At 39.5% G+C, this 144,179-nt stretch overlaps 3 protein-coding genes and 2 long non-coding RNA genes across 7 annotated transcripts in view; 3 read left to right on the top strand and 2 right to left on the bottom strand.

Annotated features, from left to right (window-relative positions):
• Nucleotides 1–10,403, top strand: part of SERPINA6 (serpin family A member 6) — a 13,819-nt gene extending 3,416 nt beyond the window's left edge. Inside the window, exons 2-4 of the mRNA XM_006208230.4 lie at nucleotides 3,493–3,763; nucleotides 8,607–8,754; nucleotides 10,218–10,403. Of these exons, the coding sequence (XP_006208292.2) occupies nucleotides 3,493–3,763; nucleotides 8,607–8,754; nucleotides 10,218–10,403 (605 nt within the window). The remainder of the gene's footprint in view (nucleotides 1–3,492; nucleotides 3,764–8,606; nucleotides 8,755–10,217) is intronic.
• LOC140697183 (uncharacterized) lies at nucleotides 6,057–15,415 on the bottom strand. Its single transcript, XR_012074032.1, has 3 exons — nucleotides 15,266–15,415; nucleotides 14,618–14,677; nucleotides 6,057–6,086 (listed from the first exon to the last, which is right to left on the bottom strand). It is a non-coding gene; the product is annotated as an uncharacterized lncRNA (long non-coding RNA).
• A 5,385-nt stretch (nucleotides 15,416–20,800) lies between these two features.
• On the top strand, nucleotides 20,801–26,950 carry SERPINA10 (serpin family A member 10). Its single transcript, XM_006208229.4, has 4 exons — nucleotides 20,801–21,503; nucleotides 22,749–23,022; nucleotides 25,254–25,404; nucleotides 26,759–26,950. The coding sequence occupies exons 1-4, from the start codon at nucleotides 20,801–20,803 to the stop codon at nucleotides 26,948–26,950; spliced, it is 1,320 nt and encodes a 439-aa protein (XP_006208291.2).
• A 3,889-nt stretch (nucleotides 26,951–30,839) lies between these two features.
• PPP4R4 (protein phosphatase 4 regulatory subunit 4) lies at nucleotides 30,840–119,555 on the bottom strand. 3 transcript variants are annotated; one of them, XM_072963643.1, is made up of 25 exons: nucleotides 119,289–119,555; nucleotides 117,750–117,823; nucleotides 87,074–87,176; nucleotides 70,918–71,065; nucleotides 70,335–70,408; nucleotides 68,214–68,320; nucleotides 67,307–67,414; nucleotides 61,960–62,081; nucleotides 59,950–60,072; nucleotides 58,771–58,940; nucleotides 58,315–58,434; nucleotides 56,951–57,028; nucleotides 56,021–56,104; nucleotides 55,240–55,422; nucleotides 51,831–51,936; nucleotides 50,202–50,349; nucleotides 45,548–45,692; nucleotides 43,333–43,374; nucleotides 43,160–43,234; nucleotides 40,182–40,251; nucleotides 39,668–39,751; nucleotides 39,279–39,372; nucleotides 38,116–38,186; nucleotides 33,854–34,001; nucleotides 30,840–31,438 (listed from the first exon to the last, which is right to left on the bottom strand). In XM_072963643.1, exons 1-25 carry the CDS (start codon nucleotides 119,403–119,405, stop codon nucleotides 31,414–31,416), a joined length of 2,619 nt encoding a protein of 872 aa, XP_072819744.1. In that variant the 5' UTR covers nucleotides 119,406–119,555; the 3' UTR covers nucleotides 30,840–31,413. The 3 variants fall into 3 exon arrangements, with proteins under 3 accessions (XP_072819744.1, XP_072819745.1, XP_072819746.1); XM_072963644.1 differs by having other exon boundaries at nucleotides 59,950–59,973; XM_072963645.1 differs by lacking the exons at nucleotides 87,074–87,176; nucleotides 117,750–117,823; nucleotides 119,289–119,555 and adding exons at nucleotides 72,890–72,985; nucleotides 73,767–74,069.
• LOC140696999 (uncharacterized) lies at nucleotides 116,768–117,864 on the top strand. Its single transcript, XR_012073809.1, has 2 exons — nucleotides 116,768–116,939; nucleotides 117,698–117,864. It is a non-coding gene; the product is annotated as an uncharacterized lncRNA (long non-coding RNA).
• Nucleotides 119,556–144,179: the final 24,624 nt, after the last annotated feature.

The raw sequence follows: 144,179 nt of genomic DNA, 5'->3' as shown, positions 1-144,179 counted from the left end.
CATTCTAATACAGGTATGCGTATATATATATATATATACATACACACATGCATACCTGTATTAGAATATATATATCATCCATCAAATTGTTTGGAAGATTGTCTCCTTGTCTTGGCTGTTGTGAATAATGCTGCAATGAACGTGGCAGTGCAGATAACTCTTCAACATAGTGAGTTCACTTCCTTCTGATGCATACCTAGAAGTGGGGTTGCTGGGTTATACGGTAGTTCTGTTTTTAATTTTTTGAGGAGCCTCCATACTGTTTTCCATACTGGTGGCACCAAATCGCATTCCCGCCAACAGTGCACAAGGGTTTCTTTCTCTCCACACCCTCGCCAGCTCTCATTTTCTCCTTTCTTTTCGACAATGGCCATTCTGACAGGTGTGCAGTGACAGCTCATGGTTGTTGACTCGCATTTCCCTGATGATTAATGATGCTGAGCACCTTTTCTTATACTTGTTGGCCATTTGTATATCTCCTTTGGGAAAAATGTATCTATTCAAGTCAGAGGCCCATTTTATTTTTTTTTTAACATTTTTATTGATTTATAATCATTTTACAATGTTGTGTCAAATTCCAGTGTTCAGCACAATTTTTCAGTCATTCATGGAAGAGGCCCATTTTAATTGGATTATTTGGGGGGATTGTTTTTTTTTGTCTGTTTTTGCTGTTGAGTTGTATGAGTTCCATGTATATTTTGGATAGTACCCTGTTATCCAATATGTGTTTTGCAAAGATTTTCTCCCATTCCATAGGTTGCCTTTTTTCTTTATTGATTGTTTCCTTTGCTATTGCAGAAGCTTTTTAGTTTGATGTGATCCCATTTGCTTATTCTTTTTGTTGCTTGTGCTTTTGGTGTCATATCCAAAAAAAAAAAAAATCATAGCTAAGACCAAAGTCAAGGAGTTTATTTTTCCCTATATTTTCTTCCAAGATTTTTGCAGTTTCACATCTCATGTTTAAGTCTTTAATACATTTCAAGTTAACTTTTGTGAAGATATAAGACAGGTGTCCGGTTTCATTCTTTTGCATGTGAATATCCAGTTTTATCAGCACCATTTATGGAAGAGATTATCTTTTTCCCATTGAGTGTTCTTGGTTCTCGTGTCATATATTATTTGACTATGTATGTGAGGGGCTATTTCTAGGCTTTCAAATCTGTTCCATTGGTCTGTGTCTGTTCTTATGCCTGCACTGCACTGTTTTGATGACTATAGCTTTATAATGTAGTTTAAAATCAAGAATGTGATGCCTCCAGTTTTGTTTTTCCTTCTCACGATGGCTTTGGCTATCCAAAGTCTTTTGTGGTTCTATACAAAAGGCAGCATCCTTGACACCTGACTGGGAGGGCCAAGGAGTCTGGGAATATTTGCCTGGAGATGTTTCTGGATGCTCCCACGAGTTCCCCAGGACATCTCTCCCCGTAGACTATGCACTCTAATGCATGGCATCCCCATCTCTGTGGGGACCCGATACTTTGCATAGCACTTGGTATGTGGAAGAAACTCAACAGTAGTTGCATAGAGGTTCTTGTAACACAGCTTTGGGAGAAAAACACAGTAAACCCAGGTGGAGGGAGGGCCCTTCTGAGCCTGACTGGTGCCTGAGAGGAGGCTGGACGGACAGAGGCTGGCAGGATGGCATTTGGCCCAGGGCTTTGCTCTTGTGGTTTCTAAGTGTTCTCATGATCACAGTGGCACTGAGTTGATGGGAAACCATAGTTCCTGGTAATAAAATCAGAGAGTGTTTTAACCTTTGAATGTAAGAGCAGACATTGACAGGAGTGCGGGCTGCCTGGCTGTACACAGACTTCCTGTGATGCAGCAAAGTTAATTAACAAGCCCCTGTCTAAGCTGGGAGCTACTCTGAAATGTGTGCAGCAAGTCAGGATAATAAACAGAAGTGCAGAGTGTGGCTGTCATCACTACACTTAGGACCTGTACAGTGTCCCTGGCATGATCTTTACTTAGTGGACTGTCTTGATAGCTCTTTTATGGAGAACAGTAAAAATATTGTGAAAAAGTTTTCCAGGGAGTCATCCATGCTCTCTTCAATTCCCCTTCACAAATTCTTAAGTTTCTTAACCATGAGTTCTCCCGACCCACGAATTTTCAAGAAAAGATCCCCTAAAGTAGAGGTTAGATCCCATTCTGTGTTTGGTTCTCTGCCAAACTGGATATACGTTATACTTGCTTCTAGAAAAGAAATACTTAGTCAAAAGCATACAGCAAACTTTTAAAGATGAAAAACCTAGCACTAAAAAATATTTAATCCAATTTTTTTTGGCTGTGAGCTGGACGACTCAGCCACAAAACAGTGCCCCCTTCAGTTTTGAGGACCCCAGGCTTCCTTTGGAGGATGATTTGAGAACGTGCAAGGGATCCCACCTGCTGTGAGACAGCCTCATGATCCAGGGAGTCCCCCAGGCAGAGGGATGGAGAAGGGTCTGCCTGGAGCTATGCTCTGGCCACTTTCAGGTGGCCACAGGTGGGAAACAGTGACCTCACAAGGGCTTCTGGACTGGAGCTCAAGGGCAGCCAGGACACTTGGTACCCACTGGATTAGGGTCCTCAGTCATCTCCAGACCTGGGAAGACTTAACCTAGAGCAGAGGAGGCCCTAGTGAGACTCAGCCTGTGTCTTTAAACATCCGAAGGTCTATCCCCTGTAAGAAGACTCAGGGTTGCTTGGAATAAATTCAAGGGCCAAAAAGGCTCAATCAGGCAGGCATTACATTCAAGCAGACTTTGGCTCAGTCTAAGGAGCAATTTTCTTCCCATCAGCGCTGACCAGTAGTGGAAAGTCCCATCTGTTCAGGTAGTGAGTTCCCCGTCACAAGAGGAACAGATTGCATGATATCATGAAACATGGTGGAGAGGATTTGAGTTCAGTCTGGGGTGGGTGTTTGTGGCCTTGAAGGAATCTTCTCACCCAGACTCTGCCTCTAGGGAATGTATTGTGGCCTTCAGGGCCATTCGGCAGGTGTGGAGCCTCCTGTAGGAAAGTGCGTACAGTTGACTGGGCGGCTAGGACATCAGAGGGTGGGGATGGAATGGATGGTTGGTTCCTCTAATCCCCCCAGGGACCTTGAATCCACAGACTGAGATCCAGCACCACTTCCAGAGCCCTCCCAGCCAGGATGGCCACCAGGGCCAGGGCAACGAGGCAAAGTCTGGCTTACTGACCCCTACCCCTAAATCCTAGAGCCAGCAATCTCTTGCTCTCTTCCTCCTTCTATTTCTAGAAGTCAGTCTCAGATACAGTGCTGATCCTCAGTCCATCGCAAAGGGTGGAGAATGGAACAGGCTTTAAACCTCCGGGAATTTCACATCTTGGCAGGAAATCCCAGCAACTCTGGTCGGACCTTCTGGCGTGAAGGAGGCTGCGTCACTTGCTTGGTGGTCCCCCCTGGGGCTGTGCAGCCTCCCAAGCTGCCTTTTCCCCCTGCTCTCAGAGACTTTCTCTTACTTTCCCTCTCTCTCCTCTTACTAGGCACATGGGCACAGCCCTTCAACCCAGAAAGCACCAGGGAAGAGAACTTCTATGTGAACGAGACGACCAGGGTGACAGTGCCCATGATGTTTCAGTCGAGTGCCATCAGGTACCTGAATGACTCGGAGCTCCCCTGCCAGCTGGTGCAGCTGGAGTACACAGGCAATGAGACCGTCTTCTTCATCCTCCCGGACAAGGGGAAGATGGACACAGTGATTGCCGGGCTGAGCCGGAACACCATTCAGAGGTGGTCCGACTCCCTGACCAGCAGGTAAGCCCTCCAGCCAGCTGTGCTGATTTCTGCAGTGGACGTGTTCCCAGAAAGTGGGGTGGGTGGAAAAGGGGTGCACCTGGCCATCCTTCTTCCCCCAGATTTGCCCTCCAGGGCTCATTTTTCCTGTCTGCTGGGTCCCCAAAGGCTGAGAGGTTCTCTGGTCTAGAGGTCACACTTATTTAGCCACCTGTCGACTGACGCTGAGCTACTCCGGGCCCTTCCACAAAGTGAGGTCCTTCTTCCCTGGAAGGTTAATAGCCACCCTCTGTGTTATCACATCTTTCACTGTTTTCTCAAACTGAGCTCACCAACCACCTGGCCCTCACTGATCCATTTATCTTGCTTACCAGAGACCAAGCAGCTCTAAAGATTCCTGGGAGACCTCATAAAAAAGACAATGAAAATCATCACTCTATCCACCCTGGAATCAATGCAAAGCCTATGAATGGTTCTTAAGCCACTCGGTGATGTAATTCTTCTTCAATCAATCAGTAACTAAGTAAGAAAGTAAGGATAAGTTGGTAATAAACTCATTTTCCCTCAGGAGCCTCTGAGCCAGAGGACAATCAAAATTATAGCCAAGCTTGTGTCCAGCCCTGATCCTCACCTTGGAGGGGGAAGCAGAGGTTCTGGAGAACATGGTCCTCACTCCTGGGAGACTGGAGCTCTGTCTGTGCATGAACCAAGCAATTTGGGAGCTGGTGGTGGGTGGGTGGTGCAGACTCAAAGGGAAGAGGGGATGGGGGGAAGGAGCCGGCGCTCGGAACTGGAGTCGCTCAGGAAGGCTCATGGACAGGTACGATTTCATTTATTCATCCATTAATTTACTATACTTATATGAAAGCACCTGCTGTGTACCATGCACTAGGCTAAGCACAAGGGATAGAAAGATGAAAAGGGCAAAATATAGACCCGAAAGGCCTGCACTCTAGGGCAGAAAACAGAGTCTGGTGCAATTGATAGGGGTACGATGACATCATAGGTTCTCTCAGAGCAAGAAAAGGAAGGAGATGCACAAATGTGTAAAATTTGGGGGAGGGTGAGACACGGGACTCCAGCCAGGGGACTGGGAAAGGGGCTGCAGAGCAGATTGCTTTCACTTTGTGCCCTAAGCCCGAGTGGAAGTTCAGCCAGGGGCAAGTGCGCCCAAAAGCGTTCATGGAAGAGGGAACGACTCCAGCCAAGTCAGGGAGGCGGGGCCCGGGGCACCGGCAACAGAAACAGATGAGACGAATTCAAGTTGGATGAATTTGGCAATCCAAGAATTTTGCAGGCAGACAGTCTAGAAAGAAGCTCTTCTACTTTATTATATATGTAGGTTTTCTGTTCTAGGGTTTTGGTTATTTTTATTTTAAAATATCCCCTCAGAGAGCTGCCAAGTGCTGATACTTCTGGAGAGGTTAATCCAGCTCCCCCTAGTGGACGTGGAAGTGCCAGCAAGTTTGACCTCACTAGTGCGGGGGAGAGTGGTACAGTCAGCTCTGTTCCAGAGAGATCCCCTGTAGCTACGTGGGGGCACAGAAGTGTCCTTAGACCTCCCTTGAGTGTGTGTGCATGTGAGCCTGTGTCTGGGCGATGGGAGAGTTCCATTTGCCAGCTCCTCAAGTCGGCCCTCCTGTCCCTACCTCACTCCCACCTCTCAAAAGCAACCTGTAATTCAGGTACACTGCCACCAGGTGGTGATAATGCACCGTGATTCAAATTCGGGACCCTAGCAGGTTGAAAATAAAGGATAACCTTTCTCTTTACACCCAAACTAATCTCTGCACCAAACTACTTCAACAACATTTATCAATAACACGTTCCATTTTTTTCTAAATTTTTAGATGAACATTCAAGGTAAAACTTTGCACCTTTAGACATCATACGTGACTGGGCATGAGTTCTCTACTTTATCCGGGTGATACCGCCTGTGGCTTCTTACCGCCATGCCTGCATCGCCCCTTCTCCCTCATCCTTCCCAGCATCACCCCCCTTCTCCCCAACTGTGCTCTCCTCCGCGTCCAAGCTCAGCATCCTTCAGGGTCCAGCACCTCCCACCAGAAACCTCTGGGCCTTACCCACCGGCTGCTCTCGCGAGAGCCTCCACTAGGTCTCATTGCTCTACTGTCACTTACTTACCCACCTGCTGCCTGCGTAGGTCGTGGCGGCAGCTCTCTGAGGGTGAGGCGATGAGGGTCTGAGGCAACTAGTCCTGGTTTCTTCACTTTCCTGTGCTTCCCAGTGGTGTGACTTTGGAGAAATTCCTCAGCCTCTTTTGAGTTTCAGTCTCGCAATCTGGAAGTTGAGGATGGTGACTCCAATTTTTAAGACTGGTTGCCTGCGTGGATTAGAGGAGATAAGGGAGCTCAGGAAGGTCCACCAGGTGCCGCGTATGGGTGCCTCCCTTACCTTCCTTTGCTGTTTCCCGTCTGGACAAGTCACATGTCTCATTCGCCTTTATATATATATATTTTAATTGAAGTATAGTCAGTTTACAATGTTGTGTCAATTTCTGGTGTACAGCAATAATGCTTCAGTCATCCATGAACATACTTATATTCGTTTTCATATTCTTTTTCACTGTAGGTTACTGCAAGATACGGAATATAGTTCCCTGTGCTATACAGTGTAAACTTGTTTATCTATTTTATATCTGTTAGTTAGTACCTGCAAATCTCTGACTCCCAATTTATCCCTTCCCCCGCTGGCAACCATAAGTTTGTTTTCTATGTCTGTGAGTCTGTTTCTGTTTTGTAAATAAGTTCATTTGTCTTTTTTTTTTTTTTAGATTTCATATATAAGTGGTATCACATGGTATTTTTCATTCTCTTTCTGGCTTACTTCACTTAGAATAATGATCACCAGGTCTATCCATGTTGCTGCAAATGGCATTATTTTATTCTTTTTTATGACCGAGTAGTATACCATTGCCTTTGATTCCTCTTCAGCTGCCCTGGTTGCCAGCCACCAAACCTCACCAGAGCAGCTTTTGCTCAGTAAAGAGAAGGTTTCCTGCATTCCCTCCCCTGCTGGAGAGCCGCACCCTTTCACTGACTTCAGGGTTTCGGGCTGGAGAGCAGGAAAACGAAGAAATTTTAAAATGAAAGTAATGCCCACCCCTACCCCTGGAATGACTTTACTTACCTTTCTAGATAGCCTACCTGCTTTACCCAGAGGAAACTGCCAGTCTAATCCTCAAATTCTTCCAGAATCACAGAGCTTTAGTGCAGAAGGGCCCTAAGAGAGGCCTTTGTTGCCCTACACTGCCTTGCTGTATAGATGAGAACAAGCACAGAGAGGGATAGGACTTGGCTGAAGCCACACAGCATTAGCAGCCGGGCTGGGACCAGGACCCCTACACCCAGCGGATGTTCCCTCCACTCCTCCTCTTCTGCTGGGGGTCCTTGGGGGACCACAATGGCTTTTTCTCTCTCTCTTTTTTTTGGGGGGGGGGAACTGATGTATAGTTAGTTGATTTACAATACTGTGCTAGTTCCAGGTGTACAGCAAAGTGATTCAAAGATATATATATATATATATCTCCTTTTAAAATTATTTTCCATTATAGGTTATTACAAGATATTGAATATAGTTTCCTATGCTATACTGTAAATTCTTCTTGTTTATTTTATATATGATAGTGTGTATCTATTAATTCCATACTCACAATTTATCCCTCCCCCACCTTCCCCTTTGGTAACCATAAATTTATTTTCTATGTCTGTTGAGTCCATTTCTGTCTTATAAATAAGTTCATTTGTAGTATTTTTTGATTCCACAGTTAAGAGATATATGATATTTGTCTTTCTCTGTCTGACTTACTTCACTTAGTATGATAATCTCTAGGTCTAAGGCATTATTTCATTCCTTTTTATGGCTGAGTAATATTCCATTGTGTGTATCTATACCCATTTTCTTTATCCAGTCATCTGTTGATGGACACTTAGGTTACTTCCATGTCTTGGCTACTGTAAATAGTGCTGCTATGAACACTGGGGTGCATGTGTCTTTTTGAATTATATTTTTTTCTGGGTATATGCCCAGGAGTGGGATTGCTGGATCATATGGTGACTCTATTTTTAGTTTTTTAAGGAAACTCCAAACTGTTTTCTATAGTGACTGCACCAATTTACACTCCCACTAATAGTGTAGGAAGGTTCCCTTTTCTCCACACCCTCTCCAGCATTTATTATTTGTAGACTTTTTAATGATGGCCATTCTGTCCAGTGTGAGGTGATATCTCACTGTAGTTGTGGTTTGCATTTCTCTAATAATTAGCGATGTTGAACATCTTTTCATGTGCCTGTTGGCCATCTGTATGTCTTTGGAGAAATGTCTTCTTAGGTCTTCTGCCCATTTTCTGATTGGGTTTTTCTTTATTAAGCTGTATGAGCTGTTTGTATATTTTGGAAATTAATCCCATGTCAATCGCATCATTTGCAAATACTTTCTCCCAGTCCATAGGTTGTCTTTTCACTTTATTTTATGGTTTCCTTTGCTGTGCAAAAGCGTATACATTTGATTAGTTCCCATTTGTTTAATTTTTCTTTTATTTCTTTTGTCCACAAGGACTTCTTTAGGGAGTCTTTCCTTCAGTGTCCAGTGCTTTATCTGTATCAGGTGGAATCAGCTCCAAGAAAGAGCTGAGAAGTCTTTGCAGTTCAGAGGCCCAAAGAGGAAGCTACCCGTGTGATGGAGGGAGAGACAGAGTCTGCCTTTTGCCCTGTCCCTTCCCCTGTCCCCAAAGAGCAGGTCCAGCTGGGAGGCAGGGTCTGGAGGGATCACAGGGAAAGAGGGAGTCTGGCTGGCCAGGCCCAGCCCCCAGAAAAACCTAACCCCATCTGCTTACCCCGAGCAGCCAGGTGGACCTGTACATCCCAAAGGTGTCCATTTCCGGAGCCTATGACCTTGGGGGCATCATGAGGGACATGGGCATTGCAGACTTGCTTAACAACCAGACACATTTCTCAGGCATCACCCAAGAGGCCCCACCGAAGGTGCTGAAGGTAAGTATCTCTAGAGCCCACCTTCCCCTCACCCTGCCAAAATCCACAATACGAATGATAGAAGCAACATGGAGTCCATCCATGAACAGGCTTCTAGGTCCCAGGCTGAGAGCCCCAGGTCTTGTCCAAGCTCCCAGTTTTGCAACAGGCTAAACAGAGGCTCAGCAAGAACGTGACATCCCCAAGGTTACACAGAGCTAGTGACAAGGGAGCGCTGCAGCCCAGGCCTTGACCCTTTCTGCCAGGCCACACAGAGGGGCCCTTGTGGAAGACAAAGTCACCATGGCAGGACTGTGAGCCACCTCCAGCAAAAAGGAAACGTCTAACTGAGATCACACTGAATCTTCTACTCAGTTACATTCATTATCTTCATCCCTCTGCTTTATGTTCTGTTTTCATTCATTCATTCATTCATTCAGGTAGTATTTATTGAACATCTACTTTCTGCCCCAAACTGTGCTCAACACCGGATGTGCCTCCATTCCTCAGACCTAGCCCTGCCCTCCCAGGATCTTACAGTCCTGTGGGTGACACAACAAGAGAGGCAACAGGGGAAAGCCGTAGTGGCAGCAGCCTCCTCCCTAAGCACATAGACGTGGACCGTTGTGATGCTGGCATAGAGTATGTGCACAATAAATTGCCTGTGTGAAAACTGAGTCAGACAGCTACCACCTTACAAGGCGAGTGTTACTCCAGTTTCTTAGAAGAGGAATCTCTGCCTTGGGGAGGGTGAATAACTCATCAAGGTCACAGAGCTAGTAAATAGCCTGACGTTTGACCTAGGGTCTGTTTGACTCAAAACCTCATATTCCCAAGACACACTGCAGTGATTCGTAGCCCAGCTCAGCTTCTCCCTAGCCATTGTGCCTATTTACAGAGCCACTGAGCCTCTGATTCCCTGCTGCACCATCAGCCCATAGGGTGTTGTTATTTAATTAGGCAGTTCTGCTCTGTCCAAGGTTTTTGATAAAAGCTATGCAAGTGTTTTGCTGATTTCAGAATTCCTGCTAATTTTGATCATAACAAGGACTGTTTCAACAGTCAGAGATGACCCTTTTTCATACCGAAAGGCGCAAGCACTTTGCATAAGTTGAACCCTCCTTCTTTACTGGCAGAGTGGAGAAGGAGCAAGGTTTGCCTCCACCAGCCCAGGACCCAGTAAGGGGCACGGGATATGGACACGGAAGTCCAATTCTGGCTCCAAGAGCCTTGATCTTCATTGGTGGGCTTCACCTGCCCACTTTCTAGGGAGGAAGCCTAGGTGTGGTATGGGTTCTGGAGTTGGGCAGACCCCTGCTCCCATCCTGGGACTGCCATGGAGATGAGGAGCTAGCAGGTGACCTCCTCTGAGCCTCAGCTTCGCCATCCAGAAACCCGAGGGCAGAAGGGTGAAGCGCTGAGACTTGGAGAACTCCCCACACGCCGCAGGTGCTCAACCCCCACTCTCGGTCCTTACCCACCAGGTGCTCCATAAGGCCATTCTGCAACTGGATGAGAAAGGATTGGAGGCAGTTGCGCCCACCAAGGTCAGCCTACAGGGGGCGCCCGATCCTCTCACCATCCACTTCAACCGGCCCTTCATCCTCATGATCTTTGACCACTTCACGTGGAGCAGCCTTTTCCTGGGCAAGGTTGTGAATCTGACGTAAGGGGACACCCGGAGGAGCCGCAGCGCTTCGGACTCTGGGCACCAGGGAGTCCACTGAAACGTTCTGGGGAGTGGGAGGTTCCCCCTAATCTTCTCTAGGTTCTCTTGTAATAAACAATGTCACTGCGATTGATGACAAGGTTAGTTGAAGGAGAAAAGTGAGACGATTGACAACATTTGGATAATACCAATATAATATTGTACCAATGTAATTTTCTGGTTTTGATCATTGTCCTAGAGTTGTGTACTATGTGGTAGTACACTGAAAGGTATATGGAAACACTGGTTTTTTTTTTTTTTGTAAACTTATGTAAATTTGAAATTATTTCTAAGTAAAAACTTTTTTAAAAAAAGAAATTATTCAAGTCAAAACACAAAAGAAAGTTGTCTTTAAAGTGCTAGTGGGAAAAAATGTCATAATATCTTTCAAAAAAAATAAACAAAACAAAACCAAAAAAACCTTCAAAAATGAAGGCAAAATAAAGAGTTTTTTTTCCCCAGAGAAGCAAGAGCTGAAAAAGTTTATCACCTTCACTAAAGAAATTTTTAAAGTAGTTCTTTATGCAGAAACAAGATGATTCTAGATGGAAACTTGGACCTACACAAAAGAATGAAGAGCACTGGAAAGAGTAAATATGTGGATAAATATAATATATATTTTAAATATATTTAAAATACTATTAACTGTTTAAAGCAAAAATAGTTATCAATTTATTGCTTCTCAACTCCAAATCCTCCCTTTATTGCTGCTCTGCAAAAACTGATCTGGACGTTTTAAATAGTTTTGCTTTGCCAGCCGGGCATATTAATCTTTGTCAGTAGAGGGCGCTAGATAAAGACCGCTGGAGGAAGAGACCCTACTCTCCCAGTTCAGGGTAAAAAGCATTAAATGAGATAAAGAAGAACCAGATGGATGGATGGATAGATAGATAGATGATATATGATATATAGGTAGATAATTAGGTGATACCGTAGATGATAGGTAGATAGATATGATATCTTGAGAAAAAGAAATTGAGGGATACTTCCTTAAATATACATATTTATACATTTCCTATATATACATATGCGTGTATATATATATTCCTATGTTTGTGTGTGTCTGTGATATAGATATAGATATAGATAGATATAGATATCCCCGAATTCTGAAGTCAGCATCTTAATAAGAAATGCATTCCCACTAAGGTCAAGAGTAAGACAAGGCCACTCATTATACCCACTACCACTTCACATTGTCCTGGGGGTACTAGATGATGCAATTAGGTAAGAGAAATCAGACACATGGAATTAGAAACTCTCTATATTTGCAGATGACATGTAATGTACCTATATAACCCTAGCAAATCAATGATAAAGCAAACTCAAATAATAAAAGAATTTATAGTATGGTATCAGAATATAGAATTAACATGCAAAAACAATGCCTTCATATACACAAACAACAACCAGTTAAAACACATAATGAAGAGAAAACCCAATAGCAACTGAAAAAATGTAACACTTATTAATAAGCAAGAAATGAGCAGAATTTATATAGAGAAAATTCTGCCATAATGCTTTAAGATGCAAAATTAGGCTTGAACAAATGCAAAGATATTCTTTCTTGAATAAGATGGGCCAACATCATCTAGACATCAGTTTTCCCTAACTTTATCAATTTAATGGTATTCCAATAAAAATGCTAGCAAATATGTTTTTTCTGGAGATAGACAAGATGTTATCAAAGTTCACACAGAAAAATAAATGTGCAAGAGTAGCCAGGAAAACATCGAAAAGGAACAGATATGGGGGACAGGGAGTGGGGAGGACAGGGGACTGGCCCGCCCAGGTATTAACATCCTACACAGATACTCTAGTAAAATCTGTGGTGCTAGGACCTGAGGAGACAGGGAGACAAATGAAGTAAGTTAGAAAGTCTGGAGACAGACTCAAGTAAAAATGGAAATTTAATATTTGATAAAGAAAAACTTCTAAATAAATGGTATCAGGACAACTGGATAACCATTTAAAAGACAAACAAAGGATAAAATGAGCCCTATTTTCCACAACATAAATAAGAATAAACTAAGAATCAGAGATCTAAATTTAAAAAACCATACAAGTAATAGAAGAAAACGTGGGTAAATTCCTCTATAATTTAGATGTAGAAAAAAGCTTTCCAACCATGACTCAAAGTCCAGATGAAGTTTGTTAAAGGATTGAGAAATTTGACTATATGAAAAATATTTTTAATTGCAAGGTCAAAATTTCGTAAGCAAAGTCAGAAAGAACAAACAGAAGTGAAAACCTCAGGGAAAATATTTTCAAAATATATCACTGATAAAGAGCTAATATCCCTAATATGTGGTGTTTAAACACATGAAAATATGTTGGACTTGATAGATAATTAAAAAATGCAAATTAAAACTACGCTGAGATACCATTTCCTATCCATCAGACTGGCAAAAACGTGACGGCTTCCCAGTACACTATAATGGTTGGGTGGAAAAAGTCATTTTCATGCGTTGCTTATGGGAATGCTGGTGGGTCCTTGTCAAAAGAAACACGGGCAGGATAAACTAGAAACTAAATAAACTGTTGCCTGAGAAGCATGAGGAAGAACAGAGTGGAGGAGGTAGGAGGGAGCAGCACTTCTCTTTATGGACCTTTTTAAATGGTTTAGACGTTAAGGATAATATTAATGTTCTATATATTTAAAAATAAAATTACATGAACAAAGTGAGCAAAGCCCTAAAACCAAATGAAAAGAAAATAAAATGAATTCAAATATATTTCAAATGGATAACATAACTACACTGAAAGGGAGAAAAAGAATTAATCCAAGGAATTGTCAAACACAAGACTTGGACGGTGTATCTCTAGTTGGAAGAATCTGGAAGCCCTCTTTCCAGGTTTGTTTTTCATCGTGGAATGGGGATAGCAAATGTGACACTATATGATTTGCAGGATTGAGCAAGAAGAGTCACAAATACAGAATGAGGGAAGCAAGGAAGAATCCTGTGATGGAGGGTATGAATTGAATGCATAAACTCATGGTCTTTAGTACATTTCTAATATATACGTATAGCTGGGACAATTTGAACAGGTAAATAAATAAATACATAACAGAGGATATGTACACATAGCAAGAACAGTAATGGATTAAAGTGCACTGAATAAAATGAAGAGTTCATGAATCCATACCCATCATAGTGATAAATAAATATGAAAGGAAAGATGGATTTAGATTATCATAGTAAAAGTCAATTCAGGCAAGAACAGTCAATGGATACTAAATCCGGGGGCATGGGGAGTTTGATGAAAAACAGTATATTAAAATTTGTGTTGAAGTGTCTCCTCAGTAGTGAGTTATTACAAAAGGAGAAAGAGTAGCTCTTTATTGGAGAAATGTATATCACCTTAACCAAGGTATTAAAATTAACATCGCCAGTCAGGGACAAAGGGACATCGTGTGCCTCTGGATGTGACAGTCTGAGAAGGAGCCAACGTTGTTTCTATGATAGTCCTTCCAAAAATGTATGATCTGAGGCTAACCATGGGACACAGCAGACCAACCTAAATTGAGAGAGCCTGTGAAACAGCTGACCTGAGCTTTCCCAAATGGCCACATAGTAACAGACCAAGTAAGGGCTGAAAAACTGCCCCCAATTCAAGGAAACTAAAGAGACCTGGCCCCAACCACATAGATGGTCCTGGATAGGACCCTAGGTTGAAAGTAAAAATATCACAAGGAACGTGTGGGGCAGCTGACAAAACTGGAACAAGACTGTAGCTTCAGGTGTTGAAACAAGATTAAATTTCTTGGATTTGATTATTTGATACTATTTACATAGACGAATATTCTTGCTCTTGGTATTACCTTACCGTTTCCAGTGGTTCAGCATACAATAGCACGCATGTGCACGCGCGCGTGCGCACAGGCAGATATGGAGAAGAGAATTGTCAAACACGTGGAAGATGTTTAAAAATCTGCGCAGAACCCAACCTGTCTGTGGTTTGGGGTTGCTGTCTGCCTCACAAAGCAAAGTGGAGGGTTTGTCTTCTAAGAGAACAAAAGTCATCTCCTCTGAAAAAGCCTCTTAACGCAGTTGGCTTTGGCATCTTCTAGGAATAGGAGGACATGGATTGAAGCCCCATGAGTCTAGGTTTTTGTTGACGTAGAGAAAGAAGACAGTGGTTATAACCATAAAGTCCAGAGTTGGGTGTAGTTACCTCCAAAACTCGTCACCGTTAACTCAGCCCGGGCTTCATGACAGTCACAGACGTGGATTCCTTAATAAAATAATAAGACAGTTTTAAAAAAAAAAGAAAGTTATGACTCTGGGTAAAGTGTTATAGGAGTTTTTTGTAACTATTCTTGCAATTTTACTTCAGGTTTGAAATTATTTAAAATAATTTTTAATTAAAAACAAACAAAAATAAATAAATAATGACCCACAGCACAAAAGAAAAATAAGGAAAGGACATAATGTCCCCGGTAGAAGGACCATCTTAATTAAAACCTGTTGTCAGCAGCCGTGCTACTTAAGTCAGGGGCTTAGGAGACACAGCATTGCCTTTGGAGAGAGAAGTCTGGGTTCAGATTCAAGCTCTGTGTTCTTGAAAAAGTTAACTAACCTCTCTGAGCATCTGTTTCCTTATACCCACTAAGGAAAACTCATTATCATTCCCTCTTATTTAAAGGTCCTTCTGACTGCACCGAAGTGAAAGCCCATCTCAAGAAAGCTTTATTAGTTCCCCTATCAGGCTATGCAGATGCAGGTGCTAACCAGCCAAACTCCTAGTTACCCAGACGTTATCTCCACCTCGCTGAGCGCTGTCCTGCGTACAGCTTCTAAAAGCAACCATTAAGGGACTTGCCTGGGCCATCAGCCCTGCAGCGCTGGGGACAGAACAGATCAATCTGCAGTCTTATGAGGTGTCACTGGAGCCAGATGAGCCAGGGTGGAAAGCAGCCTGGAGCCGAAGCAGGGAATTAGAAGGCCAGTGGGGAAGGGAGACACCGAGGCCGCTGGGCAAACAGCGAGTCATTTACCTTCCGAGTGCGTGTGCGCATGCGCGGGTGGGGGCTGCAAGGATCTGGAAGCCTTTTCTCTTCTGCCCCCGGGTCACATACCTGCCGAAGCTTTCCTCTCGATCTGATCCACGCAGAGCAAACGAGCTGCAGTTCTGTCTGTCTCCTGAAGCCTGATTATGCCATAACTGGCTTTAGTTGTTTTTTCAGACGTTTAGCCCCTTGGGTCCCAGGACGTATTTGCTTTAGAAGCCCCTCCATCTGGCCGTCCGGGGTAACTTTTGGAAGCATTGTACTTCCTGCCTGGCAGGAGTTCCAGGAAGGGTTGTACTGTCTCCTCGGATTTTACCCTGGTCAGCACAGGTCCCGAGCTCTTCACAGGCACTGCCTCATTTAAGCCTCACAACACTCCTCACAGCCCAGCCTTTTACTGTCTTACTGTTTAACGGAGCCCCATTTTACAGATCAGAAAACTGAGGCAAGAAGAGGTGAAGGAGCGTGTTCAGGGTTGCACGACTGGTGAAAGAGTTCACGTTACCCTGCTAGGGTTTGAGCTTGACCTGCTGGGAGCCCCGCAGGACTCAGGTCCTAGCTGAAGGTGGAGAACTCCTGAGCCACACTTCCTGGGAGGCCAGGATCCACTGCCCTAGAAACAATGCTGCCCACCGATGGCCTGAGTGCTACTGAGGTATTCATGGGCCGGAGGCTCAGTTTGGGCCGTTTTATGCAGAAGACAAAGAAAGTTCAGAGAGGTTGGGTTACATTCCCAAGGTCCAGAGCTAGGAATTTGGAGGAATTGGGATTCGAGCCCAGGGTTGTCTGACAGAGGTGTTTGTTCATTCTCTTTCCAATGCATTCTGTTGTCTTCCTTATAAAAATCCGTTTCTGAAATCCTGGTAGTTCTGAGAGCATCCCAGATGGACAAAAAGCTCCGTGATGTCTTTTATGGCACCTCTGAAACCCCCATGAACGCTGTGCCCGCAGCCTCCATGCTCACTGTCCTCTCGGACGTCTAGCCAAGCAGACACTACTCCAGCCCGTGGGAAGCAGACACTACTCCAGCCCGTGGGAAGCAGCCCCTGCCTCCGGGCTGCCAGCTGCCAGCGGCCCCTCAGCGGCAGGACACCAGGGATGGGAAGGCGAGGCTGGCCCCCTGCTGAGTCGAGAACCCAGGCCCAGCCTCACCCATCTGCACCCCTCACTTTGAAGGCTTCAGACTGCCATTCTCATCATAGCAGGTACTGCCCCAAGGGAATACTCTGGAAACTTGTTGGGGCACTTCTGATTTCCACAAGGATTTGCGGGGGAGCACTATTGGCATTTAGTGAGTGAGGGCCAGACATCCTGGAACACGCAGACCTGTTCACCACAAGGAGCTGACCCAGGTCCCACGTGACTCCAGTGTTCCACTGCGAGTCTATACTGGTGAAGACCCCATTCATAAATGATCTCAGCCTAGACTCTCACAGACCCATGGGAGTTTCATTTCATATAAAAACACTGTTTTTTTTCCCCAAGGGTTTAATTTTCTGTGAAGACAAATCAGAGGAAGATTTATATTTTGTTTTTTTGGAACTTTACTGAGCATGATTCACCATTGCAGAAAGCCAGGTCGCTGGTGGTAGCTCTGGCTGTGGTGTTGAATGGTCAGCACAGCTGGTGTACAGCATACACAGTTCTCTAACTGGGCCCACGTCTGACAGCATCGCTGTGTCTTCTAGTGTAGTTATGCCAGAGCATTTACAGACTAAAAGAAACATTGTTTTCTTATAATTTATTTCCCCTCCATGTTATAGTTAAAGCATTATTGTGGGTTTTTTAAAATTTTGTGGGTAGGTTCTATGAGCCACAAACTTCACTTCAGAGTAGTAGGGGGCACATAAAATATTTCTATTATTAAAAAGAGAGTCTAATAGGTCTGAGAATTTTTGTCTTAAAGGGTCTACATCAGCCTTGATTTGGGATATCTGAGGATTCCAGTCTCATGAGCCCATCAACCTCCTGAAGCAGTAAGTTGACCTTGAAACAGGCTCTGTACTGCTGGGGGTGATTTAGCAGTTTGTCTCTCCTATTGGACTGAAGGTTTCTTGGAGGGTGGGGGTGCAGGTCTTCATCGTCTCTGCCCCCCCCGACACGGTGCCCGGCCTGTGCTGGGGACCCGGGAGGCCCCCGTGGGACCCACCCCTTCCTTCACACGCGGTGTCCAGCGTCTGCAGCAGTGGCATCCCATAAGAGGCTGGGCCTCACTGGGGTTCTCCCTGCAGTTGAGAGGAACTGCTGTCATAGTCAGGATTGCAGGAGCAGCTGGGAATTATGGGAAGCCTGTCTCTCCACCTTTTCCAGAAACACCACCATCTCTGAGCAGGTTGTTAATCAGTAACATTCCCACGAGGGATCATCCTTTGGAACAGTAAATATTTGCTGCAGGCTGCAAACCCTAACCTTCTGTCTTTGCCCTGAATGAAGGGCCTTCTCAGGTGCCCGGGAGCCACTCACTGGTAAGAGGCAGTGGATTCACGGGAGGCCATCACGGTGTCTGCACAGGGAGGGATGGAGAGAGAAGACGTTCTTGTCCTCTCGGGGCGGGTTCCAAGGTGGGGGGTGGGCAGCTGGGCAGCATGGAGCCCTCAGCTCTAGAACACACAGGGCAGGGGTGGGTAAGAGGCGTGTTGTGGACACAGGGGGCTTCCTCTGCAGGGAGGAGGCCAGAGGAAGAGGCTTCTAAGGCTTGAGGTTTCATGCCCACAACACTCACGGTGCAGACCACATGCAATGCCTTGGCTTTCTTTGCGGGACCTGCCTTCCTGGGCAAGCAAGTCTCCTCTGTGCCCAGGTCTCGGCGCATGGGTGCTGCTCCAGGTACATTCGGGGCTGAGAAGTGTGGGCGAGCAGTTGATTTCTCACCACCTGGGTTCAGTGTAGGGTGCTGCATCTTTGTGTTGTCCTTAAACAAAATGAATGGCAATTATGATCAAGCCAAGATGAATTTATTTAGGATTAGCAGAGGAATTGCTGTCTGGGACAAACAAAGTCTGGCAGACCATAAGCAAGTCCAAAGAGACAAAGGAGAGGTTGGTTTTATCAGGTTCTGGGAGGAAGCTGGCGAGGGTTGTTTTGAACAGAAGTTCATTGGGGGAGAACGGGAGGTCAGAGTCGTGGCGGTTTCTTATTGAAAGCAAGTCGTGGGCAGTTTGCTGTGTAAATCTTCTTTCTTCTTGCTGATCATGTAAACTGAGATGAGTGGTAATGAGGGAGGGCTCACGGTGTAAGCTAGTAAGGTATGAAGCGTGGGAACTGCCGGGTGACAAAGCATAAGATTGTTTATGGCTCAGAGGTCTTGGACAAATCTCCATCCCCGGCCGCTGGGTTTCCTGGTGTGTAAAATAGGGGTATTGTAGGGACCGGCACAAGGGATTATGACCCTCTGGGCTTTATAATCCTTTATGATTGGCTTGATTCCCGATAAAGTCTCTTTGTGGGGTGCTGATTAATTCTGTGGAGAGGCTTTGAGGAATCGGCCTGGATTTTAATAGAAGCACTAAGGATTCTGCCAATATCAGTTGATGATTTTGCCCATAAAGCATAATGGTAATTGGTCAAATAGGGGCGAACGGTTAGAACCTTTGGCATCAGCCCTGGTGTTGTCAGAGACAGCCGCACATAAAGGATGTGGAAGAGGATTCATTTGATCCATTGAACTGGCTATTTTGGCATCACTGTCAAATTCTGAATTCATTTCTCCCCCTTTGGGAGGAAGAAACTCCTACATGATATTTTTCCAAGAAGCCTCAGCCCAAAAGATGGACTAATTTACAAAGTAGTGTTAAATACTGTGACATAACGACGTCATGAACCTGGCTGTGTTTGGAACATTCCAGGAGGTACTTACCCGGCATGTGCAATGCTGGAGGGACCTACCGAATGCAGACCTGTCATTTAGAATCGGACAGGATTTCCTAAAAACTGACAAAAAACAGTAGGCGTATTTCCCTGAGTAAGATGGTGCCACTCAAGCTGTGAGAGGAGTGAGGCCCTGAATTGCACAGCATCATTTAGCAAAAGCAAAGAGCAGTGCAGAGTCCTACACGTTGTTCTGCAGCAGGAACAGGCGAGGACACCCCCCTGCATCTGGGAGAAGAGGCCTGGGAACGTCACCCTGTCACCACATTTTGCTACTGGTGACCTGGCTAAGAATGAGGGTCTCTGCTGACGGGAGCTCCTGTAGCCTCCCCTGCCCCATGCCCACTGGGCGGAGTGGTCCTGCCCCACCGTGGCCCTCCTGGTGCATCTCAGTGACCCGTCCAGACAGCCTCGGGGATGCAGGCTTGGTGGTGTCAGCTGAACAGCAGGAGCTGAGTGTGGAGACAGCCCAGCAGGGTTTATTCAGATGGAAAGTGTGCAGGTGCCTGGGAGCCAGGCTCTCTGCCAGAGGATGTGAGGGAGGCCGGAGAGGGGGCAGTGGTGGGGATCGTGGGGTTTGGAGACCCACTGCCTGTGCTGGAAGTGGCTCTACTAGAATACGCACCCCTGGGGCGGGGAGAGGGAGGGTGCACTTCGCATGGCGCTGTAAGGATTAGATGAGGTTGTCCACGTAGAGCTTAGCCCAGGCTCGTGTGGTACGAACTGGCTCGTCATCTGTTTCTGTCCAGGGGAGCTCCAGGTAGGGGGAAGGAAGGACGTCCAGAAAGGAGCTATGTATCTGGGCCCAGGGCTGGGGCAGTGCTCTGGGAGAGGTGCAGGGCGATCCTGATCACAGAATGTGGCAAACTCAGCACTTTTTTCCTTTTCTTACCCACCCAGACCCTCCCTCTAAATCCAGCCAAACGCGTCCCCAGGTCCAGGTCCCCGCAGGCCAGTTTGGATTGGCTACTGTATCACCCAATGATCCAGCCCAATGAATGAAACAGACCAATAAGAGGTCTTCACAGGAAGGCCTCCTGACTCCGGCCCCGCTCCAACACCCAGGGAGGGCCAGGACCCAGGCCACGTCCCCTCCAATCCCCCTCCTCCTGGCTGCCTGCTGCCCCTCTGGGAGGAAGTGGGACATGTGGGGAAAGCTGGGGCGGGGGGGGACCAGGAGCTGCCTGGCCCTGGATGGAAACTAGAGGGTGGTTTGCTCTGTTATATAATGCCTTCCACCTCAGGTGAACAAATGGGACCCCAACTTGCTCCGGGTCTCCCCGAGGCAGGGCTCAGCTGCATGAGCCCCGAGATAAGCCCAGATCCAACCCCCAGGGAGGAAGCAGGGTCACTGGAGGACTTGTACCAGGACACAGAAAGGAGGCTTGTATCAGGCGTTAAAAACAATCTCTGCCCTCTTCTCTCCCAAGGGAGCCTCGCTGCTGAAGGGAAGTGCTCCCGTGGCCTCCACTGTTGCCCAGATGAAGGCGGTACTGAGCCTCCTGCTGCCCTGCCTCCTGGCCCAGGTGTGGCTGGTGCCCAGCTCCACCCCTGGTCCCCGCCTACTGGAGGCCCAGACAGGGCAGGAGACCCTGCCGACCCCCAGGGCCCAGAGGGAGAGCAGCGAGGGAGCGTGGGCTCCAGGGGAGGAGGAGGAGCACTCCCAGCTGACGGCTGGGGGTCAGAAGCTCTCCAAGGAGACCTCCAACCTGGGGTTCAGCCTGCTGCGCAAGATCGCCACCAGGCACGATGGCAACGTGGTCTTCTCCCCGCTCGGCCTGTCCCAGGCCATGGTGGCCTTGACCCTGGGGGCTGGGGACCAGAGCAGAGCCCAGCTGGAGAGCGGGCTCAGCCTGGGGGCCCCAAACCAGACCCAGGCCGCACACCTGCCCGCCCTCTTTAAGAAGCTTCGAGAGAGCCTCTCCCGCAACCCGGAGCTGGGCCTGGCCCAGGGGAGTTTTGCCTTCATCCATGAGGACTTTGACATCAAAGAGACCTTCCTCAATATCTCCAAGAGGTATTTCGATATAGAGTGTGTGACTCTGAATTTTCGCAATGTCTCCCAGGCCAAAGGGCTCCTGAATCATTACATTAACAAAGAGACTCGGGGGAAAATTCCCAAACTCTTTGATGACATTAATCCCGACACCAAATTAATTCTTGTGGATTACATCTTGCTCAAAGGTACTTTGATAACGTCCTGCTCTCCCAGACAGGTCTCTCCGTCTGCCTACCTTTCCTGTTGGGTCTGTGTCCGGCTGATGCCAAATGATTTCCTAGGAACATGTTCTCAAGTTTCACAAGCAGATTGAGACATGCACGGACTGTGTAGAATGTAGCAAGAGGCTCAGTGACAGATGACGTTCGGATTTGATGCCCCTGCCCTAGGGCCCCACATGCCTGCAGGGTTCACGGTTTCCCAAGCACCTCCACACAGCTCTCCTCTGACATCCTGACACAGGGAACCTTCTGGGTCACTAAAAAAGAAAGGCATATCATTGGAGAGATTTAAGATCTTTGCTCTTTCACTCTCTACTTTTGTGACCTGGGGCAAATGACAAACTCCCTTGTCCTTGATTCTCCATACGGGAAACTAAGGACAGTCCCATACTGTTAGATGGGAATGAGGCTCAGATAGGATAACTGGTTCAAGGTCACGTGACAAACGGCAGACTCCAGACTCAGAGGGGCTGGACACGCTCCTCCTGGGTCCTTTCGTTCCTGCCTTTCCCAAGGAGCACTGGACTTGGCGGCCACCACTGTAACAGGAAGGTGACACCAAGGGACTTGCAGAGTCCGAGAGGAGTCCGTGCTTCCAGTTGACTGGGCCAGACAGACGTCCTGTAGAGGCATGTGCCGCAGGCTGGTGGCCACCTCTGCACGGTGTGGCTACTTGTCAGCAGGGCCCCCTCCCCTCAGGGCCACTTTACGCAGAGGATGGGTGGGACTGTCATCGTTTCTGCCACGGTGGACTCTGCACGTGGTGCGCACTAGACAGAGTGGCGGTCGGAGGGCCCCACACGGGGACAGGGCCAGAGAAAGACCCGAAGTCTTCTCTAGGCGGGAGCGAACCAACAACAAGGGAGCTAGTGTAGCAGGAAGTGGGTCCTCACCACATCAACTCGAATGAGTGACTTCGGCTCCGAGGTTTGTTCAGTGAAGGAATGGAGGTCATTAGGGGCATCTTGCTTTTGTGTGTGACTCCCACAGGGCCGGCGGGCAGAGCCGGGTTCTGACAGCTGGGAAAGCAGCCTGGGAGTGGCTGATCTTCTGGGAATCTCTTTTGGTTGCCTGAGCTGTGGTCAAAACAAACCCGATAAGGATGCCTTTCCCAGCCGGGCAGAGAACCCTGGCCCTTTCTTCCTTTAACAAGGATGACGCTTTCAGGGAGGGTGGTTTCTGCCATGAATTCTGTTCTTACCTGTTCAGGGAAATGGCTGACCCCTTTTGACCCTGCTCTCACCGAGATGGAAACTTTCTACCTGGACAAGTACAAGGTCATCAAGGTGCCCATGATGTACAGGGCTGGCAAGTTTGCCTCCACTTTTGATAAGGATTTTCGCTGCCACATCCTCAAACTGCCCTACCGAGGAAATGCCACCATGCTGGTGGTCCTCATGGAGAGGATGGGTGACCACCTCGCCCTTGAAGACTACCTGACCACGGACCTGGTGGACATGTGGCTCAGAAACATGAAAACCAGGTACCACCCTCCCCTCCCTCTGTACCTGCCTGCTCCCCCCCCACCAGTGAGTGCTCACTACTTCATTCTGTGCCCGTCCCAGCCAGAGAGCTGCGGGCTCCCCGACAGCAGGGGCTGCGTCTGGCCTGTTTTCCGCTCTACCAGCATCTGCCACAGCGCCTGGCGTGCTCTCCCAGCCCTTGCCAGTGTTCTCCTAGGTGCCAGGCACTGTGATGCATGCGCGATGCCAACCCTAAGGCCTCGCCAAGAAGGTGGCCGTAAGCAAACACCTGAAGATGAAGGAGGGCTGTGTGGACATCCCGGGCAGGGGAGAGTTCCAGGCAGAAACATGGCAGTTCTGGAAGGGGCACGTGCTTGGTAGGTTCGAGGAACAGTGAGGCAGCCAGTGAAGCTGTGGTGGTTGGAGTTGAGGTCACAGAGGAACCAGGGGCCCGGTCATCCAGGATTGTATGGTACTGGCGCTGAAAAATACTTGGGCTTGGTGGGAGGGTATAGCTCAGTGGTAGCGTGTATGCTGAGCATGCAGGAGGCTCTGGGTTCAATCCCTGGCACCTCCATTAAAATAAATAAGCAAATAAGTAAATATCCTAATTACCTCCCCCACTAAAATTTAAAACATACATGAAATAAATTAAAATAAAAGACTTAGGCTGTTCCCGAGGGAGATGGGAAGCCAAGCAGAGGGGTAACATAGTCTGTGCTGAGACGACACGAGGGGATGAGGAGGGGCAAGGGGACCAGTCAGGATGCTGCTGCTCGGCTGGTGGTGGCAGGGAGGAACAGCAGTGGGACCCTGATCTGTTAGGAAGCTGGAGGTGACAGGATTGGCTCATGGACTGGATGTGGGTGACAGAGAGAGAAAGAGGAGAGTCAAAGTTGAAGGCAGTTTTTGGCCTCAGCAACTGGAAAGAAGGCCCTGCTGTTTCTTGAAATGGGGGAGACCGTGGGGGGAACGGGCCTGGGGGTCAGTTTGAAAGTCTGGATCAGAAATACCTATTAGACAACTGGGTGGAGACGTCAGGAAGGCAGCTGGGTCTGGCGTGCAGGGTGAGGTGCAGGCTGAGGAGACAGCAGCACATAAGTGGAACCATGAAATGGGACGAGATGACCTGGGGAGGGGCCATGCACAGACAGCAGGGCTGGAAGCGCAGAGCAGGTGCTCAAATGTTTGTTGAATAAATTAATCCACCTATTGGGGTACAAGGAAGTCAGTGGCAGGAAGGGTTCCATGGCGATGCCTCCTGAATCCTGTCACTCCAGGATTTGGCACAGAGACGAGTCCAGCTGAAGGTCCCCAGTGTTCATTTTATCTTCATTCTTCTTTTTCTTCAAATCCTTAGTGCCTAGCAAAGGACTCAAACATAAGCCCTCAACAAATGTTTGGGTGAATAAATTTATAAGTCGACGTTCAAGACATTCCATGTCCTCAGCTATATTCCAGTCCCACAGCCCAGCCCAACTCTGCAAGAGAAAGGAGGAGAGAAAAGGGAGCCAAAGGAAATTAATATTCATTAAGCCCCTGCTCTATGCCAGACGCTGCTCTGGGAACTTACCGTGTATTCCTCCACTTAAATCTCTGAAGGACCCGGTGAGACTGACATTGGCATTTTGGCTACACCTCACGTATAAAGACACCTGGGACTTCTTTAAGACTAGGACTAATCAGTAGTTCTCATCCTTTTTACTTTTAAGCCACAGAACTCATCTTTCTAAACGAAGATGAGAACTCCAATGTATAATATCAGAGTGAATATTAGAATTTCTCTGGCTATAGATAGGTAGGGGGTTGAAAATTTCCTTCGCTCCCCTCCCCCTGTCCATCCCCAGACTTCCACAGTTCTCCCGGAGTCCTGGGGGTCTGAAGAAACTGGGGGTTGAAAACAGCCATCGTCCAAGAGTCTGAAGGATTGATGGCAGCGGCTGATTGGCTGGTTTGGGTTGTTTTTAAGACACAGGGAAATGGACACAAAGTATGGCATAAAGAGAATGTGAGTCAGCCGCTGGGATATAAAACTGGTTCACTGAAGCTGCAGGGACACACGTGTGATCAGTCAGAGCTGTCTTCTCTGAGCTAGACCGTCACAAAAGAATGGAACGAGCTATAGGCAGGCGAGGGAGACCTGTCAGTGGGCATCATCTTGGAGGGAGTAAAAAGAAAGTGTGACCGTCTTAGTGTTCCAAATCTCTGGCTTTTTGTCTACATTTCACTGTTATGTGTACTTGTACCACAGAAGAATGGAAGTTTTCCTTCCCAAGTTCAAGTTAGATCAGAAGTATGAGATGCATGAACTGCTGAAGCAGATGGGAATCAGCAGAGTCTTCTCACCCTGGGCTGATCTGAGCGGACTCTCGGTTACTGCGAGAAATCTTAAAGTATCCAAGGTAAGTGGGGATCTCTCATTAGGGCCCCAAACCAACAAATGTTTTTACAAACCATTTAACGTTGATAAAAAGGCCAGGTTGTAGCAGAAAGTCAGATTTAAATTCCAAAAGACTTAAAATAGCACCCAAATTGGATGTCTTAAGAATTTTGCACCACTTTATTAAAACATCTGTTTAATTCATTAAATTTCTCTTATGTAAAGCTCTCTCTTCTCTCCCAATGCTCAAGAGAAAATTTACCCCTAAATGGAATTAGTTCACAAATTTAAAAATTCCACGAAATTGCACCACTTTCAAGACGAAAGAAACCCCCAAAGGGCATCGGGCTAACTTCCCACCCCTTGCAGAAATCTGCTCTATGATGTCCCTACAAAGTCGCCCTCCGTTTTCTTTTTTTTTTTTTTAACGTTTCCAGTGACAGGGAAATCACCACTTATTTGAAAAGTAGCTCAATCCACAAATGGCTAAAATCGTTTGAGTTTTTTCATATACATACATATTTTTGACTTATAACTCCTCCGACTCATCCTCTTTGTCCCTAGTTCTGCCTCTAAAACTGTAAACACATGAATTTCGGCTGCAAACACATAAAAATTGAAGAAGTGTGTTGTGGGGTTACAGGTTACACTGTAAATTATTAAATGTGCTCCCTCCGTTTACTCTGGGAAGTAAGTTTTCACTCCAGGAACTCAGAGAATGTCCAAGTGTTATTACACTGTTTTCATTACCTCCTCTTATAATAATTACACAGGCCCATCACTCACCTCACATGAGGTTCCTGGACAAAAGGGCCTCCTGGAGATGACAGGCAGGGTAAATACAGGCAACCAGAGTGCAGGAAGACTTCAGGGACCCTGGGGCTTGTCCCCGGGACCACCTCAGAGCAGCACCAGGTGCTGGGAAGCTGCTTACAGAGGACTAACCACACACCCTTGCCCCGACCTTGCCTGCCAGAAGGAAGGTCAAAGTTCTCAGGAGTTCCAGGCAGCTTGAAAATCTTCTAGGAGGAACACCAGCTCAGCTCAAGAATCAGCAGCACAAAGCACATGCTCAATAAATATTTGTTGATTTGATGCATTTGTGCACAGATTGGCCAGCCAGAGTCTCTGGGCCCCTGCCCAGACTGTATTTCCCATGTGGATTCTTCGTGTCTCCTGGTATTTTGGGGGTTTCTACGGCAGTTGCCAGATGCAACCTCAGACCGTTCCTCTGAGCACAGATGACCCTGGTATCACTAAATCCCAAGGGCACGGCCCTGTGGGTAGGACTGTTAACAAAAAATGTCCAGGCGCCCAATTAATTCCCTCGCCTCCACTGGCACACACAGGGTCTTCCACGTTATTGCCTTTTCTAGGTTTTACAAAGAGCGACGATTGAGGTGGACGAAGAAGGGACGGAGGCAGTGGCGGGGACCCTGGCAGAAATCACTGCCTATTCCATGCCTCCCATCATCAAGGTGGACCGGCCATTTCACTTCATGATCTACGAAGAAACCTCCAGAATGCTGTTATTTCTGGGCAGGGTGGTGAACCCAACTCTGCTGTGACTTATGATGTGAGTGAAGACTCAGAGCTATAGCCACTGCAGAACCTGAGGTGTGTGAAGCTACATGGGACTTCGGCACTGGGGGCCCCCCTTGTCCCCCAATGCTAGTGTGAGCCGTTCTTAGATAAATCTGAGCATTACACTCAAAATTATTTTACGGAGATGTGTGTACAGTCTGTCTGGTATTTTAAGCCTGTTTCTAAGAGCCTTTGTTACTGACTAAAGACTGTCCTGCTAGAGTATCTTTACTTTTCTCTGTTACTCATGTGTCTGGACTTCAAGATACATTGGATGAGAGCTCTATTTCAAGACGAAGCCTTTGGGAGGAAGACAAGTACACATTCTCCATGAGCCATGTGCTTCACTCTCTGCTTCCCCCAGTGCAAAATTAGTGCTTTATTTTCACCTATTATAGAATCATTCCTTGCTAAAATTAGAGGAGAATAGCGGTGGCCAGTCCTGATCACAGTATCTGCCATGAGGTGGCCTCGTTTACTCCACGGAGCCATTACCTGAGTCACAGATCATCCAGTTCACTATCTTCGTTTTACAAAGGAAGGAAATCAAAACCAGAGACAGAGCCACAGTATAGCCTTCGTGGGCTCCTTCCTCTGTTAAAACATATGTGCGCGTCTGTGTGTATGTATAATGAAAATTATATTTTGACTGTATTGGTATATAAAGATGAACATGCTCTGGATTATGTCTGTCTTCTTCCCAATTCAGTCAAAATGTGGAACGAACTTACTTGAAGTAAAATATCTTCTTGAGCCCCTAAAAGTAGCACCGTGCCTACAGCATCTAACGGATAAATCAAACAGGGCATCTCAGGGGAAGGAAAGGGTCACCTCGTGTGGCGGTGGCAGAGCCAGAGGCCTGCCTCTCCCAGCTCCAGGCCCCAAGCCCATTTCACCCTCCCTTCCTTCCGTCCAGAACATCTGATGGGGTCCAGTTCAACCGGCAGCCGGTACTCCACTCTCACTTACCCTCTGTGGTTGAATAATATCAGCGTGGACTTTGTCCCAAGGCTAAAAGAAAAACCGAAACTTTCTTAGTCATTTTCTGTTACAGAGAAAAGAAAATGGTTCAGGAGTAAATTCAGAGAACTGTGAATCTTGGAATATCAACTAGGTTGAGTAAGTGCCTAACTGGATTTCTGTCTGTTTGCTACCCAATATTCAAATATACCTAAAATTAATTTTTGATTAGTTATCTTATTAAAATCAATCAGAATCATGTAACTAGCACTTAATGTGAATAGGTAATAATATTAAGTAACAGTCTAAAGACTGCTAAAGACTGACTTTTCATCATTCTAATTCTAAACCTGGACGTTAATTCATTCCTGTATTCCTTCCAAGTGTGCGAGCCGACTGACACTTGGTAAGGGCCAGGCAACTCCAGGGCCTAGAAAGAGAAACAAAAGTAGAGGCCTAACTTCAGTTGACATCCTTAAGTGACTTGTTAGTGTTTAATCAATCAGGTTCATTCGTGGGAAAATAGTAGAAAGAGAAATAAAAGAGGGTTCACATTACCCGTTTTTAAGAGATGAAATCTAGAAAAGAAAGCCCATGAGAACATAATATCCTCTGAAATAAACATGGCCAAACCCAGTTATAAAAAGGTCCACTATTATCGAAGGATTCATAGATCATACAGATCAAACACTATATGCACAAAACAAAAAGGGCGTAACAGTGACAGTGAACACATGACTCTTTAAGGCAGAAATGACCCTATTCTCAATTAAAAAATTAACATTTCCCCACATATACTTGAAGAAGCTCCAAGGACACTAGGTTTTAGATTTTCCAAGTACATATTATGGTGAAAAAGTGCAGACCAATGAAAAATGTAATTCCTCTTACCAAAAAAATTCAAGGTTTCAACCCTGGGCAGGGAAAAACTCTGAAGACTGTTAACAATGCTTCAACTATATTTAAATATCAGGTTTAAAAACTGTTCCTACACAGACAGACAGACACACACCCTCTCACACACATGCTATAACTGAGAGCAGGTTACTGGATTAATCTAATTCATTTTCTCTTCACTGTTAAAACCCCTACTCAAGCTCATTTCAATTCAAATATTTCACATGTGCCCAGGAACTGCAGTCTGGACCCTGTCTTCCACAGTAAGGTGTCTAAGCTAAAGAAATCAAATAATGGAAATGATTTTTAAATGTGTATGAATGAGGTTATGGAAGAAAAGCTCTAGAAGCTTTTATTAAGGAAAGTCCTTTTTTAGCCTTCTCCATTTCTGCCTGTTCTACAGGCCTGATTTTTTTTTTTAATGCTTATAATGGTAACTAGTGAAATTCTAGAACCTCTCCGTCCCTATTTCCCCACAGCTACAGATGGAGGGAGATGTTTCTTTGTCGAACAGTTGGTTTAAAGGAACTATTTGATAGGTTGTCAAACTGAGAACTTTTACAAGAGTATCAATCTTGCTTCCGGTGTAAACAGGTATGTGCAGATATTCATAATTGTCACCTCTGTGCTCTAAGCCGGAAATTGACACAACATTGTAAACTAACTATAACGCAATTTAAAAATTTTTTTACAATAATAACTGTCACCAATTTGTTTTTCACTGTCTTTATACGTCTGTCCTTGGAAGTATAATTTTAACAAATATTTCAACAATTTTAGAAATTATCATGTTCTGTAGGAAAAAAATAAAACTTCCGAACATAACTTTGACTGTCTTAACTGATGATTTAGTGCCTAGGAATAAGACTGCAGCTGACTTCTGCAGCTTCCTGAACTTTATAAGCAGTAGTGACTTTTCTCCATCAAATCGCTTTCCTCTTCTCCCACATGCATGACAAGAAATAAGAGTCCCTAAGTCTGCTTAATTTATACTATTAAACAAATAAACTGAAATTCTCTATTTTATTTAAAGTAACACGGTCAATGCTGACTAAGGATCAAAGTGCTGGAAAACCTGATGCCGCTCTGAGGTCCATCATGCACACAAATAGTCTCTCCTAGATCGTAATGTATTCAGTTTCGCACTGGTGATGCTGGTAGGAGACAGCATTACACCAGTTCAGTGAAATCCACAGAGAATGTATGAACTAGCCAGTACTGTCAAGCTTCTCATACCTACCAATCTTTAACTACTGACAAAATAAATGGTTGAGCAATTCCATTTACCTGACTGTCCTTACGTGAAAGATATTAAGAATCACTAAAAATAGCCATATGTAAGGAAAGCATGAAACAGCATGAAAGTCTCACACTGAGTAGCTGTCCCGTTACAGGGTAATTTATAGCTGACTTCCGTGTGCTTTTCTTGTTCATTATTTTAAAAATGAACTGCCTTTGATTATAAAATAAAAACTGCAGGAAAGTATTTAAAACTTTTTTCACAAACACAGGTGTCTCATTAACCTATGTTTTATTTTCAGTAAATTCATTATTCATTATTTCACATTATAAAAAGTAACCACACACGCATATGCATTCACAAATCAGATCATCTTTATCATACATCAATATATTTAAAAAAAACAAATATTTTCTAATATCAATATAGTTATATGCTGATTGCATTGTGAAATAGAGAAGCTGACAATAGCTTCATACAGTCTATCTCAAGAACTGACATTTTAAAATTAAGAACTGTATATATGCGCCACAGGCAAATTTTGATGGAAATATTAGCATTAGTACAAATAAATGCTGTTGACATAGCTTAAGCATGATAGCTTGGAATAACAGCTGATTCAAACTAGGCTCATTATTTTTAATTCAGTAAGGACAAACAATCTAAAATGTAAACAAAGTATTTATAAAATAAATTCTTCTAGGAAATAAAAGAAATCATCAATCTATTATTTTTAAGGTAGTTGTAGCTGAAAGTTATCAGAAATCTCTGCAGAATTTTCATTGCCAAATTTTAATTTCAGAATGTCCAGGTACAACATCTTGTCACCACAATCGCAGGACTGATACAATCTCAGACAGCTGTTTGTACCCTGTTTCAGTGTGACTTTTTTCAGTTGGGCTTGGAGATGCGTGAGAAAATGCAGTGTCTTTCTTACTCCCAAGTCCCCCTCCGAGTGATTACGTAGGCAGGGCAATTTCAGCTGATTTGGACCTTTCGTGTAATTTTTAAATGCTAAACTCTAGAACAATTAAATAGATGGTTTCCTGCACAAATAAATGCAGGTGTGTCTCTTTTGCAGCAGTAGTTAAAGCACATTCCTACAGTTGTTTTTCATTACACTTCACTATAACATTGGAATTCTATGACCACATTATTATTCAAGAAATATGTATTATACCTCCTAGGGAATCTAATTTCAAATATGGAACTTTTTAACAACATCAGCTGCCATTATGTATCTCTTTTCCATTCGTTAAAAAAAAAAAAGCCCCAGCCATTGCTTTAGCTTTTGTCCATCAGTCACATTGTCTCCAGCTGTTTTTGTTTTGCCTCCATCAAGCAGATGATCTAAGGATTGGATTTTCTGGATTTTCTTTGTCAAGAAGAAAGAAGGAAAAAGAGAGAAGAAAGGAGAGGGAGAGAGAAGGAGAGAAAAAAGTAGGGAGGAAAACAAGAAAACAAAACATGAAAAAGTTTATCCACGTAATGCTTTACAAAGTAAAGAAATAGACATAATCTACTTTGAATAAACCTAATATATGAGAATTGTGATTAAGTAGAAAAGTAAATTACACATTAAAGATTACTGGGAATAACCTTTAATTACCAAATCCTATGTGCACCTAACATAGCATTCAGTTCAATTCATACTTTTCCTACATTTTTCATTTTGTATAACCATAAAATAAATTAACACAGTCTAAAATATATCAATCATCTGGCCTTGAAAGACATAAAGATACGATGCATTCCTGTACTTCCTATAAGACTGTGATATTCCTAAATACCAGATGCATCACCTCCATGACACTGAAAACTTGGAGAATGTATTGCACAGAATTCTTTTGAGCAGCAAAAACTGAGATAATACTTTCTGAAATCACTTCATAGGCTTATTTTAAGCCAAAAGGACAGGTTTTCATTTGGACATGGCGTGGTGCTGAACTGTAGGTATGAACTGCAAAGGAACGTGGCCAGCGTAGGCGTGGGTCACCTGCCCCAGTTGTGCGGCGGTGTGCAGAAAGTCCAAATTAGAATCACATAACACGCAGAGAGCGTTGTGGGCCTGTGTATTCAGTTACATGTGAACACAGCAGCTGTGAGGCCAACAGTCCTCCTCTTTCAGAATATTCAGAAAAGAACTTGACATGACTTGTTAGCAGAGTGTTTGTTTCTAGATTTTTTTTAAAATCAATTATAGGTATAACTCATTACATAATGATTTATATAATTATATATATTGAGCAAGAGAAAATTCAGTCCATAAAAAAGGAAAAACATGCTCAACAATGAAAGAACAGATAAAAACAGTAACCTGAAATAAAGGAGAGCTGGTGTAAATACATTAGGTTTCAATGGCCTTTAAAAAATGCCTGTGGCATTTAGAAAAAGAATGAGCTGCATCCAGATGTTATTAAACATGTTCTTCAACAGAAAACTTTCAGGGCCATCTTTTGAGAGGAAGCGGGTAGAGGGTGATAGGCAGGCTTTCAGGATGCCAGAATGGAAGGCACCTCAGAAGATGAACATGAGTCCACCCGGTCACTTCACAGATGGGCACAGAGAGGACCAGAGCACTGACCTGAAAGGCACATGGCTGCTTCGCTGCTGCTGGAACCAGGGCACAAGGCTCCAGCTCCAGGCTCTCCATAGACCATCACCCCGTCCTGCCTCTACTTTAAGACTTTCAAGTGGGACTTGCACAGTGTCATCATTAGAGCAGTAAGTGTGTGGGCCAAGAGCGGTCGCTGTGGTAAGTATTCTCTGTAATAACACTACTAATCTGTAATACCAGTATTATTTTTCTATTACTTTTTCTATTATATAGTCCTGCTCTTTCCTTGAGCTCTCTTCAATACATGTGTTTCTAAGTTTTAAATAAATTTTGAATACATCTATATTTGTATTTACCAATGGCCAATTAAAAATTCAGAGCAAATTATAGTACAGTGCAGTTCCTAAAAGGGATTCCAGTGTGGAATTTCTGCAAAAAAGATGCATGTCAGAAACTTTATTAGGAAAAAAAAAAACTCATGAATTAAATGAAATGTGTTTTTAAAAAAACCTAAATCCTGTTTAAATTCTCTAATCAGAGGACTCAGGGATCCCGTATGGAAGCGTAAACCTGTAACTACAGTTTGGGCATCTTGGATGAATCAATTCTGCCTTGATACGATCTCTCATCCTGGTGATTTTTTTTGGCACTACCCTCTTAAATGTTGAACTAAAAGAAACAAAGGCTCCAACAATTCAAACAAGATACAACCGGTGCATTAAAAGGCCCCACAGGGTTGGAGGTGGGGGTGGGAAGGAGAACACAGGCCCTTTATAACTTTTATAAATTTAAGGAACAAGTGTAGTCTGTAGAAATCTCTAGCTTATTGGATCCATGTGTAGTAATATTTCTTAAGTGGCATCAGTTGTATCCTGAACACTGGGTCATTAAATACTGTGTACTTAAGCTGGTTGTTTAAAGGAATGCAATCATACCCAGTGTCTTCTCAGAGCTAAATTTCCTGAATGCATACATTTCACAGAAAAATAAATAGATCTCAGACATCAGTGGGAGCCATTTAAAGCTTCTCACTGATTCCTTAAGGTTACGATATTCTTGCCATATATAAAGTATCTAACATAACAGAGACACATGTGATAATAAGCCCTTTTAATTTCTATGTCTTCTTTACAGACATTTTCTATTCTTTGGAAAGAATTTAAGTGGGAAGGAAAGTACACTGAGAAAAAGAAAAGAACAATGCACTTAACAGTACATCACCAGGTTACTTACAAGGTAGCCTTCCGTGGTTGTGTGTCTTTACTTCCACTGCTCTTTGGATCAACTGAGTTACCTGTCACCCGGGAGGTGCCAGCCAGGGAAGAATTAGCAGAAAAGGAACTCGGAGCACTACTGGCATTACGAGTCCGGAATGAATCATCTGAAAGTAATACAAGTACAGTCAGACGGATTGAATATACTATGAGAGATGTCAACCTAAGAGAAGAAAGGTTAATGATAGCTGACTTCCTCCCTTCTTTTAAAGTCAGCTCTATTAAGGTATAATTTATACACAGTAAACCACACAAATTTAAGGTTTTGACATTTGTATACATCCATGAAGTGACCAGCTTGAACATACTCATCACCACTAAATGTTTCCTCCTGCCCACCCTCCTCATCCCTCCCTCCACTTCCTCCCCGACTCCAGGCAACCACGGATCTGCCTCTTGTTGCTACAGATTAGTTTGCATTTTACAGAATTTTATACAAATAGAATCACACAGTCTGTACTCTTTTTTGGTCTGGCTTCTTTCATTCAGCACAATGATGTTGCGATTTATCCATCTTGTATATATCAATACTTCATTTTTAAAAAAATTTACTGACTGGTATTCCCATTATACAGACATGCCAAAATTTGTCTATCCTTTCTCTTACTGATAAGCATTTGGATTTTTTCCAAAAACTTTGTAATATGACTATTATAAATAAAGCTGCTATGAACAGTCATGCATAAGTCTGTGTGTGGACATATGTTTTAATTTCTCTTCGGTAAAAGCCAGGAATTGCTGAGTCATATAGTAATTGATATTTAATTTCATAAAAAACTGCCAAACTTCTGTCCAAAGTGGTTACACCATGTTGCATTTCCAGCGTCAACACAGGAGAGTCCCGGAAGGTCGCTCCACAGCTTCACACACACTTGATATTATGAGCCTTTTTAAACATTCTAGTGTGTATGATGAAGTGGTATCTCTGCGCGCGTGTGTGTGTGCGTTTTTCTCATTGCTTTTAATCTGCATTTCTCTCTGACTGTTCAAATCTTTTTCCCATTTTAAAATCAGTTGCTTGATTCATCTGAAAGAGCGTTTTATTGTCTGGATACAAGTCCTTTGTCAGGTATATGTAATATGAATATTTTCTCCCAATCTGTGACCTGCCTGGTATGTTTTTAGTGCTCTATTTCAAAGCGCCAAAGTTTTAAATTTTGACAAAGTTCAATACGTTAATTTTTTCTTCATGGTTTAGAGAAATTTTTGTCAATTCCAAAGTTACAAAGATTTCCTTCTACATTTTCTTCAGAAATGGCAGAGTTTTAGCTTTTATGCTTAAGTTTATAATACATTTTGACTTAATTTTGTGTATAGTGTGAAGTAAAAATTGAGATCCAGTTTCTGGGTTTTTCACTATGGATATCCAATTGTTCTAGCATCACTTTTAAAAATACTATCCCATCACCATTGATTTATCTTGGAGCCTTTGCTGAAACCCAACTGTCTATATATGTCCGTGTGAGCCACATAGTCTTGATTACTGAAGCTTTATTAGTAAATGTTGAAATCAGGTAATTTAAGTTCTCTAACTTTTTTCTTTTTTGAAAAACTCAGTTCTATGCATTTCGATACAGAATTAGCTTATAAATTTCTACAAAAAGGCTGCCAGAATTTTTATCATAATTGCACTGAATCTCTGGATCAATTTAAAAAGAACTGACACCAAAACAATACTAAGTTTTCTAATCCGTAAACATGGTACAGCTTTCCACTTATACCTTCTTTAATTTCTTTCAGCAATGTTTTGAAGTTTTGAGTATGCATTTAGCACATATTTTGTTAAATTTACCCCTGAGCATTTAATAGTTTTGAAGTTATTGTAAATGTTATCTTCAGATAGACTTATTTTTTTTAAAGTATTAGATTTAGAGAAAAGTTAAAAAGATAGCATGAAGGCCCCCCTGACCCAGCTACCCTATTATCAACAGCTTACATTTTATGTTATACTTGGTACAATTAATGAGCCAATGGAGACACATTATTATTAACAAAAGTCCGTAGTGCATTCAGACTCCCTCAGTATTCACCTAATGACTGCTGATGTCTCAGGATGCCACCCAGGACACCACATTACACTTACTTGTTGGGTCTCCTTTTTTTTTTTTAATTTTGTGGGGGGAGGAAGTTAGGTTTATTTATTTATTTATTTCTAGTGGAAGTGCCAGGGATTGAACCCAGGACCTCGTGTATGCTAAGCATGCACTTTACCACCTGAGCTATAACCTCCCCATTGGGCTCTCCTTGGTTGGGTCAGTTTCTTAGCCTTTCTTTGCTATTGATGACCTTAACAGTTTTGAGAGGTACTGGTCAAATATTTTGTAGGCTGTGCCTCTATTGGAATTTGTCTGAAGCTTTTCTCACCATTAGACTAGGGTTACAGGTTTGAGGGAGGATGACTGAGATAAAGTAGCATTTTCACCACATCGTATCAAGGGTACACGCCATGACCTATTTTTATCTCATTTTATGTATTTTATTTTATCGTTTTATGACAGATCACTAGAAATGGGATTTTTGGGGGGTCATAGAATATTTTTAAAAACTAGGATCCTTGATGAACTTTACCAAACTGCTTTCCAAAAGGGTTCCACTGATTTTCATACTCACTAACAATGGATTCACTGCAATTGTTTCCCTGAATCCTTACTGGGATTCTCATTACATTTCCCCCAGTCTGTGGTGCCCACAGAGCTTTGGGATGCTGTAACTGATGACAACTGGTTCTTGTTAAGTAAAAAGTAATCCATGGCCTTCCAAGCCATGACTTTGACCTTTCCTTTGTTTTATTTAACACTACTCTCCCTACACCCACTCCATGCTTCTGCCAAACCAGCCTGCTGTTGCTGCCTTAAGACACAACAGCCAGTTTTGTTTAGGACAGGTCCCCTGCCTGGGACACATGGGATGGTATTCTATACCCGTCTCTGTCTGACAAAATCCTAGTGTACCTTAAGGTTCATCTCAAATGACAATCCTCTTGAAGCCCATCTTAAGTCCCACGAGTAAACAAAATCTCTTCTCTATGTAAACACCTAATACATTCATTAAGAGACATTTTGCTACCATTTTCTCTTTCTAGATCAGATGTGTAATTATACTGCGACTTTTCCCTCAGAATGTAACTCATTAAGTAATAAATAATAATAAGTGTATTTTTCTAACCAAGAAATCTAGGTGATATGTCATTCAACTTATTCCCTCCCCAAAATAATACTGAAACTTTAAAATAGAGTATTTTTCAAATATTTTAATAAATGATTTACCCTTATTAAAGACCCACTTTTATTTAAGACTTTGAATGGTAAGTTGTACCTCGTTTTACTGCACTTCACTTTACTGCAGGTGACACAGACAATGCGTCTTTTACAAAGTGAAGGTTGGGCCAACGCTGCGTAAAGCAGGTCTACTGGCCCCATTTTTCCAGCAGCACTTGCGCACTTTCCGTCTTCGTCTCACATTTTGATAATTCTCACAACATTTCAAGCTCTTTCATTATTATTATACTTACAGTGATCTGTGATCAGGGATCTTTGATGTTACTATTGGAAATGTTTGGGGGCACCATGATCCACACCCCTGTAAGATGGCAAACTTAATAGATACAGGGTGTGTGTTCTGACTGCTCCACTTGCCGGCTGCCCCCCACCCTCTCCCTGTCCTCGAGCCTTCCTGTTCCCTGAGACACTGCAGTACCATGGCCGTTCCTCTTCATCACACACTATCTGGGCTGCTTTCACACTACAACACCAGGGCTGAGTAACTGTCACAGAAACCAATTTGGCCAAGAAACCCACAATATTTACCATGTGGTCCTTGACAGAGAAGTGTGCTGAAACCTGGTATAAACTTTCAGATATGTGATATTGTGATTGTTTAGCTGCCAATGGTCCACAGTGAAGCCCTACTGTTTTTAATGTCCTTAAAAATGATTGCAAAAACTCTCAGTCTATGTCTTAGCAGGGCCTCAGACTATGGTAAAACCTGGCCTATCATTTTGCCCTTTTTCTCTTTTAAAAGTATTGAACTCTGACTCCGGACACAGTGAAATCAAAATAGTACAGTGAAGCATTTTCTTAATTGTTAGGGAAAAGTTTAATTTCTTTGGTATTTGATAAAGATAAATTTAGAGGAAACTGCACCTAAAAATAAATAGGTCATTTAAAAAGTCATATTTTATGAAATTTAACAATTTTTTGAAGAGCTCAGATTGATACTTACCAGTCAGTGAAATCATAGAAGTCTTTCCTAACCCTGAGACGGAAGGTGTATATGTTGCTGTAGAACTTTTACTAGAAAAGAACGTAATTATTTTAAATTACAAGAAAATGCTTCCTTCAATCCCAGCCACTTAGCATTGGCCTTTTCTAACCTTTTTTCAATGCTTTCCTCTGCATCTTATGAAACATGCTTGCTACTTTATTTCTCAATTATTTTTGGCATTCCATGTCACAACAATTACTTTGTCTTTAACTTGAAAGTATTTTCTTAAACTTTTGCTGCCTCAGAATAAGTTTTTCTTTTGATGCTCAACCAAAACAGGTAATATTGGTAATAATGGATAAAATCTTCCTGGATGTAACTCTTCTTTAGTTCTAATCTCTTTTGTCCATCTCGAGATCACCCTACTGGCTAAGAACCCTAGACAGATCTATTGATAATGTCAAAAAATATGGTGAAAATTTAGAATAAGTCTTTTCAATCTTTTATAAAAAGATAAAAATAAGAAAAGAAAAACATTTTTTCTATAACACATTATTTTTTCTTGACAAATAGCTTCAAAGACATTTACATTTCCTTAAAATGACTTTGGCTGTCGACAGCCCTGCAGCTGTATGTGTACAATAAATATAAAAGTCATGGTCATTTAACTTACGCTGATTCTCCCCTAATCTTAACTGTTTACAATTTTGTCTGCTGGGCCAGAAGGAAACTAGACATTCATCTATTTTCAGGAGAATTCTGTTGTGACCACTTAACCATAGAAACAGGCCAGTGGCTTCTTTACAGACAGCAACAATACTAACAGGAAGTGGATGTCCGCGTCCATTTAGTACATGAGGCGTGTCCCTACCCATTTGGAAGCTGTGTGGCATACGTGATGCAGTACCACCTTCCCCATAAAACAGCGCGCAGATTCCACGATGTTGTTACACACATCATGGCAGTGGGCTTCCTAGAATTCCACGATCCCTGTTCTTATGCAAATTGGTAGACTAATCTTTTTTAATATGATATCTTTACAGAAGATACCATACAAATTAGTGAGCTATAAAAAGCTCAAGATTAATCCTGATTTTATATAGCAATGTAAACATTTCACATAAAGATGTGTGACTGTAAAATATAATTAAGTCGAAATATGAATAGCTGACAGATCATACCTAGCACACTTGTCTAAGTTGCCGTATTTTGCATGAAAAGCTTGGTTATTAAAAGACTGGCTTCGAATCAATTTGGATTTCTTGATTTCTTTGCCTAGAGAAGCAAGCACAAAGAGAATGCAACTGTTTAGTTCATCAGCTCATCCTTAGCTGCCCCAACCCCATTTCCTCTCCAACTCCCACAACCTTCAGTAAAACACGGATGGGTCGATGGGTCCAGCTTCCTTTCCTTAGTTTGAGCTGACTGGAGTGTCTCTTACCTCTTACTGCCCGTTAAGAACTACCAAAACAACTAACAGTAAAAGGCAAATGTTGCTTTCCAATAATATACCTCATTTCATGGAGTGACTTTCCTGTAATTATTGTTTATAAAAGGAGAAGTTTCTCACTTGCGGATGAGGTGGCAGAAGAGGGTCCAGGAACAGCAATGGGGATGCTCTTGGGCAGAGTCGTTGGTGTTTTGGTGTCTCTACCTAAAACAAACTCTGTTTTAGATGCTGTAATTTCCTCTGAGTTTTCATTAATCTCCATATACACACAAGACAACACAGAGTAGATGGATCACTATTCCTAGCTAAGCAGCACTCTTTCCCAAGTATTCTAACTTTATATATTTAAATATTTCAGTCTTAGTTATTCAGTGATCAATTTCCCAATCTGATTGCTGTTATCAGTTCAAGCTTTCCTTTGAAGGATCTGAACTCCCACACAGACCCCCCACCATTTATTCATGTATATCTAAATCTCTACCACAGCAGGCAGCCACTTAAACAATTTTTGATAAATGAAAGAAAGTGAAGCAATTTTCCATATAAGATTAAAAACTCAGCACGGCCTTTCAGAATGCCAGGATGCAACATCCATTGTGTGACTTGATGGTGAAGACACAGGAAAACTACTTACGTTTCTTTTCAAAGGCTTTATCGCTCATGGGCCTTCCATCACTTTGTTGCTTCTCTTTTTCTAATTGTTCCTATTATTAAAACAGTATCTTAGCATTAAAGGTTAGCATAAATAGACTTAGAAAACTGTTCTAATGAGAAATTACCCTAAGCTTTAGAGATAGAGACACAACTCACAAAAACGCCTAACAGAAATCATCTTTCTTCCACAGTAGCATCTAAAGAAGTCACATTTCTTTTATATTTGTGTTTTTTTAAACATCTACAGAACTGTGTCATAATGAGTGCAGTATCCTTGCTGTGATGAGCCTTTAGTTGCTAGAAGGTATTTACTAACTCATTAGCAAAACATGTTACAATTGGCCCTTTCCATTTCTGACTGGTAAATGGCAAAATATCTTTCTTTTAAAAGACTGAGAGAAGAAGTGATCTTTTAGATATTTTTAAAATATTTTATTGAAGAGTAACACATGCAGAGAAAGTGCACAAAGTGTACAGCTCAATGAATTTTCCCAAAATGAACACATTTGTATAATCAGCTCCCAGACCAAGAAACAAAATGTTAGCAAAACTCAAGAGTTCTTTATTGCAACAGAATAGGCAAGAAAAATCAATAAACATATCAAGTTCTGGGCAAACTTGGCATCTGACATGTACAGAGCACTGTGCTCAACAACTGGAGAACACACATTCTTCTCAAGTACACGTGTAAAATAAAGAAAAAGGCAGAGAAAACAGACAAGATAAAAAACTTCCACGAAGAATTGCACTATATAAGAAAGACAAAAACTCTAAAAATGAAAATAAAACATGCAAAAACTGAAAAATATCAGTAAGCAAGGTTAACAGCAGTGTTACCTGTTTACCTATTCCTCTGCTACCTTGATCATATTAATCACAGTTGTCTTGAAGTCACTGTCTGCTAACTTTAATACCAGGGTCATCTGTGGGTCTTTTCCTATTGTCTGATTTTTGTCTTGGGTTTAGGTTATTAAGTCCTAAAATCTTTAGAGTCTGTATATTCTCTACAGCTTCTACCACTGGCAATCCTGAACGCTAATCTCTGTCTTAGACTGCTGAGATAAAAATGCACTTCGCTTTTCAGAAGATTTCCACTCAAGTTTTTTTATCTTGCAGCATAATTCTCTGCAGAGAAATAAGAAATATAAAAAAGAGATGGGAATTTTAAAACTGAAAAATATAGTGCTAGAAATCTAAAAAATCACTAGAGAGGCTCAGCAGCCAAATGGGGAGGGCAGGAAAAGAACTGGTGACAATGAAGATGGAACAACAGAAACAGAAATTATTCACTTTGAGTAGCAGAGCAGGGCCCAGGGGTCAGTAACGGGGTCAGAGCCTGGGAAGGAGGGAGATCTCCGTGCCTTCCCTGAACCCAGCCTGGGTACAGGATGGATTGTGCCCATGACTTACAAATCCCTTGCCACCTCCTCCCTTCCTGCTGCCATGACCTCCTATCCTAGGAACTTTGGAAAGACCCACAGCCCCAGCCTGTTCCACTCTATTCCTCCAAATCCTGGGTTGAATTCATGCATGAGGTGACTGCCTATAAATGACACATATATATGGACAACTGATTTCTTTTTAAAGATGCTAAGGCAATGGAGAAGAAAAGTTTTCAACAAATGGTGCTAAAATAATTGCTCATTCAGATGGAAAAAAATAAACATATATAAATATTAACTTGAAATGAATCATATAAATGTAAAATGTAAAACCTAAAACTAAAATTCCTAGAAGAAAACATAGGAAAAACTCTTTATAATTTTGGGATAGAAAATTATGGAACAAGGGAGCATGAACTATGCTAAGAGAAAAAAAGAATAAGTTGGATTTTATCAAAATTAAAAACTTCTGCTCTTCAAAAGACACTATTAAATAAATGAAAAGGTAAGCACAGACTCCAAGAAAATATTCAGAAAATGTGTATCTGACAAAGGAGTTATACACAGAGTTTATAAAGAACTCTTACAACTCAGTAAGAAGAAGACAACCCACATTAAAATCTGAAAAGAGGCTTCATCAACTAAGATATAAGTGTGGCAAATACACAAAGGAAAAGACGCTCAACCTCGTTAAGCATCAGGGATGTGCAATTTGAAACCATGACGAAATACCATTACATGTTCCTCCATCAAGCATTCCAGAGGATGTGGGGTAACGGAAGCTCTCCACCACAGCTGATGGGAATGCAAAATGGCACAACTACTTTGTAAAACAGTCTTTGTTTTTAAGTTAAGTGCACTCTACCATTCAATCCAGCTATCCCATTCTTAGGTGACTTCCCCAAGAGAAATGAAAACATATGTCCGAAGACTTCTTCACTCATGTTCCCAAACTAGAAGAAACCCAGACGTCCACTAAGAGGTGGATAAACAAGCTGTGGTCTATCCATAACATGGACTACAACTCGGAAGTAAAAAAGAATGACCTACTGATATACACAACAACATGGATGAATCTCAAAATAATTACGCTGATGAAAAGAAGCATGACTCAAAAAAGTACTAATATATCATTCAGTTTATACACATTCTAGAAAATGCAAAGTAATTTATAGTGACAGAAACTAGATTAGTGGTTGCCATGGACTAAGAATAAAAGATGTAGGCCACAAAGGGGCACGAGGAGATTTTTGAGGGAATGGCAGTGTTTGGTATTTTGTATGCTGCTGGTTTCGTGGATGTGTCCATATGTCAAAATTCACCAAACTGTACACTTTAAATATTTGTAGTTAATCATATGTCATTTATACTTCAATAAGGTAGTTTTTTAAAGGCTCTCAAATGTAGTTTTCCTTCCGGTTTATAAAACAACAAATTTCAAAAGATCAGGACTCTTATTTAGTCATTTAGGTTAAAAAAAATGGTGTAAAATTGAAAGAAGCTATTTATTAAGTTTAATAAAGCACAGTTAATACTGGCCAGAAAAGAGTACATGTGTGTTCGTGTGAAAACATACCATTTCCAAAAGAAGCAGCTCTTCTCTTTCTTTCTCTTGATCCAGCAAATCTTTTTCATAAAACTTTTTCTGAAACTAAGTTTAAAGTTTAAAATGAAATTGTGAAACATTAATGATGAGTTTCTGCCAATTTTTAAATATTCCTTTCAACAAGGTAATGAGAGTGTACTCACAGCATCCATAGACATTTCCATTCTGTCCAATTCTAACACAGTCTACAAAGAAAAGTTTTTAAATTATTCAAGAGTAATTAAATTAGACCAACTAATCATTTCTCAAAATCTTTTCCAGATGGAGGTTCAAAGAAGAGACTTCTGTACTATGCGAAAGGCTAATTTAGCAAGCCTCTAAATAGATTTCTTCTCAATTCTATGATGGATTTTTAATCAACTTCTATATAGTAATGCCAGGATCCATTTAAACTTTTAAGTTTTTAACCTTAAGAGAAGAAAGTGTAGAGGAATACTTTAAATACTAAACACATGCAATTTAACTAATTTCTAATAACTTCCCATGCCACTCCTTTCTGACTTCTCAGAAATACAATTTTTGAATTAAAAAATCTTTCAGCTTATTATCTGTATATGAAGCAAGCTATCATTTGGCTTAATATGCTTTGTTCCTTTCCACAGAAACTTTTGATCATTATGATGTTCTAACCATTAGAAAAGACTTTGCTCTGAAAGCATTCTCTTAATTTAGTTATTTGTCTTTCAGAATACATTGGTCTGAAACAAATCATTTCAATCAAACAACACTCCAAGTAATCCAGGGTCCTGTTTCTGAAGGAGGACAGTACTCCTTTATGGGAGTAACTCTGCTGGCCAAAATAAAGTACATCTACTCATATGCCCAAAGGTATCTATTACAAACATAAGGCTTATCTAAAATTTTATTTTTATGCTGAAACTTATGAAAATGTTATAATGTATGCCATGAAATGTCTCTTTTAAATGAAATTACTTTTCATCGTAAAAAACTGACTAGACTAAGCTATTCCATTTTTCTCCCAAAGCTTTGAATAGCTTCCTCAGAGGTTCCCAATATCTCAGTTTGAGAGACATTGTACTATAGAATTTTCATGGGACAGATTGACTCCCTCATGTGTTATGTTCTTAGAATGACAACTGTACTCCAGAACAACCCACTGTAGGTTAATAATCCATTAATTTAACTATGTCATTTTTGTCCCTATTTATGGTGTCGGCTTGAATTATCTCTTCAGTTAATAAATTCTTTCTGAAAAGTAACTAGCTGTCTTGTGTTTATTATTTTGAAGGTTAATTCCATTGCATACACTTCTGGAATTAAATGGTAAGGACAGAAATGTCTGGTAGAAACAAATGTATGCATACATGTTTTTAGATTTAGATGCATGTCCAGACTCTGGATATTTCTGGTTATTTCAGCTAATGAAAGAGGAACTCACACTTCAGTAAAATAAAATATACTAATTAATGATAAGTTATGAAACTACTTTATTAAAAAATTTCCTTAAGCAACATCTAGTAATGATCTCTAGGGAAAAAAAGAGAAAAAAAAATCAAAGTCTTCTCTTTTTATCTCACCATTGACACCAACTTATTTGACATTAATAAATTAAATTCTCTCACTAAAAATAAATGCTCAAAAACTATGTGTCCTGAAGTTCACAGTCAGATTCACAAAAGTAATGGCTTTAATTTGACTTAATCTTATAATATTACATATTCAGCTAAAATTTTTTGAAGACTATAAAGTATTTTAAGATTTGACTTCACTAACCTAAATTTTTACTGTTTTAGTTTTCCAACATTGCCAAACAGTTCATGTAAGATCACGTGCTAAAACAAAACAAACTAAAACCCACAATGTTCCTAACTGAAAAAGGAATGCACTCAGGGTGAGGGACCCGTATTCCAGCCAGGGCTCTGCCACTCGCTAATGTGATCTGAAGCTGACACTTAACATTTCTAGGTCTAAAGCTTCTGCAAAGTCAAAACAGATCACTAAAGGCCCTTCCATCCCTTCCAGGGCTAAGTTTTTATCAAATGTGACTTTCCTGACTTTACCAACAAAGTTTCCCTGGATTATAAGCACTTATAAGTAGTCTGGTGAATGAAGTATTCACTACTGGCTGAACAGTATTTACCGAGTACCTAAAATGTGCTGAGCTCTCTCATAGAGCTCATATTACCAGTAATGAAGGTTTGTCTCGGTGCCCTTTAGCAGGAACTTCCATATCCAGTTGGAACACACATCAACCAAATCAGTGACTAATTCTTACTACTCTAGCAATGATAGAAATATTTTAACACAGAGCTATCCTATCAAGCTAAAATAGTGAAGCTGTGATTAACATTATCTTAATGCAAGAAAGGCAAACGTTGTGGCAAGAGTGATACTTACTCTCTTCACAATAGCCAGAACATCTTTATCTTTTTCTTGACAGAGGAGTTTTCTCACACACATTTCTAACTGTTGAAGGAGATGCTTATCTGCAGGGATCTTCAGAGTAGATTTCACTTTGGGCAACAAGTAGCAAAGTTTCATTCTATAAAAAATTGAGTGAATTTAATAACTAAGAATAATAGGTACATAAAATTGGAAAAAAAATCAAGCTTCAGATAGCCTGAGAGTTAATTTATTATGCAACAAATGTCTATGGAGTGTCTGTATGAGTCAAGCATGCATTATTCTCGGTGTTGAGATGAGATACCACAGTGAATAAAACCAACAAAATTCTCTGCTCTCCCGGAGATTACATTCTAGGATAGGGGTAGGAGAGAGGATAAACACAAAAGCAAAATGTCAAATAGTGGTTAAGTGCTGCGGAGAAAAACAAAGCAGGGGAAGAAGATGAAGAAGAACCAGAGGAGGGGGATGACAAGTTTAAAACAGGCAGTCAGAGAGGGTTTCAGTGAAGGTTTCACTGAAAAGATGACACTGAAGCAAAGACTTAAACTGGGAACTAAGCCATATGAGTATCTAGAGAAGACTGTGACAGTAACAGCAAATGCCCTATAGGGGGAGCTTGCCTTAGGAGCTGTGCCAAGTTAACAAGCTGGCCAAAATTAGCAAACTGGCCAGAGTGGCTAGAACACAGCGAAAGCGAGATTACCAGCAGACCTCAGAGTGAAAGTAGGAAGCCAGGTCATCCAGGGCCTTGCAAGCCAGGATTTGGAGACTGGTTTTTATTTTGAGTGCAGTGAGAAGCCCTGGGGGGTTCTGCACAGCAGAGTGAAATGATATGACTTAACATTTTGAAAATATCCTCTGGCTGCTGTGTTGAGATGAGACTGTAGGTAGTCAAGGACAGAGGGGACAGAATAGGGGAGACTATTCCAATAATTCAGCAAGATTTGATGGTGGCTTGAACCAGAGTGACAGCAGTTGATGTGGTAAGAATTGGTTTGATTCTGAATTACTTTACAAGCAGCAGGATGTGCTGAGGGATCGGAAGTGGGGTGGCAGAAAGGAAGTCAAAGTTTGGACCTGATCAAATGGCAAGATGAAATGGTTATTTACTGATACGGAGAAGACTGCAGAAGGAGCAAGTACCGATGAGGAAGGCAGGGATTTAACTGTACAGATAAAGTCTGTGGTGCGTACTAGACAGTCAGTGGAAATACCAGTGGGCAGTTGACTCAATGAGTCTTCTGTTCTGGGTGGACATCCATGCTAGAGACTTATAGCCATGAATCTTCAGCATACAGATGCTGGTTAGCCATGAGATTGGAGAGATGACCAAGGCAGGAGATGCAGTTTGGGAAGAGATAAGAGGAGAGCATCTGCGGCACCACCACAGTCTGCACTGGGTTGGTGAGGAAGCAATGAGCAGACTGCAGAATTCCAGAGAGGCGAGAGGACATCCAGGAAAGTGTTAAAAAAAATCAATCAAACAAAAAAACCCCCAAAAATGAAAAAACAACTTCCTAGGAAAAGGCAGCGCAGAAAAAGTTCTGCTTTGCTAAGCTAACATTCAACTGCTTTGCCAGGGCTGGTTTTAGACAGGGATGCCAGGTGGTGGTCTAATTTTTGGCTGCAGTATTCATTCATTCATTCATTCATCTGCGTGCTCTCCAGATACTACTTTTTTATTTCTATACCAAACCTTGAGACAAGTAAGTCCCATTTCTGGAGTACCCAGGATGATTTCTCAGATGAGCATTCAGTTGAGGATTCTTCACATACAACAAAATTTCCTTTTTTCAAAGCAAAAAAGCAGAAGAAGAACTTCTAGAATTTTCATCTCTGTACATAGCAATAATAGTCTCAAAGTCTCAAACTTACTCAGCACTCACCATGGATTCTGCTAAGCACGGCGATGCTCTGTCCAATTAAGGGGTCCCAATTACCCCAAAGAGAATTGTTTTCAATTCTAACAGCTGAAGAGAGGGCTCCTTTGAATACCAATAGTCTTTTTCTAGCCTTAGTATTGTCTAGACTCAGTGAATTTAAATGTTAAACATTCACTTAAGGAAAAACAAAAACAATCAACAGTCTATGCACACTTCATTCTTTATAACCCAAGGCAGATTTTGAAAACAAAACATTCAATAGAAGACATGGGAAGCCTTAGTAGTGACTTATCTCTATGAGAATACTGAGCCCAGGAGATTATGAAGATTCTGAGATTAGGGATCATGCCTTTCAGGTAAGCTAAATTCTTTATGGACCTTATCTCAGGTTATTTATTCCTCAGTACACCCTATGAATTAGACACCAAGGAAACTGATGCACAGAGGTTTTGTAACTTGCCCAGACACACAGCTAGTGCAGAGCTGGAAACCAGCTCAGACAGTGTGGCTCCAGGAACTCTCCTCCCAACTTCCCACTCTCACCCATGAGGCTTTCAGTCTATCTGTGTATCTCTACAGTGCTAGGCAAAGGCTTTTGTATCCAGAAGCCAGTTAGTATATGGTGCTGCTGGACCCATTTGTTTGTCTGGCAGCTGCCCAAGCAGGAAACCAAGTGAGAACCAAGACAAATTGCTATACAACGATCTCTTACTCAAAAAACCACCAAAATTCATGGAGCAACACTCAATTCATCTCCATTTGGTTTTTGAATTGACAGGTTGCTTTCTCTTTGAGTCAACACTATGCCATTAGTCATGTTGACTCAAGTAGAGATGATTTCATTTCCTTTCAACTAATTTTTGTAACTGCTTGGTAAGTGATAATTCATCACATTGGAAGCTGTTTTTTTCTAGAATTAAAACGTCAATTTGCAAAAGGTTAACAATGTGGTTGGATCCAATAGTTATTTACCAAGAAATAAACGCTAAAGAATTATCAACTGGGTATTTCAATTTACTTTAAATCACTTTAAATTTACTTTAAACCTCAAGTCAGGGAAACCTCAGCTGTCATTTATATAGCACAGGTTAGATGTACAAAATACTACACCCAATGCAGTTGTGCTTTCCACATTTTCTCACACTAATAATACAAAAGAAAACCAATCTCCAGATTTGTTTCCCTTAAATAATGCTCCCAGCATTCTTAGGCTGAACTTGTCAACATTTTTTGATAATTCTTCTTGGTATATTTTCTCTCAACAGCAACACTATCAGTCTATGCTTAATTGCCTGGCCAATTCTTCCCATTAAAAAGTATTAAATGGTTACATGTTGCCTATAATTCACTTCAGTTGTTCATAAAAGATGCACATATGTCACACAGCATGAAACTAGCATGAAGCATGGCTAGTGTGGGAAAAGTCAGCAGGGAGCTCTGAAATTCTGCTCAGAAAGACATGGCCAACTCACTTTGTGTCTCCTATGGAGCTGAGTTCCTCAAATTCAGAACAGAGACAGAGAACACAAATACAGAAATCTAATGGCTGATAGTTTAAAATTCTCTTCAATTCCCTATGAAATGCACAAATAACTCTTAAGAAACAGTTTGTGCAATGGAATATTACTCAGCCATTAAAAGTAGGAAACAATGCCATTTGCAGAGCATGAATGGATCTAAAGATTATCATACTAAGTGAAGTAAAGACAGATAGAAAGACAAATATTATATGATATCACTTACATGTAGAATCTAAAAAATAGTACAAATGAACTTATTTACAAAACAGACTCACAGACATAGAAAACAAACTATGGTTACCAAACAGGAAGAGGGGAGGGATAAATTGAGAATATGGGATTAACAGATGCACACTACCATATATAAAATAGATAAACAAGAAGGATTTACTTTTAGCATATGGAACTATATTCAATATTTTGTAATAAACTACAATGGAAAAGAACTGAAAAAAGAATATATATGTATATATATGTATATGTATAACCAAATCACTTTGCTGTCCACCTGAAAGTAACACAATACTGTAAATCAACTATATCTCAACTAAAAAAAGAAACAGTGTATGTGTGCGCGTAATGCCACTGAATTGTATAAAATGAGTAAAATGGTAAATTTTACATTTTGTATGTTATACCATAATTTAAAAAAAATTAATGTATTTATTTAGGGAGAAAAAAATGCAAAATATATTTATTCTTTTTTCAGGTTCCAAGCAAGCCATTTTAAAGGACTGTTTCATCTAATTTCACAATTAATTAATCAACTCCAGTAACATTTACTGGATTTTGAAAATGTGAGACAGTTGAACAGAGGAAAAAGACAAGAAAAAGACATCGAGGCAGTCCTACTTCTCTGGACAAATGGGCCCATAAAAATGGGCAGATTTTCTCCAAACCAACTTTGAACTTTTTCCTCTAGTTTTAGAAGATAGATAAATTAATCACATCTACTCAGTCTTCTCTTGGTGCCAGTGTGTGTATCCCAGTGGCCGGAGAAGCCTTTCAGTCTGGTTTCGACTACCACTCTGTTAACCCAATAAGCTAAAGACCTGAGACAATGCTTCCAAATTATGCTTCCAAATCCCACGGAGGCTCAGTTAAGACTACCAAGAATTTCAAAACAAGTATAAATTCTTTATTTAATTATTTTAATCAACTGAGAAAATGCTTTTGCATATATTCATTATAGTAAACACATTAAAAAATTGTTTTAAATATTTTCTTGGGTTGGTACCATACCTCACATTTGCTACTGGATCATGTGTCAGTTCAATAGCAGGTAGAAAGAAATATTTACAGAAAAATGATTTGGAAAAGATCTCTATAATAAATTCACAAGTATCCAAAAATCGGAGTCTATTCCAGTAACTTTTTCCTTGGCCCAATTCTAGAAACAACAACAAAAAAATTATGAATTTAACTTTTCCTACATGAAATTATATGTAACAAAATCAAAGTCCAAGACAAATTTTTATACCCACAATTTGTTTAGCAAAAACAAGAGATAAGAGAAAAATCATATTATATATGTCCATATTTGTAGACCCCCAAATTAATAACTCAAAAAACAGAAAAATATTATTAAACATTGCATTCAGTTACATAAGCATTTATTAAATATTGAATGACTATATCTATTATTTTTGGATTACCCACTATGTGCTAAATACTTTATACATATTATCTCATTAAGTCCTGAAAAGTAATCCAATTGGATGAGCACACATTTATCCTTCCTAAAAGATAAGGGTACAGAGCTGGAAAGTGCAGAGCTAGAATTCAAATGCAGGTCTGCATAAGTTCAATATCTTTGAGCAGTCAAATTAATGGTTTTCTTCCTCTCATTTCCTTAAAAATGCTTTGAAGTGAAAGTCATACATAAACACAGTATTACTGAAAATAATTCAGGTCAATACTTAAAGGATAATTTTTTTCTCCCTTATTACATAAATACTTAAAAGCAAAACTCTTAATATTTAAAACCAAACAGAACCTCTATTCAAAATAAAACTTATTCTAAATGTGAGGTTCTACTACTGAAAAATGAAAATTCAATTAAAATAGAGCAAAAAAGAGAAAGATCAAAGCATACTGAGTATAATTTTTCTTAAATGGAATTTTATGAACTCTAATTTTTTGAAAAGTGGTGATCCATATTTAAAATGGTAAACTCTAACAACCAGAAAATCCCATTACCTGCCTATGCTGGATAACAGAGTTTAACAACCATTGAGACACCATGGTCAAAGCCAGAATACAGTAATTAACAAATTCACTAAGTATGTATAGATGTGCACCACTATTCCTAAAATTAACACTTTAATGAAAGGCTTTTGTCTTGATTTTAGTCCACAGCAAATTAAAATAAATTTGCATTTATTAACTGACAATTTTTAAGACATTATAAACCACCTAGGCTCATCAGATTCACATTTGTGTGTACTATCGTCTTTTCAAAGAAAAAAAACCCCAACATTCTGTAGTATTTATAATAGGAACATAAAACAAACTATTAGATTCATGGATATTCTACTTTTATTTTAGTTTGAAATTCTATTCATTAGGGTAGAAAGTAGGCTTTCAACAATAAGTATAAATATTTTAATTTCTGTAGAAATTCAAGTATAGAAAGGCAGCCTAGAGTAATTATTACTTTCATTCATCACAGATCTGATTCTGTCAAAGACTTCTGAAACAAACCAAAAGAATTAGCTAACAAAACTCAAAATATTAACATACTCTAGATATTTACCAGTGTCGGCCTAATTATTCACGGCAAAATGATATGTAATGTATGTCATATCTAACTAAGTCCAACCAATTTGTTTACTTTCTATTTTTTCAAAATAAGAGACAATGATTACTTACGTTCAATTAATTTTTGAATGACCTCGTGTCTCTGTTCTTGTTTACGATTATAACGTAGAAAAATGCATAGAGTTCTTGAAGCGGCCTTTTGGACAGGTAAGACATTCTTAAAGAAATAAGAAAGACAATTAGCCCAGTCTAATAGTACATACTCTGAGTAATTCGGCCCCACAAATCAATTTTAACTTATTGGGTAAAAGTAAAAGCAGTGCTTGTCTGCCTCTCAAATAACTGAGAAAGTGTCTTCCTAATTTAATGTTACTATCACTCAGGCAAATCAACTAATCCATCGCATTGCAAAGTTAACGTAATTTGGCACAGTCACTTCCAAATCATCCAGGTTTGATTTATATTTAACTCTCATTTCCTTACCAACCCAGCCACCCATTCTCTTACTCATCCTCTGGACCTTGCCATTCAATTTATTCAACTAACATTTGCTAGAACATACCCTGTGTCAGATACACCACCAAAAATGGGCCACTTCTAAAATATAAACTCAGATCCCATGATCACGTACCCTTCAGATCCTTCTGGCTCACTTCTGCCTCTTCCACCTTAATACCATTCATTGAGATCCCTGGTCCATGACACAGGTAAGGCTGAGAACCCAGGACACCATATCAACCACTCTTACTAGTATTTTAAACTCCTTTGTCTTTTCAATTTCTGTCACACCACTCAGCAGAATCTTAATTCTACATGAATTCAACCATCCATCTTTACTGGGTTTGGGTTCAAACTATGTATTAGAGAAAAATCTCTCAACCAGGTACACTGCACCCAGTATAAATTCATGTTCACCATCTTGACTTACATATAAATATTACAATATCCAATTCTTGAAGAGTCAGACTATTACACTGGGGATCCTTGAAATTCAAGTAGAAAAAATGATACATTACTGAGAGAGTAGTGCCTGCTACCTCATATTTTATACAAGCTATTTTCATTCTATTGAGCACCATTCCATGTGGGGTTTTTACTCTGGTGAATGTAAAAGAAGAATAGTCATTGTGAATTAGAACAGAAAATTTAAGAAATGTACATAAACAGAAATATCAATAGAATTAAGGAAAGCAAATTTTAGATAAATGAACTAAATAAAACCATGTTACTCTTTTCTTTCATTTCGTATATACTAATAGGATTTCCAATGCATAAATACTAATCATATGAAAATATGCATATATTGTACCTCATAGTGTAAGGTAAGTTATCATTTGGGCCAGAAATCAAAGGTAAACATAATCTTAACAAAACACATTAAAGCCAGCTTAAGGAAGCTGTGACAATCTGAGCACGTGAATAATGAATGCAATTGACTAAAATATGATTTAATATAAAAATACGAGTCTAAAAGATCCAAAAGAAAGAGAGAAAACCAAAAACAAAATTCATTTGTTATCATTGGCACTGGCTACTGCACCAACTCCTAGCTCTGAAAATTGATAATTAGAGGGGGGAAAGTAACAATTTACTCTGTCTTTACATTAGGAAATATATCTTAGGGCAATCAAACTACCCAAATAGATGAAAAAAGCATTTCTCCACAGAAGAATGCCATAAAAATGTAGAAAAAAATGAAAGAATTTTAAAAATCACTCTTTTGCAAGTTCTAATGAAATAGCTAAATTCAGGCAAGGATCATCAATGGATGCAAAAGCTAATGGACAAAAGGTCGATGGGAAACTGGGTATTTAGAGTGTTGAAGTGTTCAGATCACAACACAGACCACACCAGAGAAAATGTAATTCTGCAGTGGACTAACAGAGCTGTCACCACCTGCTCATATAAAGTTCTATGAGAATAGGTCCTTTGTCTCTCCCATTCACCACTGTGTTCCTAGCATCCAGAACAGTACTTGGCACATACTAAGTATAAATTTTGTTAAATGAATGAATGACTATTATGACCATTAGATGTGAAACTGAAAATACAAATCCTCCAGAAAATATTGAAACAGACTATATGTGTCTTTTCTGATCATGGAAAATGTACCACAGTAATCATGCATCTCCTTTTAAGTGTGGAATTACCTCCATGTAAAAGAAAACATAAAACAAATCTCTCAGGCTTAAAAGCATTTTCTTCACACTATGTTGTAAATCATTTCTCTTTCCTGATAAGAGAAGCTAAAAATATGGAAATTTTCTAAACACAAGGATGCCGACTAAGTAATTAGGTTGAGACAAACAATTAAGATCAAACTTCACAGCACTTATCACCAACAGTTAATATACTTATTTTATTTTACTATTTATCATTTTGCCCACCACCATCACTTTAGAACGCAAGGTCCATAGAGCAGGATTCTGTCTGTCTTGTTCACTCCTATACCCCCAGCTCTTAGAACACTGCCTGACACATAGCACACACTCAAATAACTAATTGCTGGATAAAGTAATCAATAAATCCTGCTTGATTTTATGTGAAATTTTCTATGTAGGACATTCACACATTACCCTCTGATAAGGAAGTTATCATTGTCGATAGCACTTTTAAGATGATTACATCTGTGAAATGACCTTCTACATCTAGGCTTTGCTTGGATACAGGAAACATACTTCATGTAGAGGTGTTAGTTCGTAAGTATATGCCTATGTTATTCTAGTTAAGTATATGCCTATGTGTGACACCAGTAATGTCATTTTTTTTCTCTTTTTAATCTTTGAAGATAAAACTGATTTGGGGTTTTTGAGACGGCTACTAGATTTCATTATCTCCCTTTCTTTGAGAACAGTGAGAATTCAAAATACTTTTTAAATATTTTCTGAAACATACACATTATGTGGAACTTTTTATACTTAAAAAATGGTAGTAGGATGTCATATTCAAAGTACAGTGAACTGTGGGTTAAATAATCCTCTCTGGAAATTTTTATGAAAAAAAAAACTTACTCTATGGGAAAATTTGAGTATAGCCTCTTTTACCCCTAATTTTAAGGTTATCTATATAGTGGGGCATCCATGTTTTTTATATAAATGTTATCTGTTACAAGCCCCTGTGTAGGCACTATAAAAGAAAACGTAACCAAACAAATATTAAGGGGCTTAAGGGATACCCTTAAGGCAAAGGGGCATAGCTGAGGCCACCATGCATGAAAGGTGTACATCGGAGCAGAAGGCACTTTGCAGTTGAGTTTACTACTCCTACCAGCCTTCTCCTTGAAAAGAAGTGTATCAAGCTTGAAGTGAGTGTGTTAACACTCCCCCGTTCTTCCGTCTCTCCAGTTAGGAAGCAGCTGATCAAAAGGAGAACCTATGAGGAGGCAAGAGCAACCCTCCCCCTCCCCCAGACAGAAGGACACGAGTTTGTTGCTCTATGTCAAGAATGTAAAGAATCTGGTTAATTCCAAAACAGGCATGAGTTCAAGAGAAAATCAGTTTATAAAAGATACCAGGCTCACATTTGTCATCATGACTGTGAACATTCTTTGTAAGAAACGATAATAAATCTGATCACTTGATATGACATGTGGCAGACAGGCATATTTCTGGAGCAGCTTCTCGTGAGTTCTCCACTTTAACGAGGCTGCAGCTCGCTGCTCAGCAGCTGTGAGAGCTGGAATCAAGTCAGGCAGAGATGATAACTGAAGAAGAAAACACATCAGAGAGAATCAAAGGTAATTAAATAAATCAGCTGCAGCATTCAGCCAAATTATTCAGTCTCACAATACACTGGGGAAGGGAAAACTCCTGCTCATTTCTGAACTTAAGAGGCATCTCAGTTGTCACGGAAAGATAATTGTTTAGTGAAATCAAATACTTCTTTAAAAATCTATAAGTAAAATTTATGATTACTGGAAACAAAATTTTGAAAGAGACTGGGACTCATCTCTTCTAATTAAAGTAAAATTTATTATATTTCACTGTCAGCAAACTGACCTTCTAAATTCCTACTCTTTTGTTCTCATCAGTTGCTATTCTGAGAATAATAATTAATGCTAATAAAAACAGAAAATATGAATGTAAACCCCAAGGACAATAAATAAGGATCATGGTAATACAAATATTGTAGAGGAAATTCAAGCTGTTCAAACTCCAACAGACGTTTACTGAGCACCTACTCCGTGGCAAGCACTATTTTAAATGTTTTTCACACATTCTTTCACTGATTCCTCACAACAGCTCTGCAGAGTAAGGAAATCCATGTAACGTCCAGAAACTTCTCTGATACATGGAATTTACCTTATTTTCTTGAACACTGCTTTCTCCACCAGTAGACATAAGTTCCAGGATTTCTGGAAGATGATCTATGAGAGCATCTAGTACCTTTTAATAGAGATATTAATTACCCTTTGTGTGATGGCAAGGTTTTTCTAATCTTAGACTAGTTAACTTACATGTCAATTTCTACACAGAAATGGTGTTATTTACCAAAGAGAATTTTGGGCGTTTCTATTTTCTTGCTCAGTCACCTTCTTGCTGGAACATCTTAGAAACATTATCAACTGCCTTGATCAAACTCCCTTTGAAAAGAGATTAGTATGTCTGCCTCTTGAAATTATTCAAATGGTCTAGATCTGAGACAGCCAAACAACATGCTTAAAAACTGCCTCCCAACTTCTGAAAGGCAGCTTAAGTCGACGACACCCTCAGTGATGTCTAATGTTGAGGGGTTGAGCTTTGGCAAGCTAGTAGTCATTTGGGTGAATAGGATATATTAAATACAGCATCAAAATTAAGTAAAGCCTCCCCTCTCCAAACAATGCTAAGAGAAATTAAAAGGCATAAAATGTGATATAACATATGATTACATTGTGTAAAATTTTTAAAACCTTTATATAGAAAAAATAGAAAATGAAAAAATATAAGAAAATAGAAACAGTGATTAGAACCAAAGGTACTCTTTTGCCTGTCTACTTTTTGACAGATCCAAAATTTTCCTTAACAAACAGATAAAATATATACTTTAAAACCTAATACTTTTAAAAGATCTTCCCAATTTCTAGTCTATAATATAGTGGTTCCCTGACTTGAAGCTTTTGGGACTAGTCAGCTATCAGTGTTCATGCAATTCCCAAGAAGCAGAGGAAAAAAAAAAAAAAAGGAAAAAGGCATCAATATATTCAGACTTAACATAAAAGAAGTAAAACCCAAAGAGTAAGAAGATATTACCTCCAGTGACTCATCTTGTAATAATGTTATTAGTTCTTTATGTATCAAATATACTCCAGAATTCAGAAGTTTAGACACCTAAAATGTAGCAATAAAGACTCTCAGATTTGAGACTATTAGACGTATGAAAGTTACAGTTGCAATTTTAAAAACTAATCCCTGCTCATTTCTTCTAAAATGGGACTACAATACAAATATAAAATTAGATTTCTAGAAAAATTAACTACATACATAACCAGCTTACAGTCTGCTTCCTAACAGGCTGGAGTGTATGGACATACGAGGGTGGGGAAGCTCACAGGTGGGGTGGGAAGTGCAGAAGAATGGATTAATCAGTCATAATTTTCCTATCACAAGCAATAGTATGCCTGCCCACAGATGCCTCTAGTTCATATTTTAAAGTCTTAGAGCCCAGCCTTACGAGCATTCACCCCAGTTCAGAGCTCCCAGAGAGGGCAAGTCCTGCCGAAGGCCAGCAGCTATACGGGGATAGAGAAAACTCCTTAGCAAGCAGAACTTGGAAGACTTTTCCCATCAAAGACCTCAATCAGCATGAGAAGAGCTGGAAGAGTCTAAACTAATCCAACTCCTTTTGAAACTTCTTTTTTTTCCCCTCCAGACAAGCAAAGGTAAAAATATTCCCACTGAGAATCAGAATACTTATTACACCTCTTATAAAGGAAGGAAATATTTTATTATATCACTTGCACATTTTTATGTGAATGTTTTGAAGTTGTAGTTTATACAGGTTTACTGCAATTACAGCATACACATACTTACTGCAATCACTCAAGAATTATATCCCAAACTTCAACCTCAACAGTTAAAAAGTTAATTATACTCATCATAAAGCTTAAATTAATTTTTGCTTACATTATGCAGAGGTTTTGTAATGGCTAAATCTAAGAGCTATGCTCATGAAACACAATCCATTTGCAGTAAAAACTGTAAATTTAAATAATATATCTCTCAATTTTCCATTTGTTCTCAAATTCTTAAGTTTAGGTATAAAGTTAAATATAAATATTATAAGGCATATAAAAACTGATTTTACTTCCAAATCTGCAACAGCCACATCCACACCACAACGCCTAGCTTAAAGTAAGCGTTTAGCATAGATACAGTGAATGAATGGATTAATAAATGATAAGTGAATATATTATATTTATGTAAATGAATTCTGTAAACATTCTAAACAGAGAGTTACGGGAATTTTTTTTTACATTTAAGACTAGAATATGAAAGAGAAATGGAGTCTATAGCTTTTAATAAATCTGTAAAGACAAGAGTACAAAATATCAAAAAAATCATCGAGTAGACAGAATTACAACAACTGTAAAGTGGTATCACTTTTTCAGACTTACTTCATGAAAGCAAATAGCAATAGTGTATCTGACTGGTACTTCAGGGTCATGACAAAGGCAGAAGAATGTAGAATAGAGTTCCATGTGGAAGTTTTTGGGATCAACAAAAACAATCATGGCCTGGTGGAGGTGGAAGGGAGAAGATGAGCAGGAAGGAAAGAAAAACATGCGTCAATACCTAATAATATACCATTTCCCTTAAATTGAAGTCCCGTCCTCTGAATCATAATTTAGTCAGAAATCTATTTGGAAGATCTAAATGCATGTAAATAATCCTAATTATCTACATAGAGATAAATATAAATCACACCAATGTTTACTCAGCACCTACTATAAATACCAGACATAATGCTAAGTAGCAAGTGTCAAATATGGCAATATTTTTAATGCTATCTATTCATATGTTTTTAAGTCATAATCAAAATGTTCAGCCAATACGAATGTATAATTTATTACCGGAAAGTTATAAGCACAGTTCTTCCGTACTGAAATATATTTCTTTTCTTGCTCTAAGATTTGGGGTGGGATCTGGTTTTCATTGTGTCCATTTTCTTGTTGCAAACCCAATGTACAAAGTTTCTTATAAAACTCCAAAAATCTCAAATGTTGATCTGGAGTAAAAATTCCTAAAATAAATGTAAAATCTTTGCTCAACATTTTAATTGAAAACAAAAAAGAAAAATGCAGTAAAAACATAATTGGAACCAAATATTTAAATAAATGGTTAGAAGTTATAAATAAAAGCAACAATGAAGAAACTTGTGAAAAAAATCTAATGGGTCATCACCTTATGTTAACTTTAATAATATTTTCATTTTAATTTCAATAGTATAAACTATGCAATATTGGAATTATGCTTACACTAATTTTTGCAGCATGCATCATAGCATGCACCACTAATGAGTCAATACAATAATAATATAGCAGCCATTCTTGCTAATTACTCGTGGTAAATATTCTAAAGTTGTCTATAGAAAAGACATGCAAATGTGTCTGCAAAGAAGGAGCTTAAAAACTGAATCTAAAAGATGGCAAAGTAAACTCAAAATATTTTTGATCAATGTACTGGCTCCACATTCCCACTCTAGCTTCACAAGCTAGGAACTCATCATAGATTGGAATATTTTTTATCAACAGTCTATTAAAAGTCTATAATCCACATAAAAATGTTTTACTCTCCTAGATTGTTGTAACTTAATTAATGCTTACATTATTTTAGGAAGCTAAAAAGTGAGTAATATGTTCAAAATGCCAAGAGGTGTCGGTATTATTCCACATTCTAAGCTGAACTGCTCGTGTATCTATTAATCACTCAGCAGACAGCTAATAAGGGTACACTACTATGCACCAATAGTTAATATGCCTGAGCTTCTATTATCATATACCAACTAATACATATATATAACATATTCAGAAATTTCAAGGCCTGTGCCTGCCTCACTCTGCCATTGTTCTTTCATATAGGCTCTAGTAGTGAAAAAGCTATTTCTAACTGTGTTCTAAATTATGCTATCAAAATTCTAAGATCTCTTAAGACATTACATGCTTAAAAGGCAGGTTTTACAACTGAACAGCTGAAGTTTAGTGGCTAAGGTAGAAGAGGGAAAAATGACCTATTATCTTGAGATATCATACCATATAGTCCGTGGCATAGTTTTCCTAAATGGAAAGATAAGGAAATAAGAATTGATTCATCTGCTTTGAAAGATTTTTCACAAAATGATTTCACTAAAGGAAGTATAGTTTGACTTCTGTCATCTGGAAAACAAAGAATAAACATAGTTTAGATTCAGCTGCCCACACTGCATATGTGAAAATTGATGCATATACATAAGTTCCAGAGAGAAAAATTACTGTTGGTCTCAGGGTAACAGAAAATATCTGAAAACAATGATGATGAAGGTATGACACTAAGAAGGGGTGAAAGGAGAGTGGAAATCATCAAAAACTTTCATATCAGGCTGAAACGTTTGGACTTGCCAGCAAAGGCCATATAGAAAAGAATATAAAGAGTGATTACAAACTAAAAAGCTAAGATGATTGAGAATCTGAATAACTATAAAAAAACAGTACTAATATAAACACACGAGTAGCAGGAATTCTCTTCTGCATACATCTCATACCATGCTGCATTTCATCATTTCATTTTTGACTGAAATTAAGTCAGTTTATATCACCTTCTCTATAACAAACTTCTTCACTTTTACTTCTTAGATGACTTTTTTTTCCTTTTTAAAAGTTTTTCTATTTCATTGAGTTATAGTTAGTTTACAATGTTGTGTCAATTTCCAGTGTGGAGCACAATTTTTCAGTCATACATCAATATACATATATTCATTTTCACAATCTTTTTCACCATGAGCTACCACAGGATCTTGTATATAGATGACTCTTTAAAAAGTAAGTTGATTCTTTGAGTATGCCTGCTTAGGCCATAAGTTTCTGATATTAACAATATTTAAGTTTTGATTCCAAATATTCTGAATTTCAGAAATGAATTGGTACTTTATTAAGGGTCTGACAATAGTAAAGGGATTTAGAAAGATGTCAGTGAGGACACTACTGGAACTGGGCACTGAAGAAGGAGAAGCAGCTGGTTAGGAGAAAAACAGAGGGGAGCGTGAAAAAAGAGAACATGGAAAGGCCAGAGGTGTGAGAACTTGGTATGCCACGACAATGGCAAGTGTAGCTGGAGCACCAGGCCCCAGAGGAGTGGGAAAGAAGAGCAGGAAACAAAGCCATGAACACAAGTTAGGACAAAGCTGTGATAACCGAGTGTGGGGCAGGAAAAGCAAAGAGATCAGAGATGATGCCAGGGTTTCTAGTCTGGGTGCCTGCAGGTGCCTTATCACCAGGACAAGGAGATCCATTAGTTCATTTACCATGGAGTACAGTTTTTACTCCTCTGGTTCATCAAAGCCTAAATGACTATTCTGTAACATCCACACATCGTAAATGTACGCACTGCAATAACCTTTAAGAAGTTCTCCTCGATCAGTTAAAATATTGTTAATCCAAATAAATGTAATCCTGCAGTTACACAACAGCGTTCTGCACCTGAGTACTTGACATCTGCGCTTCCAGATTTCACCCTATCAAAATGGCTAATTTGCACTGATAAACTATTGTCCAACGTTAGTCAAGAATCCAGTCACATACTCAGTAGAGCAACTAATGGTCTTTGTGATTTGATTTATACTCCTTGCCCATTCCCACTAAATACCCCATCCCAGATCTCTCCTTCCGTGGCTGTGAGATTTCTAGCATTAAAATATTACGGAGAGAAAACTATTTAGACATTACTCTGATCATGATCCCTCTTACGGTCAGTTACTTGAGCAAGTTAGAAGCTTATTACCAACTCAAATTCTTAGCCTCACACACTCGTCAGTTAAATGCTGATGAGAGACTAGAGTGGCATGGAATATGCAGCAACACCGGGTGCCACGAGGGTAAAAGCAGCAGCAGAGAAGCCATCGGAAGAGAGAGGACCACAGCGAGGGAGAGGGGAAGGGAAGCTTAACATTCATCATAGAAATTAACGTGAGAAACTCCGTCCTGCAGCTACCTTTACTCTTTATTAGTGACACAAAACATGGAAAGCGATGCCTTCAGATGCAAAGACGTGTCCACGTGAAGATTTACCTGTATCAAATATGTCGAGCAGATTAACCAAAGTTTCAAAAGCTGCGAGCCGCACACTGCTGCCTTCATCCCTAGAAAGTTCTATTAACTCAGGGAGCACGACACTTTTTGTAAGTTCTGTCCTGCACAATAAGCAATGGAAGAAGATAAATCAAATCAATCAATGCTTAGCAAGAACTTATTAAAAGCAACTCACTGAGCCAAGTGCTGCAGGAAATAGGAAAAATCATAAAAATATGGCTCCTGCTCCCTGGAAGCTTGCAGTCTGGTTGGGAAAGCACGACGGTATAAACAGAAGAAACATCAACAGCAACTGCACGGGTGTGTAGGCAGCTCAGGGTAGCTGCTCATTATATACTCATTAAGTAAATGCATGTCTCTGACAGCAAACGCGGTTGAACAATGAAGTTGAATATGTATTTATTAGCCACGCCTATCTCTTTTTTATTATGTATTTGTTCATTTTCTTTGCCCATTTGTCACATTATAAAAGTTGAGGAGAAATAAGGCATCATGGTAGACCTACATATATGATACAAATATTTTCCCTCTTTCATTACTTTCTCTCTGCAAACTGGATTATGGGTGAGTGATTTTTTGGAGACGTAGATGTGGGTTGTATACCGCCTAAACTAATATATTTATGAGAATATCTTTCTCTTGCCTCGCGTGTAAATTCTGCACCAGCCAGAAACATATGGAATAGAAGTCTACAGACAGCTTGATTCTATCATCTTTGCAGAAGTCCAGTTTTATCAGTCTAGATGCTAGTAACTACAATTTAACCCTTTCATGACACTAAAAGAGGATAAAACAAAGGGTCAAGAATAACAAAATGAAGGAAATAAGCAAGCTTGCCCAGAGCCATCCAGGAATTCTGGGGTCTGGCTGTGTGATACAAATCTACCCAGGGGCTGGCTATGATTTGGGGTCCTCTGATGGTAGCTTTCCATTCCAGCTTAAATACTGATGACGATCCTGAGTTCTATGGCTAGCTGGGTCATCAAAAACAATTTGAGGGAACTTCTCATTTGTCTGTGCCTGTTCCATTGGCCTGTTCGAAGGAGACTGGGTCTGAAGAAATACTGAGGACCTAATCATCTCCATCTCTTTTCACCATATGAAGTTGCCTCAAGCGTTTTTGCTCAGCCCTCCCCTACACGTTCCCTCTTCATCAACAGACTTCCAATCTGACAAAAGACAAAAATAAGGGCAAAGGACAAGAACCAATTCTACAGCTTGCCTCTGACAAAGGCAATCATGAGTCTACACACACACACACACACATACACACACATATACACATACATATATATACACACACACATACACTATATATTAGTTTGTATTTATCATACAGTATATACCCTTTAGTGTCTGGCTTATTTCCCTTAACACACTGTTCTGAGATTCATCCATGATGTAATATCACATACATCAGTACTTGACTCCTTTTTATTGTTGAATAGTATTCCAATGTACAGACATGCCACATTTGATTTTCCCATTTACCTATGAATAGACATTTGGATTGTCCCAGTTTGGGCTATCACAAATAAAGCTGCTATAAACATGTATATGTAAAACAACTCTTGTTGTGGACATATATTTTCACTTCTTTTGGATAAATACTTAAGAGTAGAATGGCTGGGTCATATAGATGTATGTTTAACTTTTAAGTAAATGCCAATCAATTTTCCAAAGGAGGTTCCACCGTTTCACATCTCCACCAGCAATGTATTAGAATTCCAGTTGTTCCAAATCCTCATCAATACTTGATATTAACAGGCTTTTTACACTACACAGTCTAGCAAGTGTGTAGCAGTATCTCACTGCAGTTTTAATTTGCATTCCATTTATGACGAATGATGTTGTACATCTTTTCATGTGCTTTCTGGCCATATGTCTTTGTACCATGTCTGTTAAAATATACTGCTCATTTCTTAACCAGATTGTTTGTAAGAGTTCTGTATCATTGAGTTGTAAGAGTTCTTTATATATTCTGGATACAAGCTTGATGTATGTGTCATGAATAAGTTTTCCACTCCGGGCTTCACTTTTTGTTTTGAAGAGTAAACTTTATTTTTTTTATAAAGTCTAATTATCACATTTTCTCTTTCATAGTTCATGACTTTTATCTAAATAATCCTTGCCTACCTCCAAAGCTGCAGAGATTTTTCTCCTATATTTTCTTCAAGAAGCATTACAGTGTTAGCTTTATGTAGGTTTATTATAGATTTTAAGTTAGTCTTTGTGTATGGTGAAAGGTAAGAGTTGGTGTTAACTGTTTTCCCTTATGAACATCCAGTTATCCAAGTAATGAGTTTTGAAGACTTTTCTCATTGAATTGCTTTAACACTCTATTGAAAATCAACTGACCATTTACTTGTGGGTCTATTTCTGGATTCTCTCTTTTGTTCCACTTATCTATATGTTTATGCTTTACCAACACTACATTTTTTTGATTACTGTAGTTTCATCATAAGTCTTGAAAACAGGTAATGTATGATCTTTGTCCTTTTTTTTTAGATTGCTTTTGCTCTTCTAGGTCATTTGCATTTCTATATAAATTTTAAAATCAGTTTTTCTACAAAAAGCACAATTTGGGTTGAGACGTCACTGAATTGCTGGATCAACTTGGGGAGAATTGACATCTTAACAATATTAACAATACTGAGTCCTTCCAATCCATGAATATGGTATTTATCTATTTGTTTGTTTTTAAAAATTTCTCTCAATACTGTTCTGTGCTTTTTCAGTGTAGAGTTTTCAGTGTGGATCTTGTACATCTTTTGTTAAATTAAATAAATAGAATTTAAAATTTTTCATTTTCTAAATATCTTCTGCTAGTATATAAAAACACAATTGATTTTTGTGTATTAACCTTGTATCCTGAAACATCCTTAAATTCATTTATTAGTTCTAATGGCTGTTTTGTAAGATTTTCTATGTAAACAGTGATGTCATCTACAAATAGAAGATATTTTAGTTCTTCCATTCAGATCTTTAGACCTTCTAAGTTTTTGCTTTCCTGCCTTGTTTCAATGGCTAGAATCTCCTGTACAGTACTGAATAAAAGTGATGAAAACTATCCTTGCATTCTTACCTTAGGGGGACTGCATTCAATATCTACCAGTAAGTATGATGTTAGCTGTAGGTTTTTCATACATGCCCTTTATCAGATTAAGGAGGTTTCCTTCATCCCTAGCTTTCTGAGAGTTTTTAGCATGAATGGATGTTGAATTTTGTCACATACTGTAATGGAAGGATTTTCAGGCTATCTTGTTTACTATATCACCATAATTAGAAGTTTGATCAACTTTTCCAAAAGTAAGTTCTTTCTTTCTAATCTGAATGCTGCATGTTCTTCTCCTCCAACAATGAAGGATCTTTCTGTAGATCCCATGTTTGTTTCCTTTTTCTCTTTAGTCACCCCTGTACAAGGAGATGTCTATTCAGCACACTTGCTTTCCTATAAGGATTGTGTATGACCTCTTCTAATACTGTTCACTATTAATCTGATAGTCTATGAATTGTCTTCTTTAATCCTAATCTGGTGCACTATCCATAGTAGCTTTCTAGTGTTTTGAAGCTTCTGTTTCATATGGATAGGCTAGCTTGAAAAGAATCTCTTAATTTTGCTTCCTGATCATCTTACTAATAAATAATAGTACTCATTTCTGGTTAAACTAAAGTGGTCAGTAAATCTTCCCTTGCGAGCCACAGCAAACATAAACTTACAAATCCAATTCTGTACTGTTTGTTCTTGGGCCTCTTCCCAAATGCCTTAGGAACATGACTCCCAGTGCAGTAGTGGGGGCCCTCTCTAGCAAATTAGGGGCAATCTCTGAAGTTACCTCTTCTTAATCCCTTTCATCTGCCTCAGGGCTTCATCTAGCCTTGATTGGAAGAAAATTCCTCTTGGTAGCTATCAGACTTTAACAATACTCCTAATTTCCAATGCTGAAAGAAAAAACTGTGTACCTCTCTTTAGTTTTATGTATTTATCAAAGGGAGGATAAAGAATATAAACCAGGTCTTAGTAGTTTTCAGCCAGCATAACATGAAAGTCCTATGACTGTGTTCTTAATAATACGTAAGAACTCAAAATTAAATAAATATGCATATAATCAAACAAATTAGTTTAAGTGCATTCTAACTTAACAAGCTAGGTAGATTCCTTCTAGTTTTACTTTTATAAATTAATCCTTAAGCAATAATTCTATACTAATTTTCAGAAGACTAATTTGAACACACTTGACCTATCCATTGTGTCAAAATGTCAGATGACAAAAAACAGAATACAAAAAGACAACAGTATATTCTCTTAACAGGTTCTGCTCCTGGTTAAGGAGCACAGATCTGGGCAAGACTGAATTATGGTCCACAATGATCCAGAGTCAGTCTAGCCTTAGAAGACCTAACAAAAAGAAAGAAATTGGTTCTGAGATCAAAATTTAAAACCTGATTCCTCTGTTGGAGTGCTGAGCTTCCATAAAACACTTAAGTCCGACTCAGCAAGGGTGGACACAGGACAGAGGACACGACTCGACCCTGAATCTGTGTGACATTCCAGCGTCTTTCTAAAGCCTTGAATATTGACCCAGTTTTTTTTAATTAACAGTTACACAGATGGCAATGACCTAATTGTCCTTCCTTGGACAAATTTATGAAAACAAAAGAACCAGATGAAATCAGTGCAATTTCTAGTAAAAATGAGCGGTTCCAAAGTTTTCTGTACCAATTTTGGATACTTGAAAAAAAATCTGTTTCCCAAGATGATTTTGAAATAAAACTCCCTTGAATATCATACTTATACCTTGACAGGAGGTTAGTTTTCATAGGGGAAGAGAAGAGGCTGTCTGCCCTATCCCTCTCCTTCGTGAGCTTCACTTACCCAAAAGGCAAGAAAACCAACAACGCAGACAGTGGACGTGCAGAGCTGCACAGGGGGCAAAAACTTCCACTCAGTAATTCCATCAGAAATGACCCACTAATACAGCTGCCAGCCAGAAGAAACGCTACAGCTACAGTCTGAGCATGGTATATTACATTCCACGTGGAGACATTTTCCTTTCCTGGATCTAGGTGTTTGGAATGATAACTAAGTAACTAAGGCAAGAAAGACAGGAATTAACATTAACTGAATGTCTACCACTTTACTAATCATTTTCCCTTCTATCTCTTTTAATAGAGACACATCAGAAGTTGCTTGTTATTATCATTTTTAAATGTCATACAAAGTTTAGCCCTTCAACAGCATGTTTTTACAGAATACAGAACAGAAGATGTGTGCCTGGCAATCCAGAAATAAAAATGTGACAAAAGTAATTGAAAGTACACTTACCCAATGCCCTGAGCTATATTTTCTAATTGCCGACACATACAAGATCGAACTTCGTATTCTACATCTTGACAGAGTGATTTTACCAAGGGAAGTATTTCTCTTTTAATGCTTAGAGAGGGAGGAACGAAACATGAAATGGGTATTTTAGAATAATTAATATTTTCAAAAAATTCATCAAAATCTTAGCTTAATAATAACAAACATACTTTATAGTTTACAATGTATATTTACAATGTATGTTTATAGTTTACAATGTATATTTACATGTGTCATTCCATTTGGATGTTATCAGCTACTTTTGAATTGTACATATGACTGAGCCATTTAAAAATAGTAACTAATTGGCAACTAAAACACCTTAGCTAAGATAAAAGGTTATAGGAAGTGGAATATCTGATTCTAGCAACCATCAACCAAAATATTCTTTAATTTTCTCTTACTCTTGTTTCATAATTATATAACATTCCATTCTTTCCATTTGGTATTTATCATCTAGCAGAGAGTAACATATAAATTATAAACCTTCTCTATAAAACCTCAAGATAAATTATTCAAAATAATGAATTCATAGCAATAATGTAAAAAAGCAGAAATCTATCGTTATGTCATGTTTATCAATTTTTGAAAACTGTAATATAATATTTTATCCTCAAAACTACACTAAGCACGTGACAGAGAAGACTAAGATGGGAAACAGGAAAGGTTACCCTTATTGATTTTGAAAAGCCATATTAAGAAGAAATGCATCTGAATAGAGACTTCTGAGAATTCTATATCCTATAAAGTTAAACAGCTCAACTGTAGGCAGTATGAAATAATATAAATCTAATTTAATTATTAATCATAGTCATTATACATTTTAAGTCAATTTAACAAAGTAGACAAAAAATCATATGCAAATACTCACGCATGGGCATCAAATCTGTTGGTCAATTTTCCTAAAATTTTACAACTAACTAAACGAGACTGGACTGTTTGGGAAAGTTGTGCCTTGGAAACAAGCGGATTCAAAATCTAAAGAAAAAAGATTACAGAACAAATTCACAAAATTTTATATATTCTTGACACTAATATCAGCTATCTTCTTCAAAGACTATTTTAACTTCCTAAATGTTTTTATAGAACCTCAATCACACATGAAGGTGCATCACCAGGACTACTTCATTTGTCTTCTGGATTAATAAGCTAAAGAAGATGATAAATTATGTAATCAAATACAAGCAGGCACAAAAAAAATTGCATTAAAGCTTATGGTAAATTCTCTAGAGATCTGTATGCACGTAAGTATAGCTGTGAAATGTGCATTTTTTCAAAAGAAAAAAGCAAGTTATCAGATACCCTGAAATTTATTTTTATTCCATATAAATTAATTTTTATATTTGTCCTAAAGCAAGCAAAGCATTACAACTTCAAGTAGATTCTATAATTTGAATACAACAGCCCAACTCTGATATTGCATTGTATATATGCTCAACACTCAAACTCAACAGCATGATAGACTGTAAAGAACTATAAAGATCAGACCCTGATTCTGGTACTAGCTCTTTGATTTGTCTAAGCAAGCATGCTATTTCTCAACCCAAGGTTTCTCATTTACTTAAAATGGACATCAGAATACTAGGTTGTACCAAGACCTTTCCAAGTTCTAAAATTCTATGACTCTAATCAAAGGGTTGACTTTTTCCTCTTGACAAAGTAGCCAGAATTACTGACTGCATAATGACAAATATAATTTAAGAGTCAAAGATCTGAAATAAAATAAAAGGCATATATATTTAAAAGCTTAAAAACTGTATATTAAATAATATATGGCACTCTAGAGTAAAAACTCCATTCTACCATGTATCACTAGTCAAAAAATATAACGTTTCAACATTAAGTTCAATACTTAAATATGCATAATCATCTAAATGCTTGGCATCAAGTATACAAACACCCTTATAACTGAGTAAATCTTCCCATTTTCAATCAAGTGTTTTGTCATTGAGATAGGACCATAATCTGTATGAGAGCAAAGAAGGGACAAAGACACTTAATGAAATCCACAGAGGACATTTCATTGATAGATTTTTTCAACCATTATATATTTGAAAGGAAATACATATAGAAATAATGTTCAAAAAATAAAAAATAATTTCTTTAGAGAGTAAATTTCTTAATTTTCCTATCCTCTCATCTGAATTTACTAAAACTTAAGAGAAGGATCTATTGAACAATGCTGAACATTAAAAAGCAAACAACAAATTGGTAATAATATCTGCAACAAATTTAACAAAGGATTAGCCACCTTGATAGATAAATAGCACATAAAAATAGTGATCAAAGGATATGATTAGATAATTCCAAAGAAATAAAGTTGATATAATATATGAGAAAATATTCAACAGCATAAAAATAAAAAAATTTCCAGTTAAAATGTAATTCCACTTTTGGCCCATCAAATTTAACTAGAATGCTATTGCTGGTCAAAGTCCAGAGAAACAGGCATTTTTCTCATATTGCTAGTTAAGAGCCTTAAGAATATTAATGCCCTCTGACCCCATCATTCTCCTTTTTTGGAAGTTACAGTTAAAGAGATTATCTGAGAAACAGGAAAAGCTCTACAGAGATGTTCATTATTGCCTTTTTTGATAGCAAAACACTGAAAACAGACTTAAATGCTTAGTAAGTAAGTAAAATATTTTGTAGTTACTACCATGTGAGTGACAATGAGGAAATAATGATGAAAATAATGCTAAGTGAAAAACAATCATATATAAGTTCAACATGATCACTAACATGGCAAATAGCACCATATACAGGGAAAAAATGTGAAATGAAAATCCATCAGAATGTTAAAAGTGGCTAAGCGTAGAACCATGCTTCTTCTTCCTTCTGTTTTCTTGTATTTCTCGAATTTTCGATAATGAGTATGTGCTTTCAGAGTAGAAAATAACTTTATTCTTTTTTGAAATACCATTTTTATCAAAAACAAAAACCTTACAGAGACTCAAATAGTAGTATCTACCCCCAAAAAACAAGGTATTACCTCATGCCTTAGGGTTTCTTTGGGCAATACTTCTATCACAGACAGAAGAGTTTCCAGCCATGCGTTGCTGACACCTGATTGACAGAAATAAAACATGTCAAACTGACTGTCTCACTTACAAATTAAGTTTCAATTTAGCTATTAATATTTATAATAGTATTTAATAATAAAATGGAAACGACTATTTTGATTACTGTTGTAAGAAGTTTCTATTTTTTGTCTTGGCCAACATCTGGAAAACGTTTGTTTTAAAAAAATATATTGAGGCGTTATCTTTAACCCAAAGTGTGCACTTTTGTTGTACTATAATACTATAAACATAAATGTTGTAAAAGAAACAAATCTAAGAAGAAATTATAAATCATAAGATGAACTAATGGGTCTTCAGGCTTCAAAGACACTGAATTTTGTGGGCTCTGTAGGGAAACAGCCGCTACTATTTTTAATCACACCAGTGATCAACTCTTGGGCAGCGTGGCCTCATTCAGTCACGGTCATCAGACTAACATGATTCAAATAACATCATGGCCACGTGTAAGAAGCAATAAGTATACGTATACAATTAAGCATGCCAGGCCCTGACCTGCATCCCTGTGCTCCAGATGTAGCAGAATGACTTGGAGGAAGGAGTGGGCATATGTATGAACTGACACTGACTCCTCCTGGAGAATGGTCAAAAATGATACCGCAGCCGTTAACTGCATTTCCACTCCTGCCACAAGCAGGGCTTCCTGTATAATCAGAAAAGAGTTTACTATTACATAGATGAGAGAACAGAAGTTATAATTTTAAAAAAACCAAGGTCATAGAATCCAAACACAGTCATATTCCACAAAATAACGAGATACGACTTTTAAGGATATATACTTCCTCTTATTACTTAAGCAAAACGATACTAATCTGCTCCTGATTGTTTAAAGTCATTACACACCATAAAGTTTAAATGTCTTAGGACTTTATAAAATAATGCTCTATTGCTTTATTGCATAAAAAGTATAAGAAGTACACAAACCTTTAGATAATAAAAATAGGCATTTTTAATAGATTTCAATTTGTTTTGCTATTTGTATTGTACAGTTTGCCACCTAGAACAACAATGTGAAAGCTCAGACAATCGAATGTGTTTTTTTACTTGTATTTCTGTTTCAAAAAATAAGTATTATGCATTCTACTATAAAAAAGGAATAGATTTAAGATTGTGCAAATGTATTTTCATCTTTAAACAACTGACAAGGGCTTAAATTACCATGAAATAACACTATTTTTAAAAATATAAGAATGTTTTAAAAATTAATTATATTCATAGCCATCTCCACTCACCTTTTAAAGTTAAAGCTTACATTGGGATAGTTTAACACATCGAGTCAAAAAAAAAAACCCCTCTCTTTCATATAAACCTCATCAAAGGTATTACCTATAGTTCTCTAGAAGACCGTGTGGCTGTGTGTAATATAAAGGCAGCTAAAAGAATTACTTTGTTTAATCTATCATGGCAACTAATGGAATTTCCCTTGAATGACTACTTTATAACTGATATAGTAAAGTTAGTAGAACAATGTGGAAATTGCAACCATAAAGCAAAGTTTCATATCTCTTATCTTAGGAAAATTGATCTTCCTGCATTACTTCCTAATATATAAAATGTGAGTTATAGCATCATCTTCTTAGATTTGATTTAAATCATTTAAACAGAGCTTTTATGACTTACCAACTTGTGCAAACTGAGCATTTAAATAATGACCATTGTACATCCCACTGTCTCCTCTACACGACCCTTGGATATCTAGTACAAATCTCATCTTGTCCACACCTGAACTGATCTCTCCCCAGAACCTGCTCCTCCTGCAATCTTCTTCATCTCAGTAAACAGCTTTCAGCCCAAAAACATTGGGGCCATCCTTAATGCCTCTCAGTCCCTCACTCACCATAATCAAATGATCAGTCAATTCTGACCCAAAATCTGAGCACCTATCACCTCCACCACTACCATTCTCATCCAAGCCATGGTCATCTCCACCCTGAGTTATTCCAATAACCTGTTAACTAGTCCCTGACTCCATCAGTGCCCCTCTACCATCTGTTGTCTATACAGCAGCCAGAGAGATTCTTTTTAAAAAGTCAGATCATGTCACTTTTCTGCTCAAAACTCTCCAGTGGCTTTCCATCCCACTTAGAAGAAAAGTCAAAATTCTTTCAATGACTTACAAAGATCTCTTCCCAATTCCTCCTTTTCCCAGATCTCCACATAGTTGGCTCACATAGTTACAAGCTTCTAATCTCAAATATCACCTTTTCAATGAGCCCTTCCCTGATGACCCTATTTTAAATGACAGCTATCTCCTTGCCCCAACCCTCACAAGCCCCTGACAGATTTATCATCTCCATTATCCAACTTACAACATATTCATTTGCTTATGGTCTATCTCCCACATCTAGAACATAAGCTTCATGAATGCAAAATTGTGTGTCTGTTTTGCATATGACTGTATCCCCAACTCCCAGAGCACATGGCAGGCATTCAGGAAGGAAGTGCTGGATGACTGAGTATCTCTTACCCTTTCACCTAAACTTTCTGCTCTGGATGCTCTCTCCCTTCACACACTTTTTCCACATCTCCTAAAAGGTGGCTTCAAGAGATTTTGAAGTGAGTCCTAAAGATTAGGGATTGGCAGAATTAGACACAAGGCAAAGCAAAGAAGGATCACATAGAAAAGTATTCTCAATTCCCTTCCTGGCACGTCAATAAGGAGATGTTCCTGCCATCTTCCACCCCAACATCTCTGTAACCATGATTTAGACCATGTACCCAGAGTCCCTGATCCAATGCGGTGGGCCCACTGCCAGCCATCGTGCTAGGAGAACCCGTGTCATTGTACCAGAGAAACAGACTCAGAGCTGTCAAGCATTTTGCTGAAGGTCAGCAAGCTTGTAATTGGCAACTCTAAGACTTAATCCTTTGTCTGCCTGATGCCAAAGAAAAGCATGGGATTCTTCCTCGCAGATTCTGCACTTCAAGGCATGGCTTACTTCAACCCCAAGCCTGCGTGTGGTATGGGGGAGATCTGGCAGCGGCTGTACTGTAGCAGCTGTTTGTGTGGTAGAGTTAATTCCCAGAAAACTTATCACATATTAGGGTGGCTGATTTGTGTTGTGTTATGTTTTAAACTTTTGTATCACACACACACAAACGTCATTTTACACGTTTTTTTCAACCAACAGTCAATTATGTATCTTAAGAGTCCTTGGCTGAAAGATAAAGAGAAGGAATGATAAGGCGTAAGTAAAGCAGAGCAGCAATTGGTCTCTGAAATCAACCCTCCCACATCCCCCTGTTTTACTGTTTCCAAAAAAACCACATTTGTTTCACACTAAAAATTTTGGATTTGGAAAACGCTTTTAAAAGATTTGATGTGGCCAGTATACATCACTTACAGGTTTCAGAAGGCACAGCTTTTATTTAGAAACAGAAAGTACTTTGCAGAGCAATATTTAAATAAATTGTGAGGGCCACAATGTGCATTCCAGTTCACAGGAGTCTGCTGTTTTAAGTTCCAAGAGATGGAATTCTGCCCCTCTTAAAGTCATTAAGGTCCTGGGTTTTGTACGTGTGCAAACTTTATGCAAAAGAAGAACATGAGAAGCTCTCCAACTTCATATCTTCTTACTGTATTACTTAGTCTTGACTCCCGCAGCAACATTTGCCCCAACTATTTTGCATTTAATTTTCGAAAAATCCTCAAGTCTTATCAGGATTTGGGTTTTTCTCTTGTTGTGCTGACTTCAACATCTGGGACTGTCCACTGTTAAGAAACCAGCACAGACTAAGAGATTTTATCACTGCTAAAATTCAATTGATTTCTAAACATATTTTTCTGAAATACATACAGTAAGAGTTTGATACTTACCAGTACGTGTTCTCCTCCACAGAGTCACACCCTCTGGACAAATATAGTGAGATCCATATTCTCTGGGTAAGTAAGTGTGCGTCCTCATGGACCTTGGAAGACACTGAAAAGTAAATTCCTCTATTGCTTAAGTGCAGGCCTTAACGCCAGTTACCATTCCTCTTACACACTACTGTATGGTTGGCATTCCAACTTGAGTTCCTCAAAAATGAAATGAGACATTTTATAAATGAGTTAATGAAACATTTTCAAATTTAAAAAAACAGTTCCCACTCAAGGAAGGAAAATGTACTAGACATTTCTGCGTTTAAATTCATTCTTTAGTCAGCATGAATGGTGCAAGAAAGCATTTTGCAAAGCAACGTAATACTGTCCTGGCAGAGAGGAAAAACAGGGGCTCCAATGGACCCATCAAGAAGAAATTTTTCTTTACAATACACAGCATAGCGAAGTATAAATAAACCACTGGTTCACACATTGGGAAATTAAACTTATTAAATAAAACTGGTAAACACATTTACCATAAATAGTGCTGGCTAAAGATAAAGGAGCCCAAAAATTACAATGTATCTTGGGATATTTTTAGAGACAACACCATTGATTATTTTGAAATTAAATAATAGGAATTTAAATATTAAAATAGTGAAAACTTAGGACATATAAAATATCTGGGGTTTTGAGGGTCCTAAGTATGGGAATTTTTAGTAACTAACAATAATAGTTAACAGCTCTTTTAACTATAAAATTATACTACTTATAAAAGACTTTAAAACTGGGTTAAATATGAATAATTGGAACATGCCATGCAGTTGCATATGAACAAGTGGAACATGCCAACTCTAAAATATCTATGGTATCTCATTCTTTTCCCTGTCACTGATTGCCACACTCCACACTTAAGTAAAGGGTGGGGAGAATCAGTTGAGAGCACTGAAAATCAAAATCTGAGAGAGGGAAAGGGGAAATAAAGTGGAGACAATAGATAGGAAAAGGCTGTGTTTTACCCTTCTTTTAATCTGTGTTTCAGTGATTAGCAAGGTTCATGAGGAGGTACACATAAAACATCCCGAATATATCTTTCCATTAAGGAAATTCCAATACCAATAGCACCCATCACGTGACTACCGCAAACACACGACGAACATCGGCCACGCAGAATCATGAGAACACCGGGACAAATCAACGCACTTCAAGACCATGGTTTTCAAACTGAACTTTGAGCTGTACTACTCTGCCAAGTCATTTTCACACATAATAAATTATAATCATGCGTAACTTCATGACTGAGGCTTAAAATGTAAATAAAAAGTTATTTAAAACACTGCAAAGAAAAGATGCACTAATCAAAGAAATAACTATTTAATGGACATAAGAGCTATAAGTAACCATTTCAAATGATCCACTGTAGTTATATTTAATTAAACATTTTTTGAAAAAATTATAAACTGTTTCCTTGAGGGCGGAAGCAGCATTAGAAAGGACAGCAAATTTCTGTAAGTAATGCTTTCTTTTCTCTCTAGTCAATCATAGTACTTTTCCTTTCTATCCTAATCTCTCTCTAAAGTAGCCCAATGAAAATATAATTGTGATAATATAATTTTAATTTCATTCACAACTGTTTATTAAGTAACAACATCATACTAAGTATTCTAGGAAATTGGAGAAAAGTCAAAGACATGGTTCCCTACCTTTGAGGAACTCTTATATACACTAAAACATTCAACAAATACTCATTTGGTTACATTCAAGGCACTGTGCCAGGGGCTGAAAACTTAGCAATGAGCAGGACTAGCAATGTACCTGGTTCATTCTGTAATTAGAATTGTGGTAAAAGCTAAGGACGAGAAGTACGAGATTCACAGAGCATCTACCGGGTGAGCTGATGCTCTCCGAGGAAAGAGCATCACTGAGAAGTGACAACTGACCCGTGTGAAGAGAAAGAAATAACTAGACAGAAGCTAGGATAAAGGAAGGCAGGGAAGCAAGAGGAATCAGAAGGCAAGCATTCCCCACACTAAGAAGTAAGGAGAGCATGGGAGACTCGAGGAGCTGGAAGAAGGGCAGGGTGCCTGGAGCACAGAGAGAGGAGGGGCTGAGACTAGTGAACCAGATGAAGCCCTAATTACATAGGGCCTTAGATGCATTAAGCAACAGACTATTCAAATTGTAGTTTTTAAATGCTTTGAAATAGCAAGCTGATTCTCAAACTCAAATGATTAGAAAGGAGGGAGGATGGAAGGGGAGGGAGGAAGTGCGTGAGGATCACTTGGGAAGTTACAATTCCCTAAGCAAACCCTTACAATAACTTCAACTAGGGTAGAGGTAGCGTGGCTGGAGAGAGGTGGATGGATTCAAGAAATACTTAAGACACAAAATAAACAGAATTGTATAAATGAGTAATAAAAGAATAGATAGGATCAAGGATGACCCCCAAAATCATGGCTTCAAAACCAGGTGTATAAAATGTTACGCATTAGGATAGGAGACACTGGAGGAAGCCCGGATGTCAAGAGGAAATATCAGAGCTTGGTTTTGGACTTAACTTTGAAATGACTTTGAGGCATCCAAGTAGAGATTACAAACAAGGAACTGTGTATACAGTCTGATACTCTGAAAAGGTCTGCTCTAAATAAGAGAACTGATATAAAAGAGAAAAAATTTATATAGATGATATTTAAAGCCAAGGGTGTGTGGATAAGATTGCCTACAGAGCAAACTGAGACCAAAAGTGGAGATCTGCTACTTTAAAATAACTTCATTCCAACAAAAAAAGGGGCATTAAAGAACTCTAAGTTTAAAAAGAGGTCCATCACAAGTGTTTTGCCAGAATACAGAAATAGTAAGATAATACATGCAATTAAATGTAAATGGATGAAATGTTCTAATTAAAATAGTCAGACTGGATTAAAAATAAAACCCAAACATGTTGTTTACAAAGTTAATCTAAAACATTAGGATAAACCACAGAATGGAAGATATTTCAACACATAACCAACAAAGGACTTGGATTCAGAATACAGAAAGATAAGTTTGTAGTCCACCATATGAATATACAATTTTTCTATCCATTGACAGGTTGATGGACATGCAGATTATTTTTAGTCTTGTCTATTACAAATAAAATTGTAATGAACAATTATATGCAAGTCTTTATATTAACACTTGCTTCAATTTCTCTTAATCCTTAGGAGTAAAGTGGTTAAGTGATTCAACAGGTATATGTTTAAACTTTCGGGAAATTATAAAACTATTTTCCTGAGTGGTTGTACCATTTTATATTTCCACCAACAGCGGAAGTGAGAGTTTGTGTTGCTCCAAATTCTTGCCCCTACTTGGTATTGCCAGGTTTGGGTTTTTTTTACTACATTTATGTTAACAGTTCTACAAATTTACTTGCATTTATCTAATGACTAATCATACTGAAGACCTTTTGTTTATTGGCTATTCACTAATCTTTGGTTAAGTATCAGTTCTCATTTTTTGCCTTTTTAAAAATTGAGTTGTTTTTTATTATTGAGTTTTGAGAACTCTCTGTGTATTCTGAACACATATGCTTTATCAAAGGTGATTTATAGATATTTTCTCTCATGCTATGACTTTTTTCATCCTCTTAACTGTCTTCGGAAGAGTAGAAGCTTTAAACTTTCATGAAATCAAATTTATCAAATTTTTCTTCTATGGATCATGCTTTTAGTGTCACATATAAGAAATCTTCATCTAATCGAAAGTCACAAAGATTTACTCTTATGTTCTCTTCTGGAAGTTTTTACAATTTTAGTTTTTAACACTTAGGTTTGAGATCTACGTGGGGTTAACTTCTGTATATGGCACAAAATACAGACTTTTTTCTCAACTGACCCAGCACTATTTGTTGAAAAGACTACAATCTGTACACTGCATTGCTTTTGCACCTGTATTAAAATCAACTGGGAATATATGCATGGGCTTTTTTTAAAAAAATAATCTATGTCCCACTGATTTGTCTTTATACTGGTATTACATAGTCTTAACGGCTGTAGCTGTATATTGTCTCTCTAAATCAGGTAATAAAAATCCTCCAAATTCCTCTTTTTCAGAATTGTCTTGACTATTCTAAGTCCTTTGCATTTTCATATGAATTTTAGAATTCACTTCTTACCAAAAAAAAAAAAAAAAACCCTAACCTGCTGGAATTTTGACTATTTTGCATTAAATATATAGATTTATCTGAGAACTGACATCTTAATTTTGAGTCTTCTGATCTATGATTGTGATGTATCTTTTTATTCACTTAGTTCTCTTATTTTTCTCTCAGCAGTGTTCTAGTTTTTAGTATACAGGTTTTAATGCATTATTTGTCAGATTTATCCCTAAGTATTACATACTTTAAACTTCATTTTCCAGTTGCCTATTGCTAGTGCGTAGAAATACAATTTGTTTATTTATCTTGTATCCTGCAACTTTTCTGTACTCAGCAGTTCTAGGTATTTTTTCTTTTGCAGATTCCCATATAGATGATAAAGTTATCTGACAGAAAAAACAGTTTTACTTCTTCCTCTGCAATGTGGATGCTTTTCACTTCTTTTTGTTGCCTTTCTACATTGGTTAGAATACCTAGTACAATGTTGAACAAACATAGTAAGAGTGTACACTCTTGGCCTGTTCTTGATCTTACGGGGAAGTCTTCGCTCTCCTGACTATTTCTAGTATGCTCAAGTTTTGGGTTCCCTCCTCCCAGGAATGATGTTGAAGTCTGTCAAACGCTTTCCCTAAATCCACTGAGATGATTGGATGGTGGCATTTGGTTTTGTTTTGTTTGTTTTAGTTTGTTGATATGATGACTTATATTAGATTTTGAATTTTAAACCAAGTTACTGAGATGAACCATGATTGATCACAATGTATTATCCCTTCTATATACTGCTGGATTTGACTTGCTGTTTTTCAAAAGATGTTTGCATCTAAGTTTATGAGGAATGCATCTCTGGTTTGTTTATTTTTTTTAATAATGTCTATGTCTTATCTGGGTATCAGGATAATGCTGGCCTCAGAATCACTTGGAAGTTCTTACTTTATCCTCTATTTTCTGGAAGAATTTCTGTAGAACTGTTATTATTCCATTTACATTTAATCTAATTTTTTACCATTTCTGGAGCTCTACATTCCTTCATGAAATCCAACTTCCATCTGGTATTACTTTTGCCTGAAGAACTTCCCTACCATTTCTTGTAGTGTACAATGAATTCTTTCAATTTCTGTTTGTCTAAAAACAAAATAATATTTTGCCTTCATCCTTGAAAGATATATTTACTAGGAGTAGATTTCTTATTGACTTTATTTATTGTTTTCAATACTTTCATACAACATTCCTTTGTCCTCTGGCCTGCATGTTTTCTGAAGAGGAAGCCTGCTTAAATCTCATCTTTGTTCCTCTGTATGTAATGTTTCTTTTGTCTCTAGTTGTTCCCAAGATCGTCTCTTATTTTTCACTTTCAGAGGTTTGATCACGATGTGCCTAGGAGGAGTGTGTGTTTATCTTGCTTGGGGTCCTCTAAGCTTCTTGGATCTTTGGCTTATTGTCATTCATTAATCTCACAAAAGTCTTGGCCATTATTTCTTCAAATGGTTCTTCCCTGTTCTCTCTTTTCTCATTTGGAGACTTCAGTTGCACATATGTTACATCACTTTATACTGTCTTAAAGTCCCTCAATACTCTCTTCTATTTTTTCACTCTTTATCTTTGTGTTTCAGTTTAGATAATTTCTACCTTAGAGTTCACTGATTCTTTCCCCAGTTGTGCCCACTAGAGAAATGCCTCACCTCTGATATTATCCTTTTCTCATTTCCAGCATTTTCATTTGATTTTTATTTTATTGTATCATTTGATTTCATTTGATTATAGTTTCCATCTCTCTGAAATTCTCTGTATGTCCATGCATGTTATTCTGAGGAAGCAAGCAGTGCTGTGTTCCCCGCCCCCAAGTAGCAGTCAGTCATCACCACACGTGCACCACTAGAGGGATTCTCACCAGCCTCCTACCTCGCCCCCCAAGGCAAGGAGGCCTGCGGAAAAGAACTCACAAGTGAGTGCAAAGGTCCTTTGCGTCTGCAGCATTTCATATCATCTGTCTGTGCTCTCTAATTCCTTTGCTTAAGAGTAGTTCTCCATTTTTTCTCAGTGAACTGGAAGAATAAGTTACACAATTTTATGCTTCCTATCCCATTAAAAACTCCTTGGAACATCTATTCTGACCCTGGTGATTATTTCCCATCAATCTTACATTACAGGCACAATTTCACTTTCTTCTTCACTTTCCCTCACATCAGAGTGTCCCTAAATACTTAGCATGTCAATAGAGTACTATTCTATTGTGGGCTTTTTATGAGCTGTCGGGAGCCTAGAACATCATGTTCTGCTTATTATGTATAACTGTGTTGCCTCTGCAAAATCCTTTTGCTTTTTTTAGAACTTAACTTTTAAGTTATCTCAGAAAACATCACCTACAGTGAGGAAGACAGGTCCCTTTATTTTTGAACTGCAAACTGAAGAAAAAAGCAATTTGTATCATCTGTTTATGCTCTTTAATTCTTTTAGTTAAGACTATTTCTTTTTCTCTTGGTGAACTGTAAGAATAAACTATACAATTGTATGTGTCAACAAAATATCATAGTCAAACATTGAACTTTTTAAGCCTAGATTTTCTCAACCATCAACGGAGAATAAATACACGGTATGGAGCTGTTATAAAAAGTTTAAAAGGATGTGTCCAAACCATTGAGCAAAGTGTCGGGCCCACAGTAAGTGTTCCTCACTTTATTATTGGTTATCCACATATCTATGCCACTTGAAATAGAACTTAAAATCTAAGTAAAGTTAAGCTTTTATTAACAAATGTCTTTATTTACACAGTAAAGGCTGTCTATAAAATGTAAAAATGAATTTTTAAAAATCCTACCTATATTCAGTAGATATAAAATACTCTAATAAATAATCACATTGGGAAAAACGTGTATTTTTTTCACTGTTTCTATAAATGAAAATAAAGTTATGCAAAATTAATAAAAGTAGAATAAATCTGTTCAGAATCAAAAGATAGGTAGACCACATCTACTGATCTCAAATGATCAAATTTCATATTGATTAATTATATCTTTCATCGTTTCCCTATTATGTATCTTTTTCCCACTCCTCCCCAAAAAAGGTCTCTCTAGAAGCCTAAGTCAGCATCGTATCACTCCACTGATATCCTGTTTTTACTTCTAATCCAAGAGTGCCATGAGTGAATCCAGCCAATGTGTCACTGGTCTTTCAGGCAGACACCTACTGTCTCAGAACATTAAGTTCAATGAATGCTCATTTAAAAATTATTTTTGAGTGCCTATTTCTGCCAAGCACTGTTCTCGGTTCTGGGGATACTGTGATAAATCAGTCTGACAAGAATTCTGCCCTTATGGAAGAAAGAGAAAAGAATGGTAAGTGAAGAGGTCAGAAAGCTAGACATTTAAGAGCATGGTAGAGTTTTATTCTATCTGAAATGGGAAGTTACTTGTCTTACTTTCCTGTGGTTGCTAAAATAAATGACCATAAACTGAGTGGCTAAAAACAACAGATATATGTATTCTCTCACAGTTCTGGAGGCCATCAGTCCTCAATCAGTATCACTTAGCCAAACTAAAAGTGTTAGCAAGGCCACACTCTCCAGAGGCACTAGGTAGGATCTTCCAGCTTCTGGTAGCTGCTGGCATTCCGTGGCTTCTGGCCACATCACTGCCACCTCCGCCTCTATCTTCACTCTGCCCTCTCCTACACGTTTGGGTCAAATCTCCCTCTGCTTTCCTCTTATAAGGATACATGTGACAGCATTTAGGGCCTACGCAGACGATCCAGGATAATCTCCCTAATACAAGATCCTTAACCACATCTACAAAAGGTAACGTTTATAAGTTCCAGGGATTGGATCTGAATCGTTGGGAGGCCACTATTCTGCCTACCACACCACTTAAGTAGTTTTCATTCAAGAAGAAAAGATACGATTGATGCTTTTAAAAGAGCTCTCTGAACAAAAAAATTGATTGTGAGATGACAGATTTATTAATTAATGTGACTCGGGTAATCCTTTCACAACGTATAGACATTAAATCATATTGTACAATTTAAGTGTATATAACTTTATTTGTCAAAATAATGCGTAGATTGTTCCTAAGTAAATAAATAAATGAACGTTTTCTCTGGCTGAATGGGCTGCAGGGAGCAAAGTGGAAGCAATAGGTCCAGTGAGAAGGCTACAGCAGTAACCAGTAACCACACAGGAGATGACTAAGGCTTGGGAACTAAAATTATCTATTACTTATCTGTTGCAGTCATGGCCAGCTAATGAGGAGGTTGTACAGCAGTTAAGTGGGAGGATCCACGAGTCAGACTCTATTCCAACCTAATCATACCACTCGTTAGCTTTGTGACTCTGGGCAGGTTACTCACCTAAATTGTTTCCTCCTCTATTAAGTGACCCTTACAGAACTGCCATGAGTATTCAAAGAGATAAAAGTGTGTAAAACTTCTGACAGAGTACAGTGCCTGACACATCATAAGAGCTCAATAAATGTCAGCTATAGTTATTTTTATCTGTTCCCAGAATTGCACGTTTTCTAATAGGTAATTTTACACCATGCATTTTGGTTCCCAAAATAAGTGAAAAAACAATAACAGGATTCAATAACTCACAAGTGGAAACTTTTTTTTTGCACTTCATTTATAAAGGAGTCACTGATATTACATGATTATTTATATCAGTACTATTTTCAAATGTATAAAGGACCATAGTATTTTCAGAATTTATCCTGACAAATCAATTATTTCTTTTCTAGACAACTGAAAGTTCAAGTCAAATAGTGAAATCTAATATCTAATGTTAATTTAATTTAATATATTGTGGAAAAGAATTCAAACAATCAATAAAGACCACGGGAAAAAACTGTTTTATTTTTCAAAAGATATCCTAGGATTAAATTGTATAAAACGAATATAGCCACAGTAGTAGACCCTTGGACAATGCGGGTTTAAGGGCACAAACCCATCCACTCAGGAAAATCCACATAGACCTTTACAGAAGGCTCTCCCTCTGTATCCCAGGTTCTGCAACCACAGCCTCAACCAATTTCTGATCATGCAGTACCGCAGTACATATTTATCGAAAAATATTCAAGTGTAAGTGGGCCCAAGCAGTTCAAACCCTTGTTATTCAAAGGTCAATTGTACTTTAGAAGTGTCTCACTCATACTAGGGAACTTAAGTTGGAGGTCAAAGTATTTCCTTTCTGGGCTCTTATTTAAATTTGACCTTGAGATGAGTGATCTAATTGTATTATCATTCACCGTCCACTTTGGTTATAATTTAGAAAGTAAACTGTAGAAATACTATGGATTAGCTCAAGTTCTAATCCTTACTCTCTTTCTGCCATTTTATTTTAACTTTAAAGTCCTTCATCTCTAAAACAATGAAAATAGCTACCTATTTTAAAAACCATTTTCAGTTAATATATTATTGTAAAGATAAGTGCAAATGCAATAAAACAAAATGAAAACAAAAAATAAAAACATTTTATTTGGTGAAACTTATAACATACCAGGCCATAAAAATCTCCATCATCAATTTATCTAATGTTAAGGTAAAGATAAGGTAAAGTATGAGTTCTAAAAGCTGCTTATACTATTATATTATAAATATGAAAAAAAATCTGGGGAATGATTAACTTCTTATATAAAATATTTACTGTTCATGTCTTTAAAATTCTCTAAAAGTGCATCATTCACAGAAGATTAGCATTAGTAAGTATTCATTTTTCCCTGTGGATTTAATAAACTATCAACCAACATACTCAAAACCAGTAGAACCATATGGACACTCAAGCCAGAAATCTGGAAGTCATCCTTCACTTCCCACATCCAATTCATTATGAAGTTCATTCTATCTCAATAAACTTGTCTTGGATATACCCCCTACTCTCCATTGCTCTAATTAGCTGCCCTAATCCAAGCGAGCCTCAAATATCACAATGACTAGTGCTGCAGCCTCCTAATTGTCCCACTCCAATCCACGCCACACTATCATCAAAATGATCCTTGTAAAATGTGAGATAAGTCACTGCCCTGCTGAAAGTCTTCAATGGCTTTCCACTGTCCTAAGAAACAACTCGTGCATGCTCTGTCACTGACCATCTCTCTAAACTCTCTTCAAGTCACAGCTCAACCCTATCCAATCGATTCCAATCACCCTTACCTCTTTCAATTCCACCAAACTCTTTAAGAGCACTCTTTCTGCCTGGACCACTTATTCCTGACTCCTTAAATGCCTGCTTCCTCCTACCTCTTCAGTTTTCAGTTCCTCAAAGATGTTTCCTTGACCTCTCAATGTTCAGTCGGTGTCTCACTCCCCTAACCACCCCCTCAACCCCACACTCTGTCACTTTATTCTGTTCTTTACACTCATTCACTTGTTTAATGTCTGTTTCTCCCTCTGGAAACTTCCTTGAGAGCAAGTTCTCTGGTTTGTTCACCTCTCTTAGTGCTTAGAGCGGTGTCTGGCACAGTAAATATTTATGAATGAATGAGAAGGCCATTATTACTAAATGCTCACTTTGAGACACAAGATTGCTTTTTTCTAGGATTAACTAAGAAATTATGGTCATGGTAAAAGTGAATACATTGGCTATGTGCAGTTTTTGTCATCGTTTTCTCACTTGGAAGTAACCACTCACAGAAACAAGAGGAACTGAAGAAGGTGCTATGAGTACCAGTAAGTCTTATGAGTATCTGAATATTATGATTTCAAAATGATTTGCTCATAAACATAGGTTCTATAATTTGACATGAGGTTGCTTAAATGTTTAGCTGCCTACATCTTATATTAAACCCTCTATAAAAGTAATTATTATTGTCCCCATAAAGTCTTTCCCATTTGCTTAGTTCTTCAGTACTTCTTACATAAAGTCAGAATCACACAGTTGAAAACTCTATGTTTGTTCTTTGTTTTCCATAGTCTTTATGTCTTTCTGATATAGAATCTAATCTGGGACTGTTTTTCACCTTTTTTAGTACAGGGCAAGATATATGAGAGTCCTAAACAAATGGCTGCTTGTTGATTAAAAAAATGAGTGAAATCATTAAGCAATAAATAAAGGTTTTCTTAGTACATATTCATTAGTACATATTTTCTTTATATTCATTTATTCAGTTAATCTCTATATTATGAATTAAACTTAATTACTTTAAAAGCATAATAAAATCTTATCTTCTATACTCAGTTACATAGTTCAGCAAAGACATGTGATTCTTTCTATAAATATGCTCTATATATGAGTATATAATATTCTTTATACATTCCCATGAAATTAAGATTTTTCAGGAGTTACCATTTTTTTCCAGGGGTTATTATTAACTTTATTATAAACTCATTAGCAAAGGATTTTTTTTCAAAATAATTTAGAGACCTCTAAAGCTCAGTACTATTTATCCTTCATCGTTTACTCTTGCTTTATGAAACTCTGAACTTCCGGTACGCTGTCTGTGGCCCAGATTTAGCCTCTAAACACAGAGTGTATAGTATGCTCAGTATTGTTAGCTTTAAATCTAATTTGCTTGTGGACAATAACTCCTCAGTCAAGAGGACCTAACCACCTGCTCCCTTCTACTACTGTTTAACTGACACTTTCAGGTGACGTGCTAACAAGCTTAGGTCAGTTAATAACACTTAAATTGAATGTGAAATTAAACCTAGATTGTGTAGACTTAATTTCACTGAAATTAAAGAGTGATTTGGGAAAAACACACAAGAAAAAGCTTCATTCACTTTTGAATCACATGCAATACTAAAATAAACATCTTCTCAATTCACCACTGTCATCAGTTTAAAAAATTCATATTGCCTTCAGAGAAATATGGACATCTTGTAAAAATAACATGGTATATCTCTGATTTAAATCACTGTAAACATGCTATATATGCCTAAAATTAAAACCCAAGGACAAACTAATAATTGTAGTACTTTAAACATGTAAAATTAATTTAAAAATTATTAAAAAGTTAAACCAAACAGAAAGCCAAGATAAAGTCTACAAAACTCACTATTAGCAAACGGAATCCCTGTTTAGTATATAACCTCCCTAACTCCAGTGGTTAAGCTCTCTGAGGACACAGAGACATCATCCATTTTGTTCATTCAAGTTCTAATAAAGAACAGCATTTGCAGATGGTACAAATAAATAGTATTTATTATTTAATAGTATGTTAATAATCAATAAATAGTATATAGTCAGAAAAGAAAGTTCTAGTGGATCAAATATTTTGCTTAAAGCAGGAAAACTAATTCTGAAGGAATTTAGGAAGCAATTAAATATGAAACTAAAACTGCAATAGCCACAATTCAATGTTTATTTGATGATTCTTCAGCAGTCACCGCAGGGTAATTATTAGGACTATCAGTTAAATTATATTATCAATGCGTAGAAGTACAATTAATATACACTTAAGTCAATAGAATACCAAATAAGATAGTTATGATTTTGTATGACTAAGATTTTTTTTGAGCTACCAAAAAGCTAACTTTATTATAATGTCTCTACTGAGAAAACAATTAAAGAAATCTTTACAACTTAAGATCAGGATTTCTCCATTTCCTTCAGATAATTTCCCTAAATATTTTCGACATAATTCAAAATGTTTATCATAATACTTCCTCCACTCAGTGATTAGGTACAAAAGATCAGCCATCAAAATCTCTGAAATTTTCTCCTGACAATGACAACATACTACTGGAAAAAAAAAAATGGTAAACTCAAATCTGATTTCACAGCAACTTACTCTGACTTTTGGCAAGACTCTCCGAAGCGTCTCAGCAGGGTTCTGTCGCATCAGAAATGGAAGATTTGCGATCACACTTGTTCCTTGGATATCTTGACCAGCACTTACAAAGAAAATACAAATTCAAAATTTGTAATTATAATTTATATTATAAAAAGCATGATTAACTTGAAAAATGATTGCTTTTAATAATGAAGAGACTTCTGGCAGTTTTAAACTTTAAACACAGTTAGATATAAAAATAAAGCCAGAATTGTAATTTCATTATGTAAATCTTATAACAAATGCATGAAGATATTAATTATGCTTATGCTAAAACAAGATTCTCTATCTACATACATGTCTTATGGAAGTCTAAACGTCTTGAAACTATTATTAATTGCTTTAAAATTCTACCTCATATTTTCCTGTGACCTGATTGTCTGCTGTACCTCATAAAAAATATAAATGGTAAATTTCACTATGGTAAAATATTAATAATCATAACAACAGCAGGGACAGCAACAAAATCAACTACAGCAGAACAATATAACTTCCCTCTAGTCCATGAAATTACCTGTTGCAGTAGACTGACTCCAAGTTGCCAGAAACTTCTTAATGATACACTCAATATTCTTAAAGGTCAGTAGGGATATTCATATTGTATCTTTTTGACATAATATTCATTAGGTCACTAAGGCTTTACCAAAATAATCTCAGTGATACTCTAGTGGCCTAAGTATCTCAGAAAAAGGTGTTTAGATTCTTCTGAAAAGACATTTCCATGCAAAAAATATTTGTTTTTAAAACATAAGCTAAGCAACATAAGTTGTCAAGAACTAGAAATATTTGTATGTATATATAAAAGATGCTAGCGAATGTGGCACCATCTCAGAGGGAAATTCCAGCTATCCTTAACTGATACCAATTTACATGTTAAATACTGATGCCATAATATTTATTGAGCTAAAATTATTTTTACTTAACTTTTCAAATGGAATTGTTATTATATGTATATAAGACCTTAGCATGGTTTTTTTAAGCTTTTCAAAGTATTATATTTATTTGCTTCAGAGTTTTCTAAGTTAATAAGCAGCATACTCTAACTAAATGAAGCTGCCCTGCTGTGAAGAAAGACTTTTGCCCTGCTGCAGTAGTGTAGGCTGTGAAATACAGGTCAGCACAATCATTCCACCATCCTCACTCTCTAAGTGAATACTTCAAAAAACAAAATCAAGAAGGAAAGGAGAAGGCAGTGAAATAGGAGACCCATGCCACAGTGAGGAGACGATCAAAAACGGGAATTAAAATTCATACAAAACTGCTATCTATAATGGGCTGAATGGTGGCCCTCCATAAAATGTGTCTACGCCCTAATCCTGGAGCCTGTGAATGTTATCTTAATTTTGAAAAAAGGATCCTGAGATAAAGAGATCATCCTGGATTATCCCAGTAGGCTATAAACTTAATATTAAGTGTCCATAAAAGAAATGTTCAGAGAAGCAGACAGAACAGAAGGCAATTTGGCCACAAAGCAGAGATTGGGGTGATACTGCCACAAGCAAGAGAGTGCTGACCACCCCCAGAAGCTGGAAGAGACAAAGAGCAGGTTCTCTCCTGGAGCCTTGCTGACACCTACATTTCTGCTCAGTTGATACTGATTTCAGACTTCTGGCCTCCAGAACTGTGCAAGAATACATTTCTGTTGTTTTAAGCCAACCAGTTTGTGGTAATTTGCTATGGCAGCCACAGGAAACTAATACACTACTAAAGAATTAGAAGAGAAGAGAAATGTCTGAAAAAGGAAAATTTCATATGACAATGCCTGGCACAAAGCAGAGGTTCAGTAAATGTCTCTTAAAAGGAAGCATAAATGGATTACTCACTGGATGAACTGATGACAGGAATATTTAATACAGAACATTTGGTGAATTTTATTCACTAACTTTGCAATTAGGAAAAAATATGATCACTAGTACCTCACAGATGTGAAGACAAAATAATGCACAGGAAAAAAAGCAAAAAACAAAACAAAAAGGATGGTAGATTTTCAGATCCCAAATATCAATAGTTAAATTAAAGGTAAATGCCTAAATACATCAGTTAAAAGATAGGGATTAGCAGAGTGGATTTAACAACATGACTCAACTAAATGCAACCATAAAAAAATTCAAATTTTAAATATAGCAATGTGAGCAGGTTGAAAGTGAAGAAGAGAAAATGATATGTCTCAGAAATATAAATCAAAAGAAAGCAGAAGTGGCCATATTAACATCAGATAAAGTGAACCTCAGAATAAAGAAAATCACCAGAGACAGACAGGGATGTTATATAATGACAGAAGAGGCAATCCACCAAGAAGACATGGCAATTCTAAATGTGTATACACCAAATATAGTTGCAAAATATGTGAAACAAAAACTGACAGAACTGAAAGGAGAAATTGTCTAGACAAATACACAGGTAGATGGAGACTTCCATACCCCTCTCTCAACAACTGATGGAACTGGACAGAAAATCATCAAAGATACAGAAGTTCTTACTCAAAAATGCCATCAACCAACAAGACCTAATTAACATTCTATCCAACAACAGTAGAATACACACTCTTTTCAGATGCCCAAAGAACATATACCATGAAAAACCACATCCTGGGCCATAAGATAATCCTCAACAAATTCTTAAAAACTGGAATCATACATAGGGTTTTCTTTGACCACAATAGAATCAAACTATAAATTAATAATAAAAAGATAACAAAAAGCTCTCCAAATTCTTAGAAATGAAATAACACCTGTCTACATAATAAGTCAAAGAGGAAAATTTTTAAAAATACATTGAATTGAATGAAAATGAAATATAAAATACAAAACTTTGTGGGGCACAGCTGAAGCACTGTAGAGAGAGAAATTGTAACAATAAATGAATACCTTTATGAGAAGAAAGAGGAAAAGAGGAAAAATATAGAATCAATAATCTAACTTTCTATCTGAAGAAATGAAAAGAACAAAATAGTCACAATGCAAGCAGAGGAAGGAAATAATAAAAAGCAGAAATTAATGAAATAAAAACAGACACAACAGAAAAAATAAATGAAGCAGAGAATTGGTCTTTTTAAAGGATCAATAAAATTGCCTAAACTTTAGCAAGACTGACAAAGAAAAATGAGAGAAGATACAAATTACCAATATCAGAATTGAAACAGGCAATATTACTACAGCCCCGGCAAACATCAAAAGGATAATAAGAGAATGCTATGAAAAATTCTACACACGTAGAATTGAAAACTTAGACAAAATGGACCAATTCTTCAAAAAACACAAACTGCCACAACTCACCCGATAGGAAATACATCATTTGAACAGTCCTACAACGATTAAGGAAACTGAATTCATATATTAAAACTTTGAAAGGGGGAGGGTGTAGCTCAGTGGTAGAGACCATGCCTCGCATGCACAAGATCCTGGGTTCAATCCACAGAACCTCCATTAAAAATAAATATATAAATAAACCTATAATTATCACTTCTGATCAAAAAAAAAAAACTTTTAAATGAAAAAAAAATTCAAGGCCCAGATAGTTTCACTGGAGGATTCTACCAAATATTTAACAAAGAGTTAACACCACTCTGTATAATCTCTTCCAGAAAACAGAAGAGGAGAGAAAACTTCCTAAATCAGTTTATGAAGCTAGTATTATATTGGTGACAAAACCAGGAAAAATTAAAAATACTTACATACAGAACAATATCCCTCATGAATACAGATGCAAAAATCCTTAACAAAATATTAGCAAGTGAAATACAGTAATAAGTAATAATTTATTTATTTAAAAAATAACAGGAAGAATTTCACACCATGATCAAGTGGGATTTACTTCAGGGATGCAAGGTTAGTTCAATACTCAACATCAGTGTAATTCATCATATTAACCGGTTAAAGTAGAAAAATGTCACACGATAATATCAATACAGAAAGAACATTCCATAAAATTCAATATATGGACACTGAAATTACAAATAAAATACCGTTTACAGTCTCTCAAAAAAACAAAATACTAACAAAAGTATAGGACTTACATGCCAAAAACTATACAATGTTAATAAAAGAAGTCAAAGGAGGTCTAAATAATTAGAAAAACATACTATGCTCATAGACTGGGAAATTCAGCATAATAAAGATGTCAGTTCTCCCAAATTGGTGTACAGGTTTAACACAATTCCTATCAAAATCCCAAAAAGATTTTTGGGAGACAGACAATATTTTTCTAAAGTTTATATCGAAGGCAACAAAACTAGAATAGCTAAAACAATTTTGAAAAAGAAGAATAAAGTGAGAAGCATTTGTCTACTCAAGTTTTAGACTTATTATGTAGCTACAGGAACCAAAACTGCATGGCACTGGCAGAGAAACAGACACGTAAATCAATGAAACACAAGAGGGACCCCTGAAACAGACCTCCGCAGATATGCACAGCTGATTTTTGACAGAGGTGCAAAGGCAATTCAATGGAGAATTGAACCTTTTCAGCAGACAGTGTTAGAATAGGGACACCCAGCGGCCAAGAAAAAAACCTCCAAAAAAACAAAACAAAAACCTTTGATCTAAATCTCACATTAATTCAAAAATGAATCATAGACTTTAAAATGTAAAACTATAAAATTTTAGGAAAAAACATAAGAAGAAATCTTCTAGATCTAGAGCTAGGCAAAGAGTTCTTACATTTGACACCAAAGGCAGGAGCTATAAAAGGAAAAACTGATATATTGGACTTCATTGCAATTTAAAACTTTGCATAGTGAAAGACTTTAAGAGGACGAAAAGACAAGCCATTGAGTAGGAGAAATATTTGCAAACTACATGTCTAAGGAATAGTATCTAGAATATAAAGAATTCTCAAAACTCAGTAAAAAAAGCACACAATCCAATTAGAAAATGGGCAAAAGTAATGAACAGACTTTTTACTGAAGATGATATATAGACTGTAAATAAGCACGTGAAAAAGATGTTCAACATTATTAACCATTAGTAAATGTAAAGTAAAACCATGATGACATATCACTACACACTTAATTAGGATTAAAAAATAATAATAATAATACCAATAATATTCATTGTACCACCAAATGCAAAGACACTGAATCACTTACTCATTGATGGTGGAAATGTTAACTGGTACAGCCGCTCTAGAAAAAATTTAGCAATTTCTTAGAAGAATAAACATGGAATAATATACAACCCAGCAATTGTACTCTTGAGCATTTATCCCAAAGAAATGAAAAGTTATGTTCACATAAAAACCTGTGGAAGAATGTTTAGGGGATATCTGAACCAGAAATTATAAACAACCGATAGGTCCTTAAATGGGTAAATGGTTAAACAAACTGTGGTCAACCCATACTGTGTAACGCTACCCAGCAATTAAAAGGAACAGAATATTGACAGATGCAACAACCTGATGAATCTCTAGAGAATTATGCTCAGTGAACATAAGCCAACCCCAAAAGGTTACATACTGTATGATTCCATTTATATAACATTCTTAAAATGACAAAATTATACAATGGAGAACAGAGTAAGTGATTCCCTGAGGTTAAAGATGGATGTGTGGGAGGCAGAAGGGAAAAAAGACATGACTATAAAAGTGTCATATGAGGGATCCTGGGGTGGTGAAAACTATCATACTACAGTTTATCAAGTTCCTGTAGGGGTGTTGGGCTGCACCCCTTGAGCGTAGCTGCCCAGCCTCAAGACCAAAGAGCCTGGAGACAGTGACAGAGACATCAATGATTTACTGGATGGGGAGCTTACACGTCTGGAACAACGGGTTCTGGAGCGACACCCCACAGTGTAGGGCAGACGGCAGGCAGGGCATGGCAGCAATCTTCGCTACTCCAGGGAGAAGGAGGCTACCATTTATAGGAAGAACTGGTGTCAGGTTGGCTCATCAGTTACCAGGGAAACCAGCAGCGGAGGCATGACCCTCACAGCCCCTCAGGTTAACAACCACCAGAAGGGCAAATGTTTCCATTTAATAAACTAGTAGGTGGAGTTGTGCAGGTCTAAAAATTAGAACAATCACTAGCTGGGAAAGGGGCAAGCACATTTAGGTAAGCAGAGTATAGGTGAAGCAGGGACTGGTTGAGCAGGAGATGTACAAAAAGCAAGAGAACAGCCATCTTGAGGGGCCTGACCATACAAGGAGGAAACTGGAAAAAGGGTACACAGCTATCTCTGTATTATTTCTTACAATTGCCTGTGAATCTACAATTATCTCAAAATAAAAAGTTCATTTAAAAAAATCAAATCAATGTGACCAAATTTTAAAACACACATGAACATCTCAATACATGTAGAAATCTGACAAATCCAACATTCATTCATGATTTAAAATTATCACCAAACTAGAAATAGAAGGGAATTTCTTCAACCAGAAAAAGGGGAGCTACGAAAAACTTACAGCTAACATCATACTTAACCGTGAAAGAATGAATGCTTTCTCCCCAGTCACGAACAAGGCAAGAATGTTCCCCATTACTACTTCTATTGTGCTACACTATTCACCATTGTGCTACAGGTTTGAGTCAGTGTAACAAGCAACAAAAAGAAAAGGCTTACAGATTGGAAAGGAAGAGGCTGAACTGTATAAAACTGCTTGTAGAACTAAATAAGTGAGTTTAGCAGTACGGCAGGACGCAAGGTCAATACTTACAAGTCAACTGTCTTTCTATATACTTTAGAAAAGAAAAATCAAATAGTAATTTAAAACGCAATCCAATTTACATTAGTATAATATGAAATAATTTGGAAAACTTGGTAAAAGATGTGCAAGATCTGCAGACCAAAAACTACAAAACATGTGGAGAGAAATTAAAGACCTAAACAGATGGAGAAAGATCAGCACTCAAGATGAAAGATTCAATACTGTAAAGATGTCAATCTCCCAAACTGAAGTAGATTTAACATGATCCCAATCTAAATCCCAATAGGCTTTTTGTAGAAATGAACAAACTTATTCTAAAATTTATATGGGTATGCAAAGGATCTAGAAAAGCAAAAACAAATTTGAAAAAGAATGAAGTTGCAGAGCTACCACCACCTGATTTCAAGACTTATTACAGAGTTACAATAAACAATATAATGTGGCAGTGGCAGAGACAGACGTACAGCTCAGTGGAAAAGGACAGAGAGAATAGAGAGTGCAGAAATAGACCCAAACATAAATGGGCAATTGATTTTTGACAAAGGGGTAAGATAATTCAATGGAAAAATGATCATCTTTTCAACAAATGGTAGTGGAACAAATGGACAGCCACATGCAAAACTCAATCTCTTCTCCCCAGCATGAAACAACATACAAAAATGAACTCAAGATGGATCACAGGCCTGAATGTAAGAGCCAACACTATAAAACTTCTAGAGGAAAACTTAGCAGAAATTCTTAGTGATAAATAATTCTTAAATAGGACACAAAAGGTATAAATTCTAACAGAAAAAAAATCAACAAAATGAATTTAATCAAAATTAAAGACATTTGTTCTTCAAAGGCACTGTCATACCCAAGACATATCTTCAACAAACAATCTGTATCTAGAATAAAGAACTCAAACTAAATAAGAACATCCAATAAAAAATGGATGAAAGGTATCAGAATTTCACCAAAGAAAATATATAAAAGGCAAATAAGCATATGAAAAAGATGCTCAACAAAATTAATCATTAAGTAAATTCAAATTATAACTACAATAAGTTACCACTACATATCCACTGTAATGGCTAAAATTTATAAAGACTGAACACACCAAATGTAGGCAAGGATGAAGAGGAACTCTCACACACCACTGGTAGAAATGTAAAGTGGTACAACCACTTTGGGAAAGTTTGACAATTTCTTAAAAGGTTACACAGACACCTACCAAACAACCCAGACATTCCACTCTCAGAATTTTACCCAAGAGAAATGAAAGAATATGAACACAAGTATTCATCACAACTTTGTTTGTAATAGACAAAAACTAGAAACTCCCCAACTGTTCACTGACACATGGATAATTAACCAAACTGTGATACATCCACACAGTGGAATACTACTAGCAATAAAAAGGAATGAACTATTGATACACACAACAACATAGGTGAATTTCAAAATAATTATGCTGAACGAAAGAAGCCATACTAAAAAGAGTATTACTACTATATGCTTCCATTTATATAAAATTATAAAGAATGCAAACAATAGTGAGAGAAAGCAGATAAGATGTTGCCTGGGAAATGAGGGGGGGAAGGGAAGTTGGGATTACAAGGGAGCATGAGAAAACTTTTAGGGGTAATAAATTTTTATTATCGTGATCATGGGGAGGGTTTCAATGGCATATACATATTTTAAAACTCATCATATAGTACATTTTAAATATGTGCAATTCACTGCACATCAGTAATACCTCACTAAATCTGTCCAAAATAAAGTTTATAAATAAAAAAGGAAAGAATGGTAGAAGAATATCCAAAAAGATGACAGCAGTGGACACAGTTCTTGAAAATTCCTGAATTCCCCATAAAAACAGACAGTTAACTAGGAGAGTAAACTTCTCAAACTACGTATGACATCTCCAACATAACTAAGTGGTAAGATTTCCAACACAAATCCAAAATACATGCACAGATGGGAAGCAGCTAAAACTGAATGATCTTGTACACTCCTAATGAGTTCAATGAATCCACAATAATATCTGAAGGGAATGAAGCAGTCTAATCTCCAAGAACTCTCAGAAACTCCAGAACAAAGGTCCACACCGAAGAAAAATTCTAGGAAGCAGAATCTGAACTGAACAGCACAGTAACAACAGACCACAAAGGAAAGGGAAGGTCCAAATAAAAGTTCTTTAGACAAACAGAACCAAGAAACTTCAGAAAGTAAGGCATTCTATTTTGAACACTACAAAAAGGGGGGGGTGGACTCCCGAACCCTGAAATTAGAAAAGCTACCCTGAACCACATCTCCTTATAAGATTTATAAAACTAATTTCACATAAATATGAGAACTTTGTAAGGGTCATGATCATATTCTATATATAGTTTTTAAAAAAGAAAATAAGGACTAAAGTAATATTCTTAAAGACAACGAAAGACTGACATGCCCACAAAATAGCTAATTAGAACCCACTATTTCTCCACAAGCAAAGAAAAAAAATTAAGAAAATGTATCAGATATAGAAAAAACATGGATCAGAATTATGAAAACTCAGAAATAAAGTGATAAAACTCAGGGAAGAACTGAAAGAAAATACCTTGAAAAAGACTAAACTAGAAGGAACACAAGGGTGAATCAATAAAATAGATAATGCCCAAGAAAAATAAAAGGTGAAAAGAATAAAAATGGTTTTAAAAGATTTTTTAAATTTGAGAGAAAGTGATACATAAGACACGCAAAGAAGATCCAACATATTTTTAATAGGAGTCCCTGAAGAAGAAGAAGCCAAAACAAGAGAATCATCAAAAAAGAAAAAAATCATTTGATATGAAAAAAGATTCAAAAAAGCACACCATATACCTCAGAAAAATCAATCCAGCATAACCAACACTGAGATACATTACAGAATTTTTTAAAAAATCCTTTGGGCATCCAAGAAAATGAGCAAGTTATTAGTAATGAAAAAATATATAGATTGTCAATAGACTTGACAGTTACAAGATACTAGAAAAGCAAATAATAGTCTATAGGTAATGCTGTTTATTATAAACAGGACATTAAAAACATAAAAAGCACACCTAAATTGTAATCACCATAATCTCTATCAAACATAAAATCTAAATTGAAATTCTATAATCAATTTATATATGGCCCTTTTCTCACCCAGAAAGAAAAATACTTATCTTTGGGTATTGTGTCAGGGATCATTGCTTAGAAAGTATGGCAATTCAGTTAGTTAGCGGTCCTTAGCCGAGAGCAATTCCCCCCTCCACCAGGGCACATACGACAATGTCTGGAGACATTTTTGATCATCACAACTTGGAAGATGCCACTGTAATCCAGTAGGCAGAATCAATGGATGCTGCTAAAACGTCCTACAACACACAGGACAGCTGCCTACAAGGAATGTCAGTATCTCAACAAAAAAGGTCTAAGAAACCCTAGTTTATACAAAGTAACTACTAGTTGAACCACATGAAATTACCAACATTAGATAATTATTAACCTACAACAATGGCAATTTCATATTTTTCAGCCTATGCATTAAGCTTAGCAGAAATATACTGTCAGAGCCTTCAAGGAAATGTATACAGGTTGGTAATCACAACATATTAGAGCAGTGGTTCCCAAACTTAAGCATATACCACAATCGCCCTGCAGCACTTGTCAAAACTGGGTCCCAGCCCCAGAGACTCTAGGTCAGTAGATCTTGGTGAGGACTGAGAACTTAATTTTTAACATGTTCCCAGGTAATGCTGATGCTGATGGAGGTAATACTCTGAAAGCTACCATGACAGAGGAAGAGTCAAAAGGAAAAAAAAAAAAAGGACAGATGAAACTGCAGATTCTTCTCATTTTTTAGACTGTATGAGTGAAATGAGTCAAGTGCACAGTAGCACTTCGGCCAAATGGAGCAGAAAGTCCGTCTGACCTGAATGCATGTGTGCACTACTCGTGTCTACAGTCCTATCAGCAGGGTTCCCCTTCAGAATAACAATGTTAAAAGTGATGTGGGAAAAGAACAGGCAGCAGAGATGGACTAACATGTGGTCTACTAAAATGCACCTGAGAGGAATGAATGAGGAGAGTTTGAGATAGGGTTGTGTATTAGACAAAACAGACTTGGAGAAGAGTAGACTTGGCTGTACATTATAGTGGCGTACTGAGCCCCCCATGCCCAGGAATTTTTCAGGTGCTGTAGACCTGTTGTTATCTCCTGCTGACTTCGGTCGCAGTCAGTAAAAATAAACTGAATATGTGTGGACCTATACTACCATCACTGAACAGGAGGAACTTAAGAAATAATTAGCAAAAGTTTAAGTCAACAATATGAAATTCAGTTTATTGCTATTTGATATGATAAATGTAATTTTTAAGTAAATGTTTGATCAACATTAAACCTTTTTTTTTAACAAAATAAGCTTCCTACACTTCAAAACCCAAGACTTTCAACTGAAAGGCACAAGGAACAATCATCCTGGCTACAACATGAGCTTCCCCTCTTTGCCCCAGCTGTGCTGTTCTTTGGAGCATGTTCCTTTTCTAGATACTCAGAAACAAAAAGGGCATGAGCCCACTCAGCAAATCATTCCTCTAAAACTGGAAAAAAAAAAAACTGGGTTAATCATCTAATCTGTACACTAGTGGCTAAAAAGGAGAGAGGAAGGGAAAAAAAAGACTAGTTAAATAAATGAATTTAGGACAGCTATTTTTCAAATTCTAAATTAATGTTACTAATTATTTTATTCCCACTGGGGGATGCACCTATTTTAAAGAGCCATTTATAGTAATATCTTAAACCAATGAAAAACAAGTCAATTCACTCAAGCATTTTTTTGCTAAAATAAAAAGTTTGCAGTCTTCCTTGTCATCCCAGTCCTGCCATTATCATAGGCAACTTCTTTATTCAGGTGACTGACAAATAGCTAGTTTTTGGCCCCCTCTAATCCAATGATGTCATGCCCAAATTTTACATTCCCTGATGCTTAGCACTGTATCTAGCACACAGTAAGGGCTCCACAAATATCTGTGGGTTCAAATTGAATTTGTCTCCCCATCAGCAACCACTGTCATCTCCTTTGTTACCCATAAACTCTTATCTTTCCATTTTTCTATTGCTAAATCCATTTTTTGAGCCTCATCACATTTCTAATCCCTTCAATTCCTTCTTATTCTCCAGTTTCTAATGTTCCTCCTAGTTTCACTTTCTTCCTTGGCAGCCTGAACCTCCCTTTTACTTCAATTACACTCTCACCAATTAACTCCTTCAATTCTCCTCCTCCAAATCACACCAATAAAGATAGTACCTAGTACACCATATGCTAGACATTATGCTAATAAACTCCTTACTTGCAGTCATTTTATTTAATTCTCATAATAATCTTATGGGGTAGATTAGATACTATTATTATTAGCTCCATTTTATAGATGAGGAAATTAGGCCTTAGAAAATTGAAAGTACTTGCCCAACAACTCCAAAACCCATGCACTGACCATTACACCCCCTACCTCTCTTCCAACCTGTGCACCCAGCTAATACCAGACTCAGCCATCTGCTTTTTCCATTCCACTCCTGCTCCTAAGTTTAATGGAGCACTACTAGAGAAAGCTGTACAATTATGCTGCTTAATGCTTTTAAAACCATACAATTTCAGAAAAGGCCAATCCTCAATGATGCTGGAAGGAAACAAAATGCTAACTAATTTGTGGGAGATCAAGAAAAGGACAAAAAGTTCTTCGTATTTCATATTACCTAAAGCATTTTCAGAAGCATTATGCCGGGTCTCTAAAAATGAGGCCATCTGTGCTCATTTATGAAACCCATGTCCTTCCCCACAAGGAATAAGCTGTGTGTTAGAACAGATCTAAGTACTGACAATATTGCCTTTCTCTACTCTTGTACCTTGATTCAACCTTCTGAGAGCTCACAATCTAATGAGGAAGACAGATTCACACACTAAGAATTCTTCTAACTGTACAGCAAAGAGTCCTATCTCTTTTCCCAGCCAGACAACCCTCCCAGTTTATTTAATCCTAAACCAATGGGAAAAGGGAGAGGGGAAGAAACAGATGCTTCCAAAGGTGACAACATAACATAGTCACCACTGGAGAAATTAACCTGACAACTCCAGCTCTGCTAATTGTTCAACTATGGTAGGATCCTAAATGATTTACATACACAGAGCCTGTGATCCTAATCCTAGTGGTTCTCAAAGTCCAAAATACACCACGTAAGCTGCCGATACTGTGCTGGTATTTGTAACAGTGAAGCAGATGTCACACAGGCCTTGAATTCCCAATGAAAACTAAACTTTACATAGCTGATAGTTAATTCTCTACTCAAAATAAATTATTAAACAGCTTGTTTTAATGAATAGAACAAAATTAATTAAATAATTAGCTTAGAGAATTAAACTCCCAAGGAAAAACAAACCTCTTTTTAAGACAAAGATGGCTCAAGAATCCAAAGCTGAAGATACCAAACACCAACCCATAACATTAGTCACTTTACAAATGTGATGTATGTTCATGCTAGTACTATAAAACTGAATCCTTAATAAAGTTAAATCTTCAAAACATCACCTTAAAAGGTTTACATAGTTAGAGAACCATTCAACTCTGCTTATAGTTATCATGCTTAGAATCACAGAGAAACAAATTGTATTTTTAATAGCACCAAAGGAAGGTAAAAGAAAACTAATATCTAAGGGTCTACATGCCAGGCCAGATGTTTTATATACATTATCATGTTAATCTTGACAATATATATGCCTTATATTTATATCCTTTCTTTAGAGCTGTGGAAACTGAGTCCCAGCAGAAAAAAAAGTGACTTCCCCAAAGTTATCCATTAGAGCCAGGATTCCAACCTATGATTTCTAAGTCCATAACCTCAGGCTGCTATATACCACTTAGGATCATTCCATCCATCATAAGAAGTGGCTGAACTGCCAGCCTAAAAATGTCTTTAAGTTGATAATTTTGCAAGAGAAAAATGGGCACACAAATTATTTAGTAATGTTCCTGTTACAATACATTCTCTTACTGATAGTTTCCACTGTGTATCATTTACTATCCCAATGTCATGTCAACATAGTGTGCAGAAGTTTCACGTTCATTGTGAAGAAGAGACAAACTCCTCGTTTGACTAAACCAGTATCACCAGTTATAAAGACATCATTTCTTTCTGAATGGCTCTTCAACTTCACATATGAAAAATTGAGCTTATCTTCCTCCACCTCTTTTAACCAACAGAGATCTGATCTTCCACCAACATGGCTTAGAATTACTCTATCCTTTCCTTTCTCCCTCACGCCCCACATCATCCTCACTTGTTCTGGGGTGGAACGAACTTATTAAGGAGCAAACACACTGGCTGCATTCATAAATCTTTCCTTATTTTTGCTTTTGTATTGTTTATTTTGAGTTTTTCCATATTATATTTCAATATTAACAGGGTTATATTTCATGTTAACCTCTATGTTTTTAATTTAGTATATACAGAAGGATAATTATTGTTAAAATTTAGTTTCAGTTATATATGTATTACTTCTCATACACAAACACATGTGTATATATACTGGGTCACAATTTTAAATATATTCCTTACTATGAATCACAGTAAAAAAAAATTGAAAATCATTATTCTACAGTATTTTACAAAGAGTAAAAGGGAAGATTACCAAGGTCTGCCCTAAATAATATGAGCTATAACAGGAATATTGAAAGGTATGGAAAATACGAGTTCAGGAATAACTACCCAAACTTAAAAGATTCCTAGGAACATTGTAATCTCTCCCATTATTCTTTTTAATCAGCTTTTCTATTTCCCCATTAACAAATGGCAGTAAAAAAATCCATTTAAAAATACTTTTCAAAAATATACAGATATAGGACATATCAAGGGGGAGGGGATAACTAAGAGGATTGGATTTACACAGCAGCCAATCCAGTGAGCAAGGAACCCAGGAGAGGAAACAAAAGAGTAACTGACAGCTGTTAATAAAAAAAAAAGAAAGAAAAAGATAAAATCAGGCCAAATCCCTGGCACCTACAGGAAGAAAGGATGATAAACAGCTATCACAGGAAGGGGAGGAGACCCAATTATTTAACTTACAGAAGACGATTCAGCAAGTGTTTTTTCAGGAGCTGCTGGGTACCAGGCACTGGTTCTGGATTCTCCAATACAATCTAATAGTGCCTTATTAGTCAGAGAGCTCATCAGACAACAAACACGAACTGACTGCTTATTACATACTAGACACTGAGCTAAACCCTGGCAGGGATGTGGTGGTACAGACAGATACCAACCCTGCCCTGTTCAAGTTTGACAGTCAGAGAAGACATGCGTTAAACAACAACAAAAATCAATGAAGTCATCATAAGTGTGCAAAGACATATAAAAGGAACAGTACACAGTACCATCAAGAACATCGCTTAGTTTGGAAGTCAAGGAGGCCTTCCCTGAAAAGTCGAGACCTGAAAAATGAGTAAGAATCAGTGAAAAGAGAGAGTAGAAGGAACAGTGTGTTCAGAGGTCCCATGCTGGATGGGATTTATTCAGTCATTTCCTAAGGACTTACTGAATACTTGGGATTTGCCAGTCATTGTGCTCTGGAAGTAGAAAGCAAACAATAAACACAAAGCACTCTGATCCTCTGTAGCTGAATTAGAGTGGCAAGGAAGGGATGGCTTCCTGCAGAAATAAAATCAATAAGGCTGGATATAAAACTAATTACTTAGAGAAAAAGAAAGAGTACAAAATTATTCCCAGGTTTCCCTGCAGTGCGATTTAAAAGGACAGTCAGGCTTCAAGAACAAGTGGAGGCATATTTAGATTATAAAGCGATGAACTCAGTTAGGGGCACACTGAGTTTGAAAAGCCAGCAAGTCATTCTGATAAAAAATATCATGGTGGCAGCACCCAGAAAGCAGTCCTGGCCCAAAGTTCGGGAGAAAAGCCCAAGGCTAGAGCCACAGATTTAAAACTTATGCCATGGAGATGCTAAGTCTAGGAGGGAAGAGTACGACCCAGAGAGTTCTTCGCAGCATACAGTGGTTCCTGTCTGCTCCTTTGACTGATAATTACTATAAATGGGGCACCAAAAGAGAATACAAACAAATCAATTACAAAATTTAAAAGCTCATCAGTCAACCCAAAATCAATCTTTAAAAGCTGTGTGAAATAATGATTCCTTCTCTCTAATGCTAATGATAGGATTTAATGGAATGGTGGAGTTGAAGAGGCCCTTAGACATGCATGTAATTCACCCCCTCACATTGTGACAATCAAGAAACCAACATCCACAGAGATTACAAAAGTGGTTCAAGCTTGATCAGCTAGATATGGCCAGGGTCAGGACACTACCTCCCCAAAGCAAGAATCTAATTTAAATAAAACAACAAAACTATAATCCTTCATGGGTTCCCAAATAACTATTCATTTAAATTAATTTCACATGTCTATTTTCTTCTCTAAGAGAAACAAAACCAGTTTTCTCCCTCCTGCCCTTTACAGCAAAAGAATTCTCTCAGACATTCCCATCATTTCTCTTGGCAATATATGTATCACCAGTCCCCTAGTTGTAGTTATCTTGGAGAAAAATATCATCTTAGGAAATATAATTGCTAACTATACCATCTGCAATTCACTGAGTAAATAATGATCTATATGAGCAAATAATGAGTAAATTTACTCATACATACAAAATAATGATGTGTGTATCTCACCTAAATTATAAATAGATCTCAAGATTTTAATATGTTGTCCACAAGACTAGGTCCACATGCTTTTTATGTGAGAATCAGGAAGAAATTAAGCAGTGACATGGACTTTTAAAATCACAGTATGTAATGACTTTTATTGTAAAATCATGATTTAATAAAATAACAAGTCATTCTATTTTTTTCTTTATCCATAGTAAGTTTCTTTTTCTGAGAGAGTTCTAATTACATCACATTTTGGTACATGGCTTTTAACACATACCACCTGAGGTCAACTGACCAAAGGGAGCACTGAGGCCAGTTTGGGGTCACAGTGCAGGACGCAGTCTTAGCAGCATGACCAGGACAGCTCCCTCAATTTGCTGACAGAACGCAGAGGAGCTAAATGATGTTCCCAAGGTCACACAGCTGGTTAGTGGCTATGCTCAGTGTTTCTTAGCAACAAGGATTAAAAGAAAAACGTAAGTTACAGAGCTCTCACTGCTTAATAAAAAAACGTAAAATTAGTCTAGAGACTATGTATATATTCCTGTATAACAAATAAGAGAGTAGAGTTGAACTAATAAAATATAAGCTATTTTGGAACATTAGAAATATTTTTCCTGAAGAAAAAGAAAAAATGAAGGCCACATCTATTTACCCACCAGTATACCAAAGGAAATGAGTAAAACACTGGAATTTTTGACCCTCCAGCAGGTTTCTGCTAATCCAGTATTTGAAAACCACCCTGACTAAACAAATAAAAATTTTAACGTGTTCATCAGAAAACTACCGAAACCTTGTGAATGTTCCTATTTTGTAAAATAAAGATTTAATCTGCCTAAATATCAGAGAGGAGTAAAAGGAAAAATTGACGATAATTCCAGGTTTTAACTCGTGACATTAAGGAGATGGTGGTGCCATTTTATCTGAGATAAGTAGGCAACCCAAATTTGAGAAAAGATCTAAAAGAAATGATGAAGCAAGCAATGCAGATATCTGAGGCAAAAACATTAAAAGCAGAAGGAACAACAAGTGCAAAAGCCCTGAGGTAAATGTGTACTTGGCATAGTTAATGAATAGCCAGGATGGCTGGAATACGCACCAAGTGAAGAAGGGAACAGTAAGAAATGAAGTCAGAGCTGTAATGAGGAAGGAAGGGGAGGTCACAGAAATCAGACCAAGTTCATGCTCAAACCATAATGGAACTAAATTAGGAATCAGTAACAAAAAGATGTGCAGAAAATCTCCAAATATTTGGAAACGAAACAACACACTTCTAAATTACTCAGAAGTTTCATGAGTTAAAGCAGTCTTGAGACAAAAATTTTTTGAAAAAATTTTCAGCCAAATGATAATGAAGATACAACATATCAAAATGTGTAGGATGCAGCTAAAGGGGAATTTATAGTGTAAAAATGCATACATTGGAACAGAAGATCTAAAATCAATAAACTGAGCTTCTACCTTAAGAAACTAGAGAAAGAAAACTAAATGTAAAGCAAGCAGAAGGAAGGAAACAAAAAACAACAAAACTGAAAATAGGAAAACATTAGAGAAAAGTTAATAAAACCAAAAGCTGGTTCTTTGAAAATATAAAAAAAAAAAAACCAAAAACTGGTAAACCTCTAGCCACGTTAAACAAGAAAAAAAGTGAAAAGATACAAATTTCTAATATCAGGAATCAGAAAGAGGGTATCACTACTTATCCCACAAGCATTAAAAGGGAATACTAGTACAGCATAATCTGATGCCCATAAGTCAATAATGTAGATGAAAGAGTTAAGTACTTGAAAGACAAAAATTACCAAAACTCATTAAGAACAAATGGCCCAAATAGCCCTATATATATTAAATAAATAGAACTGTTAGTTTAAAACATTTCAAAAATAAAATTCCAGGCCCAGATGGTTTAATGGGTGAATTCTATCCAACATTTAGGGAAGAAATAATACCAATTCTAGACAATCTCTTCCCAAAAATAGGCAACCCCCCTTCCCAAGTCATTTCATGAGCATTCCCTTAAAACCAAAAACTAGGCAAAAATATTGCAAGAAAACTGCAAACCAATATCTCTCATTAAAATAGATGTAAAATTTCTCAAAAATATAGTAGGAAATAGATTCCAGAAACATGTAAAAGACTCATAGATCATGATCAAGTAGATTTCATCCCAAGAATGCAAGGCTGGTGCATAAGTTGAAAATTGATCAGTGTAATTCCTCATATTAAAAGACTAAATAAGAAAAGCCATATATCATTATTAACAGACTCAGAAAAAAAATTCAACAAGATTCAATACCCATTTATAATTAAAACTGTCAACAAATTAGTAACGGAAGAAACTTCCTTAGCTTAATAGTATCTATAGGAAGCCTACAGCTAACATCATACTTAATGATAAGAGATCAAATGTCTTCCCCTCAAGATCAGGCACAAGGCTGGGTGGTCCTCTCTTATCACTCTTGCAGTGGAGGAATCTGGCAGACACTACTTTAACCAAGTGATCAAGATTAACATCAGCAGTGATAAGTCATGTTGATGTCATGTACCCCAAAACGATGGCATGAGAGAGGCACATCACCTCTATGGTATTCTTCCCAAAAGCCCATAACTCCAATATAACAATGAGAAAAACATCAGACAGACACAAGTTGAGGGACATTCTCCAGATACTTGACTAGTACTCTTCAAAACTATCAAGATCATGAAAAGCAAGGAAAAACTAAGAATGTGTCACAACCAAGAAAAGACTAAGGAGATATGACAACTAAATGCAATGTGATATCCTGGATTAGATCCTGAAACAGGAAAAAAAAAAAAAAAAGGACACTAATGAAAAAACAGTTGAAATCCAAACAAAGTTTGGCATTTAGTTAACAGTGATGTGCCAATGTTAATTTCTTAGTTTTGACAAACTTACCATGGTTATGTAAGACGTTAGCTTTAGGGGAAAAATGGCAGTGGGCAACAGGAGCTCTCTAAACTGTCTTTGTAACTTTTCTGGAAATCTAAACTAATCCAAAATAAAAATTACTTTTTTAAAAAAAGTAAAGGGCAGGAAAAGATACGCTGTGTAAATATTAACCAAAAGAAAGCTAGAGCGAGTATATTAATATTAAATAAAGTAGACTTCACAACAAGGAATATTTCTAGGGATAAAGAAAACATCACATAGCTATGAAGGGGTTAATTCACCAAGGAAACATAATAATCCTAGCTGAATATGCATTAATTACAAAAGTCAAAATACATGAGCAACTAGTAAAAATGATATATTTGAAAGAAGGAAAAGACAAATCTGCAATTATGGAGACTTCAATATTCCATTATTTTAGTTACTAAAACAAGTAGAAAATATCCTTAGAGATATAGAAGATGTGAAAAAATACCATCAACCAATTTGACCTAATTGACATTTACAGAACATTATACCCAACATTCTTTTCAAGTATTCAAGGAATAATTACCAAGATCGACCTATGTTCTGGCCAAAAACCAAACCTCAGCAAATTTAAAAGAACTGAAGTCAAGCACAGTATGTTGTGTGACCACTATACAATTAAACCAGAAACCAGTAACATGAAGGAATCTGGAAAAAATCCCCCAAATAATTGGAAAATTAAGTGAAATATACTTACACACCATCCATACGTGAACATCAGCCCCCTCCCTCCCCACCATCACCAGAGCTGCAGCGGGGGATTGCCCTCTCCTCCCTCCACACATCCTGTACTTTTGTGAATCCTTTTCCTCTTCAAGAATGTCCACTACTCAAGAAATATACATTATAATTTTATTACCAAAAGAATTCCCAAGCAAATACAGTTTATAAACTTATTACCAAGAGAATTTCCGTGACAATTCTAAATCCATCAGACTTCTAGGTCTGATTTTTCATACATGAATATGTCAGTATTTTTATGCTAGCCATGTTAACTCTCACTCTGCCCAAAACATATTCAAACCAAATCTACAATGTATAGAACTCTTTAAAGAAAATATTGTTCAACCATGACATTTTTCAGTAATGAATGGTATATTTTATTTCATTATTATGATACTATTGCATTCACTCCTTAATGAAACACAGGCACTTTCTGAATTATGAATATCTACTTCACAAATGACCTTTAAAAAAGCTCTGAAACTGCTCACCTATCCAAAGAGTCTTTGCCCTTGCAGGGATGTCCATTAGCATTGCCTAGTGGATGAATTAAGAACCTGGGGTTCAACATCCTTTCCTTATCTTTCTTAGAATTGAAGATAGCCTGCCGGAGTAAGATAGGACCTTAAATTCTGAAACCCAACCTATCCTATCAGGTGGAAAGAGGGAAAATGGTGTTTGAAGGACTTAAGCACCTTGAATGTGGTCACAGAGACAAACACCAGGTCCCATGATTCTTACAATACAAATTACCCATTTCTACTGTACACTTTAGCCATGTGCAAAAAAAAAATTATAAATTATCCTCAATCCTTACCGTACACCATATATAAAATTTAACTGGAAATGGACCTTGGACCTAAAATTAAGAGCTAGAACATTAAAACTTCTAAAAGAAACTAGAAGAAAAAAATGTAATGACCTAGATTTAGCAAAGATTTCTTAAATATAACACAAAAAAGTACTATAATGAAAAAACTAAATTAAGCCTCATCAAAATTAAACAACAGCAAAGCAAAGCAATTTTACTTATTAAAAGATAGGTACTCAAAAGGCAAGCTACAGACTAGGAGAAAGCATCCAACAAATGAGTAAAAGATCTGAACATACATTTCACCGAACAAGATAAACATATGGTTCATAAACACATGTAAAGATGCTCAGTGTCCACTGGTCATCTGGGAAACCCAACGTGTAAACTCAATGAAATACCACTACACTACACCATTGGAGATACCACTAACATTGCTTATAATCAAAAAGACTGATCATACAAAGTGTCAGTGAATATACAGAGCAACTCAAATTCTCATACACTGCTGGTGGAAATGTAAAATTGTACAATCACTTTGGAAACAGTTCAGCAGTTTCTTAAAAATGTAAATATACACCTACCATATAACCCAGCCATTCCACTCCCAGCTGTTCACCAGAGGAAGGAAAGCACATGTCCGCACAAAGATCTGTACATGAATTTTCACAGACACTGAGGTTGCAGTAGTCCAAAATTTGAAATTACCCTAATGTCCATCAACTGATGAATGGATAAACAAAAGGTGCTATATCTTTAAAATGGAATAATTATCAATAATAAAATGGAGTAAACTATTAATACATGCAACATCATGAATGAACTTCACAATTACACTGAGTAAAAGAAGCCAGATAAAAGAGTTGCTACTGTATGACTCATTTCCATAAAATTCTACAAACTTTAACCTGTAGTATCAGAAAGCAGATCAGTGGTTGCTTGGAGTTGGGGAAGGTATCAGAAGAAAGGGAGAGATTACAAAGGAGCACAAAGTAAATTTGGGGGGTGATGGATATGTTCATTATCTTAATAGGGATAATAGCTTCATAAGTATACATATATGTCAAAATTCATCAAATTATACAGTTTAAATATGTGCAGTTAATGTCAATTATACCTCAATAAAACTGAAAAAATGAAAAATATATACTCACCATATGTCCCGCCATTCCATTCTTAGGCATTTATCCAAGAGGTATGAAAACATATCTACACGCTAGAACAGGAAAATCTGTCGCTAATGTATGTGACAAAAAGCAGATCATTGGTTGCCTAGGGTCAGGGTGGAGAATTAACTGCAAAGGGGCACCATCTGGAGAGAAAGTTTTATAACTACATGAAGTTTCTGGATAGGAATTTTCCTATACATTCAAAGTAAAATATGTACTGAATTGCAAACAGTTGATTTAAAAGACCAACAACAATTATCCTTTACTGAACACAACTCTGTACTGTGCACTTCCTCTAACCTTCTTAACAATCCTACAATGTAGGTTTTATCATTCCCAATTTAGATTAGGGGGCTTGGGCTCAGATCAGCAACTTACCCAAGGGTCTCTCACTAAATAGATGAGTGAGCCTCAGCCTCCAAGAATAAATCTGAGTCTGCCTTAATATAAGGTATTTCCAGCACTACATACTTCCTTCTCAATGCCCAACATACTTGTTAACTGGAGATGACATCTATTCTATTCAAATTTAAGAAAAATGCATTTTCTTCCTTGAACACAAGTATCTGCTGGTACACTCCCCAGGAGATGCCTAACACATAGTAAGCACTCAATAATATTCTGTATGTTTAAGCTAAATTCATAAGATATTCTAAAGTAACTATTAGTTGCATTAGAAATCTTTTTCCATGATTAACGTCTCTGATTTGGAGGGAAAATTACACTGTAAGGCACACACATATACAAGGATATAACAGATTTTGCAATTACTTCTGACATGATTATCACATACCAACATCATGTAAGGATAAAGCCAAAAGTGGTGGCTAAAGAACTAAGTCTGAATACTTTCTCCCTGCCTCCCACATTTGGTGGCCAACATGGCCAACAAAAGATAGTATAAAAAGCAAAATATCCAAGTTTAAAGGGGTACAGATTTAAAGATCATTGAACCTTATTCAACGGTTTAATTTCCTTTATGTGACCCTAAGAGTTATGATTTTTACCACTTGGTACAGTCACCACTTTAACTCATAATGTGAATACTAAGAAACCACTACACAACTCAACAAGATTGGGAGCCAAGCAATACAACTCCAAATTTTTACTGGGAACTAACTAGCAATGTGTGGGGATGAAGCTTGAACTCATGTGTCTCACTTGGCTACATCTCAAGTGTCAGAATGAACTGTTCATGAAAATATATACACAAACATAACACATTCATAATATACACATACACATGTTATAATACAGTTACATTGCAGTTACATAACTTAACCCATATTTTATTCAAATCTTTATACCAGCACTCATTTTAGGATTACTTTAGTGTTTTATCATAGAGATTTGTAGGTATTTTAAACAGGTTATCAAAGAGCTATTGTAAACAAGATGAAAACTGCTCAAATCTCTCATAATTGCATGCTGTTAAGCTCTGGGTCTTCCCAATGACATTATATGGGTCACCTTCACATTGATGAAAATAGTTAACTTTTTACTTTTAAGCTTTTCCTGCAGCTCCCATGAGAGCATTCTGCTTTCTAACTGATGTCGCAGAGAGAGCCTTCTGAAGCTTCAGTAAATAGGAAAAAAAGAAACAGATGCCTCCCATTGCTGTTCTCATAACAAAAGATAAGGAAAAGGAGATGGGAAACAACCTCCAACCCCTTATATTCAGAGACCTAGTACTTTTCCACAACAGGGAATTCAGGGTTTGCCAAGGACTTAAGTAATCTGGCCTCAGCGCTACCGGGAGATATACAGCTAGAATCCATTATGTACTCCTCTTAGCACGTGAAACAGTGATCCCTCTGATCCTAGAACAGGAAAATGAAGATGTCTCCGATTTCTACATAGAAAAGCAAGTAATTTGTGCATCATCTACACACAGGATGGTAACTTGGGCAATTTTTTAAAAAATAGGAACTTGGATTCATTAAAAGTGCAGCAGACAGAGGTGGTACTCCTTTTAAAAGACCAAGCAGTCTAGCAGAATAAAAATTGTAAAAAAATTATAGAAATGCTCCTAGGGAAAGAAAAAAAGTTATATGACATACGTAAATCATACACAGAATAACAGAAAATTCTATGGGCTATTAGGTAGGTAGTTCATTATTGATATACTAGAAATTTATGTACTAGAAAGTCTGTCACTTTGTTTCCTAAAAAATAGAAAATGGGACCACTCATGGCCTGCTGGTGGAAGTATAAACTGGTACAAGCGCTCTGGAAGATTATTTAGCAGTATCTTTTAAACTGCATATACACATATGCTACAACCAACAATTTTACTTCTATGAAGATACTTAAAAGAAATGCATACACATATTCACCAGAAGATTTGCCTCAGAATGCTCATGGCAGCATTCTTCATAACAGCCAAACACTAAAAACAAATGTCCATCAAGAGTGGAATGAATAAATAATATGGTATATTCATATAATTGATACCATACAGGAATGAGAATGAACAATCTATTTCTCCATGCAACAATATGGACAAATCTTATTTTTAAGTTGAGCAAAAGAAGCTAAACACAAAACAATGCATTCCATGGTTCCTATTATATAGAGTTCAGAAATCAGGCAAATTAACCTATGGCGTTATAAGTTAGGATAGCAGTTACCCTTTGCAGGGAATGGGGGAAATTAAGGGTACAAGGGAGGCTAGTCGGCTAATACAACAGTTTATGTTCTATCTATTAATCTAGGTGCTGGTTACGTGGGTGCTTTTTAGCTTGTGAAAATGTAACAAGCTGTATGTTTATGATGTGTGCTCGTTTCTGCTTCTGTTCCAAAAGTTTCTTTTAAAAAACAAAATACATGGTTACGAGAGTAGCTCTTCGAGATTCTTAATTCATTAATTTCTGTTTTTAGAATGTGATGGAGAAGGAAGAACAGACAAGACTATGGACCAAACTCAACGCAGAGACAAAAGAGGAGGATCATGAGTGTCCAAGGATGAAGCAAGATCACCTCAGTGCTTGCTCTGAAGAGGCAGAGTGTCTCTCAACAAGAAATTAAAAGACTCTCCCAACTGAGTAACACTCTCCACTTCCCTGCCAAAGGCAAGCAGAAGGCTTATAGCTAACAGGCTACTCTAAAATGCTCACGTGCTTCTTCTCTAACCAGCTGAGTTGTAACCAAGAGTCAGCTGTTTGCTCTCAGACCAGTTTATCCCAATTTACTTGATACTGCAATTACATAACTTCATTAAATATTACATAAACATGAAAGCAAAAAAAGAGTTGTTTCTATGACAACTAAATTGAAAGTTTTAGAAAAACTCAATAAAGAAAAGTTGCCAAAGAAAACTGCTATTGAATTAGAAGAACGAGACAACTTGCAAAAGATGAGCAGAAAATCATAAAAATCTAAGACAGGCTTTCAGACAACATCATAAGCATCTTTCAATTCTCACTCGAGTTTAAAGAAAGCTGAACTTGACGTTGTAAATCTTTATGGGGGTATTTATGCAAGCAAAAAGATTACAAAATCCGTTAAGCAGACCCATTCTCAAAAGGTAGTGGGCCTACAACAAAAGATTGGCCAAAAAATGATACTTTCACCCTAAAATGAAATACTGAAGGTATGTATCATTTTTATGATTCCCCACATTAACCAATTTGGAGGGATTAACTAACCAACTATTCATTCCAATTGTGAAGGGTTAAAAACTGGGATGTGCCTCTCCTCCGCAACACTCAAGAAATTCAAGACTTACCCCCACCCCCACCACACACACACACACACACACGCACACGCACACATACACACATTTTCTCTCTCTCTTTCACACACATACATCCCTTACACACCCCACCTCACCAAAACAGTACTAAATGGCAGAAGGCGAGGAGGAGGACGACGGGGGTGGGGTGGGGAGGGGGGAGGGGGAGGGGGGAAGGAGGAGAAGAGATCAAGACGATAGCGAAGGTAAAAGAAATTTAGTGACATAGAAGATCCTAGAAAGGGCATTCTCACACAACTTTTCCCATTTGCCTAGCAAATAAGACAGGTATTTTTAAAAATAAAACAAACAAAAGCTAGCCGGTAGCAAAGGTAATCACTGGAGTTCTTCCTCATGACCTCACTGCTCCCCTGTGTTAATCCTGAAGGCAAGAGCCACAGTTTACAGCACTTTTATTTCCAGATTTGGCTGCAGAATTCTCACTCAGTGATACCACTAGGGGGAGCTCTTACTTCTGGGGGAGGAAAAAAAGGATGAGAAAGAAAAGGGAGAAAGTTCCTAATTTAAAGATGTACTTTATCTAACTGTCCCAAAAGGCAAAGTGCAAGATGTTTAAAAATCCACAGTGAAGGTAAAAAATGGTTTTAAAGCGACTGTAAAAGTAAGCAACATAAGAGTTAGGTTAGGTACATTAACCAATCAACTCATTTAATGCATAATATAAATAGCGAATATTACTTAAACAGGCCAACTTTATCATCAGTTTAAAGTATGTGAAGATTCTGATAAATACTATAAGCACAGGAAGTTAATAGATATCACGAACTTCAGTTGATATACTTTACTTGCCTGTTACTTTATTAAAATTATTGGAAGGCAAAATTAATACTGTTATCCTTTTGAAAGTTTGAGATGTACCTGGAGCACCTAAGTTCTAAGGAAGTAGGGACATGGCAAAGGAAACAGAAGGGAATTAACTGGGTACTTACTTGGTGTCTGGGGCTCTACACATAATACAACAACCTTGGGAAATAAGAATTATTACTTCCACTTTACAGATAAGAAAACCAAGGTTTATCAACCATAAGTAAGTTGCCCATGGTCACACAGATAATAAGTGGTAGAACAGGATATAACTTAAGTCTGTCTGATTCTATTGCCTACAATATAAAAAACGTCAGAAGTTGCTTAATTCATCTGACATTTCAGTCATCTTAAAATAAATACATTTTATTCCATTAAGAGGTATATATATTTCGACCATAACAGAACAAGAAAGAACCAAAACAGCAACAACATAAAACAAGGCTTGCCCTCTAAGAGCTAACCGTCTATCGAAGAAAGCACACAAGTTAAGGCACACAAAGTAGAGATTAATTGCTAGTTGAGGATTACAGCCACTAAGTGATGACATGGAATCTCAGAGAAACCTGAGATCCAGGTGGTTTCAGCAGTTAGGAAAGGCCTTATGAAAGATGCAAGATTACAGCTGGATCCTGGGGATGGAAGGTGTCGGAGAGGTTATAATGAAAGATATTCCAGGATGGGGAGAAGCAGAGTCGAGCATCAACATGATGTATCCGAGTAACAGGGAAGAGGGCAGCGTGACTGCTTCAAAAAGCGTCAGACTGAGTGGAAACAATAGGAGTCCATCAACTGATGAATGAATAAACAAAATGTGATATAACCCCACAGTGGAAGCCTATTCATCAATAAAAAGAAACGAAGTACTGACACATGCTACAATATGGGCAAATCTTGAAACCATTATACTAAGTGAAAGAAGTCACTCACAAAAAGCCACATGTTGCATAATTTTATTTACATAAAATGTTCAGAATAGGCAAATCCATAGAGAAAGAAAGTAAGACTAGTGGTTCCCAAAGGCTGGGAAGATTGGAAAGAAGTGGGGAGTGACTGCTAATAAGTACAGGGCTTCTTTTGGGGGTGATGAAAATGTTCTAAAATTGGTTGTGGTGATGGATGCACAACTCTGAATACACTGGAAAAACAACTAAACCGTGTACACTTTAAATGGGTGAATTGTATGGCATGTCAACTACATCTCAATCAATTTGGTTAAAATAAAAAAAAAAAGACGCAGGCCCGTTAGGACATCACATTGCACAGCTAAGATGGAGTCACTTATCCCAAGCTTAAGGGTCTGGAACTTATCTGACAGGCAATTAGAGATACGTGACTAAAGAGCTACCTAACGAAAGCACAGTGTACAAACTTAGGACCCTTTTCTAACAAAAGTATTCGCACACTTTAAGGAGACTCCTAAAATATATGCCAAAATCTCAGCAAAGGGAGAGAACAAGGAGAAGATACTGTGATGGTGATTTTGACTAAGCCACAAGCTGTGACTATTAGAAAAGTTGTTTTGCTTCAGTGCTAAATGCCACAGATGGGTATATCAGCATCATATGTATGCAAAACCACAAAATCATCTGTGTCCAATCTTCAAATACCATAATGTTCTGAACTTACTTATGAAAATAGCATTAATAATTGATCTGCCGTATTTTAGGGTAAGATAATGAACAGTGTATACTTGTTTTTCATTGGATGGCAAGACTCCATATATAATGCTTTTTTTTTAGATATTAGGTTCAATTTAAATGCTATCAGAACCTCCACTAACATAAAGCATTTCCCACTGATGCTTACACACTTGACTCCTAATTCTAATGTCACATAATTTTCCAAAATAGATTTAATATACAAAATAAGAGAACTAAAGAAACAAATCTGACATTCAAAAGAGGAACACTCTGGATACCTGAAAATCATACAGAAAAAAACACAGGACTAGGTATTAGGTTCTACAGCATTGGGAAGTACAACAGGGGAAAAAAGGAATAAATTACATTTAAAATAGAAGGCTCAATACATGAGAGCAGATGAGGCTTGAACAGCTTTAACCGAGGCAAAATTTGGATCACATCCATAAGACAACCCCACAGCCTCCCCCTGATTCCCAGGGAAGAAAGAACCTTTCAGGCAGTCGTTGTGTCAGCCCTTCAGAAGCTGGCTTAAAGGTGAAATCCCACTCTCCCCAGGAGGTGGTGAGATGGTAAGAATACAAAAGAAGGACTCGGCTGGAGAACCCATGCACAACCAAACCAGTGTCTCCCTTCTGAGTCACCTTGCAAACCTCCTTCAAGGTAGATGAGCCACAAGAAACTAGAGGAGATATCAGATCTCTTTGAAAACTCTCTGGGCTAAGAATGGGAGGACCCACCTGTCTCTGTAAGGGCTTTGTAAGTTCCAGAAGTGGATGAAACTTACATTCTGTGTCTGAGAAATAGACAACTTAGACGACCTGGTTTGCTAACAATAAAAGCAAAATAGAAAACCAGTAAGTTCTCCTAAAAAAGAAGCCTGTCACTGATATCTAGAATAAGATATCTGCTGTCGCAAGTAAGTAGAGCAAGGCTCTCCACTTCCTAACTGTAAGCCAGCGTTTATACGAAGAGAATTCAGTGGGAGTAAGCAGGAACTTACCTCAAATCATTAACCACTGTATGTTAAAAGAAGCTTATCCAAATTTTCTTCAAGTGTCTACCTACTCCAAACAAAAGAACTGTGGGAAACAGCAGATGTTCACAGCTATTGTTCACCATACTAGACATGTGAATCATTAAGGAATAAAGTACTTCAAATATAACACAATAAATTATCAAAATGGGTTAAACAGAGTATTCTCTAAGTAAACACCAAAATATACATACTGTTCATACATAAATAAAATCATTTTCTTTTAAATAAATAGGTAGAAATGATGAGAGCAGGCTACCAAAGATCACCAAAAGAGGGGAAATAACATCAACATAAGATCTCAAATCTGGAAACATTTTAAAGTAATAGAATCATAGAAGAGAATGGTCTAAATTGTAAGCATGCTAAAATTCTGACTAAAATAAGAACAGAACCCAGGTGTCACAAATAGGCTACAGAATAATTAAGAAAATGGAAGTCAAGGAGATGGGATCCTTTTTTTTTTAAAAAAAACAGGGTCATTCAATGAATATCATGGGACTAGAAACATGATCTATAAAACAAGAAAGGAGAACAAGAAACTTGCCAGCATCTGAAATTGGCAAAGTGGACCCAAGCTAAAGAAACAAGGATGATAAATATCCCAGGAGGTAAATAACATCAGTTTGCAAAATCTGATTCTGAAAAACAAAAGCGAAAACTAATTTGCCAAAAGAGAAAATGTTGTGCAAGTTAAAGAGAAATTTGAAAACAACGTACACAAAATGCCCTAGGCAAATATTCTGAAGTAATTTTATAGATATGTTTATTAATGTTCACATTCATTTTTACGAAGCTAAATCCACAACACAATTTTTTAAATAGTTGAGAGAAATCTTGTAAATATTCCTGATAACCATTTGCCTTAAGCAATTCTGTAGAGCTGGTGAGATGAAACTTAAATGAGAGTAAGTTCAATTAAATTTTAAAATCTCTCAGGCAAAATTATAAGGGTCACACAGCAAAAGTAATATAAACAGGATATCCTAAGCAAAAAATTGAACTAGTATATTTGTGGATTTTTTTCTGCACAGTCAATAGCATATAAAGTTCATACCCTACAGTTAACTTAAAATTAATCAGTGGATAGTCATAAGTCTCATCTAAATTTATTGGATCTTATGTGAGAACAGCCAAAGCTGCAACATTTTTCTTAAATGAAATTCAACTCAAATCATTAGTTTTTCTGTTTCTTCTCCTCCTTCTGTAAGTTGGGTATCTTACTTGATTTCAGTTCTCAAATAGGTAAGTTCATATCTAAATCTTAACGTATAACATGATTAAGGACTGCGCATGCAAAAGTATTCTGTCCAAGTGTTAAGTAAATCTGAACCTAAAAGTAACATGACATTTCGGAAATCATTGATAGATGCCGCCACAGGAAAAGAGGAGCAATTTCACAGAAAGACTTCATGAAATACCTGAGCAGATAAACAGCCCTTTCAATATCACTGAGGTCTTCATCAACGGTCAATCTTTCTATTTCTTCTGGTGTCTGTCAAGTGTAAAATATAAATCATGCAAACAAACGTCTAATCAGTCTTGGGACCCTATGAGTATAGACTAATTAAAAAGTTTCACAATTAGGCATTATTAAAAACAACTCAAGGGTCTGATGATCTCAAACCAGAGGTCTCTAATTGTCAGGTTTAGGTGGTGGAGTTCTGGGGCCAAAGGGTTTTTTTTTTTTTCTTTCACTCTTCTAGATTCTAGACTGAAGCCTGAGAATCATATTGTGGCTGCAGAACCTTGCTGAAATCAATTTTAGGTGCATATATAAAATATATACATACTTTTAATCTCTAACATCTCAAGGCTGTTTCGCGGGCATTTACCATCCCAGTCAATGCTCAAAGGGGCAATGGAGACTGCAGCCGAGTGAGAATGAGAAAGACGAAATCTGGAGTGGGGGGAGGGAAGGGAATAAACTCTGGACTGGAAAGAAATCAGACTCGAGATATTGAGGCAGGTGGGTGAGAAGAGCTAAAGGAGCTATCAAGTGGATGCAGGGGGAGGGGTGGTCCGTCAACTAGGTTTGCCAGCAGCGAGGGTTGGAGCCTCTAGGAGGATGGGAGGAAGATGACTCTGCGGGGTGGGGGAGCTACTGGGGGTGGAGTAGGCTAGTGCAGGTTGACTCCGTTAACGGGGTTGGGGAGCAGGATCCTAGCTAGACTTCTGGAGGGGATGGGAGGAAAGGATGCGTGGTGACTCAGGATGGGGACAAAGGGTCAAGAGGGCTTTGAAAACCCCTAGCAGGTCGACTGTAGTATGGGTGCTACTTGGGAGGTGAAGGGAGGCCCAGGCTGATTTGGGGACTGGGGGACTCGAGCTTGCCCTGCTGGGGGAGCGGTGGGGCGATGGGATCTGGGGTGTCTCTGGCAAAGAGTCGGGCCGTGTTGACTGAGGAGTGGGACTGGGGCCAGAACCCGGACAGCAGCACCAGGGAGCCAAAGCGGGCGGGGCCGGGGGGGGCACTAAGGAAAGGACCCGGGATAAGCTGGCTGCGGCTACTGGAGGCAGCTCCTGCAGGGATTGGGGAGAGAGGGGCCGCAACGGAGGAACCACGGTTGTGCGAAAGGGATCCCGCCGGGGAAGACGCTGGCTTGGCCGGGACATGGGCTCGGCCGGCCGTTCCTGGAGGGCGGGTTGGGGAAAGGGCCTGCGCCGGCATGGACTGAGAGACTACAGAACCGAGGGCGTCCGAAGGGTCGCGGACTGGCCCTGGGTCAGGGGATAGGGCCAGGAGCCCGCTCCTCGGGGTATGGGGTCCAGACTAGGAGAACCCGAGCCGCGTCGAAAAGAGGGGCCCGAGAGGGGCCGGGTTACGGTAACAGGGAGACGGGGGGGCCAGCAGGACTCCGAGAGGGTCCCGGGCCGCCTCGGGGAGCGAGCGGGCGGGGGTCGGGGCAGGGGCAAGCCGCCGAGCGCCCTGCGGGCAGTTCCTCCTCCCCAGGGCGCACCTTGAGGCTCCGGCGGACCGGCCTCTCGATGATGGTGAGTTCCTGCAGGTCCTCCATGTAGCCGAACAGGCTGTTCTGACTGAAATCCATCGCGGCGACGGGTGGCGGCGGATGCATGGACCGCCGGGCCCCCTCGCCGCCCGGGCCGGAGCGGCCCCGGGAAGTCTGACGCGCGCAGCCCCGCGGCCGCCCACCAGCAGGACTTTCTCCCGCTCTCAGCCGCCGGAGCCGGGCGGGAGGCGAGCGGGCGGCGGGAGAAGGAGGGCGGCCGCCGAGGGGGCGGGGCGGCCAAGGCGAGGGGGCGGGGCGAGGCGCGCGGGCGTGCTGCGGGGGCGGGGCCCGGGCGGGGGAGGTGCCCGCCTCGGCCCCGCCCCCTCCCGGGAGCCGCTTGGACGCGGTCCGGACGCAACCGCCGCGCAACGTCGCGGCTGCCCCCTGCCGCCCTTCCCTGCTCCTCCCCCCGCCCCCAAACGAGCGCGCCCCTAGCCGCAGCGCGTGCGCAGAGCCATTCGCCTCTTGCAGCCCGCGTAAGAGGGCTGGGGTCGGTGGCCTGGAGTGGGAATGCTATAGCAATAAGAGGGGAAACAAGGCAGAGGGAGATGGACTGGGATCTTGCTTAACTTGCCAAAATTACTGTGCGGTTATTCGAAGGACAGCCCACCCCAGTGTGCGAGCTGCAGACGCAGAGACCACCGTCTGACTCTGCTCTAGCTCTGGGGGAAGGGTGTGAACCCAAAATTAGCTGATGGAACGTGGTGTGTGCGAAAGTGATGAGGAGGGGGATACAGTCCTGGAGGGGCTAGCATTTGGGGAAGGACATCCGTCAGAAAAGGACTCCTGGAGGGGAGACACTTAAACTGAATCTTAAACGCTCAATAAGACTTTCCCAAGAGTAATACGAGTCAGCACATTTCGGACTGGAGTCAGGATGTGTTTTGGTTGTAGGACATGCAGAGTAGAGCTTTAAGTGTCACAGAAGTGAGTGCTTGGAAAGGTAGTTGGAAGAGAGGTAGGTTCTTTATGGGAAAAGTCCCAGCCAAGTTGAGTTGCTTGCATTTGATTCTGTTGAGAATAGGCAGCGATGATGCTTAATATCGGTAATTATCAGAGAAATGCAAATCAAAACAACGAGTTACCACCTCATACCAGTCAGAAAGACCATCATTAAAAAGTCCACAAATACTAAATGGTGAAGTGGGTATGGAGAAAAAAGAGCTCTACTACAGTGTTGGTGGGAATGTAAATTGGTGCAGCCACTAAAGAAACCAGTAAGGAGATTCTTTAAACAACTACGAATGGGGTTACCAGTATGATCCAACAATACTCCTGGGCGTATGTTGGGAGAAAACTGTAATTCAAAAAGGTACGTGCATCCCAGTGTTCATAGCAGCACTATTTACAATAGCCAAGATTTGAAAACAACGTAAATGTCCATCGACAGATGAAAAGATGTGGTATATATCTATAATGGGATATTACTCAGCCATAAAAAAGAATGCAGTAATGCTATTTGCAGCAACATGGATGGACTTAGAGATGATCATACTAAGGGAAGTGAGTCAGAGAAAGAAAAATACCATATAATGTCACTTATATGTGGAATCTTTAAAAAAAAAGATACAAATGAACTTATAAAGCAGAAAGAGACTCACAGACATAGAAAACAAATTTATGGTTACCAAAGGAGTAAGGGAGGAGAGCGATAAATTAGTAGTTTGGGATTGGCAGATACAAACTACTATATATAAAATAGCTAAACAACAAGGTCCTACTGTAGAGCACAGGGAACTGCATTCAATATCTTGTAATAACCTATGATGAAAAAGAATATTAAAAAATGTGTATAACTAAATCACTATGCTGTATGCCAGAAACTAACACTACATTGTAAATCAACTATACTTCAATTTTTTAAAAAGTTTTAAAGACTACGAAGGAATGGAAGGGGGATTGGGGTGATTATTTTTTGGACCTCAGGGACAAGAATTTTGTTGATCATAGTTTTCAGCTTGTCAGAGTCAGCAAGGCTCTCTTTTTTTATGTTATTTTCCTCTCATTCCCTCTCCACGCTCCTGTTTCTCTAACACCCTTAGGCATCCTCTTCCATTCAAGATATGCCCCCAATACTTCTATATATCACCGAAAGATACTGCTTTTAGTTTAAATGTCTGTTTTTTAATATACACAAACGGTATCGTGATAAGAACTCATTCTGTTCCTTGTTTTTCCTTCACCATGATGATGTCTTAAAGGTCCATCTTTGGGGCTATATATACCGTGGGTTCATTAATTCTGACCACTGAAAGTATTTGATTTGTGTGTCTAACACATTTTACTTATCAGTTCCTCAAATAATGAAGAGTTAGGTTGCTAGCAGTTCCTTGTTATCACAGACAACAATGGAATGGGTATTACACGTATCTCTTATGAACCATTAGAAAGAAATAGAGGTGCTGGGTCATGGAGTCTACAGTGCTTGGTTTCACTCAACCGTGGTACTCTCCAGAATGGCTTTGCCAGTTTGCACTCCCACCAGTGGCATATGAAGATAGGAAGGCTCCTGTTTCTCCACTTTATTTGCTAACGGTTGGTATTATATCCTAATTTATGTCAATCTGGTATTGGTAAAGTAGTATCACATTTTAATTTTCACCTGTAATTTGTTAATGATTAGTGATGTTAACCATTTTTCAATATACTTAAGAACCACTGAGTTTTTTTCTTTCTGTGAATTACCTGTTTATAACCTCTGCCTATTTTTCTGCTAGATTTCCTATTATTTTTCTGAATGAATTGAAAACATTTCTTACACATTCTAAGTATTAATCTGGTGTCAGTCTTGGACATTGCCAATATCTCCCAGTCTTTCGTGCATCCTGTTAGCTTGGTCTTTGCTATCCTACAGTGTAGGGAAATCCTTAATTTGAATGTAGCCAAATGCACCCAATTTTAGCCTTGTGAAGAGTGCTTCTGGGATCTTGATTAAGGATTGTTTCCTACCTATGGTTGCAAAGTATTCTTCTACATTTTCCCCTGCTTTGCTTCATACTTCTACCCATCACAGGTCTTAATTCATCTGGAATTAACCTTGCATATAGTGCAAATAGGAATACAATATTTTCTGTACGTGGTGAGCCAGTGTTCCCAGCAGTACCCACCAAACCATCTATCTATTCCCCACCAACGTGTGACAGCATCTACACCATAAGCCAAGTCTCCGTAGACACCTGTCTCTGTGTCTGGGCTCTCCTTGCTCTTCTGTTGATGTAGATCTGTTCCTGTATCAGTGCTGTACTGAGTGATTGCTGTGACTTTGTTATACGTCCAAGTATCTGGTACAGTGAATCTTCCCATTCTTAGCTCTTTTTCTTTTTTTCAATATTGCCTTAAAAGTCAAAGTAGAAATAGTCAATGGTTATGCCAAAGCTGAAATTCAGGTTTTCTGGCCCCTATTCCACTAAGGAGAAGTAAAGGGAAAACGGAAAGGGGTGGATTTTCATGGGATCAGGATGGAGAAGCAGCAAAGACAGGGAGGAGGTGGTTTTTCTTAGCAAATACCTTGCAGCCTCCCTTTCTGTCAATTTCTGAAATTCTTTTCCTTTTCCCCTTGATTTGTAGCTGATACTAAATAATACTTGTAAACTTTATCCTATTTCAGCTAAGAAGTGTTATCTCATATTTGAATTTTGTAACAGCATCATCTGAGACTTGATGACGTTCTTAATGAACGGTTGATTGACTACACAGACATAGCTTTAATGGGCAGGAGGTTGATGAAGGGAAAATGCTCCGTTTGGACAGCTGTGCCTGCTTATAGTTACCATCCTGTGGTGGAAATAGCCCACCTTGTCAGGAAACCTGAGTCCCAGTCCTGGCTCTGCCAGTGACATGCAGTGGAATGATTCTTAGAGCCCTGTTTTCCTCATTTGAGCTACTTTGTTACAACTTGTCTCAGCGTGCCTCCAAGCAACCCTGTGAAGTCCAGAAGAGAAGCACCACTTTTCCAATCTTATAGATAGTGAAACTGAGGCTCAGAGAAGTTACATGACTTAGGCTTTAGCAGCTAAGGGAAGCTAGATTTATTTATTTGTTTTGTTCATTCAACCATAGCATGGTGATTAGGTGCGTGGACATTGGAGCCCAACTGCCTAGGTTTGACTCCTGGCTCTGCCACTTCCTACTGTGGGCAAAGTACTTAACCCCTTTGTCCCTCACTTTTCTCATCTGTAAGGTAGAAATATTAGTAGTACTGTCCTTAGCACAAAGTCATGTAAGAATTGAATGAGATAATATGCATACAATGCTTAGAGAAATTCCTGGCACACAGCAAGCATTCAGTGATGGTGGTGGTGGTGATGATGATGATGATGATGATGATGATGATGATGATGATGATGATGATTACCACCAGATCAGTGTTCCTCTGTACCCAGGTTCAGAAAAGATTAAATTGTGCTGAATCAATCATTGTAGGAGGCAGAATAATGCTCTCCCAAAGATGTCCACATCCTAGTCCTCTGAACTTGTGCTATGTGACCTTTCATGCCAAAAGGGACTTTGAAGCTGTGACCAGTTTAAGGATCTTGAGGTGGGGGATTATCTTGTATTATCCCGGTGGGTCCAACATAATTATAAGAGTCGTTGTAAGTGAAAGAGAGAGGCAGGAAGGTCAGTGTCAGAGTCATATGATGCAAGAGAAACTTGACCAGCCATTGCTGGCTTTGAAGATGAAAGGGGGGCCACAAGTGGACGGCTTCTAGAAGCTGGAAAGGAAAAACAAACCTCTCCTAGGGCCTCCAGCTGAGAATGCAATGCAGCCCCGGCTGACACCTTGATTTTAGCCCAGTGAAACCCAGTTCTACCTTCCAGAACTGTCAGATATAAATTTGTGTTGTTTCAAGCCACTAGATTTGTGGTAATTTTTTACAGCAGCAGTAGGACACTAATGAAATTATAATGCGATAATGAGGTATTATTTAATATTTAAATTGGATTTCTACCTCAGACCATTGACAAAATCAAGTTCAGGTGAATTAAACTAACATAAAAGACAAATCTAGGGTGGAGGGTATAGCTCAATGGTAGAGCGCATGCTTAGCATGCACAAGGTCCTGGATTTAATCCCCAGTACCTCTGTTAATAAACAAACAAACATCAAACAAACCTAATCACTTACCCACCAAAACTAAAAAGTGTGAACTAAACTTCATTATTTTAAAAAAATGAAAAATTTTTTTAAAAAGACAAATCTTTCAAACTTTTGGAAGAAAAACAGGAGAATAATTTTATGACATCAGAATTGGGAGTGTTTTCTTAAACAAAACAAAAAGCACACACACTATAAAATATCGATAAATCTAACTGCTTTACCGCATGCACACAGGTGTCCTCGCTATCTCTTTAACACTCAAGGTCCGAGCCCAGTCACAGCTGTGAAGACCGCTGTTCCCTCAGCCTGGGATTCTTTTCTGCTGGAGTTTCAGACAACTCACTCCATCACATCCTTCAGGGTTTTACTCAAATGTCACCTTCTCCGTGAGGCCAGCTCAGGATGCCTTTTATGAAAATAAAATGTTGGTTTTTTTTTTTTGCTAGGGCCACCATAACAAAATGCCACAGACTGGGTGACTTACACAACAGAAATGTATTGTCTCACAGTCTTGAGCTGAAAGTCCAAGATCAATGTTTTGGCAGGGCTGGTTTCTCCTGAGGCTTGCAGACAGCCACCCACATGCTGTGTCCTCACAGAGTCTTTTTCCTGCGTGTAGGCATCCCTGGTGTCTCTTTATGTGTCCAAATTTTCTCTTCGTATGAGGACACCAGTCATATTGGGTTAGGGTCCACTGTAATGGCCTCATTTTAACTTAATCATCTCTTTAATGGCCCTATCTCCAAATACAGTCACATTCTGAGGTTCTAGGGGATAGGACTTTAACATATGAATTTTGGAGGACACAGTCCTGCCTGTAATACCCAACCATCACCACCATCACTAACGTTCTGAATATTTTATTTATTCATTTCTTTCAGTCTTTTTTTTCCCCTCTAACCTGCCACTCAAATGTTGTTTTCCGTAAAGGCAGGCATTTTGTCCATTTTATCCCCAGTACCTAGAACAGTGCCTGGTATATGGTAGATGCTGATTAATTATTTGTTAAAGTAATGATTTGGCGTAGCCTCTCCATCAACTAGCTGTAAACTTGGGGAGATCACAACTTCTCTGGCCCTCAGCTCCCTCTTTCAAATGAGGGAGTTAGGCTAGATCAAGAGAACGAGAATTCTGTCCTGTTTGAGTCTTAGTGCTGAGTTAGCCCAGGGTCCTTAGAAAACAGACTGAGGCAAAACTGAAGTGCTCCCCTTCCTCAGGAGGTACCATCCCAGGGCAGCCAGAGTGAAGAAGCAAGAGTGAGGAGGGGCAGGAAAGGAAGCAGATGCGGACATTGTGCTGCCAAGCCGGTCACCAGCTCATGAAGAGGCACAGCTGGGTGCTCAGACACAAAGAGCATCACTGGAGAAGCTGTGCGGGGGCCCAGGCCTGGGAACTGCCCATGGGAGGGAGGCAGGTAAGGCTTCCTCCCACCATCCACCTGCTATTGATCAAAGTTGGCTCTGTGGGGAGCTAAGTCCCTAGCACTTCAATGGTTGCACCTGGCTCTTTCAGCCATTGCTGGGGGAGCCAGAGTCCAAGCCCTCAGGAGGAAAACATCCATCTCAGTCAGGAAGTGGAGGAGGAGCCTGAGGGGTTGAGAAAGGATGGTAATCAGACAGCAATCCCTGCTCCATAGGACTGAGCGAATGGCTCAGAGCTAGGGGACGGCTGAGTTGCAGAGAAGCTGACATGACCTAAGATGTGTCCAAGCAGGAGGTGTGAGGAAAGGAAGAGTGAGGAGGGGAAGAGCTGCTGTGTCTGCGACAGAGGTCAGGATAGAACTGATCAGAAGCACTGATCGCTCCAGCCACTGAGGAAGGAGGTCAGAGCTGTGCAGCCCTGTGGGCAGAGCACTGGGTGGGCCAGATAGAACTGGTCCTTCTGAAGTCCTGAAGGGGACATCGTGGTTTCAGCAGCCCAGCTTCATGAAAGTGTTCCTGCAGGGTCCTTGGATGGCACCCAGCCCCATCACCTGCAGCGGCAGACTCCAGGTGACTGCGGTGATGGAGGGGGCTCCCGTTTCCCCACGGAGAGCCCTCAGGCTGGGCAGGCAGGGAGCTGTTTCATTAGCAACGGGATCTGGGCGCCCAGCTTCCCCCCAGCCCTCCTCCCTATGAGCTGCCTCAGCCCCTCTTCTGAGTGTCACTTTGCAAACTCTTCCAAACTCCAGCCGCCCCCTCAGCTGTCTCTGGAGGGAGAGGGCTGCATTCACTGCCACCACTCCCCTCCTCCGGGCGGGGGTGTTGTTTCTCATGTGTGGGCCGGGTGTGTTGGGTTGTGCCCCGTCTCGAGGGCAGATTCCTCCCTCCAGAGGTGAGGCTACATGCCAAGAGCAGATTGCACATTTGTCTCCCAGGAGGCAGTGGGCGGGGGAAGCAGAACTCTGTATGTGAGCGTGGGGAGGGGTGTCTGTAGACCGGTGATGGGGTGATGGGCCCTGAGAGTAGGGAGCTGACGCTGCTGGCTGTCTGTAGAGGCAGCGGGAGGCTGATTACAGGTCTGGGTCCCACGGCCCTGGATGTAGGTGCAAGAAGCTGCGTATGTACTTGACTGTCAAGGTGGGGGTGATGGTTACCCTGGTGACTGGGCTAGGAAGTGGGTTGGCCTTGCAGGCAGTCATGCTGGAACGAAAATATAATAAGCACCGGTTAGGACTTCTCTCTTCTTTTTCTTGATTGGAGCACGAGTTAGATAAAGCCTTGTCATCATAAATGAAGGACAACTTTCAGTGGTTGGGCCCACCGTATCATCTTCTGGTTCCCTGTGAACACCCCTCTCCACACCTCTAAGCCCACTAAACTGGTGTGGAAGACCTGGATCCTAGTCCTAACCAACCCTGGGCCCTGGAGAAAGTCACTTCCTCTCTCCAGGCCCCACTCAGCTCTCCAAGACCACCGAGATCCCTTCATGTTCTGATTCCTGGGCCCCACCCCCAGACGTTCGGATTCAGCAGATCTAGAGCTGTGACTAGGACTCTGCATTTTAGCCGTCCCCCAACAAACCTCAGGTTCACTGTACTTGCAGTTCAGAACCCCAGCCGCTCGGCACGGCAAGCACAGGCATAGGAATCAGACCCACATCCTCATCTCAGCTCCACTGCCTCCTTGGGCAGTTCATCTACAGCCCATCTGAGCCTCAGTTTTCTCGCCTCTGTAATGGGAAAAAGAGGACTGCCAGCCACCGAGCGTTCTGATGAGAGTCAGCTGAGATGAGGCTGCACTAACGCCTGGCACTTGATGAGGGTCCCGTCTCAGTGTTCGGCTTTTAGCTTGTTATTCTGTATAAGTCTGTAGTGTCTCTACTATCCTCCCCCCTTCCCAGCAGCCCCCTTCCATCTGCTCTTCGTCTCCAGCCAAATCCCACATCCAGGAAAATGGTCTCTGCAGTAAGCAAGGAATCATCAGGCCAGAACTCAGGCAGAGGAGGAGGAGACCGCGCTCACAGCTGGGGCCCTCACACCCAGTTCCATCTGTTTAATTTGTTGCCATGACAACTCACAGCTTACCAACCTCTGTGGGGGTAACATGACTTCCTCCAGCATCGGGGACTCTGGATGTGAACGGTCATCTTCCTAAGGCACCAGGAGCTGGGAGACCTCCGTGCCCACACCCATCCTGTCCACCACATTTTCATTTCAGGATAAACTGAGGGCTTCTCCAGGATGAGGACTTAGCTGAACTTTGCTTCAAGGCCCCAGCCCCTAACACAGTGCCTGGCATACAGCTCAAGAAATGCTGGTTGAATGAATACATAAATGTAGTGTAAATCTGACGCTCTTGAAATGTCTTAATCAACAATGAACTTTATTTAGGAGAGAGTTAAAACAAAATTAGGAGTCCGGGGATCTGTCATTTGATTTCTTCTCCAACTATCCCTTTGTGAAAAACTGCATTCCAACCTCTGTCAAGGGTGTTTATTCACCTTGGCATCAACCATGAACACAGAGAAAAGCCCGTGACCTGCAGATACGCCTCCCAGGCCCCTCAAAGTATTGTAGTAGTGTTCCGTCAACGACTCTTCTGAACCAGTGGTTATTAATATGTCAAATTCTGTACACCAACATTAATCTTTCCTTTGGAGGGACTTGCTTCCCCCAACCATAAATTTTTCACGCTCCCACTTTTCCCCACCTAGCCTGGTTAAAAATCGATCTAAGACTGTAAATCCATCAGCTTTCATCAGAGTGGCCTGTGCCTCTTAGATTTCATGTCCTCCTGTCCGGAGACAGAGGTGCAGTTGAGTCAGAGTCTCTGACTTTTTAGACACAGTTGTGTTGGGTGGTATCTGAACCTTTTTTGTTTAAGTCACGATGTGTGGGGAGGAACAGAATGGTGTTCTCCCCTTTCGTGACTTTTAAAAATTAATTAAAAACAAACAAAAAAAACTAATTGAAAACAAAACAAAATCCCCCATCCTCCTCTCTCTTGAGGACCGCCTCTCTCTAGCAAAAGGCAGAATTGATGAAACTCCGATCTGCTCGGTGTTGCAGCTGATTAATAAACCTCATAAGGAAAAGAGATTAAAACACTTTGGGTCAGAAGTTTTGTTTTTCTTTTTAATATTTGAGAGATCATTTCTGTTCTGTCCACCATTAATAGACACTTGCGACACAATAGAAAGTGGATACGTTGGCCTCTGCCCCTGGTTCCTGGCACAGAGCTCTTAAAACCTTTGTAATTTCCTAAGTAATAAGAACACTAGGGCCGTCTTTTGTTCTACTGAGGCCACTCTGGGTGGGCTGCTGGGTGGGGAATGGTCACCAGAATGACCAAGCCATGAGTAGAAGCTTGGAAGTTTCAACCCCATCCCCTGTGGAAATAGGGCTAGTAATTGCTTCCATGAAAAAGCCGCCATAAAATCCCAACAGCAGGGGCTCAGAGAGCGTCCAGGTCCATGAGCAGGTGGAGGTAATACAGGTTGAGTGGTCCACGGAGAGGGCATGGAAGTGCCACACCCACATTGCTTCCATCTGGCGGTCCATCTGTATCTTTTACCTTATCCTTTTCTGATAAACCCGTAAATGTAAGTAAACTGTTCTCCTGAGTTCTGTGAGTCACTCTAGCAAATTCTTCGAACCCAAAGGGGTTGTGGGAACCTCTGATTCAGAGCTGATTGGTCAGAAGCACTGGTGACAACGTGGATTTATGATGAGCGTCCAAAGTGGTGAGGGACAGCCTTGTGGGACTGAGCCCCTAACCTGTGGCATCTGATGCTACCTCCAGGTATAGATAGTGTCAGAATTAAGTTCAGTTGTAGGACACCCAGCTGGGGTCGAGGAGAATTGTTTGGTGGGTATGTGAGAGAACCCCCCCCCCACCCACACTGTAATTGGGTCCTAGAATAATTTCAGCAACTGAGCTTTGGTTAATGAAGTCTGTGCTTAAGAAGTAACATTTGTTCTTTCATGTACCAGATACTGGACTACTTAGTATGAGCCAGGCAGGGCCAGCTTTATGGGCCCCCAGCCCGGACACTCACACAGGGAGGACCCAGTGCTCAGAAAGGCCTGGCGCTTGAGGTTTAAGGCTCTCCTGTCACCATCTTGAAATTCTTAACAGTTTAATCTTTGAACTTGTGTTTGGTAAGTGAAGGTGGATGAGACACTGGTACATGTGCATGAGCAGAGGCAAGGGGCATGTTGCGTGGACAAAGCTTCCCTCATCCGTTGGTTTCTGAGGCTGGGGTTCTGGGTTTGTTTGCCAGACAACATTTTGTTTTGTTTTGTCATTTGGATTTCAGAGCTCTGAAGGGAAGTAGTGCCACCCAGCTGCTTTCGGCCTCATGGCTCCCTGTTGGTGTATACCTGGCCTCATCACACATTTGCTACTTGTCTTGTGTTTTTAACCTCAAATTTATTCATCAGTTTCTTCAGCAAGCTTTGAAAGCTGATTTGGGTTCCAGTCCTGCACACCCAGCTCTGTTGCAAAAGGGAAGACTCCTTGACTCAAACCCAATGTGAAAAACTTATTTGATCTAACATAAATATTTGTAAAGCATCACTCTACTCACCTGGCACCATAATTGGAGTTTATCAAGAACAAAAGGGTGAAAACGAGATGCAGCCTCTGCCTACTTGAGCTTATGATCTAAGAGGAGAAACAAGATATGCAAAGTGTTAACAAGAGCAGCTTCATATAATGACTTGTACGTAAGTGTTTTAAAACTGAAACTGATTGCAGTTACTCAAGAGTTACTTCTAAGACAAAACAGGAGTATGGGGGTGTGGTAGAGGAGAAAGTGTGTGATCTAACCTATAAATCCATGGATAAACCAAATCTTTATATTTCTCATTCTTTCCCCTTAAAAAGACAGTAGGACAGGAAGTAAGACCTAAGGTGGGTGCTTCCTGTTTGGGGAGATCGCATCAGTGAACCTTTAGCCATCAGTGGTCTCCCCTGAATCATTGAGGGTAGGGGCCGGAATGAAAGTCTCCCCCTCTGAGGGAGAGGGGAGAGAGGAGATACCAAAACACAAGGCATAGTAGTGGAAAGACTTTTAAAGACAGTGATGTCTAATGTTCAACATTAATCATTGGCATTGCTGAGTTGTAAAGGCCCCCCCTTTGCCGGTAAATCTTTGATAAAATCCGCCTCACAGACCGGGGCACTGGGTCTCATGAGTGGGACTTTTTCATTCATTTTTACATCTCCCAGTGTGTCAAGCACTTGGCAAGAAATTGATGAGTGTTTATTATAAGAGAGGGAAAAATAGAAGAAATGTTTAATGAATAGACACAAATGAGAGGGTGATTGATGGTCCACTAGCTTCTGCAGACGTCACATCTGGGTACAACTCAGGAGATACAGAATGTGCTCTGAGGTGCTTCCAGAGGGTGTGGGAGGGAGGGGGAGATGAAGCAGAGTCTTTGTTGATTTCTATTCAGAGGCCCAGCTATAAATAGGTGCCGTGGCCCAAAAGACTCAAAGCACCTCAGAAGGAAGCCTGTGTCAGAAGGGCTCACATTCAGAATGAAAGACACTGACCTGGTATCAGATACTTGCACACACTTTCTCAGAAGACTGTACAAGGCTCTTCCACGCCCCGCACCGTGACAGCATTTGCCTTGGCAAACAGAGCCCGAGGCAGCCTGTTGCCACCTGTTTCCCACAACGCCTGCTCCTGCTCATTCCTGACTCACGCTGGCTTGCTGTTTCATCCGAGGGGGCAGTTCTGTTTCTTTCCCTGTGTCACCACCATAATTATTGAGGACAGTCATTTGAGCAATGAGAACTTGTAATTCTCTGGTAATGTGCAAAATCCTGTCATTTGTGGCAAAATAATCTGAGTAGGGAGTAAGGGACACCATTGTGTCCTGCGTCAGTCTGCACCTTGGCTGTGAACAGGAGAATCACTCGCTCACTTGCTCTTCAGCACATACTAATAGAACACCGGTGATGGGGCAGGCAGTGTACACCGTGGAGTCTGGAGTCTGGCTTTATTCCTTCCCAGGGAATCTTGATCCAGAAGGAAGACCTGCCAGAACAACGACCATCTGATGCCGGGCTCTAGGGGAGTGGTAACATACCTCACAGACACGCAAGCATGCTCGGGCTACCGTCTCAGAGGGGGTCACCCTATAGGACTTCAAGTCTCAAATCAAAAACCTCCTGCCTACCCCACAGATGTGACACAGTGGGCTGATCTGGGTCTGAATCCTAGTCCTGCCCCTTGCTAGCTAAGTGATGTGGGACATGTGTTTTCTCTTCTCTGAACCTTTATTACAGGAGGTGAAATAAAAAGAAGCCATGTCCTCTAAGACCCCTCAAGCAACAGGAAACTGGAGGGGTTGCTGGATTTGGAAACTAAGGCAGATCCTTAAGAATGGATATTCTCTGCCACTTCAGGCAAGTTGTTACAACTCACAGCACAGCACCCATTAAACGGCAAACATAAACAGATTAAGACTAGTTCCTCTTAAAATTAGCTCCAGACCCATGAAACCATTTCCAGAACACTGCAGCCTCGCAAACTCTTTGTTAGGTAGCTGCATGGCAGTACAGTCTCGAGAAGAAATCATACAAAGAATACATACAAAACGTCCATCTGCATTCAACAGTCACTACGGCTCCGGATACTTATGGTCTCAGACACAAACGAGACGTGCTTAACACAGTTTCTAGTTGTTGCTAAGAAACCACAACTGCCTGGTATGCGTGTGACCACTCTGGGTCTTGTGTCAACTCATTCTACCCACATAATTAGAGTGAACTTAACATTGGGGAATGGAATGTGGGGTTGTGTTTTTCATCACCTATACAGTTAGTCTATTATTGTCCAGAGACCTAAAGAATATTTCCTAGAACCAGGTGAAGGAACAGAGAAGTCAAGGAAGAATGGCGATCATGTGGCGGGAGGAAGGAAATATGATTCTTCACATGACCATCCACAAAGGCCTACCAAGTGGGTGGTAGTCCTTCATCTTCCGTCCTTTTTCCCTTTCAGGCCCTGTGCTGCCGTACTTGTTAAGCATGGACACCCACGCCTTGAGGCCACGATGTAACCAGACCAGAAGAGTGAAAGGCAGTATTCCCACAGTGATGACCGTTGTCACCCTAAGTCACTCCCCTCTCCCTGCTGTAGAACAAAGGCTGGTGGAAACATGGCTGAATACTCCCCTCCAGGGGTGAGGGGGTCAAAGGTGATTGGCGTCTCCCCCTAGTAGCTCTGCCCCGACATCCAGCCTGTCCCAGAACGCTGAGCATCCTTTAGCCTTTTTTTCCCAGAATTCCACAATCACTCCAGAGTTCAGAAGCATAGGAGATGGTTTCTTTCCAAGCTTTGAGAGGCTGTGTCATAAATCACTTCTCTTAGGAAAGCAAATGGTCTCAAGATAACTCAAAATTATTCCGTCACTCCCTTGGCTGGATTTCAATTCCCTTACCCCATTTCACTGGACAGTTTTTTAAAACATTGATCCAAGCGATGATGCATGGGTGACAGATAAGTTAACAAACAACAATTCAGCACGGTGAGCAATGTGATCAGGATAAGCACACAGGGTTGTGGACCCCAGATAAGGCACCTGTTGCTGAATGGGAAGGGAGGGGGGTGTCGGAGAAGGAGTCCTGGAAGAGGTGACATCTGAGAACCCACAGCTGTGACTTCTCTTCTTGAGAGGAGATAGTTGGCCCCAGTCATCTCTGCACGTACCCTATCTCAGAGCCTCAGCTCGGTGGGTGTGCCATAACCATGGCCTTGGACTGTCACCTACCTAGGCATCTTAGGTGACCTCTTATCATTTCAGCCACTGGGCTCACCTTTCTCTAGCTCGCTCATTCCTTGAGCCCTAGGGTAGTTTCATCTATGTTTGTTAAACTTTGATTTGACAATTTTATAAAGACCAAATTAAAGCCAGCCTCCAGCCTCTTACCATGTCTTGGGAGAGGAACTGAGGGTCTAAGGAGAGCCTGGCATGCCAGGCCTATTCTAGGCATCCATTCCAAGGCCTCCTATTCAGCCCCTGCTGAGGGTTCAGGCCACTCACGGGGCAGATGGCAGGGTTCTAGCTACCAGTGTCCACCATCTCCGTGGTCCAGTACTAGGGCTCTTCACCCAGCTGTGTGGGCATACATAAGCTCTTTGGTTTTGGCTGGGAGCAGGAGTTTTCCAGAAAAGTAATACAAGTATCAGTTAAACTCTTTAAGTCAGAAAAAAAGGAAAAAACACCTACTTCGTATGTTAGCTATGTTTTGAATGACAACCTTTTTAAAGACATACCCAGTGCTAGAGGGAAAACTTAGACAATGGCTGTGCTTAAAAGCCACTTATTGTTAATAACCTAACATATCGCTGGATCATGTGCATTCTTCAAAGTCCTGCCTGTGGGGGTAAACTGTGTACCTTGATTTTAATCTTCCTTAATCACTACTTTCATGGTGTCACGTCTCTGTTCAAGAACTTGAATTGATGCCCAAGTCCCAGTGAAGCCAGTCCATAGTCTCAGCTCCCATATTTTCTGTTGTAATGTCCTTCCACAATTTAACCTCCTGCTCTCCCCAGGATTGTTGCCTCTGCTTGAGCTACAAACCGTGCTCATTCCTGCCCCCATTTACTTGGCTTTGCTGTTCCCCTACCGTGAGTACTCTCCCTTTTATCCGTTAATAGTAATTCACCTCATCCTTCAAAGTTCAATTTATGCCTGCTTTCCTTCCACGATGATCCCAGATAGTCTTAACCCTCCTCTCCTCCTCAATCCGGGGCCCTCCATCATTTGTGCACACAGTCTTGTCCAGTCTTCCACACTTCCATGTGTTTTGTGTCTGCTTCTGGGGTAGAAGACAACATAGTCTAATTTGAAGCTCATTAGATTTGGAATTGAGCCTCGGCTCTGTCACCTATTAGCTGTGTGGCCTCGGGCAAGTTACTTACCCTCTCTGGACCTCAGTTTTCTCTATATTTTTGAAAAGGGACAATAATATCTACTTTGCAGGATTGTGGTGCTTATTAGAGGAAATGGGCATAAACACAGCTGGCGTACAGGGAGCTGTACGCCAGTGCCCATATGATGATCATCTCCAAGGCCTCCTTGCTCTGGCCTGGCCTTCTCAGAGGGCATGATTAAAGGGAGCCAGATGGCTGTGGCGGGGGCAGGGTTGGGGGGAGGCAGTGACTTCTTCCTGATCCTGATCCGACCTGAACACGCAAACCCCTCCTGCCTACCTCCTCCCTTCCCTCCCGCCACATACAAAATGCCACTCGCCATTGTTGGCCTGTGAGATAAACTGTGCATTTTGATCCAGGAGTGTTTGCTCCTCTTTTGTGCCTTAATCAGGGCATTTCAACGTAAATGTGTCCTCTTCAAGCCACTCCACCCATAGGGCCTGGCTTAAATCCACCTTCTCCTTCATCCCTTCAATCGAAAGTTGCCTGGAATGCCTCGTAATCCTCACCTCCCTGAGGTGTCCTTTGCTCATTGCCCTGCAGGCTAAATGAGTTAACCTATGAAAAGCCATTTGAGTAATTCCTGGTGCAAAGCAAGCGCTAAGGAAGTGTTGGCCTTGATTACTATTATCCTCCATCACCTACCGTGCTGGATGCCATCAGTCCTTCTCTGTCCACGAGCCTCTCTACACCTAGTCTCTGTCCATGGAAGCTGACAGCCAGGAATAGAGGACCAGGCTCCTGGCCTCTAGCTTCCCATTGGGCTCAGCTAATGAGGAACCCTGAGGAGGGCTGGGAAGAGGGAGGAGAGTGCTGTCCGGCCATTGTTTTCCCCCAGCGCCTTCCCTGCGGGCTGCTGAGGGTGAGGCCACAGAAGGCCCCCCACAGCTCTCTCTCTCTCCTTGTCCTGGCAACAGCTCCTCCCCACATCCCCTCAGGCCCCCTGATGTTACTAGCCCCAAAGTACTACATGGTCCCTTTATTAAATTCTCTGAAATTACCCAAATTGACTATGATATATGTTTCTGGTCAGTGACTTCCTCCTGATCCTAAACAGGAAGTTTGGGACATCTGCTTTCTAAATATTGCACCTAACTGTTTGGTTTAGTTGAATGTCATAGGTCAGTCAGGTTCTCTGAGGCTCTTCTGAATTTCTTTCTTAAAAACTATTTGAAATACATGCGTTTTTTTCCCACGTGATCTACTTAATTTTTTTTATTGAAGTACAGTCAATTACAATGTGTCAATCTCTGCTTTACAGCACAGTGTCCCAGTCATGCATGAAATATATATGTATTTTTAAGAGTATTGTTGATGACGAGAGTATAGCTCAGTGGTAGAGTGCATGCCTAGCATACCCAAGGTCCTGGGTTCAATCCCCAGTACCTCCATTACATAAATAAATAAACCTAACTACCTTGTGCCCCCCCCCAAAATAAAAATGAAATAAAAAATGATTTTTAAAAAAGAGCATTTGTTAGTATGAATTTAAGAATTCATACTAATTTTAAAGATTTAACCTTGAAGTTCCCTAAGAATGTCAGGAACTCCTGAGATTTGGAGGTTCCTCAAGGATGCCATTCAGGGCACTAAGGCAGTGGCCCTGGATGAGGGTGGCTGAGGAGATGTGGAAGAGCCACTCAGTGAAGATCATGGCCTTCATGGCTGGAGCATGAGTCCCCCGGCCAAGTCCTCAGGAAGGGGTATCTTCTGTCCCCTCCACGGACCTGCAGTGCCCTTCAGAGAATGAAAGTGCTGCCCTTGTCAGCACACAGTACCAGGGGCTCCTCTGTGCCGGAGGGAGTCCCACAGTACGACAGTCAGCCTGTCCTAGACCTTGATAATGGCAGGTCCAGGCCAGATTTGATTTGTTTAAAGAAAGTAAAGACAAGAGATATTTCCTGAACCACATTGTTGTAGCAGAGACTAATTGTTGCCCTCTTATTTGGTAGGGGAGGCTTGAGATCGTGGCCCCCCAGAATAAAGGCCTTAATTCCCAGAATCCTTTGCAGATGGGTGTAAGCAGAATTTCCCGGTCCTGCCCTTAAGGAAAGGGGCATGGTAATAGGAGATTATCCTCGCTCAGCTCTGCTCTGTGCAGCCTCGGGGGCCCATGTTCCCTCTGTCCCTAGGATACTGCCTTAATCTGCAAGGTCTGGGTTGGCTCCCCACTCCTGTCTGCATTCCAGTGGTTGCCAGGGGCTTGGGATGAGGGATGAAGGTCACTGTAAAGGGACAGCAGGGAGAGTTTATTGGGGTGATGGTCTATTCTGTATTTTGATTATGGTGGGGGTTACAAGAACCTATACATGTGTTAAAATTCATAGAACTGTACACCAATATGGGGAAAAAGTCAATTTTAATGCATAATCTAAAGAATAAAGTTAATACACACGTGCATATGTGTATATATGAATATGTGTGTGTGTATATACACTATACCTACATATAGTGTTTAATTGTGTGCCTGATGCACAGAAAGTGCTCTAGAACATTCTACTCAATGTGTGGTCCACAGACCAGCAGCCCACAATTACTATTAGGCTCACTGATGAGATAGGACCTTGTGCTAGAGGATAAATCAACCACTTTGCTAAGCACACATTTTAGGCTGTATCTCTGTGGAGTTAACAGAGTGTGGATTTACATTAAGATGCAAGCTCCTTCTGTAGAAGCAGGTGGGCCCTTTGAGTAACACTCCTCTAGAAATTGTGGCTATAATAACATTCACGTTATTTTACATAAGAACATTGCAACAGTAGTCAATGAAGGCAAAGACCATTGCATTGAATTCTGTGTGGCCAGTGCCAGGCACTGGCTGGCAGACAGATGTCAAAACAGGTTTGCTGGAGAAGATGAGGACCTGCTTGTGCACACAGTTGATCCACTACTTCAATTCATGGACTGAGAGGCAGACAAACAGTGTAGTCTAATGCAAGCTATATTGAAATGCCAGGTGAACTGCATATTGAAAAGCCCAAGAAAAGAATCCCGCATGCGGACCAAAAGGGATAATAACCTGTCGGAAGGTGTGTCTTTCCCTGATGCCAGAGATTTTTGTCTTTTTTCCACGTGCGCCCCTGGAGTGAGTCCTTATCTCCAAGCCTCTTCTGTTGGCTTCCCTGATGCCACCTGCTTTAATCCAGAGCCCTTGTCCTGCTTAAGAAAAGTCACACAAGATCTGGTCCATGAAAAGGCGAAGATGTGAAGCATAGAGAAACACTTGAGACCATAATTGAGAAGCCAGCACCCTGGCCCCCACACTGCCCACAGTAAGCTGGGTGGCCTTGGGCAGGCATCCCTGTCTGTGGGCTTCTGTCTGCCCTGCTGCCTAGCCGATGGGCTGGGCTCTCAGACTCTCACTGTAGTAGGAAGAACAAACCTGACTCCATATTAGATCTGTTCCTTTAGCTCCAACCCTGCGCTCTGTTTCCTGTGCTTAGTCATGCTGGTTCTGCACCTTTTGTAAAAGAATGTTGCATATAGCCTAAAATATACAGGACAGCCTATTCTCAAGGCTTTGACCGTTAAGGGTATAACATTTTCCCATTTATATAAAGATAAAGAAGTTGCAGAATAGAAAACATTTGTCTTATTGGAGATTTACAGGGACATCATGACCTGACCCACATGGGCAGCTGCAAGAACAAAGGATTCTGACACAAAAAGTTTGCAACAACCAATCACACCCCCTCCCCTTTTTAGTATAGAAGGAGCCTAAATTCTGAGTTGGGGAAGATGTTTCTTTAGGACATTTGTCTGCCATCTCCTCGGTTTGCTCGCTTTCTGAATAAAGTCGTTATTCCTTGCCCCAACACTTCACCTCCCGATTTATCAGCCTATCGTGCAGTGAGCAGAACAAGTTTGGACTCAGTATCATCACCCTTACCCCGCCAACCCTGACATTCTCAGATTCACTGGGGCTGAAATCATCACTCATTGATAGGACCCTTCTCATCCTTCTTTTCCTGCCCAAGATCTGCACCTCTGAGTATGTTGGTCCTTTGCCAAAGGCCAGCAAGCTTTGACCAGAAAGAGCAGCCTATTTCCCTGATGACAGGAAATCCAGAAGTTGAACGCCTGTCCTCAACCTCCCATCCCTGCTTGAGTTCTCTGGGTGCCCTGCAGCAAAAAGTCCACCATCTCTGCCATCACAGGCCTTCTGGCAGATTGCAGCAGCCTCTATCATTTCAATGTATAATTTATATATGGCCCATTTCCACTGCCAAGGGCAGCCCACAAAGCACACTTGATCCTGCACAGGGAAACTGGGAGCTCTGCCCTCTGAGATGTGTGCACTTTCCACCCACAGCCACACACAACTTTTCTGAAGCCTTTCACTTTACTGGGGCACCTCACTAGGCCAGGAACAATGGGACCTGGGAATAATAGGACAATCAGCACAATTTCAAGGCTGCGCTCAGAGATGGGGGCGTGGGTGACATTAAACACAGAGGATGTGTTTGCAGCAGCTGTGGAGCTGTACCAGGAGGGAGGCTGGAGTGCACAGCTTCGCACAGTTATGGCGGCTTAGCCGCTGAGCAGCACGGCCAATCAGGTGTCAGATTCCTAATCAGAAGCCTGGGTTCCAATTTGGAAGCTGCCTGCTCCCCAGAAGGCTTCAAAAAAACGTCATGCCAACCCTCCAGAGTTCAGCCTCCCCACCTGTAAAATATAAATGTGCTAGCTCCTGCCCTGCCAGCCCTGCTGCGTTGAGTCAAGGATCAAGAGGAATAATACATGACTTACTTTATTGGAGATATTGGAGAACATTATAACTTAGACAAATACCTAAGCTTTTAAAAATTAAAAACTCTTTAGCAAATCTGCTAAATATTTGATATAGTAACTACACATGCTGCAAGTTTAAAACAAGGGAGATGTCGTGTAAATTGTATAGTTGTCTATGCCAATGCATATGTATCAACTGGCTTAAGTAAAGGCATCTTCTGTGCTTAAAAAAAAATTAAAAAGAAAGAAGAGAGAGAGGAATAATACATGGAGAAGTTCCTTGTAAAACGCTATACTCTGGCTGCTCCAAGTGTGGTCCATGGACCAACAGCATCAGTATCACATGGGGGTTTGTTAGAAGTGCAGGATCCCAGACCCCTCTCCAGGCCTGCTGAACTGGAATCTGATTTTGACCAAGGCCCCCAGGCGATTTGTGTGAGAAGTGCTTTGGTAAGCAAACCTCAATGTGTGAAGAGGGCAGGGATGTGCAGTGTGGAGCCTGGGGCTCTTAGTTCAAGTTCAGTTTCGCGGCTGCCTGCTTCGTGGCCTTGGGAAAGCTGCTGGAGCCTTGTTTCCTCAAGGAGAAGACAGCGTCACTCTGCTTTCTGGCACTGTAGTACAAGAATGGGGCAGGCAGAGGAGAGGAGGCAGAGGGCAGGGTGGCAGGGAGCTCTTTCCTGCTGGGGCGAAAGGAAAGTAAGGGGAAGCCAGATGTAGCCAGGTGGGAAATGGAGATAATACAGTGATGCACAAGAGCAGAAAACAGCTCAGTGCTTCCTTCCACCTGCCCCTGTGTCACCTCCATCCATCTCTTCCCCAGTCGCCAAAGCCTGTTGACATCAATTCTCAAGCTATCAGTTGAGCAAAGGCAGATGAATACTGGGCAGAATCCAAAAGTTACAATCAATGCAGATGGACAGAGAAAGCCCGGAGCTTGGGGCCATGAGCTTCCTCCAGGAGAACTAGTGGGGTCTCAGTCCGTTTCCAGACCACAGAGCCTCCCATGTATGGAGACCCAAGACGTGAGGTCAACAAGTGAATGGGGGAACCACAGAGTAGCCTCCTCCTCCTCCAGGTTGCAAAGGGGGCAGCTGAGGAGCGTTTGCAGACTGTCTTGGAGGCCTTGCCTGCACATTTAATAAGTGGCATTCTTATTGTATTGGATGTTCTATTAAGTAAGCTTCTGGATATAACCTGAAGGTGAGGGTACTTGACCTGTGTTTCAAAAATTTCCAGCAATGCTGGGAAATGGACTGCGTCACACTCGACAAAATTCCATTCAAGTAATTACCCAGGGAGAGGTATTAAAATTGCACAGATGTAAGTGCTCCATTTCGTGGGTTTAAAAATACCGACTTTACAGGGCTGTGGTGAGCATTAAATGAGATACCGTGTAGACTGCTCTTGGCACAGGGCTTGTTATTAATCTTTCTTCCTGCATTCTTGTAGATGAATTGAAAGCTCTGGTCTGGCCCAGAGGCCTTGTCCTTGGCCTCAGACCTGGCAGCTGCATTTTAATGGCTCTGCTAATCAGTGTTTCTAGTTCTTGGTGATGGAGCTCCAGGTCCGGATCCTAAAAGCCCTGACTCAAGGCTGATGTAGTTTTGTTTTGTTTGGGTTTTTTGCTTTTGTTTTTTGTCTTTTTTTTTTTTTTTTTTTTCAGAAAAAGCTCTTCTATTTTTTTTCAAACCACAGGCAGCTGGGCCCTCTGTGCTTTCTGCAGCTGAAACCGAATCCCTTAAAGAAATCAAGTTAACGATGTGCTCACAGACAATAGTTTTAAATGCTCTTGGGTGCAGGTTTAAAACCCAGAGACTGTGCACGCCAACATGGGGGATAAATAGTACATTTTGAGCACTGACCAATGTGGGAGATTGACTTACTAGCCCCGATTCTCCACCCCTCCCTGCATCCACACTCTTTCCATGGTCTCATTTGGGGCAGGGTCATTCCACGCTCCTAGATTTTGGATTTTCTGTGGCCAGTGGAATGGAATAAAAGTGACAGCATGCCAGTTCCAAGCCTAGGCCTTAAGAAGCTTCTTATGTTTCTGCCATTGCCATGAAAGAACTTCCCGTGGGCGGCTGCTGCCCCATCAAGCTGGACTCCAGAATGAACCCACGTGGATCAGAGCTGCCCCAACTGACCCACAGACCATCAGGGAAAATCAGACCTGCTGCAGCTGCCACCCCTTGGAACAGAGTCGCCCAGCCAAGCCCAATCTAGAACAACAGAACTGCCCCAGCCTGCCTGCAGAGCCAAAGGAAAAAGGAATGGTTGTTTTAAGACAATGTGTTTGGGGATGATTCATTACGCGGCTTTCTAGTGGCTGTAGCAAATCTATACACCTCAATGAAATTGGAAAAATAAGATGAGAGGAAAAGACACAAGGAAGGAGAAGAGGAGAGCAGGGAAGAGGGGGAAGGTGAGGGTCCTTACACTGAGTTAGCTCATTCTGGCTGAAGACAGACACGGACAACTGGGTATTTTCAACTACATGTGCACATGGTGCTGACGCACCTCGGGGCCCCGTAGCCCAGTTGTACCAACTACAAGTAATCCTGGGAATCTCAGACCAAGCCCAGAAGAAGTAGAGTTCACAGGGAGGCAGAAAAGCAACTGCAGAGCTAGGAAACCCCCCCCAACCCCAGGACCTGGGATCAACCAGACCGAGATCTGAGAGAAGATGGGGGATCAGAAGTTACGTCTTACTGAGACTGGGGCACAGCTTTGGAAGGCACGACAGGGCTGGTCAGAGTGTTAGCCTCGGGCCAGGCCAAGGCAGGCAAAGGAGACCACGAAAGGAGCCCATTTCCTCTGGGTGGGGGTGGAGCAGGGACAAGGCAGGTGCCAGGTTTAAGAAACTTGAGAGCAGGAAGGAGTCAAATGTGTAGACAGAGTGTATTAGTCAGGGCTCTCCAGAGAGACTTAGTTTTCCATTTATCCCATATATTCTTTTTTTCTTCATCCATCCTTCTCTGGCTTATTTTGAGTGAATTAAGTATTATTTAGTATGTCATTTAGTTAGTTAATTTTCAGCTAAATCTCTTTGTGTTGTTTCTATGATTTTTTCTAGAAATCAAAATTTTATTTTAGGTTTCTTTGTCCATATCTCTTTGATGCCTTTAAAGCAGGGGTTGGCCAATAGTCCAAATCTAGCTCACAACCTGTTTTTGTACAGCTCATGAGATAAAAATGGCTTTTACATTTTTTTCTTTTCTTAAATTGAAGTATCTTTGGTTTACAATGTTGTGTTAATTTCTGGTGTACAGCATAGTGATTCATATATATATATTCCTTTTCATATTCTTTTTCATTATAGGCTATTACAAGGTATTGAATATAGATCCCTGTGTCATACAGTAGGGTCTTGCTATTAATCTATTTTATAAATCATAGTTAGTATCTGCAAATCCCGAACTCTCAATTTTTAAAAGATTGTTTTAAAAAAAAGAAGATATAACATATTCCAAGTGTAACCTAAAGTATTTACTCTGTGGCCCATTTAGACTATTTGTCAACAGGGGGAGGATTTAGCTCAGTGGCAGTGGCAGAGTGCTTGCCTAGCATACACAAGGTCCTGAGTTCAAACCCCAGGACCTCCACTTAAAAAATAGTAAGTAAATAAATAAGCCTAACTACCTCCTCTAAAAAAAAAAAGAAAAGGATATTCAACTAGACTGTTTGTCAACACGTGCCTTAAAAATGCATATAAAGGTGTTCTGTTTATCTGCTGATTTCTTGTTTCTTAGCAGTAGCAACGGTCTTTCGCATCCTTCTGCATCTTAGCTGGAAACAGAGCTCCTCATATTGTGCTTTTACCTCGTTTTTCCTGGATTCACAGTGATACTGTGTATCTTACATATATATTGGTTATTTGAATAGGCTCATTTTGTGGTTTCTTTTTAAATCTCTTGCGTGTTTTTCTACTCGGTTGTTTGCCTTGTTATTGATTTGTAGGAGTAATTTATATATTCTGGATGTCAGTTGTTAGTTATATATATGGCAAATATTTTCTCTCACTGTGTTTCTTGACCTTTTATTCTCATGGTGCCTTTTGTTGAATAAAGCTTCTTAATTTTAATGTATTCAAGTTAATAACCCTTTCCCTTATGGTTAAGTGCTTTTTGCGCTTGGTGAAGCATATAGTCTTTATCTGAAAATTCCAGGAAATCAGAAAACATCCAGTTGGCACTACTTAGGGGAGACTGAGAAGGTAACTGGTATCTTTACCAGTTTAGGTTATCCTTGAATGCAGCTTTTGTAAACAGTAAAGGCTATTTGTTGCTTGGGCTTTTAAGTTAATATTGAATTTATTGAAATAACAAATTAAATCTAATATTCTTAAATTTTTAGGTTTAATTAAAACCTAACCTTCATATTCTATTTATAAATCTAAGAGGATTTTTCTATAACAAATTCCCCTAAATATTTTACATTGCATACATATTAACATAACCAAGTTTCTTTCTAAGTTTGTATATATATAGTCAATCTTCTTTTTAAATACTCTGCATTTGTCTCTAACAAGCAAAGCTTTCCCATGAACACTGGTGAATCTTATGAATCTAATAAAATAAACATACGATTTTGAATTTTAAGTGTTCTTAAACAATTTTCTCTATGAAATT

This window comes from Vicugna pacos, chromosome 6, assembly GCF_048564905.1.
Source record: "Vicugna pacos chromosome 6, VicPac4, whole genome shotgun sequence".
In the NCBI taxonomy this organism is placed as follows: Eukaryota; Metazoa; Chordata; class Mammalia; order Artiodactyla; family Camelidae; genus Vicugna; species Vicugna pacos.
The sequence above is the reverse complement of the archived record's forward strand: the minus strand, read 5'-3'. Positions and strand labels throughout refer to the sequence as shown.

Coding starts and splice junctions, on each gene's coding strand:
- SERPINA10 (XM_006208229.4), top strand. CDS start 20,801: ATGAAGGCGGTACTGAGCCTCCTGCTGCCCTGCCTCCTGGCCCAGGTG. Junction 23,023..25,253: donor CTCAGAAACATGAAAACCAG/GTACCACCCTCC, acceptor CTTGTACCACAG/AAGAATGGAAGTTTTCCTTC. Junction 25,405..26,758: donor GAAATCTTAAAGTATCCAAG/GTAAGTGGGGAT, acceptor TGCCTTTTCTAG/GTTTTACAAAGAGCGACGAT.
- PPP4R4 (XM_072963643.1), bottom strand. CDS start 119,405: ATGCATCCGCCGCCACCCGTCGCCGCGATGGATTTCAGTCAGAACAGC. Junction 70,409..70,917: donor TCTGGAGCACAGGGATGCAG/GTCAGGGCCTGG, acceptor TCTGTCAATCAG/GTGTCAGCAACGCATGGCTG. Junction 55,423..56,020: donor GCAGTGTTCAAGAAAATAAG/GTAAATTCCATG, acceptor TTTCTTCTTCAG/TTATCATCTCTGCCTGACTT.